Consider the following 106,350-nt stretch of genomic DNA (forward strand, 5'->3'; position numbering starts at 1 on the left):
TCAAAGATAATTAACCTTTTCTATAACACAAAAGACTCTAAACCATTGTTCACAAATGTGTTAAAATCAAACTGAGCAATTAATATTACTATTAATAATCCATCCCACCAACAGGTGTGCCTTAGGCTGGCCACACTCTCAAATGTTCAGTTTTGCTTTATAAAATAAGATGACCTTTATTTGTCCCACAATGGGGAAATTCCACTGTTGCAACACAGATTAGGCACAGAAGTATAATAATAAATAAACAGATAACTTATTTAAAAAAAACTCTTGTAATAAAAACTCTTATTAAAAAGGGTCTGGGGGGGTCAGTATCAGCCGAAATTGCTGGATATTGTCAGAAACTGGAACACGGCGTCGTAAACGTGAATCCAGATCCCAAACATGCTCCGTGGGCGACACGTCCGGTGACGGCCACACACGACCTGGGATGTTTTCAGCTTCAGGAAATGAGTTCAGATCCTTTCCACATGAGGCCGGGCATCATCATGCTGCAACATGAGGTGAGGGTCGTGTCACCGAGCATGTCTGGGCTCCGAGTCGACGTTTACAACAGCGCGTTTCAGTCCCAGATCCTCCAATAAAGCAAAACTGAACATTTCAGAGAGTGCCAGCCTTTTAATCAGAAATATTCTCTATTCTGAAGCCTTTTGTCTGTTACAATGTGCTTAAAAACCTCAGTGAAGGACAGACATACTCTAGTATACCACCAAAATAATCATTAGTTGCAGCTCTACTTCAAACTGCTGAATGTTGTATTATATTATCTATATAAGGCTATAAGGCTGGTGGTTTGTCATGCAGTGGTATTGCACCTGTTCTTCTGAGAAAAGATGAGTGAGAGCTGAGAGTACTCATGACTAGGTTTCAAAAAATCTATTTTTACTACAAACACACAAAGAGAGTCAAATCTCCTGATCATTCCAGTCTGAGCAGACCTCCTGATGGTGACTCACTTCCTGACTGCAAACACAGTCCAACAGAAACTTTCTAACACAAAAAAACACCGGCTTCAGTCCAAAGGTCACAGCAGATGATCAGCGGTGGGTGGTACATTTACTCCACTGAGGACGTTGTACTTTTCTAGCAGCATACTTTTACCCGTATATTTTATTGAAGTAACAACAGTACTCAACTTGAGTAAAGGTTTTGGTCCCTTTTCCCACTGTGAGTGAATCTACATGTGAGAAAACGTTGTGTTGACAATATTAAATCATTTTACATTGTTTTTCTCATTTTTTGGTCCTTTGAAAATACCAGATTTTGAGAATTATTTATTGTTTTTTTCCCTTCAAATTACATTGAAATCCAATTATAAATCAGATGTCATGATGAATATGTTTTACTCTTACTCGAGTCATTTCTAGGACCACTACTTTGTACTTCTACTTGAGTAATGTTATTTGGAAGAAACTAGGGCTGCAACAATTAATGGACTAATCTATAACTATATAATATAAAAGTAGTGATATTTTGACAATTGCAATCGTTACCTGGACTATAGACTCTAAAACACATAAAAAACAATTGTATTTAACAGATGTCGAAAAGAGCAAAACAATTCAGCTTTTCATCAATAATTCAATAACTCATATTTTAATCTTTATTTGATTGATAATGTAAGATATTCCTTTATTGTCCACACATGGGGACATTTCGGTGTTACAACGCAGTAGATACAGAGGGAAGGACAGATAACTTATAGGAAGTTTAAAAATAACACTCTTAATAGAAGAACTCTTATAAACAAAACAAAAAACTTGTGTTAACAAAACTCCTCTCATATCTTAATAGGGAATGGAGGAAAAAGAATAAATAAATCAAAATAAAAAAGATAAAAATAAAATAATAATAAAGTAAATAATAATACAATAAAGTAAAGTAAAAATAGCTAGCATAAGACTAAATAATACTAATACTAATGGTAAGTAAACGCTCTTATTTCCCCATGTGTGGACAATAAAGGATTATCTTATCTTAATGTGATACAAACAATTTACACTTTAGACACACTTTTCTGACGGTTTAAACAATCATTCACTAAAATAACTATTGTCTTATTCATATGGACTTCAGAATCAGTATCAGTTTGGCCCTTGTTTACAGTATGGTTGCCAGGTAACAGCTGTGGAATTACCTCTCCCCATGACATATAATGCTGCTCATGTCCAACCAGGAAGTAACATTATAAACTTTGCAAAAATGGGGACAAATAGGACAAAAAAGGTTGAGTAAAATCTGAGATATGTGTGTTTCACTGTGTTTTAGTGAAACGTGTAGTATGTTAGCTTCATTTAGACTTTAAATACATTTACTCTTCCACCTCTGCATGGGATGAATGAAGGAGCTCGTGGGTCATCGTGACTTCGAATCCTTTGATAACCATAATCAGCTGGACATAACGTCAATCATTAAATATGTTCCAATTAGGCTTTTTTACCCTCTTCCTCTGGAGCGTTTGGGAGCGGAGGAGATGTGAGTCTCTGGCCGGGGATCGTGTCACTGTGGTGGGCGTCATTTCCACGCTGCTCCGCTGAGCTCCGCGTCTCCCCCGTGTTCTCCTCCATGTTCTCCCCCATGTTCTCCTCCATGTTCTCCCCCGTGTTCTCCCCCGTGGATCCCCCTGAAGCCATGATTCAGCTGCTCCGGGACAGCACTGAAGACGACACGCGGGAGGAGAAGTTTCGGTTGAGTGCGGAAGTGCTGCGTGAAAATAACACAAACGCCCCACGACGTAATAAGTCGTACATTTTATATTTGGAAAGTAATGTATAAGTGTCATTTGTGTGTTACACGCTACGCACGTATACCAAAAAAATATGATTTGATATTTAATAAAAAGGCAATATTTTAAAGAATGCAAATGAGGTTCGGACGCTCGTCACGTTGTTCACGTCGGGGTTTGAGCGCAATGGATTGTGGGTGATGTAGTGTTTTGTAGTCGTTCACTAAAAACATTTATTTGAGAACACGTTTGTATTCCTAAACCCGCTTAATGTTGATGGCATAACAACACCATCTCAGGACAATTATAAATTAATTGCAGGTTTTGTTAAAACGACGAGCTTTATTTTGGACAGAGCCACGTGGTTGCGTCATTTTGGCTGAGGCGCGTGACTGTCACGTGACAGATTGTTGCCTCCGAAGTCAGCTGCACACAAACACATGAAGTATGAATTTTACGACCTAAATGTAAGTTTTCAATCGCAGCAATCGATTTTGGACTAAAAATGAATGATTGTGTTTTGGTCGTTCAACATTTGTGATTTGTGTGATGTGCGTTTGATACGTTTACAATCTGATAAATCAGGACAAAGCCTCTGTTATCAGTCAGATAGTTCCTACTTCTTATTTACCATTCCGTAGAAATGGCCGGTATTATTTACACATAGTTTGTTCTTTTGTGGACATCTGAAGTTGATCCAAGGCCAGGCTCACTTGTTCCTCGTCAGATGAATGCTCTGGTGGCTCTGTGTCACTTCTGTGAGCTTCATGGCCCCAGGACGTTGTTCTGCACAGAGGCTCTGCACCCTCCGTCCCCCTCAGCCCCCTCTCAGCTCGGGTTGGCTCTGGGGGACAGTGACCGGGAGGGAGAAGGACTGACCATGAGGGCAAACTGCACTGCCACACAGGGAGGAGAGATGTGCGAGGTCAGTGCAGGACTGGACTGATACTTCAGTCATGTTGTTTAAGAGTGTTACTGCCAATGCTGAATGTGTTCATGTTTGATTCAGGGATGTCGATCTCTTCCTGCATCTCACCCGGGTTTTGTGAGCATCGATGACGAGACTGGAATACGTTTCCTCAGTCATCAGCATCCAAGACAGTCTCAGCTCTTCAGTGTGGTTCGACAGGCCTGTGTCCGCAGCCTCAGCTGTGAGGTGAGGCCTTTACATCATCCTGGCATCTTAGAAACACATGTAGTACATCATTTTATTGTTACACATTTCAGGTGTGCCCGGGCCGAGAAGGGCCCATTTTCTTTGGGGATGAGCAGCACGGGTTTGTGTTCTCACACACATTCTTCATCAAAGACAGTCTGGCCAGAGGCTTTCAGCGCTGGTACAGTATCGTGATGGTGGCTATGGACAGGATCTACCTCATTAACTCCTGGCCCTTTCTGTTACGTCACCTCAAACTCACAATCCAAAGTCTACAAAGCACAGCTCTCAAGGTCAGAATCACCGACGCTCGCACCAGCAGCGTGGTGGTGTTATTAAATGAGGTTAATAGTCCACTCTTTCTGCCCAGGTGTTTGACAGTGAGCAGGGCGTGTGTCCACAGCGCGCAGTGAGAATAAACAGTGTCTTTTCACCCGTGTTTCCACATCAGAGGAGCGGCAACTCAGCCCGCTCCCTCACCTCCCTCACCCAGCACCCAAACCTCTGGGCGAGCCTCCACTCCTCCTTCAGCTGGTCAGTCCTGTTATTACGCTGTTATTACGCTGTTATTACTCTTCTCTCACACTGTGCTGTCCTCAGGCTGCTCAAGGCCTGTGGGAGCCGCCTCACAGAGAAGTTACTGGAGGGAGCCCCCACTGAGGACACACTGGTCCTTATAGAGAGACAGACAGGTGCCGAGACATTTCAAATGAATTAACGCTCCGTAACCATGTAAGCGAGTAAATATCAACGCTTGGTATCCTTTTAATAGAGCAAGAGGAGGAAATGAACTGCAGGGAAGGAGCTGAAGGAGGATCGAACTCACAGCGACACCAGCCCATGACCGTCCCAGATCTTTTTTCCTATGAGACGAAGTTGGAAGAAATACCAAGTCCAAAGTTCAGGTCTCTGAGGCATTTGAGACAGGTGAGTGTTCGTGTCCTCGTGTCATTCGCGTGCGTCTTTATTTCTTATTTAATCTGGTTGCATCGCCAGGTTCTCGGCGCTGCAGAGTTTCGTCATCTTGCGTGGCACGTTCTGATGGGGAATCAAGTCATCTGGAGAAGTGCAGATCCCGGGCTCATTCAGTCGGCCTTCATCGTTCTGAAGGTACTCGAAATGTGTCTCTGCGTAGAAAAGAGCTCCAGACCGGGTCACATTTAGGCCCAGTTAAGTCCTGACGTAGACCCGGTTTTATCCTGGTTCAGTTTCAGGTCAGTCCCAGTCGTAATAATATAAAATCGTGATCATTTTGGCCACAATAAACACACAGAAATTATAATCCTGACGTTTTTAACATGTTTTATTTAATTCAATTCATAGAAAAGAGAAAAAAAGAAAACATTTCTAACTAAATTGGATCTTTTTAGTTCAATTTAAAGACATTTAAACGATTTTAAACTTAAATGTAAAGTGCTTTTTTGTGTGTAAATCTTGCCGTTTATGTCAAATTGATCAATCAGAAAGTTTGAGTCCATAAAGCAGGTCACATATTGAGCTACTGCGTCTGAAAATATCAGATTTGATTGTCTTTTTGATGTTAATTATCGTGAATAAATGCTAAATCGCTACGTTTATTCTCACAATAATCGCACTGAGACTTTCCTTGAGTTCAAAGGTGCTCGTCTCCTGTAGGGATGTCGTTGCTTTTCACCAGAAATGTTCCACAGCATGGCATTAAACGATCCACCATGCATTGATTTAATTACAGGTGTTTTTATTGCTAAACATACCTCGAGAAACATTCATTCTTACTGTAAATTCTAAGCCCAGGAGACCTATTTGTTTACCACATACAGTTACGTTTGTGAGTCGATTTATTCGTTAGTAAAACCAGGAAGTGTCAAACCCGATTTATATTTCTCATCCATTTGTCTGTTTTGCTCGTCCAGTCTTTGCTCCCGGTCGGCTGCGTCCGCTCGATACCGTACAGCGGCCAGTACGAAGAGGCCTACAAATGCAACTTCCTGGGTTTGAATCCGGACGTCGTGATTCCAGCCCACGTGAGCTCGTCAGGTAAAGACCCACGCCGAGATCTGATCCGTTGTCCGATTCCTGGACCGTTTAAGACGATTGAAATGACGCGCGAGCCGCAGAATCTGATGCGAGTGATCCGAGGGGCCGTGACCAGAGGGAGAGCAGAGGTTTTAGCCGTTTGAATATCATTTTAATTATCTTATAACGGCAAAACTGCGATACGCATTGGATTTTGAGCACCGCAAACAGTCACATTTATCACGTTATTTCCAAAGCACTTGTAAACTACTCCTGAAACATGCACAATCCTCCAGCTAATTCTGGCATGAACTTACTGTATAGTCCTGGGTCTAGCTAATGTTTTTTTTATTTGCGTGGACCAATTGAAAATACAGTACAGATTTGCAAAAAATAATAGGAAATAAATGCATATATTCCAATTTTTGAGTTGATAATGGTGGGAAAGAATAATATTTTACCTAGAGCTAGTGGTGGGCGGAATTCACAGAAATAAATACACCTTTATTATATTTTTCTATTATCGAGATGACAATAGTCTGTTGATGACTATGAAATGTGCTAAAAAATGACTGGTAATGTTGTGGTTGAGGTTCAAATGTTGCGTAAAAGTGAATGGATTGTAACATTAACAGCAGAAAGTACAGAAATGTCACTTTATAATCAACTTATTTAAACGGTTCAGCTCTTTTTCCAATTTATTTCGATAAACAATACACTCCATTAACTTCCCAGACTTAAACTGACCGAGCGCAACATTAAATTACGGGAAGAAATGTTACTTTGAATATGTGAGTCACGATGCTAATCTGTTGTTTTTGCGCCACAGAGTTTTCCGTCCTGGTGGATGTCTCGTCCGACCATAACCGCCCGAATTCCGCTGCAAGCGAGGACAACCTCTCCTCTTGGCTCCATTTCAACATCAGCAGCGCAAACTCACAGCAAACGGACAGAGGTAAAAACGCAAACGGAACCGTCATTTCAATTAGCGATGATGCATTAATTGAGCAAATGTAAAAGAATCTGCGTTTTATCACGTTAAACACCTGCCGTTTAGACCTCTACAAACTGAACTGTGTGTCACTCTTGCATTTGATTCTTCATATTTCAATATTCAATCAAATCTTCACGCACCAGGACGTGTTTAAAACGTGCACTGTGAATTGAATCAAAGATATACTGCACATTGCAACTCTAATCACAGTTTAAAAAGCGATTCCATGTTTTATTCAAATCGTTCGGCTAAACTAACGACGCAAAACAAATTGAAAACTAAAATTACGCACATCTGTTTTGTTGTTTTCCCAGGCCCAACTTTGTTAATCAAGTTAGAAGTTGCTTTGTCCAACGAAAACCTTTCCATGGACGTCGTGTCCCACTGTCTTTTGTGTCTGAAGGAGGAGTGGATGAAGTAAGTACTTATTATCTCATTTATTTTATTTATTTGTATCATCCCGATCACGATTTCATGCCATTCTATCACAAAACGATCTTACAAATGTTGCGGTTTAAGTTTGCACAAAGTTGATGGACTGTAATAAACCAGGAAACTGTAGAATTATAACTTTATTTACAATCTGCTGCTCTTTTTTTCTTATAGACAATACCAATATCACCAATAGCTTTAAAATAAGGATTCCTAGTAAACTATTTATATGCATTCAAAAGCACTTGTTATGTATTTATGCATTTAGTTATAAGGTTTTACTAGTATTTGTAGATAGCTTATAATACCTTATAAATGTTACCAGACCATCAACAAAAACATGTGTTATAACCAAGTACTAGCAATAACTTGTGCTTATTAACAGCTTATAAATAGTTTAAGGACTCTTATTTTAAAGCGTTATCCATTACTATTGCAATATTTTAATCTGGCAAATCTCCAAAACAATTGCAATATTATCATTTTTTGAGACATTTCCCACCTTTACTATGAGTATATGACTTTAAATGCAGTGAATATGATGCCATTTCAGATTTTACTAAACTTTTTGCCTATTTGTCCCGAGTTTGACCATTTTTGTCCATGACTCGGCGATAAATATGACCCCATAACACCTTTTATTTTGTCAAATGACGGTTTAAACTTCTGTTCGAGAACTCGGCACAACTTCCTGTAATAAAAACAAATACAAATGTCTTCACAAACTGCAACTTCACGCGTGTAAAACTATGACAAACGTTTACCACAGGTTCTATCACACCAAACTAAGTCATAATTAGTCATAAAACCTGTCATATAGACTTTTAACTCGTCTTTGATTGTTTGCCGGAGCCTTTAACTCACATCTCACCTCCTTTCCCAGTAAAGTGAAAGTGCTGTTCAAGTTCTCCAAAGTGGACGGCCGCGGGAGGGAGGACACGCAGAAGGTCCTGGCCTTGCTCGGTGCCACGGGGCCCGGGGAGGAGGACAACGTCAGGCTGCTGAAGTTCTGGATGACCGGACTCAGCAAAACATACAAGACCCACTTAATGAGCGCGGTCCGAGGAGGAGAGAGGAGCCCCAGCCAGTGACAAAGGCCAGAGAGAGGGCTCTACACGGGCGACAGAAAAGGGAAGGCAGGGGGGCTTTTATACGGGCACAAAAAGGGTCTGAATTCAAACTATTCATCTATTGAACATCTATTGAACTGAAGCGTTTCTATGTAAACGGCTCCATAGAGTTACACTGGCACAGACTTTAACAACGTTTCTACAACATCGATTTTTATGTCAAAGATCATTTTAGATTTTACTTATGGCAAGGTTTGTTTTAATGGTGCACTGGTGTAACTTTTTCTGTTACCGCTTTGGCCGGGAATGTTCTGCAGTGTGGCATTAAACGTCTTAATAGGCGAAGGTTTTGAGACATCCAGGCATACAATTATTTATATTTATTATTTATTTATATTATATTTAAGAAAAATAGAAAAAAACAGCATGTCTTATTTAGTTTTGCTCCCAACCAGGAAGTGTTTTCAGGGCTTTTTTATTGTTTCATTCTGCTATTTTTGTTCAATTCTTTTTAGAAATATTAACATCTATTAACATCTATAGGTGTTTTTATTTTGGCTGCACAATATTGGAAAATACTTCGATGTGGCTGCCACTTACTCTTTTTTACTTACTTTTTTATTGCAATATTTTCATATACTTTTTCAGTTATATTGAAACTGAATATATAAAATGTGCATGCTTTAATTTACTAGTCAGAAATCAGGCTTATTTAAGAATTAGTCAATTAAAGAATATATCAAATCTGCCTTTTTCACACAAGAAACACATTTTTATGAAAAGAAACAGTACATTTCTGTCACATTTAGAACCGTGTTGTAATTGCATTATATCTAGTTGGTTGTGATGTCGATTATTCCAGCAGGTTTGCGATAATTTCCTTTTCATGTCTCTAAAGTCCATTGAAACAACAGCGTGAACTCCTCGTCTCCATGGAGATACATACTTTTAATGCCATACAGTGGAACCTTTCAAGCAAAAGCACACTTGTTTTTCTTCTTGTATTATTTGTACAAGAACCTTTTGTAGGGTGACTTTTCATGCCACGGATACTATTTTAAATGTATTAACTTATTACAGGGTTCGGGTTTTGACTAAATAATAAAAACAACAACATCTTAGCACTTTTGAGATCGTCTTTTATGGCACAGGATATTATTTTTAACTTTTTCGCTTTTTAACACTTCCGCAAACAGCTCCATCTTGTGGCGAGTTGGAGGAAAAGCGGGACTAAAGTGCATTTTTCTGCAGCTTCTTCCCCCTCAATTGTGAGACGTTCCCAAAGGAGTCAAGACAGCTCTCTTAAGTTTTATGGTCTCCGGATGTACACAGAATAGTTGCATGACAGGACCTCCTAAACATCGGTCCATATCAGCACATTTGGGCCCTTGATTAGCTCTAAAACGCACAGCTGTTTCTTCAGAATAGCACAACCGGTGTCTGCTGAAGCTGCAGTCAGTAAAAATCACCAACATGTGCTTTATTTAAACGTACGACCTCTTATGTGGTTTTACCCCACTCGCACCTATCGCAAATTTCTATGTAAAGCAAAAAAATTTAATAAAAAACTGGACAGCCATTTCTGCAGAAGGCATTGCATAACAGTGCGACTTTTTTTGGAAAAGCGCACGCCGTAAATCTACCCAAAATCTGTTTTTCATCACGCATATTTTCCTAATAGCACAAAAAAGGGGGCCGCCACGGACAAATTTAGACCTTTTTATGTGAAAGTTGAATCCGCAAGAGCGTGACTGTGCAATAACTGGACGGACATGAAGTGGGCCGGGGGAGAAGTTCTGGCTGTAACGACACCTTTGGGAAAGTCTGTTCTGTCTTTGTGCTCGCTCCGCCAACGAGAAGACTTTCCTTTTTGAACCCATGTTATATTTGTCAAGGCTTAAATCTCCCACGACGGTGTTCACGCTTTACACCAGGACTAAAGTGTGAACGCCGCCAGGGGAAAAGGCCCGAGTATGTGACACAACTTGACACACCAAGGTTAATTGGGTTCTTTTTAGGAGAGGACGTCCTGTGATTGTGACATGTTGGATTCCGCCTCGGGGGCAAATGATCACAGCTGTGCGCAACATCCAAAACTTGTCAGGGGCCTTTTCGGAACATCTCGTATGCTTAGTTCCCTGCGAAGCCCTGCCGCCCAGAACCAGAGCACAGTTTAGAGCGGGTTTGACTGAGCGAAGAAAGCCCCCATTCAAGTACTGGCTTTCCAAACTCCTGCAGTACAAGGCATTTTTTTGTTGAAAGCCTCTTGTAATGATTAAACTGAGTGATACTGTGCATTGGCTCTTGAGAGACATGGGGATCCAAAGGCGCAGAGGTGTGGGGGGAAGAGAGTCCAAAATGAAAAACATGCGCTCCAACGGCATGAGTAAGCCTCCTCTGTCTGCTCGAAAACGGAGGACAGGGGAGGGTGGGAGCGAGAGGGCGAGAGGGCGGGGGTCAGGGAATGTGGGGAACAGGGGGAGGGGGCCGCCGTCAATGGTGAGGTAAAACGTGTGGCTGTGGGAGGGGCCCCGACTTAAAGGGAGCAGACGAGCGATCGCACACAGCAGCGGCGGCGGCGAGCGCACGGCACTTTCACTTTGAGGGAGCTCTTGAGTGAGTGAGGCTGTGCACAGAGTGGGCAGACCCACCATCTATTAACTCCAGGCAGAGGCGCCGGGACAAATAAGGCCGCTCCGGGAAGATATAGGTCAGCACATAGAAGGAAGGAGGGAAAAAGGAGAAAGGGGCGATAAAGTAACACAAAACAAACAAAAGCCTGTTACGGGGCAAGGCAAGGGCAAAGGCAAGGATCCACTCTGTCCAAGTTGGGAAAATCCAAAGAAGTGGGAGAGGTCGGGATGGCGTGAGGAGTACGTTACCCTGGAGTTTTTTTTGGGAAACTACGAAAAAGGAGCACTGCAGAACTTTTGCCAGAGATGAGAAGGAGATCGAAAATGAAGCTGTGAAGGAGAAGAAAAGAGAGGCACAGCAGCAGCAGCAGCAGCAGCAGCAGCAGCAGCAGCAGCAGCAGCAGCACTAGCACTCTGTGTCAAAGACCCTTTGAGAGCACAGGAGGAAAGTTGCCTTTGACAGCCGTACACAGAACAGCCTGTCTGCAGTGTTTGCTGTCAACCAGAGAAATGGAGAAGCACCCGTTCTCACAAAGATAAAAAGGATGTCACTCGCAGGTGAGCAAAGTGCATGTTTACAAAAGTGAAAGCTGAATATGGCACAGATCGCACGGCCCGTTGCTGAAGGTGAGTCTAGATAGATGAGTCACTGTCACAGGAAACTGTTGAGCTTCCTTTATGGGGTGTGCAATTTAGACACTCTGCAGACCCCACAACCTCCTCATTAATCTGCCTGACTGTCTTCATCCTCATGTCGTACACAGTTTTGCTCTTTCTATCACTCTGGACTGCTCGATGTGGAGGAGGCTGTAACTCTGACCTGGACGGTGTGAGAAACATTAAAACTACTATCGACATGAATGCAAAGGGGTTTGTAAGTCACACTTTTTGTCACTATTCGTTCTGTGTTATTACTTCACTTTAGCTCGTCTGTATATACGGTCAAACTTGAATCTGTGTCTGTAACGCTGTCGCTCTGGACACTTTTCAGACGTAGCGTCATTCAGGCTCAAATGTTGTGCAATTTTTCAACTCTCTTAAACAATTGTGCATTGTTAATGACTAACAGGCTGGTAATAACGTTAACTGGGAAACGAGCATGAGATTTAGTCATCGAAACTATTTTTATGATGTTTTTTTCAGCGATCAGTGTTTCCAAAGGATTACTACGTTGTGCACCGTTACACAAGAAGCATCCTCTGTGACAACGACCCGGTGAGATTACCAGCTCTCTATTTGTTATTTAAGAAAAGATGACAAGAAACCAATCAATACTCAAATTAGCAGAGTTTTAAAAGGTCTTGATCTAAAGCGGTAATAATATATGACCACGCTGCAATACTAAAGCAACTATTGTTCTGTCTTTGTGCATTTACATGGCAAATAAGATAAGATAATCCTTTATTGTCCCACGGGGAAATTCCAAATACTGGTTGTTTTTGTAATGATCTCATCAAATCAAATCAGATCGTGTCAAAAATGATCCCGTATCAGGTATTTTCCTTAGAATTAGACTCAAATTTCAAACTGTAATACGGTGCCAACGCTGTTCTCTCCTGCGTTGTGTTTTCAGTTTCCTTTCATAAGACGGGCCTCGAGTTTCACTGTGTGTAACGAGAACGGTATTGATTGTGTTTCCTGCGGCGGTCGCTCGACACATTAGCCGCGCATCTCAAACGTGTTCTGAGTGTTCGCCTCTCGCCTTTTGCCTCCAGTGCTGCGTGTTCCCGGCCGCCGTCGTCCTCCTGGACTCGTGGCACGCGCTGATCAAGAACCTGTACGACGAACACATCAATCGCTCGTTAATCAGAGATCTCAAACAGACACTGGAAAAGATTATCAAGAGCAACAGGAATACAGAGGTACCTTTTGACCTGTTTTTATGTGTTATTGTTGTTTATTGTCCATATTTTGTACTGCAACTATTGTTATAATACTTTTAATACTGTTCTATTCAAAGTAGAGCTGAGCCTGATGACAAAAAAAGAAGCAAGATTTTTTTATTTGATTTTATCTTATTAAAAACACATAAAAATGACTTAATTTTCTGAACATAAACAAGACAGACTCGACATTAAAATCATTTCTTTCTCCACATCTGAACTTTTACTGACAGAGAATTAACAAGGTGATCCTTGACGACTAGAAATGACTGAATCTCAATAAAAATGTGAATAATTGAATAAAATGGAAAGACTTTTGCAATGGATTTGAAAGTTAAAATGATGTTGGAACAAGTCAAACTGAAACAAAAAGCCACATATGCCAAACAGACTTCTACAGACTCTTTCTTTTGTCATGTTGCTCTCTGCGTCTGGTTTTTGTTTGTTTTTGATTTATTATAATACAATAAAAAGAAAAAACAAAAGCATTAAATGATTGCGCTGTACAAACCTTTCCCCATTGTGGAACCAATAAAGTTATTTCTTATTTTTGGGCAGCTAAAGAAGAGTTCAGATAGAAAAGATGTGTTATAAGCACATTTAATCTTTTCTCATTGCCAGCTTTGCTCTGTTAAATTAAAGAGGTCTGTCAAAGCATGTGGCTTGGAGAGAGGTCAGATTTTGGAGGAAATACATTTTTTTAGGCTTTATTAGACAGAAGCAGCAGCTGTGGTGTGAGAGAGAGAGAGACTAGAGACATTAAAGTAGATTAAAAGTACGTTTATGCTCGCTAAATTAGTGCTGAAAGTTATTATTTGCTCGTTCAATTTGTAATTCCTTGTTTAGCCCAGCCCTTCTTGTTTACGTCCCTCTGCATGTTTGTCTGTCAGAGGTTCCAGGAGGACACGGAGTTGGACCGGCTGCCCGGTCACCGCTCTCGTCCAGAGGAGCTCCTGAATCTCACGTCCGAGCTGTTTTCCCGCTGGATCGAGGTCGGCTGCGACGCCACCGTCGAAACCTGCAGCCCGCCCACTTTCCCGCCCGCCGTGGAGAGGCAGGACTTCGCGCGGTCGAGGGCCAAGCTTCTGACCACTCGCGGCGTGGACGTCTGGGAGGATCTGGAGCAGCAGGACTGGTTGATGGACACGACTCGGGCGCCGTCCAGCAGGGGCGGACCGTCGGCGCCGTACTCGCTGTCCCTCTGCAGCCCTCTGCTCTTCAGGCTCTACTGGTGTCTGCTGGCCTGAGCCGCGCAGAAGGAACATGCACACAAAATGCAAGGAACGCCACTGAAAGACTGTTGAGTGATTGTACGTACGGCGGCGGGCTGACCTGAGGGGGCGGGTGCAGCGCTGTCGCACAATGGGTCGTGTTCGCGCGGCATTCGAGCGCCGTCCGCCCTTCGAGACTGAGCCGGAGGACAGGTTTTCTGTGGTTAAAGCCGCAGATTTTATTGACCTCGTTCGTGGTTAACATCTCCATCCACGTGGAACCAAAACCGGCACAAAGTTCACCGTCTTCTCTGTCATTATGGATAAGCATAAGTGAAATGATTTGTTCACAAAAGCTTCAGCAAACGGTGCGCCACGCGTTCAACCCTCAAAATGGCACGCTTCCGGAGCCAATCGCCCACAAATAATGATAAAAGCTCAACAGAAGTTTGGATATTTCTTCCGAAAACTGCCACTCCGTTCGAAATAAGGACATCTGCCAATTCTAGCATGTGAACGCAACCTATGTCTCACTATTGTTCATAACTGATACCAGATGATAACCTATAGCTCTGTGCACTCTATCTTCAATACAAGCTTTGCTCTTTATGCTAACAGAGATTTAAGTGGAGCGGTGCACACAAGCCATGTCTATTTCTGTTTACAGAGAATATTTTGTATGATGTAAAGTATTATTGTCCTTTATATAAATGATTCTAAATTAAATGATTTTAGATATTAGTCTCGTCTTTGGGGAAAACAACTGCTCATAAACGGTCTTTGAGAGCTCAGACTTGTCCATACATGCGGCGACGCCCACACGCCCGCCACAGTCCTCACACAGCTATCCACGTTTCATAACTCTATTACACAGAAACATCACTTTGCCTCTGAAGTGAATCCAGCTGCGTCCATGACACTGCTTTGCGTGCACGAGCTGAGGAAATGTCAACATATTTCGGGAGTGAGCGAGGCCAAGTTCAAGAAAGGACAACTTTAAAATGATCAATGCCCCCGGCGCCGGTCCCACATACAGTATATGGGCTAAACACCATTAGTCATGTGAAAGTTTCATATTGATTGATTACTTTACAGCCGCGTTGTCTGAGGTTTCATCCACAGCATCAGCCACAGGGCCCTGGCTCTTCGTGGCTCTTCGTGGCTCTTCTGGATTCACTGTTTGGGGAAATACAGGAAACTGCATTAATTGCTTGTTGTGGAAATAAAGGTGATTTGTTTGCATCAGTGGCAGTAACATGAGCCTGCAGAGGTGGAAAGTAACAAAGTACAAGTGTAAAAGTACTGTAGGTCTACTTAAGTGAGACTTTTATTTATCTGAGCAGAGTTTGAACTGGACTGAAATGTATTTGTTGTATGTGGAGACCTGATGAAATGAGTTCAAAAGACTTTGATTCAGCCACCTCTGATTTACTCTAAAAGTACATTTTTAAAGGGATGGCCTATAGTGTTTTATATGTGATGCTTTTACTTGGGTATTTCCCCCTTGCATCTGTACTTTTACTCAAAGGCACAGAAAGTAACTTTCTGGGGGTGGAAAGTCCCCTGCATGAATCCAAGTTAAAAAAAAATACTTTGGTACATTCTTGTGTACACACTGGAATATTACCGGTATATTTAAATGAACATTTCCATGGAAACAAGCTCCTCCAGAACAAATACGAGTCCATTTCGTGTAGATAGAAGCCCGCTCACAGTCAGTTTACACCTTTTTAGTGCTGTAAAAACATAAAGAAACAACATGCTTTTGATTAACTCTGTTCTTTGGCCTAAAAAGTGACGTACTGTGTCTTTAAGTGACCTGCTTCCACCCTGCAGCCCACACACACATGCACTACAAACAATCTTAGTAAAGTGTATTTGAACACTTAAATAATGTCATTAAAGCACACGCCAAAGGGCCCGGCTCTGTCCACAATGGCCGCTGCTGAGTCACTATCGAGCCATTTCAAAACGAGGCTAAAATAACCTCCAAATGTCCTGAAGTTTGGAGACTGGCCGTTCCAGGCGGAACAAGCGCCAAGAGGATCGTTGCACATTTCCCGTAAACGTGGGGGAGAGAAAGGGGGAGTCAGCAGCTGGAGAAGGGGGAGACACACGGGGGGAGACGAGAAGGGCCGCGGGAAGAGCGAGCGGAGCGGCCGCGTGCTCGCACCACGTGGTCCTGGCTCCCGCGCGCTCACCGGAAGAAATCACTCACAACCAAAATGTCTGCCCCCGGAGACGACAACGAGGACCGAGCCGCGGCCGTGGCGGAGATGGAGGACGTGGTCAGCGGCGAGGAGGAGGAGGACGACGACGACGACGATGAAGGGGTCGCGATGGAGGACGGGGACGCGGAGGAGGACGGCGGCGCCGCGGGGAAGCAGGTTTACATGCCCGGGATGGAGCCGCTGGCGCTGGGGCAGGAGCTGGAGATGGACCGCTCCGCGTACCGCATGTACCACGAGTGTCAGACGGGTAAAGTGGGACACGACGAGCGGGCGCGGAGGAGACGCGAAATGCACTGGAATTAAGTTTAAAATGAGTGTAAAGTGCACGTGAAAAGCCTAATATGTCTTATTAACAACGACTGTGTTTACACCGGAACTCTAAACAGCTGTTTAATGGAGTAGTCGGATTACTGGCGTTGCACGTGCAGAAAAAAATAAACTGATATTGACAGTTGAGTTGTTCGACTATATTTTATGAATTGTGTTAGAAATATTCTTCAAAGTGTGTTTTCTTTACTTCTGTTAGTTGCACATTGAGTGGGGGTTCATAGTTAGGATTTGTGTGTAGATCAGAGTTTGGTTTGTTTACATGGACAAGAGAAATCTGATCATCTAAAACCCCTAATTACATGTTTTCGTTATCAGTGGCGTTTTAAGACAAAAAGCAATGAATTTTAGAATTACTCTTTCACTTTTGTCTTTCATTTTTGTCAATGTTTTACCCTTTTTTTTTGCATAGTTTTACTTCTCAAAACCTGGATAAGTGTGAACAGTCGGAAAGAAATCTGATTACTCTCATCAGATGTGACTGTTTTACAACACATTTGTTTTTCTAAAGTCTGATAACTCCAGAAATCCAATTGTATGAACTCCAAAATAATTAGATACAGTTTTTGAACAATATTTCCAACACTGAAATCCAATAAAACTCTTATCTAACTCAAAATTTGTTCCGAATCAACTTTTCAAAAACTGTGACTACGTTTATACACACACCAAAAATAGGACAATTTCTCCACAGTTTACCCTGCTAAATGTAATCGCCTGTAATCCTGCATGTTTCGATCTATTGACATATTATTTTACAGCTGTATTTGTGCGTTTACAGGCGCTCCGTGTCTGAGTTTTGACGTGCTTCGAGATGACGACGGAGACGGGCGAGAGCAGTATCCTCTGTCCATGCTGCTGTGCGCGGGGACACAGGCCGACACCGCCATCGCCAACAGGTCTGCGCCTTCCAGTGTAGAGTCAAAATAACTCCGTCCACTCGTTATATTAGATAAAGATTGTGTTTATTGTGTTGTTACACTACATTTGGCGTGGAAGATGTAGGCGTGTTGTTTTCCTCGATAAGCGGATCGTATTCTTGCAGGACAGAACAGAAATGTGCCTCTAAATGTCTTTATTGAGGTTCAGGTATCGCACGAAAAAAGAATGGACTGTAATATTTAACTTGCAGAAATATCACTTCAACTGCACATTTGAAAGATTACTCTGACAGGGTTTTTGTTGTTGTGTTTTTTTTCATATTATATTTTTATACTTTTTTTTTTTTTTTTTTTTTTTTTCAATTTCTGAAATATACAAAAACATGAACAGAGATGATTATTATTATTATTATTTATTATTATGTATTATTATTTGTAGTAGTATTATTATGTATTAGTAGTAGTAGTATTATTAGTAGTAGGAGTAATTATGTATTAGTATTATTATAAGGGCGCCATATAACAAAACCATTCAAAAAAAAGAGCATGATAAAAAGTTCTTCATTTAAGTCCCATTCATTCATTTTTTAAAGAGTTTTGGAAGTTTTCTGGACATATATCATGTACTCGACTTACAAATTCCTTTTCTAAACCGCGGTTCCAATGGTGCAGACAATAGTGAACGGTGCAGCTCTTCTCCACATGCAGTCATTGTAAAACGACAAACTCTTTTGGTTTCAGATTGCTGGTGATGAGAATGCACAATCTCCACGGCACTGAAAAGGACTCGGGCAAAGAGGAGAGCAGCGACGAGGAGAGCGATGATGAGGACGAGGACGAGCAGAAGAAGCCGCAGATGGAGCTGGCCATGTTGCCTCACTACGGCGGCATCAACAGAGTCCGAGTGAGTGTTTACTTTTCACTGCATAAGGTTTGAAATGTAACGACTATTTAAAAAAAGGCATGATTCTCAACTTTTAGGGCTGCCAACATTGATAATAAATAGTAGACCTTAAACAATAATTCGTTATTTGGACTAACAGACTATAAAACGCATACCTAAAAGAGTAGTAAGTAGTCAAAACAGAACTAACAATTTCGGATTTTCATCAATAATTCGTAAATATTCTCTGTCCGGAATACTTCAGTCGCCTTTAATTCAACCTTTATTTGGTTGATATAAAAAGGAATGTCAAGATTCTGAGGTTAATCAATAATTGTGATTATTCAGGTCACAATATAATATAATGTAAGAAGGTTAAAGGCGTAATGGAGGATTTTTCACCGCGTTGAGAACTCCACTCCAGAATGCCACTCCCCCATGCAGACCTACACAACAGCCTCGCTGCTACACCTGCGGATCGCATCGCATCTTTCGTCTCCGTAGATTTCCGTCTCTTCTGAGTCAGCTCCAACTGTCTTTCTCAGTCTTAATTTTGTCCCGTTCAATGCGCTTAGACATAGGGAAACATGCTGCTCTCATGGGACGAGCCACACGCGGCTGCAGGTGAGCGGTAGGTGCATTTTATGATTGATACGTGGCAGGACTAATCGGCCGTCCACGCCACGAGGAAATGAGACTCAGATTTGGCGCCAAAAAATCGTCCATTCAACCTTTAAATATATAGTCTAAAAAATATACCAAAATTTTAAATAACTTTTTGTCTTTCAGAAAGTTAATTGTTGTAAAGCCGGTCACAAGCTTGAGGAACAGTGACATGTTAGACAACGGGATTGAACGAAAATTAACGATTTCAAAAGTTTCAATAATCGTGAATCATCATTAAATCGTGATGTTTTTCTCAAAATAATAATAACACTAAAATGTGATATTGTGACATCCCTGGAAGGAAGTAAATGTTTTCTAATCTTTGACTGGTTAACTACGAAGATAATCATTAGTTACAGCCTTACTATATATTACACTTTAATAGTAGAAAAAGCTTCAGTTGTAGTCATCTGGACTCAGTTTGAAAAAGGACTGGAAACTCCAAATAGAAGTATATAGGAAACCTACACACACGGACCAGTATCTGCTCTTTGGTTCCAACCACCCACTACAGCACAAGCTGGGGGTGATCAGAACCTTACAACACAGAGCTCAAGGTGTGCCCACCAGCTCAGAGGGCAAGAAGAAAGAGGAAAAACATGTCCGTAATGCCCTCTCAGCCTGTGGTTACCCCGCTTGGGCCCTCAACAGAGTGAAGAGAACCAAGAAGCAGGACAAAAGGGAAACTGAACAGAGAAGGAAGGGTGTTTCTATCCCTTATGTGTCTGGCCTGTCGGAAAAACTGCAGAGAATTTTTAGACAACACGAAGTCCCTGTTTATTTTAAACCAGGAAACACTTTAAGACAAAAACTGGTTCACCCAAAGGACAAGTTGCCGACTCAAAAACAGAGCAATGTAGTTTATTCGATCCAATGCAGTGAAGAAAGCTGTAAAGAATGGTACATAGGTGAGACAAAACAGCCTCTACACAAGAGGCTTTATCACCACAGAAGAAATACAAGTTCAGGACCTCAGAGTGCCGTGCATCTCCATCTTGAAGCCTCTAATCACTCGTTTGAAGACGGTGAGGTGAAGGTTTTAAGCAGGAGAAAAGATGGTTTGAAAGAGGAGTCAAGGAAGCTATTTTTGTTAAAAAAAGAAAGACCTTCTTTAAACAGAAATGTAGGGCTAAGGTTTAATCTTCCTGTTATTTATAATGGGATACTGAACCCCTGGAAAGGTAGAGGACCAGGACCAGGACATTCAGATGCTAATCAGATACTCAGGGTGGTTGAGCCAGGGTCTCACAAAGACAAAGAGGATTCTAATAGCCCATTAAGATTCTGAATAGGCTAGCTCAGTAGATACAAGGGGGGAGTTTCTGTTGAAACAAACAACTCTTTCTACTTCAGGAAGGCTCCTCCCAATGGGCGGGTCTTACCACAGAACAGTATTAATATCGGAGTTCTCGATCTAAATTCTTTTATTGACAATGACTCTTGGATGAGAGTCGAAACGTCTATTTTTTCAAACTGAGTCCAGATGACTACAACTGAAGCTTTTTCTACTATGGAACACGCCTGGACGAATGAGGGATTACACCGACATTACACTTTAATGCTCTGTTATTTGTCTATATGGACCCTCAAAGACAAACAAACCCTTTTAATGTAATTTGTTTTGTTGTTTTAGTATATTAGATGCAAGACAGAGCAACTAAACTCAACTTGGACTCAACCTAGTCACGTTTCACATTGTAATATTCAGGCACTAAACTAAACTAGATTAGATTATATGTATTAGTTGAAGGATGGCATATGTCTGCTAAAATGACTTGAACGTGAAGTGCTTTGCTCATGATTTTCTGCAGGTGACCAGATGTGGAAACGCTTCATTGGCCGCGTGTTGGTCAGAGAAGGGACAGGTGGAAATATTCGACCTCCGAGCTCAACTTGAAGCCGTCCACAGTTCCGCGGCGATGGCGGCGTTTATAAACCAGCAGAAAGAGGCCAAAGCTCTGTATAGTTTCTCTGGACACATGACGGAAGGCTTCGCTGTCGACTGGTCACCGCTTGTGCCTGGTGAGTTTTATCACAATTATCTCCGTTTATCGAGTGTGACGATACTGGGAGCATGACATACGCCCCAAGTCGCTTCTTATTGCTTTTTGGAGGTATTTAAAGGGGGAGTACCTCATATTTGAAGTCTTAATTTGTGAAAACACAGAACTAGTTAATTTTAAACTGGTCAGTGGTCTAAGTCATGGGTGGGCAAACTACACACACACACACACACACTATATATATATATATATATATATATATATATATATATAAATATAAAATGCCCTCAGGCATCTTTCTGCACTTGTATCCTTAATAAATATGAGTGAAATTAATTAAATAATAGATTCAATAGCCTATATTTGACTGAAAAGTGATATTTAATTTGATATTTCATTTTTGGGATTTTTTTTTTTCACACCAATGATCACGGGCCGGCCCTCCAATATTTGCCTGGATTCGAATATGGCCCTCGTAGGAAAATAATTGCCCACCCCTGGTCTAAATGTATTGCTCACTTACATACTGTATTCTGAGCATCTTTATTATTCATCATGATGAGTTAATTAGCGCTTTTCACTACTTTCCCAAAGCAGAGTTTATAGTGTGAAGCTTAAAAACATAGCATACATTGTTGCTCACTTCCTTCTTAGCGGAGAATAAAATGCTCTATAATTAGATGCAGACGGAGCACAGTGGTCTAATTTTCACCCTCAGATCCTTTTACGATCTCTGTACTGGGACAAAACCGATTTTGCTTTATTACATGAAAGGTACTGTCCCTTTAAGGCTGTCTCCATCTTTAGAGAGTCCACGTTTCACTGTGATTGGTTCAACTCGTAAGCAGGTCACTCAGAGCATGATTGAAACTGTATGTTTTAGCATAAAGCTGCATTTAAAACATGGGAGTGTCTGCAGAGCCGCGGCGCGCGGCCGAAACTGTCATGTTATTTTTGTGCCGGCCGCGGCTCCTGAAACTGTGCCGCTATTTGACCGCGTTTTAGCGCCATTTTAGACCGCGCAGGGTTAGGGTTAGGGTGAGCCATGAGGTTATAACGGGCTATAAGGGAAATGCCGCGGTCCCTGAAACTGCGCGGCAATTTGACCGCGCCGCGGCTCTCCAGCCACGGCCTTAAAACATTAAACTCTGAATCACAGTCATTTGCACTGGGGAAGATCAGTTTTCCCACATTCAAAGTCATAAGGAAATCTTGGTCATTTTTTGCAGCTCATATTCAGCACAATTCCCGGCTCTGACAAATGACTTAATGTCCTTATCTGCAGAGTTTACCACCAGCCACTAGAGACCATGTATTTCTTCATTATCCAAACTTATACTTGTCCAATAAAAACCACGAGCAGAAATACACTGCCTGTCCAAAAGAAACAACTAAGCAAACACTTTGTCTCCTCCTGTCGGGTGATTTTATTTCAACACTGTATTTAAACCAAACCAATGCAGTGAGGCGGCTTCTCATTTCTGATACAACCACGTGGAAAGACGAATCCCGTGATCATTTAAAAGATGTCGGTGTGTTTGAGAAGGGTCAAATCATTGGCATCGAGCAGAGAAAACATCTAAGGAACAGCAGAACCTAATCTACAGATCTGAGTCCTAAGACTCAATGAGACGCCATAAGAACGTGAATTGTGACGATCCAGTTCACTCTTTTCGGCCTCATAATGTTGTATTTATTCTATTCTGTATTTTTGCTGTAGCATTGTTTTTAACAACACAACATTTTTCATCCACACCAAATCACACTCATGGAATAAAATCTCACTCCATTTTCCTCGTGTGTGCAAAGTCTTACCGTTGATTTATCGTCTGAAATCTGTCATTTTTTCCTCTTTTTAGGTCGGCTGGTGAGCGGGGATTGCAAAAAGAACATTCACGTCTGGGAGCCACAGGAAGGAGGAGCGTCCTGGAAGATCGACCAGCGTCCGTTCAGCTCCCACAGCAAGTCTGTGGAAGACCTGCAGTGGTCTCCCACGGAAGCCACGGTATGTTCAGCGCATTTAAGTGAGAAACGACTGCACTAACGGACTCTTTCTATTGCACAAATGAACAGCAACACAACAACGCGAGGAAATAAACATGGAGTAAAGCACAATATGTGAACTAGGCAAATACAGTGGCTTTAAAATGTATTTGTAGAGCAACAGGGAAGTAGAGGGAAAATGCTATGTGACATTTTTTATTGAATTGAAAAGTGCAGCGTGCAAAAGTATTCAGGCCTCGGCTTCTCCTGCCGGCAAAGTCGTTTCATCTCGTCTTGTTTCCAGAGAAGTCACAATGTCGCCAAGTAAGAAATCAAATGACCGGACAAGACCAAAATCACTGTCACTGCAAACAGGAACAAAAAGAGAAGGTGTTAGCAGTAGAAATCTGGGGGTAATGGCGGACTCAGACTTGAACTTTAACAGCTACGTCAATAACAATAACATCAGCAGCTTTTTACCATCTAAAAACATTGTCAAAATCAAAAGTATAGTGTCCAAACCATAGTTGGAGAGACTTATCCATGTGTTTGTCTCCAGTAGATTAGACTAGTGTTGTGTGAAGCACTTTGAATTGCCTTGTGTGTGGCTTGTGCTCTACAAATAAACTTGCCTTGCCAGACTTTTAAGCTCCAGAAAAGTCCACAATTCTCTGGAAATCATTGATGTTTCGTAAGGTCTTGGCAGCATCTTGAAAAGCCCGTCATCATTGAGACTGTAGCAAAAACCCAATGGCCGTGTGACAAACGGCACCGGAAATGAGCTTTGCCAGTAGGAGGAGCTGCCGTCGCCTCAAACGTTCTGCCCCGGGTCAAGTACAGCTGTCGGTCTTTTGGGGTTTGTCTTCACCAGCTGTTTGTGTTTGTGAACTGTAGTTTTCAGAGCTTGTGTTGTGGTCTGGACTTCACGTCACATTGTGAGGACACCGTGACCAAACATTCACTCACATTGTGTAATCGATCACAATTCTTCCAATGTGTGTGTGTGTGACCCGCTTTATGGAGCCAAACGAACGAGTTAATGTGACATAAACGACCTGCTTTAACAACAACACTTAACACTTACGTCTTTGGGGTTTAGATCAATCCTCACTGACAATTAGTTTGTCCTGAAAAATCACAATTGACAATCGATTAAGCCAAACATCTCGACCTCCCTGAATGTGCCTCGAGGTGCAGCTGTTAGTTTAATACAGGATCAGTTCGCGCTGGCACATTTATTCACAGAGTTGAGTTTTATTGCACCGGTGCATAGATTAGTATTGGTTGAATTGATGATGACGTACCATATTTTCTGGAGTGTATAAGTCTCGCCGGAGTGTGTAAGTCGCACCAGCCAAAAAATGCATAATAGAGAAGAAAAACATATATAAGTGAAACTGGAGTATGAAATGCGGTTGCAAGTGTGAAAATGACAAATAATATCACATATAAGTCGCTCCGGAGTATAAGTATGTAAGTATAAGTCGCACCCCGGGCAAAACTATGAAAAAAGTGCAATTTATCATCTGGAAAATACGGTAATTCTTTGTCCGTTTCAGGTCTTTGCGTCTTGTTCTGTGGATCAGTCGATCAGAGTCTGGGACATCCGCGCGCCTCCAAACTCGATGCTCGCGGCCACCGGAGCGCACACGTCGGACGTAAACGTGATCAGCTGGAACAGAAGCGAACCCTTCCTGTTGTCCGGAGGCGACGACGGCGTCCTCAAAGTCTGGGACCTGCGACAGTTTAAGGTACGAGCCAGATCACTGGAAACAATGACCAATGTATCGTCCTGTGTAACAAACCGCCGCCCTCTCGAGCATTTATATTGATTTATCTTTTTATTTGATAGGGACAAACGACAAATGTAGATTAACAAAAATACACAATTCAGGCAATTGTGTTTGAATTTCTCAAACCCACACCAAACTGAACCAAACGTATTATTTTTCTTTTCTTTTCAAAGGGAGACGAAGCCGCTCTGTGTTCACTAACTTCAATAACGTGGTTCTTTTCAGCCCAAAAGCACATGTAAAACTTAAACATTCAACAAAATAATACAAATATAAATAATAGAAATAAAATATACATTTGAAATAATAGAAATAAAATTGAAATAATAGAAATAAAATTGAGATAATAGAAATAAAATTGTAATAATAGAAATAAAATATATAATAGAAATAATGTATAATTGATGTTTAGCAGAGTTGTGGAAAGAGTTTAAATTAGTTGTGTATATATATTTAGGATGTTCAGAAGGCATTAAGTAAGTGAGCGATACATGTGGAGCTTTAAAATAAGAGTTTAAAATGAACTTTCACACATTTTCTACAGTAAACATCGGGTAAAGCGCCGTTTTGATATCGAAATCCAGTTCAAACTCGTGTTATCCATTTATAAAACCAGAAACCACCCCTGACCCACGCTTTCTTCCTACAGGCCGGGACCCCTGTGGCCAACTTCAAGCAGCACAGCGCCCCCATCACGTCTGTGGAGTGGAGCCCGGCCGACTCCAGCGTCTTCGCCGCCGGCGGCGCCGACGACGTGGTGAGCCAGTGGGACCTGTCGGTGGAGTCGTGCGACGTGGGCGCGCGAGTGGAGGGGCTGAAGGACCTGCCCCCGCAGCTCCTGTTCCTGCACCAGGGTCAGACCGAGGTCAAGGAAATCCACTGGCACCCGCAGCTGCCGGGCGTGATGGTCTCCACGGCGCTGTCGGGCTTCAACGTGTTCAGGACGATATCGGTGTAGAGTCCAGCGCTCGACGCACAAACACTCGCGAACTGACGAAAACCACAAATGGATCAATACGTTTCAGATTATCCCCTTTGCAGTAAACAATCAGTATTTTCCAATCCATTAAATTATCAGTGCAAATGTTATTTTCAGTTTCTTCTTTCATAAATCAGTCGTTTCACTTGCGGTTCTTTCCCTGCAAATCAGTTATTTATCTTCTACACATCCTGTTTGTTTTTTGTGTGTTTTTCTCCATGGATTTGTTTACAGCCCAAACATCTGGAGAGCTACTGGCCTAAAATGAAATATATACTGTTTTAATAAAGAAGTTGTTGAACAGTAATGATTCTAAAATACTTTACAGAAGCTGCTTTACGCCTCGATAAACTGTGATTCTTGTTTTAGTTTAGAAGCTCATATTTCAGTCTTCCCTCAGATGTTGATGCTTCTTTGTGTTGTCATGGTACTAACGTTCAAAACTGATTTTGATGCCAAGGAAAATACTACATTCTCGATACTTATTTTGATACCGCAATGAGAATGAAACATTTTCTTATTTCAACACACTACTATAATATTTAGTCTTGTAAAGCTCAAGATCATTCTAAAACTTCCAAAAAGGCCAGATTTTGTTCCATTTATATATTGGAATTAGATCTATTTTGACAAAAACAAAATTAAACCTCAACCACCTAAGAAAAAGGTCCGACCCCGGGTCCAGGTCTTTGTAGTAGTAGTATTTCTACTTCACATTATCGTGAGTACACAGTTCCTTCAGTGTACTTCAAGTACATAAATGCCTATGCAATATCTGTCCATAAAATACATTTGTTTTCCTGTAAAGGTTTGTGGAAGGAAAAAACTGCAGAAATGTCCCTTTTATACCAGTTTCATGAGCTGCTTTTGCAAGTTTTTGGCCAAGTCCTGAAAATGTTAACATTTTACTTGATGTTGTAATTTTGCAACACTTGTCAAGCTTCAACATGTTCAAGACCAAATCTGAAGAGTTTTGAGAACACGGCAACAACACTTCACAAAGTGAGGAATATTGACAAAAACAAATGTATATTTGTGGATTATTCCCATAGACAATCGGATGATTCATAATTCAGAGAGAGTAATGTCTTTTTGTTCATGTTTTCTTCTAGTTCTCTTAGAAGTGGACAAAGAGCTCTTTGTTGACTCTTTTTGGTTGCTTTCTGAAGTTGTATAACTGCAGATAACTCTGTGAGCCACTGCAAAGACTAATATTGAGGACAAAACTTCACTATTTTGTTTTTCCGTCTCAGTATTATACTTATGCCCTGTACATAACAATGCATACAATAAATCATACTGACATTTAAAGACATTCTCTTGTTATTTCTATCTTTCAGAGGAAGAACGTGGAAGAAGATTTTACACATATAATAAAGATTTAATTTGTTGAACAGACAAAATGAACAGCATGTCTATATCTACATGTAATGTTATTCATGTAACATTGTGAGATAAACAGATTCAACATCTGTTTGTAAAATATGACACTTTGAGAATTATTTCTGTGTCTTTATCAAAGAGATTGTTTTGTTCTTTCTCTTTTGGTTGAGCTAATAAAGAACTAGATCATTGACACTGTCGTAAAACTTTACTATGTGGTTTAACCAACAAACTTGCATTCACACTGGTCCTGTTCCGGTCCAGGTTTAGTCCTTGAGTAGACTTGATTTGGTCCTGTTCCAGTCCTGGTTTAGTCCTTGGTCCTGTTCCAGTCCAGGTTTAGTCCTGGTTTATTGCTGGTTTATCCCTGGTTTAGTCCTGGTTTATTGCTGGTTTAGTCCTGGTTTATTGCTGGTTTAGTCCTGGTTTAGCCCTGGTTTAGCCCTGGTTTAGTCCTGGTTTATTGCTGGTTTAGTCCTGGTTTAGTCCTGGTTTATTGCTGGTTTAGTCCTGGTTTAGCCCTGGTTTAGCCCTGGTTTAGTCCTGGTTTATTGCTGGTTTAGTCCTGGTTTAGCCCTGGTTTAGTCCTGGTTTATTGCTGGTTTAGTCCTGGTTTATTGCTGGTTTAGTCCTGGTTTAGTCCTGGTTTAGCCCTGGTTTAGTCCTGGTTTAGCCCTGGTTTAGACCTGGTTTAGCCCTGGTTTAGTCCTGGTTTAGTCCTGGATTAGCCCTGGTTTAGTCCTGGTTTAGTCCTGGTTTAGCCCTGGTTTAGTCCTGGTTTAGTCCTGGTTTAGTCCTGGTTTAGCCCTGGTTTAGTCCTGGTTTAGCCCTGGTTTAGTCCTGGTTTAGTCCTGGTTTAGTCCTGGTTTAGCGCTGGTTTAGTCCTGGTTTAGTCCTGGTTTAGTCCTGGTTTAGCCCTGGTTTAGTCCTGGTTTAGCCCTGGTTTAGTCCTGGTTTAGTCCTGGTTTAGTCCTGGTTTAGTCCTGGTTTAGTCCTGGTTTAGTCCTAGTTTGAAAGTGGTATTGTAATTCACAGCCGTTATAATCAACATTGACGTATTTCTTGTTTTTACAGCGGAACAACAAATGACAAACGCGTCATAAAAACAGCACAGAAAAGGAGTAAGACTTGGGTAAAGAACGAGGGCGACAGCTTTGAGCTCTTTTTAAGGCACATAATAAATTCTTTGAGATAGAAAATACATAATTAAAAAAGGAAGGCTTGGGAAGATGTCCACTGAGCGATGTGTCAGGAAATATGACGTGGTTCAAAGTGCTAATCTTTCACTGTGACAATGTAATGGATGTTTTGCGGCTTTGGCAGAAAGACAAATCTTGTTTTTCCAGTTGAGTAACATTGTCTGCAAATTGAATATCTGAAGTGTTTGAGTCAGTCCAGCTTGCATCAATGCTTGTCGTAATAATCCTCCCACTTTAGGAAAGCGGTCCACTGCAAACCTGATACTGTTAGTCTAAAATGGCATGATTTTGTTGTTATTAACGATGTATTGTGTTGTATTTATGCATTTCATGAATCCAATTTGTCTTGTTTCAATGTATTCTTGTTTCAAAGTCTAATTTAAGAACTGCTACTCTGTCTGTGGAGTGAAAAGATTTGCAAATACTACGTGAACTGAATAAATTTGGCTTGAATTAGTAAATCTGTTCTAAAATACATTGAAACCAAACCACAACTGGGCGGCAGTAGCTCAGTGGTAGAGTGCTCGTCTTCTGATCCAAAGGTCGGGCGGTTCGACTCCCCGCGGTCAGATCCACTGGCCCGCAGGTTGGTGGTGCGATTGCAGCTGCCTCATGTGAATACTGCCGTTGTGTCCTTGGGCAAGACACTTAACCCAACTTGCCCCCCAGTGTCTGCGTATATCTGGGGTGTGAATGTGTGTGTGAATGGGTGACTGGTTCCTTGATGTAAAGCGCTTTGAGTACCTTGACGGTAGAAAAGCGCTATATAAATGTGACCATTTACCATTTACAACTTTAGACCTGTTCTGAATCTAATCCGGCCAAAACTTAAAGGTGGAAATGTTATTACTTTGCCTGCAATGTTCCACTGTTTGGTATTAAACTTATCTAACTGCCATTGATTAAATAACAAGTGTTTCTACTGCAAATAAGAACATCAGGCCATAAAGAATATTTGCTATTTTGTGGAACATTTCAGGTTAAACACGCCACCTAAAAACGTACAAAGTGCCAAAGTGATATCTAATTTTGAGCCGGATTTATTAAAGTTTTAAGCAAAAAATAAATAAACACGGCAAAATTTGAAATTTTAGGCAATTTTTCAGTCGGATCTAGTTTACTCAAAAACTAAATAAGATATTCAAAATCCCCTCTGTATATTTTGTTGTATCTAAAATAACAAAATGTCTAACCATGACATTTGAACCTGGCTTTGTCCATTTTTTTACATTTAAATGTCCCAAATAGGGGCTATTATGGCCGTTTTACACATAAAATGCCTTTTCTTTTTTCAAATACCGATATATATTTGAGTGAGTAAACTTTCAAATTTTTTCAAATTGATACGATTTCTCCTATGTCTCCTTAAGTCAAGATAAACAAAATTCAAGCCATTTTAACTAATCTCGTCATATTTACAGTGTCGTGGTCAACAGCAAAACATTGTGAAAACAATCTCCCATCTCCATCTCCTATAGCCCTATTTCATCATCAAACTCATCTTCAAACGTGTAGCCCTTTCCGACCTCCTCGTCCTCCTCGTCCTCCTCCTCTTCCTCTGAGTCAGTTTCTGAGTGGCAAATGTCCACCTTCCTCCTGTCCAGTGCGGTCACGTCCTCGAACTCCGAGCTGTGCGACGAAGCGGGACTCGGGGGCAGTTCTACCTCTGTGGTTTTGGCTCCGGCGTCGACGCCCCGCTCCATCTCGCCGTCCCCCGTCGTGGGGCTGACGCACTCCATCTCGTCTTGAAACTGAAACTCTTGTCCCTCATCCTCTTCGGACGCCTGTCGAATGATCTCCTCGCGTTTGTCGCTGAATCTGACCTTGGGCCGTAACCCCTTTTGCCTGAAGCTATTCCCGTCCGCTATTCTGCCGTCTCCGTCCACCCCGTTCTCCTCCGCCACCGGCGATTTCTTTCCGTTCAGCTCGTGTCTCAAGCCCGCCGACCTCTCCACGCCGCCGTTCGCTGTGTTTATTTCCACCGGCGAGACGCTGCCCGTGGGAGGAAACGCCTCTTCTTCCATTCCTAGACCGTCCATCACCCCTAAGACGTCTCCCAGCATGGACGGGCCCAGATCCAGGTCGAGGTCCAACGTGAACGCAGACAGCGACTCCGAGTGCAGGCCGTCGTCGGTTTCCATGTGGTCGGCTTTCGCCGCGGGTTCGGCCGGCGGTGGGGGCGCGTCGGAGCCCCCCGTCTCGACCGGGCTCGGGCTCGGGCCGACGGTGGACAGGAAAGAGGTGTCGCCGAACGTGTCCCCTCCCCGCCCAATGTGCATGGTGTGGCGAAAGTCCCCGAGAGGGGCCGAGATCATGGTCGGGTCCAGCCGGGGGGCTCGAGTTGACTTGTGAAGTGGCATTGCTGTGTGGGAGAGAGGAAGGAAAGGTTAAAAACTGAGTCCGTCGTGTCAAAAGTGATTCATGTTTGGAACTTTGACTAATTAGGGCTGCGTGGATTCATCACGAATCGAAATCGCAATTTGAATGGGAGCAATTGGAAAATCGCAAAGGCCGCCGTAGTTTCCTCCACAAACAACGAAAATGTCCTGCATAAAAACTGCAAAATACAGTTTAGATTTGTAAAAACCTGCTCTGAAATACATTCAAGTGTTTCAATAGTTTGTCAGTTCATGGTCAGTCAATTTGCGTTTAAATATGAACTTTGAACAGAATCCTATAAAACATAAATCGCAAATCCAATCGCAATTCTTGAATATTTTTCCCAAATCGTGCAGCCCTACTTTTAATGGATTATATTTTTGAAGTAGAAACACGTTTGCATGGTTGCCATAGCAATTAACATTTCAAAATAGAGCTGGGCGATTTGATGTTAAACAGGTTTGAGATTGAGGTTTAGTCATGTCTAATCGTATATTATTATGTCATTATATTATTATATGTTGTTGTTTTTTTAATTAAGTGCGTTTGGACTCTGGAGAAAGAATTGGGCATATTTTTTGTGTAAAATGGCACAAATAAAACGTCTGTATCGTTTATGATCATGAAATCAATACAGAAAACCATTTTCATTTAGTTTTTTGTGAAATTTAACAGAAAATCAAGACCTCTAAACATCTATAAATAAAATGGTGTTGTTTTTTTGCTTTATTGCCCAGCCAAAACAAAATAATCTAATCTTTCAAACGGACAAACGTGCTCAAAATGTCACATGTAAACAGGAAGCTTGTTATTTATTTTATGTCATCTCTTTGAATGGATTTTTATAAAGTAGCATTTCCCTCCACCTGGAATAACTTATAAAAAGTCAAAGCAAACTCAAAGAACTGACTCCACTGGGTCGGTTTGGAAATGAGATTTATCTGTTTTTAAAGAGCAAATTATCTGCGATTATCTAAGTGTTGGTGTTATGACTGATCTGAGCTGTTGTCTTGGCCTGGACTACCTTGAAAAAGAGATTAGTAACGTCAACTTTCCTGCTTAAATAAAGGTTGAAAATGGTCTTATTTCCAAAAATGTCAATGCGTTTAACTTTAAATTGCAATTTTCGCACTACATCTAATCGACTGAGGCTGAATGATGGAAATTGTACTCTTTAAACCACGTCAAACACACAAAAGATTACTCTTAAAGCAAGTTGGGTAACGCGTCTTGACTGAGGACACAAACACATCACTGCTCAGAGCCTTTTCTGCTTGTGACGGTACAAACACAAGCAAAAAAACATGACTTTTCAACTTTAACACACCTCGCCCGGCTTGTTTTCAGACCACGATGGCCCCAAATTTAGACGAAAGCCCACCAAAGTCACCCCGAATCATGGCAAACCTGGTCTACTGGCCCCGGATCTCGACGTTGGGTGTTGAGCAATGAGAATGTGGGAAACCAGTGTGCTGTTTGGCACTGGAGCAGGCTTGGAGGACCGTGCTAGGACTTGCTCATGTAAGAGACTCATGCAACGTTAGCACATACTTTTCTCTGCCCTCTGGGGTGTGGGGGAGACAAAAACACTGCGACTTTCTCTCAGAAATGAAATGAAATCCTCCACACAAACCCTATGGGCAAGAGTTTGGTGGAAAGTGATCTGTGTGAGCCCAATGAGAGGAGAAGATTAAAGCTGTCAGAGTTATAATGGCAAAACGTGTATTGTGAATGAAATGAGGTATCTGTGTGTCTGTTTCCAGTCTGACTTTACACACTTCACCAGAAAAAGGATCATAACAGTTCAACCATATGGCTCACATCTGTTGAGAAGCGCGCATAGAATGTCCCAGAGAGTTAGACATGTTCAAGAAAAGGGGAGTGTTGGCTTTTCACAACTAAAACTGCTTTAAAAATAAAAAAAAGAAAGACACACATATGTTAAAACAGCTCGTAACAAACAAACAGAATAACAGTAACGAAAAAATAATAATAAAACACATTGTAACTAGGCGCGCGCGCGTTCATTTGGAGTTCATAGCGGGCGCGTGAGGAGCGGGCCGTTCACCTGGACCCGCCGCGGACACGTCAAGAACTTACTTCAGAGTTGGTTCCGTGGGTTTTGCTTGGACTCGTTGGACGTATCCGACTTTTTCATCGGACTGTTTTTGGGGTGTTCCCGCTGCCGCTTTCGCCTCGGCTCTTTTCTCGCTGCTGCTCGTGCGGATTTTCTTTTAGCGGTTTTTTTTTTTTTTGTTCTTCTTCTTTCCAAAGGGATGGGCTCGGACTGAGGAAGTGACGCGCACGTATTGGGGAAAGAGTTGTGCGGGATCAAAGTCTGTCATAAAGTGAACTGCATCGGCTCCAACTGTTGGCATGATGAGCGCAATGTTTATTATAGTGGTTTATTATAGTAGAGATTTAAAGTCTATACGACACATTCTCCTGTTGTTGTTTTTTTCTTATTCTTCTGCTTAGTTTGGTGTTATAGAATCTGTGAGGAATATTTATCATAGTTTTACAGTGGCAGTTTGTGAAGACATTTGGAGAAATAAAACAGGAAGTGGTACGTCCTGAGTTCTTTAACTGAATCTCACTGTGATGTCATCAATGTGCGACGTGCCGTTTTAAACACAGACGATTCACACGCAACTGACACAATTTTCTGTTCTATTGCTACGTTCCCAATCTTGGCCAAAAGTAAACTGCATTGGCAACAACTGTCATGCTATTTTTATTTTCTTCAAATGTTGTTAAAGCCAGACGAGTTGTGTTTGATGTCACAGTGAGATTAGTAGTTGTACGTTGTTGTTGTTGTTGTTGTTGTTGTTGTTGTTGTTGTTGTTTTATGGCGGTTGGTATCCAAGTGTTACATTACCGCCAGACTTTATTCCTTAGACTTTATTCCCCCATAATAATCAGATTAGATTCATAATAATCTACTGGCATGATGAGCGCAATGTTTATTATAGTGGGTGAGATTTTAAGTTTATACGACACGTTCTCCTCTTTTTTCTTTTCTCTTCTAATTGTGACTTAGTTTGGTGTTATAGAATCTGTGAGGAATATTTATCATAGTTTTACAGTGGCAGTTTGTGAAGACATTTGGAGATATAAAACAGGAAGTGGTACGTCCTGAGTTCTTTAACTGAATCTCTCTGTGATGTCATCAATGTGCGACGTGCCGTTCAAAACAACGATTTAGGCAAGGCAAGGCAAGTTTATTTGTAGAGCACATTTCATACACAAGGCAATTCAAAGTGCTTCACAGCAGGAAAAATGCATTCAAATCACAAAGAAATTACAGAAACAGAAATACAATAAAATTAACTAAATTAAAAATTATCAATCCAACTGATTGTCTAAACTAATAAAATCACAAACAAAAGAGAAGAGTGCAAAGAAAAAATCCTTTCAGTCATATGCGCAGCTAAACAAAACTGTTTTTAGCTTAGATTTGATTTTAGCTTAGATTTCATTTCTGATTTACACGCAACTGACACAATTTTCTATCTAAACGATCATTCAGCAAAGTAAAGGTGTTGTGTGGTGTTGTTTGTCAAATCATAGCCGTTGTGTAATTTATATGGATTTTGGCTCTTGTTTACAGTACGGTTGCTAACGGTTGTGTAATTACCTCTACCTATGCATCACATCTGCTGCTCGTGTCCAACCAGGAAGTAACATTATAAACTTCACTAACATTGTCAAACTGGGGGCAAATAGGCAAATTGTTTAGTAAAATCTTAAATATAATTACGTTTTAGTGAAATGTGTTAGGTGTGCCGCAAAAAAAAAACTAAAATGAGTTATTCACATAGCCATTCAAAGTAATCATTTGTCATTTTAGTGTGTTACAAGCAAATGTCTGAACCTGAAATGACCCAAAAAGGAGCATTATTACAGAATCCCTAGTGACAGACAGTGACACTAGGCGCACATTATTCATGCTTCTTGGGTGTCATTTGATCATGTTTTAGTGGAGGATGTGCCACAGTAGTTTAGGAACAACAAAAGTGTGCCACAACAACAACAGACAAAAAGGTTTTGTTAGGACAGAGTTAGGATACCAAGAAATAGGCCTACATTTTATAAGTGTTCAGTTTTCCTTTTGGCTATGTTTTGATATAAACATCATGGCCATTGGAATATAGGCTACAAAAATGTATATACAGGTGTACCACGTAGGAATTAAACTGCTTAACACCTTATTTATAAGATATTAACGATGATAGACATGTTATAAGCAAAGTGTGCGCAGCTTTATTTAACTAATCCAGTTAAAACATGTGCAGATTTGTCATGTTCATAGGTCTAAAAGTCAAGCCAGACTTCATTTCTGTAGCACATTTAAAAACAGCCACAGTTAACCAAAGTTATGAACAGTGATTTCATGGTTTCAATAATAACACGTAAGGTTAAACATCTATTAAACAGTGAGCGTTACCCAGAAAAGATGCTTGCTTATAGTTTGTTAGACTCCACAGAATAAAAGAAACGATAATTTTATAGATCTATTTAGTAATTTTTTTTGGGGTGAGATTTCAGTCCAAACACAAGGCTGACTCTGTACTAAACTTCTCACCCTCCTATCCTGTGTTCATCAAGATCTGTGAACCGTAAAACACATATTTGCTTCACAACATGTAATTCCACTGCCCTCAGAACTGCAACACGTCTAATTAGGGCAGTGAATGAATTACTGGGATTCTTGTGTGCGTGTGCAGGCCATTTTAGCCACAAGTCGTGCATGTACAGGGCGTCCGCGATGAGAGATATTTCACAGTGTGTTATTTTCTATCTTTAATTCAAAGTTTGGTCTCGATACGTCCTGCTGAGATTATTTACAGCACGTGTCTTTCCGTTCTCTCGTCAAAGACTTGGGGACTTTACCTGAAGCACTGAAGGTATTATTGGCATGAGCCTAAGTCATTCTTGGTGCGCGCGTGTCACAGAGGCTTGGCATATTTGTGAGATGATGTAACATTGTGAACATACTAAACTTTCAGACAAGCATCTCTGATTACTTTACATTTCTTGATGTAAATTTACATACAAACTGGAAATGCAAAGCTTATGTTTTCCATATCTGTTTGGTTTCATTTCTGTCCAGTGTTTGTTTTTTCCTGCTCATAGGTTGCCTGAACATAAAGAGGCTAGAAAACAAGCTTCAAATAAATATAGGACAGAACAAACAGTTCTGAAGGGCAATAGCAACTTTATACAAATGGCTTTGGTGTCACAGATTGTAAATGTATTTTCCCGGATATCGGAATATTTTATTCTGTCCACTTTCTTCTAAAAGACCACTTGATTAGTCTCTCAAATGCCTCAACTTGTTCACACATGAGTCACGGTGCATATCCTGGACCCCACAAGGACATCCTGCACAGATGGGCCTCCTTCCAAGGATGATGTAAGCCGATGTTTGATGCCTAGAAGAAAATTTCCCCCAGACGGGACACTTTATTCAAAAAAAATGTTACCATAATAAATTTCCATATCTGTCTCTGTCTCACAGATTGTTGGCAATATCTGCTCAATTGTTTGGCAGGCAGTCTTTACTTTTGCCTGTTTTTCAGTACTGAATGCACAATACTTTGATGTGCTTAATACTAACCTGGTTGCCTAACAACAAGACAAGAAAGAGTTCACCAGGAGAATTACCTGTAAAAGTCATTCAATGGGCAAAAGTGGAGCGATTACAAGTTCAAACTTGACAATACCATATCCATTGTCACTGACGATGATGTCACTGACGATGATGTCACTGACGATGATGTCACTGACGATGATGTCACTGGCTCACTGCGTGAATGGCGCTGTCACCAATCATCAACATTCTGCCTCTAAGAGATAGGGAACGTCGCAAATTTGCAGCTCCATTGCACAAAAACCATTAACGTTTCTACCCAAAAATTTGCTAACTTTTGATGCCTTTTTAAATGATTGTCACCAAATGTTAAGTTGGTGTGGCAAACATCCAAGGAGGAGTTTTTAAAAGATTGAAGTGTAAAAATGTTAAAATTTGTGAGATTGTGCGATTTTTCCATTGGGATAACATAGCAGGTTTCTGTCAGTTTCCAGGTTCACTGGGGAAACAGCGGTAACGGGGAATAGTGGCCCCGGGGATCACCGGTACAGGGGAATATAGGGCTGACCCCCCTGGACCACAATGCGTGACGTTTTTAACTTTCAGCTGGAAACAACATTGTCCAATCTGCACCTAAAAATGTTAATTTAATCAACTAGCTTTTAAATGTTGTGTCCAGAATCATGATGTTTATAAACTTCAAAATTCAATTCAACAAATGTGTACCGTTGTCGTAGCAATCCCTAGATCAATTTTGAGAGACATTTTGTATAATAGTGAAACTGGGTTTTAAATTCAATAATAGTGTGTTGCTTTTAATGGCTGTTGGTAGCCAACTGAAAAAGATACATTTGCCGCCTCCAACTGTAGGTGTATGTCTTCAAAGTATGTGTTCCACACTATACCGTATAAAAACAAAACCAACAAAAAAAAAGGAAAGAGAGGGCAAAGAGAGAGAGCGCGAAAGAGAGAGAAAAAGTGTTGTTGTCATAAAGGCTGTAAAAATGTGATATCAGGATTCAGTGTCATAAAGGGCAAGATTCTAGAATATTACATTATAGTCCCCTCTTCTTAGACTGTAGTTGCTTCCCTACGACAAAGTCTGGGGAATAAAGTCTGGCGGTAATGCGACACTCGGCTGTCGACTGCCATAAAACAATAACAACAGCAACAACAGTCTAAGGAATAAAGTCTGGCGGTAATGCAACACTCGGATGCCAACCGCCATAAAACAACAACAACAACAACAACAAGGACTACGAAAAGTCTGAGGAATAAAGTCTGGCGGTAATGCAACAATTGGATGCCAACCGCCATAAAACAACAACGTAAAAAGTCCCTTAGCTCGTCCGAGGGTTCTGGGAATGAGCAGCAGGATGAGGCTGAAGCTATTGATATCCGGAGTGAGAGCAGAGACTGTAAGGTGATCATAAAGCTTGCACAGGATAGTGCATCCTTTAAGGAGTGGAATTCAGTGGCATTGTCAAAGAGCCTAACTGTAGCTGTGGGAGTGATCAAGAGTGCGAGTGTCCTTAGAGATGGCTCGCTGCTGGTCGTGTGCAAGGACGCGGCTCAGCAACGGAAGGCGATTGGAACTAAACGTCTGGGTGGAAAGGACATTCTTGTGTCTGATGCCGATAATGATTAGATTTGAAGGTGGGATCCTGCCTCGTGTGGTGTGCGTTGGGTACATGCGCTATGGCGTACGCCCATATGTTCTGCCGCCCCTGCGTTGCTTCAAGTGCCAGCGCTTTGGGCATATTGCAGCGGTCTGTAGAGGGAAGCAGAAGTGTGGTAAATGTGCAGGAGACCACGAGTATGGGAAGTGTGACGACGGAGCAAAACTCAAGTGCTGTAACTGTGGGGGAGAGCATAGCTCTGCCTACGGGGGATGCGTGTTCAGCAAGAGGGCTGCGGAGGTGCAAAAAGTTAGAGCCTCTCAAGGCATATCCTACGCGGATGCGGTCAAGAAGGTGTCTGGTAGTCAGGTGACGGTGGATGCAGTGGGGGCTGCCAGTGCTGCTGGTGTCCTAGGCGACAGGGGAGGGGGCAGCGTTGCCCGCAGCCAGGGGGAGGTCCCCACTGGGATGCCCGTGAGTGTGGCTTCCACGGGCAGAGGCCCTGTGGGTGCGGAGGATGTACTGGTTGTGAAGAGGAAAGATTTCTTCCTCTTTATAGTGGAAGTGATTAACTGTACTGGGCAAACCAAGAAGAGATCCGAAAAGACTAAGATCATCGCTAAGGCTGCAGGGAAGTACTTTGGAGCTGGGGGCCCCGAGTGGACGGAGATAGAGGATGCGCTGCGGGAGGGCGCCCTGCCCCATTCTGGCAGTGGGAGTGGGGGGGCTCCCGATGCGCCGTCAGGTTCCGGGGGCTCATAATGGCGGTGGTTGTCTTGCAATGGAATGCGCGTAGTCTTCGTGCTAATGGCCAGGAATTTAAGCATTTTGTCTCTACCTTGTTGAACAAGCCTCACGTTATGTGCGTGCAGGAGACTTGGTTACGACCTAGGTGGGGTTTTGGGATACAAGGGTATGTGTGTGTTAGGAATGATAGGGAGCAGGGTAGAGGCGGAGGTGTGGCTGTGTTTGTCCGAGATGACCTAAATTACGTTGTTGTCAGTGTGAGTAAAGCGCCGGAGGCCCTGGCGGTGAGGGTCTGGCTGGGTGGTGAAGCTGTTACTGTGGTTAACCTTTATAATCCGTGTGGTGAGTTAACGCTAGAGTCCTTACATAGTATCGGTAAGGATGTTCGGGGAAAGGCCGTGTGGTGTGGGGATTTTAATGCGCATAGCGCTTTGTGGGGCGGTAGTGGTACCGATAGGTATGGGCAGGTGGTAGAGGGTTTTATCAATCAAAGGGAGTTGGTTTGTCTGAATGATGGGGGTGGGACCCGCTATGATATGGGGACCGGTGCGGAAAGTGCAATAGATCTTACACTTGTGTCCAAGGAGTTAGCTGGTGTTTGTAGTTGGGAGGTTCTTGGTAATCTTTCTTTTGGTAGCGATCACTATCTAGTCCGCACCGTGATTGGCTTTGGGAGCTGTGTGGTCAGGGGGACGAGGATCCAGAGGTGGCAGTTGGCAAGGGCGAACTGGGGGGCTTTCCTGAGGAAAGCTGATGATGGTTCTAGGGTTCTGCAGGAAGGAGGATTGACTCAGGTGGATGATCTCAATAGTGCAATTGTCTCGCTCATCACGCAGTCAGCGGTAGGCACGATTCCTAAGAGTGGTGGTAGTGGACATAGGAAGCGGGTGCCGTGGTGGACTGAAGCATGTGGTCATGCTGTTAGGGCGAGAAATGCGGCGTTTCGCCGGCTAAGGGTTGCCCACACTGAGGGTGCCCTCATTGACTACAAGAGGGCCCGCGCTGTTGTGCGGAAAACTGTGAGAACGGCCAAGAGTGCCTATTGGAGGCGGTATTGTTCCAAAATTGGGAGAGAAACGCGTCTCGGGGATGTTTGGGGGATGATTAAGCGGATGCATGGGGTTGAGCGCCGTCGTGGGACCCCGGTCCTAATACTGAATGGTGTTGAAGCAGTCAGCGACGTTGACAAAGCTGAACTGTTGGCCAGCACCTTTGTGTCGGTGCACAGCTCTGACAATCTCTCACCTGCGGAAAGGCACTACAGGGAGAGTACTTTGGCCCAGAATTCTGAGCTGATTGGGCACCAGCCTTCGACTCAAGATGACCTTGACCTTCCGTTTAGTTTGTTTGAGCTAAGGAGAGCACTTTCTAAGGCGAAACAGACAGCCCCGGGTAAAGATGAGGTGTGCTATGACATGCTCTCTCATTTGACTGATGACACGCTTGGGCTAGTCCTGGGTCTTTTCAACCGTGTTTGGGATTCAGGTTGTGTTCCATCTGCGTGGAAACAGTCTACGGTGGTGCCGGTTCTGAAGCCGGGTAGGCCAGCGTCTGACCCTTCAAGTTATAGGCCGATTGCCTTGACGTCGCAGCTCGGGAAAACGATGGAGCGCATGGTTACCGAGCGGTTGGATTACTTCTTGGAGAGTCAGGGTTTGCTTCCCGCGCACCAGAGTGGTTTCCGTAGGGGCAGGAACACCATGGATTCCGTGTTGTGTTTGGAATCTGATATCCAGCTGGCCAGGGCTCAGAAAGAAAAGGTTATTGCGGTGCTCTTTGATGTGGAGAAGGCGTACGATATGGTTTGGAAGGATGGGCTCCTCATTAAGCTGCGGAAGTGTGGTGTGAAGGGTAAACTGTTTAACTGGGTCCGGAGCTTTCTGTCTGGCCGGCGTATCCAAACCAGAGTGGGCGCTGCTTACTCTGGGGTCTATGGGGTGGAGAATGGGATCCCGCAGGGGAGTGTGTGTAGCCCTATCTTGTTCAATGTTATGATTAAGGACATCTTTGACGACGTGGATGGGTCTGTTGGGAGGAGCCTTTATGCTGACGATGGCGCTCTATGGGTGAGAGGGAGGAATCTCCGGTTTTACGAGGCGAAACTGCAAAGGGCAATACAGCAGGTGGAGCAGTGGACCCTGAAGTGGGGGTTTAAACTGTCCGTACGGAAGTCTCAAGTGATCTGTTTCTTCAATGGACATAGGGACGTCTCCCTTCGACTGCATGGGCAGGTGCTCGAACAGGTCAGGGAGGTGAGGTTCTTGGGGGTCACCTTTGACGAGAGGCTTAGTTGGCGTCGGCACATTGATGAGGTCAGTGGTAAATGCAAAAGGGTGAATAACTTGCTTCGTTGTCTATCCGGCCAGGACTGGGGGGCCAGCAGAAGGTCGCTCCTGGGTATTTATCGGGCCGTCATGAGGGCGGCTATTGATTATGGCTGTATAGCCTACATGTCTGCGGCTGAGACTAACTTAAAGAAGCTTGATGTGGAGCAAGCCCAGGCCTTGCGCATCTGCTGTAGGGCTTTTAGGACCTCCCCTGTCTCGGCGCTGCAGGTTGAGTTGGGGGAATTGCCGTTACGGCTCCGGAGGCTAGAACTTCTGTTGGCTTACTGGGTGAATGTGCAAGGTCATACGAGCTCTCACCCGGTGAGGGACTTTCTCAGGGTTGATGGGGGGCAGAGTGAGGCTGGCGGTATGATTTTCAGCCAGGTAGGAAATGCGAAGACGCGGCTTGCGGGGGTTGGTGATCTGCGTGTGAGCCCGTCGGTGGCTTTGTCTGCTATAGCTCCGTGGAAGTTTGTCCCGGCTCCTGTTGATGTTAGCTTGCATGGCAAGCTTAGAGGAGTCGCTGGGAGGGCACCGCAGTTTGCCGTTCAAGCGCTCATCGATAAGCACTCAGGTGATGTGTTTATTTATACCGACGGGTCTAGGGATCCTGAGAGTGGGCGTACTGGCGCCGCTTATTTTGTGCCTGACCTGGGGCTAGCGGTCAAGAAGAGGTTGACAGATCGCCTTTCTGTTTTCACGTCGGAACTTATAGCGATACGGTTGGCGTTGGAATGGGCGGAATCTGCTTTGCAGTGTTGCGGCATTGTGGTGGCCTCTGACAGCCTTTCTGCATTGCAAAGCATTAAATCTGGGAAATCGGATTGCAGACAGGATGTGTTGAATGGCATCTTCTGTCTGATGCTCTCCCTGTCCAGGAAGGATGTGAGGGTTTCCTTCATTTGGGTCCCTGCGCATGTGGGGGTGGATGGTAACGAAATGGCTGATGCACTGGCTAAACGTTCCCTTCGGCGGCCATCAATTGATGTGGCGGTTGAGTTAAGCAAATCTGAAATCAAGCCTGTTATCAAGAGTCATGTGGTCGGCCTTTGGCAGGAATTTTGGAGCCACTGTGTTACTGGACGGCATCTCTATCACATACAGGGTAGTGCGGGTCCTTGCGGGTCTATGGGCAGGAACGCGTGGGAGGAAAGGGCCTTCGCCCGCATGAGGATTGGCCATACTGGACTCAATTGGTCACTAAGTAGGATAGGCAAACATCCGACCGGTCTGTGTGGTCACTGTCGGGTGCCAGAGACTGTCGAGCATGTGCTGATTTGCTGTGAGGCTTATGATAGGGAAAGGGCCGGGTTGGCCTTGTGGTTTCGGAATAATGGGCGGGAGTTCAATCTGCGGAACGTTCTGGCGATCCAGTCACAGGGTTTGTGTCAGGCTGTGGTTGCTTACTTATGTAGCACAGGGCTGGGTAAACGTTTATAGAGGTGGGGGGTGTTGGAGACTAAGCCGAGGATGAGGAGCAAGAGGATGTTCTAACGCGCTTGGACTTCATGGGCCTAGAAACGCCAAAGTGATGGAAGAAGGACTTCTAAGGGATAAAACGACAAAGACGTCCCATGACCTCATGGGCTTTGTAAAACAACAAAGACGTCCCATGATCTCATGGGCTTTGTGCTTCCGGGGCGCCGAACGTCAAGGAGGGCGAGGAGGGTGGGGAGGAGTCTCCCTGGAGTGGAGCCGAGTTCATTCTTTCCGCTTTGATCCCATGGGCTTTGAAAACAATGACACATAAACACAGTGGTACAAGTATATATGTCATATGAATGGGTTCCAAGTGTGGAGCTCATGGGCTTTGTACTTCCCAAAGCACCGACCGTCAAAGAGGGCGAGGAAGGTGAAGAAGAGTCTCCCTGGAATAAAGCCGGTTGGTCTCTGACACAACAACTATTCTAGTCACAAAAACACATCATGACCTCATGGGCTTTGTAACGCCAAAGCAATGGGAGGAGTACTTTTACGGACTACGACAGAGTCTGAGGACTACGAAACGTCTGAGGAATAAAGTCTGGCGGTAATGCAACACTCGGATGCCAACCGCCATAAAACAACAACAACAACAACAACAACAAACACGGTCAGAGGAGTTATCGTAGGTGTCCCTACAGCAACGTCTGTGGATGAAGTTAAGGAGAATTTGACTGGAGCTACGGTGGTGGACGCTTGAAGGTGACCCGGTCTGGGGTAAGATGTGACAGCTTGTCGGTAATGGTAACACTTGAAGGGAGGTGCCTGCCTAGTAAGGTGTTCATTGGGTTCATGTGCCATGACGTTAGGCCATATGTTCCACCGCCCCTGCGTTGCTTTAAGTGCCAGCGCTTTGGGCATATTGCAGCGGTCTGTAGAGGGAGGCAAAGGTGTGGTAAATGTGCAGGAGATCACGAGTATGGGAGGTGTGACGTGGGAGCAAAACTGAAGTGCTGTAACTGTGGGGAAGAACATAGCTCTGCCTACAGGGGATGCAGGTTTAGCAAAAGAGCTGCTGAGGTGCATAGAATAAAGGTCTCTCAAGGTATATCCTATGCAGATGCAGTCAAGAGTTTCAAGTAACGAGTTTAGAGTAAATACAGAGAGAGGAGCCAGCGCTGCTCCCAGCCAGGGCGAAATGAGAAAGGCCAGCGTGGCTCCCAAGAAGTGTGAAGGTTTCAAGAGTGGAGGTCCCAAGTGTGCAGGTTCCAGAATTAATGAGAATACCCTGGTTGTGGATAGAGAGGATTTTGTACTCTTTATGGTGGATGTTGTAAACTGTGCTGCTCAGGCTCAAAGCAGAACTGAAAGGATCAGGATCATTGCTAAAGCTGCAGGGAGATTCCTTGGAACAAAGGAGCTTGATTGGGCAGATATAGAAAACAGGCTAAAGGCGCTAAATGGGAGTCGGAGTGATGGGGGTCTGCTTTTGGGGAGTCAGAGTGATCAGAGTGACGAGATGGGGGTGGGGGTGGTCTCCTGTCCTCGCCCAGTCTCGTAGACGCACGGCTACCAAGCAGCGACATCAGTGGAAATATTAAAGCCTATAGAATGAAGCCTAAAGAATAAAGCTGTACGTCAAAGAAGGAGAGGAAGATGAAGAAGAGTCTCCCTGGAATAAAGCCGGTCGGTCTCTGAAACAACAACAACTATTCTAGTCACAAAGACATATCATGACCTCATGGGCTTTGTAACACCAAAGCAATGGACTACGGACTACGACAGTTTGAGGACTACGAAAAGTCTGAGGAATAAAGTCTGGCGGTAATGCAACAATTGGATGCCAACCACCATAAAACAACAACAACAACATCAGGGTAAACGTTTATAGAGTTGGGGTGTGTTAGAGACTGAGCCGAGGATGAGGCGCAAGAGGATGTTCTAACGTGCTTTGAACTCATGGGCTTTGAAACACCAAAGTAATGGAAGAAGAACTTCTGAAGGATACGAAAAAGTCTGAGGAATAAAATCTGGCGGTAATGCAACACTTGGATGCCAACAGCCATAAAACAACAACAACAACAACAACAACAACAAGTCCCCTATGTGGATGCCAACTGCCATAAAACAACAACAAGTCCCCTATGTGGATGCCAACCGCCATAAAACAACAACAACAACAACAACAAGTCCTCTACGTGGATGCCAACTGCCATAAAACAACAACAACAAGTCCTCTACTTGGATGCCAACTGCCATAAAACAACAACAACAAGTCCTCTACTTGGATGCCAACTGCCATAAAACAACAACAACAAGTCCTCTACTTGGATGCCAACCGCCAAAAAAAACTCAACAACAACAACAACAACAACAACAACAACAACAACAACAACAACAAGTCCTCTACTTGGATGCCAACCGCCATAAAACAACATCAACAAGTCCTCATTCACACACATCAACAACATTCACGAGTTGACTTCAGTTGATTTGGTTTACTTGTCGTGAAAAGTCTGCTTCAATTGTCTTTTCTGCTTTTGTGTGTAACGGCGTGTGTCTCACAAGGGTCTTCACCGACCAATCAGGGTTGGACACTGACTAGGTTTACTGATCTTTCTGGTCAAATCGTTTTTTAAAAAGTTAGTGTTTTTGGTATAGCTCAGTGAGAGGACATTTGACGAGTAATCTGGATGTGATTTGATTTTTTTTTTAAAGCGTACGTGCGTTCACCATCTCGCCGGGCTTGCCCAATCACTCCCCGTGGCTCTCAAGTACAGCACGCTGCCAGGAGTTTCTGGAGGACATGCGAACTCTTGTCTTGCAGGTATCTTCAGCCAGAGAGTTGCGGCGCAGACGGATGAAGGCTATACGGTTAGTCTGGGGGAGTGGCCACAGTAGTATATTTTTTTGTCCTCACAAGAGGAATGCATGTACCGAATTTCATGTCTCTATGAATCAGAATCAGGAAAGGGTTATTGTCCTTGCTAATGAACAGAATTCACAAACAGGAACTTGCTTTGGTGATACGGTGCAACATAAAACAATGGTAAAACAACCTTAATAAAATCAAAAAGAAACACAATTTAAATCTGCTATAGGATAAAAAATAAAATTAGGCTTACTATGTTATGTAAACAAAATTTACTGTTGCATTTACAGATGTAGTGCAGAGGGTGAACAGTGCAGTGAGTGATTAAATTGTAGTTAAGTGACAAGTGTTTAAGAAGTGTTCATGAGTCCAACAGCAGAGGGAAAAAAAACTGTACTTGTGACAGGAGGTTCTGGCCCGAATGGACCGTAGCTTCCTGCCTGAGGGGAGTGGCCTCCTGCCTGAGGGGAGTGGCCTCCTGCCTGACGGGAGTGGCCTCCTGCCTGAGGGGAGTGGCCTCCTGCCTGACGGGAGTGGCTCATATAGTCCTTGTCCAGGGTGAGAAGGGTCGGCTGTGATCCCACCGGCTCGTCCCAGAGCCCTGGAGTTGTACAGGTCCTGCAGAGATGGAAGTCGATCACTTTCTCAGCAGAGCGCACAATGCGCTGTAGTCTCTGTTTGTCCCTGGCTGTGGCTCCAGCGTACCACACGTGATGGAAGAGGTGAGGATGGGCTCCATGATGGCCGTGTAGAACTGCACCATCATCTCCGCTGACAGCTTGGCTTTCCTCAGCAGAGGAAGTACATCCTTTGCTGGGCCTTCTTGTTGAGGGAGCTGCTTTTAGCCAAGAGAAGGGCTAATTCTGCAGCAGATGCTAAAAAAACTAGACCCAAAGGAGTTGTGGTCCTGATGGATAAGAGCATGCTGACACACAATTTATGAACAAAAACAGACAAAACAGCACGGAAAACTGTGGCAGCCATCAGCGGTGCCATCTTGGAATAGACTGCTTTATTTTGGGATTCCTCCCATAGGTGCATGTATTTTGACTTGTAGGTGGTGGAGTCGCACCATTTTATAACGCACCAAAAATTGGCACATACAATTTTGGGCAATTTTTTTCGAGTTTTTGAGTATGTTAAGGAGGTAAAAGTAGAACTGAAATAGCAGAAGAAAAAAGTGCACTTTTAAAGAAAAAGTGTATTTAAAGCCACCAACGGCCTGCATGGGCCACCGGGCTTCTCCGGTATTGCCATTTAGTTGAGATGGCGAGTCCTTTTCTTATTTGGGCTTGGTGGTGTATTTGAGCTTTGTCACAAAAAACTAAACAGACGAGAGCCATTGGACATGGCCACTACTGTGCATCACCAGCACAATTAAACACAATCAGTCAAATTTGCAGCTGCACCATGCATACGCTGTAAAACGTATCATAACAATTTTGATTTGCCCAAGGAGGAGTTCAGAAAAGTGTGTTGTTTATGTTTCTGTCATCGCTCCGGCTACGCTTTATTTAGGCCCAAGCCTCAGCAGGGCATAGGGCTTGCAACACAGTTGGTCGATGGGGTACCAAACTGTTTGGTACGGGGTGCCAAAAACGTTTGGGGGTACCAAACAGCTATCGGCAGTGTTGCATGATCAATAGGCTGAGGCTCGAGCCTAAATAGCCCACAGTGATTTCCACAGATTTGTACTGTGGCACAAACTATCCATTTTTGGTTTATCATCAAGAAAGCACCAGTTTCTGATTAAATATAGTTACTTATATGTGTTGATGACAACGCTTAAGTATAAAGTATATTTTGTATTTGGACATCGCAGCCTCTTCTATGAATTGGAAACACTGGCCCTTCTGGATTTGTATGGGTATCATAATGATAAGAAATAAAACTTATATAATTTGAAAAAATAAAAAGGGTTAGAGGGTAGAAGTTCTCAAAATTTAACACAGAACCGGAAGTTGAAACCCATGAAAACCAACATTGTTTACATTGTTAGCTGGGTCAATTTTTATAAATTTTCTTGTCTTTCAGGCTCATTGTTTGGTTACCTTTGAAAACCAGTCTTCTTATAAGTACACTAATTATTGTACTAATATTATCTTGTACTCTCTTTTTTTTCCCTTGTATCTTTAAAAAATGCACACAACCAGTGAACACATGTATGACTGGTGTGTGTGCGCCTGGCAGACACTACTCGGAGCAAAAATGTTCGTTGCTCCGTTTGTTGCCTCATCTACCATTTTGTATCTCGCCCAGGTCAGACGAAGAAGCTGACTGTCACCGGACACCTACCGAGAATTACGCCTCTTAAAATGTCTTACTTTTCGTCTGTACCGTAGGAAAATATCATTAGAAACGCGAACTACCGTATACACAGGTCAATATTGTGTATATTTCCGTTAACGCCCATCTTTGTCTTTGAACTTTACTTGTTTACTGTCCGAGGCAGCGTCAGTAGAACGCCGAAGCTAACGTTGCTAGCTAGCACGGAATAGCTTAGCCCGATGCTAAATTGTGTCGAAATGGCGGCCAACACGACACAAACAGCGCCCTCAGCAAACTGGTATGTTTGTTCTCTTATAGAAAAAACAGTATAAAACAGTAGGATCTATGTACATTTTAACAGGTTTTGGTATTTCGGTGTTTACACATGGCTTAAATTAACTTTCTATTTCAGTTAGCTTTATAGGTCACTACCAGCAGAATCCATTTCCTGAAACGTGTTGATTCGTAAAGCCAGTGTTTGATCTTGTGTTGCGGGTTTACTATACATGGGGTTCAACATTAGGACTGGTGCCATAGCGATGGACAATTTAAAACAAAACATGGGGAAAGGACTCCGAATGTTGCGTTACAGGAAGCTGGAACAACAACGTCCACGCGTGACCTGTTCTTATCATCTCAGACTTTGACTTGTGTATGTGCAGGTCATACAGTGGTGCTCCTGAAGGGCAGATCCATGAGAATCCAGAATGGGAGAAAGCAAGACAAGCTTTAGCCTCCATTAACAAAAGTCAGACTGTGACCAAGACCACACAAGCCAACAGGACCACAGAGGTATTAATGCATTTAAATAAAACGTTAGATAAAAATGGCTGTGCATGCAAGAGGTAGAAGTCACTCCTGGAAGTAAACAAGCTACTGAAATCAAAGTGGAGCCTTCAATTCAGATGTTTATTACCAAGTTTAAAATGTATAATTTTAACCATTTCAGGCTGGTCAGTTTCAACCAGGAGCAACGGACCCTCTTCAGCAGCAGCAGCAACAGTACTATCAGTGGTACCAGCAGAATCAGCAGCAGCAGCAGTATCCTGGGTACACGTACCCTTATAATTACTACTACCCTATGGCACCAGTAAGTGTCTCTTCTTTATTCAAATATTAATAAAACAGAGAAAATGAAAAAATAAATAATGTGTTGTTTTTAGTACGGTGGAGCATATCCTCCAAATCAATATAATGTTCCCCAGGGGCATTTCCCAGGATCCCCTGCTACAAATGGACAGGTATTAATTAATGAATTAAATTAATTAAAAATATTTAAAAAAATAAATTTAATGTCTGGTGATTTAAATAATATTTGCATTTGTTTGTTTTAACAGCCTCCTCCAGTTCCTGGAATTGAAGATCAGTCGGCCAGTTTCTCTTCTCAGACCCAGCCTCCTCCCCCCTCAACCCCCCAACCGCCCCAAAGCCCCAGCTCCTCTGAAAAAACCCCTCCTCCCCCTTCCATTCCTCCCTCACCTAACTCCCAGTACCCCCCATCCCCTTCACAGAACGCCTACAATCCACCCAACTCCATGTCATATCAACCTTCAGACTCCAGCCAGATGCAGGGTTACAATCATTCACAGCGACGTCCTGGTTATGGTCAGAGCTTTCAGGCTCAGAACAAGTATCAGGCACCTGGAGCACAGCAGCTGCAGGGCCAGTACGGCCCCGGCGCTGGAAGAGGAGAGTCTAATAAACAAAAGAACCAGAAACAAGGACAGCAACTGTGGCACCGCATGAAACGTAAACAGTTTTCATTATGCTACATTTTTGTGTGTATTATTTCAGCTCAACTATAAAATCATTGTTACAGAAGCCCCAGGGACTGCTGGCCTTAAATTCAATATTTCTAAAAGACCATATCCAGGCAATCAGGGCTTTGGCTCTGGTGATCAGGCTCAAGGAGAAAACCCTTCTTCACCTGCTGCTGCCAGTGCAGCGCCTGGAGCTCCACAGCCTCAGTGAGTCTCCCTCACACAGTCTATGTACAGTCTATGCACAGTCTAGTGAATAATGATTTGAACTTGTTTTTTCTGCAGACCACAGGACTGGCCACAGGCCATGAAGGAGTATGTGCAGCGATGTTTTACTGCCTGTGAGACTGAGGAAGACAAAGATCGAACTGAAAAAGGGTTGAAAGAGATTTTACAGGACCGACTAAAGGATGGTTCTGCATACACTGTAGACTGGACCAGAGAGCCTTTGCCTGAGTAAGTTTAATTCACCTCTATTTGAATCATCTTTTGGTTTGTGCGACTATAGTGTGCACCTTCTTGTATTCTAGTCTCAAAGCTAAATCTCGCTGGGAGGGTCCGAGGAAGCTGGAGAGCTCTGTTGGTCGCGGCGGGAGCACAGGAGCAACCTCCAGAGGAAGAGGACACAGATTGGGAAATTATAGAAATATCTTCACCCAGAGAAGTCCTTCGTCTAGTTCCTCTCATTCCTCCTCCCGCTCACCATCACCCTCTCATGGTCGCCATCGGGATCGCAACAACCAAAGGCACAGGAGAAGGTAATATCTTAAACCTTCATACATGTGTAGATTGTGGCCTTACATTGTCTGTTACATTATTTTACGTTTACAGTGACTCAGGGTCGCAGTCGGACAGTGGCATGTCCAGTGACCTGCGTCCACAGCTGTCAAGGAGAGGCCAGAAAGGACCTCGTGGCCGGGGCAACAACAGAGAACGGGGGCGAGGACGAGGGGGCAAGGCCAACAGGGGCAGAAGGTACCATCTTTAGAGAATTAAAAATACAGATCAGTTTTCAGTAGAATATTAAACAATCATTTACAAATATTTTTACAGAAATATGGAAGATACAAATTCCCCTATTCCTAAGAAAAGGAAAGGAGGCAATGCCGGCCTTGACTTCCATGACCCAAACCGTGAGGCCAAGAAGCAGAGTCGAGCCGCGCGTTTCCACAAGCAGCTCCGCTCTGAACCGCTGGTGCTTTCCATTAACTCTCTGGAACTGCCCGACGGCACACAAGAGAGCCTCAACTGGGAAGACTGCCCCATCGTAGGAACATGCCAGGACCTCACAAAGATCTATTTAAGACTCACGTGTGCCCCTGACCCCTCCACTGTCCGCCCCGTTCAGGTTTGGATCTAAAAGTGTGTCATGTGTTCATTATGAGACTGTTACTTGGGCACTAACCTTCTGTGTAATCCAGGTGCTGAAAAAGTCTCTTGAGATTGTTAAAGCCCATTGGAAAAACAAACACGACTACACGTATGTGTGTGAACAGTTGAAGTCCATTCGACAGGACCTCACCGTGAGTTTGGCCACAGGGTTTTCTCTGAGGAGGTTTTTTTTTTTTTTTATTTTTTTTTTTAACTCAAGTTTACTTAATTTTCTACAGGTGCAAGGAGTTCGTACCGACTTCAGCGTGGAAGTGTACGAGTGTCATGCTCGCATTGCTCTGGAAAAGGTGAGCAATTCTTTTTATTTGACTGACTATATATATATATATATATATATATATATATATATATATATATATATATATATATATATATATATATATATATATATATATATATATATATATATATATATATATATATATATATATATATATATATATATATATATATATATATATATATATATATATAAAAAAATTAATAACATTTTTGTTTTAGGGTGACCATGAAGAGTTCAACCAGTGTCAAACGCAGCTGAAAGCTTTGTATAAGCATAATCCATCTGAAAATGTTGGAGAGTTTACAGCATATAGATTGATATATTATATATTCACCAAAAATTCTGGGGGTAGGTTGACGGAAAACTGCATATGTTTTTTAATGCATCAATAGAATAACTGAGCTCTTGCGTTGTCAGACCTCATCACGGAGCTGGTGTACTTGACTCCGGCGCTCAAGGCCGACGTGTGTGTGGCACATGCTCTGTCCCTCCGCGCCGCCTGGGCCTTGGGCAACTATCATCGATTCTTTAAACTTTATCGTCAAGCGCCTCGCATGGCTTCATACCTAATTGACAAGTTTGTTGAGAGGGAAAGAAAGGTCGCTCTTCAGGCCATGGTCAAAACGTAAGTCGTGTCCTCAAAGGTTCTTAAACACCAGAAGTTTGTCCACTGACCTGTGTTTCCTCTTCTCTTTCAGGTTTAGGCCCGATTTGGCTGTCGAGAATGTTCAGTCCTCTTTAGGCTTTGATTCTTTAGACTCCTGTATGGCGTTCCTTAATGGCCTAGGTGTTGCCCTCACTGCCTATGACCCACAAAAGATAGACTGCAAATCTAGCTCAGCCATTCTGGCTGCCTCATGAGCCAGGTTTAGTTTATGGACTCTTAGTATTAAATGCACTGCACTTCAGATCTGTAGACCAGCTGACACCCGAGCTCGCCCCTGCTCTTGTACATACTGTTCTCACACTAGAACCATCAGGTCCAAGCTGATACAAAGTCTACACATGCACATTCATCATTTAATTTCCCCTCAAACTTCAGTTGACAGTTTAGGTAACCACTCCCCAGTCAGTGTCAGAGAGGCTTGCGTGTCCTGTTCACTTAACCACCAGTAGATGCCAAGCTAACAGTGTTCTGTTATGTTTTTCCTTCCTCAAGTCAACAGCTTCAACACGTGAAGATCCAAGCCTCCTTTAAAGGGAATGCAATCTCAAAATCTGCCATCTTCAAGTTGGTTGATAAAAGACTGTCCGATAATCACTTAATTCAAGCGTCTTTCACCTGATGAAGATCGGTTGGTTTGTATTCATGCTGGTTCCATGTCGTAATTGTTCTACTTCAAACCAGGAGAAGTGAAAGGACTGAGCTTAAAAGAATGGACAAATGGTATAGAAGACGACCTCGTGGTGCAGCTAATGCTCCGCTGAAGCAGAATGCCTTGGATTAACCTCTTCCTCAGGTAGTCTGAATCCAGCACACGTCTTCGAAGCTGATAACCGGCGTGTGAATCCTTCTGCAGCAGAAATGGTCGAATTGTGTCAAGCACTTGGCTAAATGTGACGACACCAGCTCCCAAGAGTTTAGTTCTGAAGATGGGATCCTCATGTGGTTTGTATGCAGCGCCCGGTCAACTCTCTGGTAAGATGAAGCCTCCACTGCACCAGGAGGAACACCGCTGTTTCTCCAACAGCCAAAGGATCATGAATATGGAATTGATTTATTAATTTTACATTCTAGTCACTACTGATCTTTTAATTTCACATTTTGACATATGAAATGGTAGTTTAACATGTACTTTTCCACCGTAAATGAATTGAATGTAGATTCTTGGGACAATTGGGTCACATCTAACCTGCAACGGATACAAAGTATTTAGTGATCTTTATAAAAAAATCTTTTGTAACAGCTTTTGCTCAAAGTATTTAAAGTATTTGTGATAGAGTTGATATTCAGCTTTGTAGAGCAGGTGATTGTTCTGACCTACACCTCCAAAATTATCATTTGTATTTTTAGTTTTTTTTTATTCCTAAATTGACACAAAATGTATTCTTTTTACTAGTAGAGAAGACTGCTAAACTGATACTGTCATAACCTGTTCAATGAGATCCACTGTCAAATCACCATTGTAATTATGTGACACCCGACTGACCCCGTTTTCTCTCCTGTATTCACCCTCTTCCTCTCACCTCCTCCTCCTCCTCACTCTGTCACCAGGGCTCACGCTGCTGCGGCCGTGAAGCCGTGAGCCAGAAAGAGCCAAACGCCGCGGTCCAGACAACGCCGCGGCGAGCCAACTGTGAGCCACTCGTGAGCCACTCCAGTCCAAAGCAACAGAAACAAACACGAGGAAAGCTTTATAATGAATGTTAAATTTACTCTTTAATCATTTCTTGTATGACACAACTTTTAATAGTTCATTTTCTGTTTGTCCTGATGCATTTCCCTTTTGTGTCCCACACTTTTGCTTTCCAACATGTAGAAATGAATTAGAAAATGTAAGATTATCTGTTCTAGTAAAAGTAACGCATCATTTGTTCAAACTAGGCTTAGTCAAAACAAAAGTAGTGGCGGCTAAACATGTATCTGGACAAACAGAAAAGACATGATACAGTTTGACAGTTAAAAGTCTAATACGTGTCCTTCCACAGACCTAATGCTGTCATCATGGTTTTAACAGTTGTTTTGGCTTGTGGCTCTTCACCTTTACAAACGATGTCAAATGGCTCATGTGTCAAAAGTTTACTCCCAGGATTTTCTGTTGTTGTTGTAGTTTGTAAAGTATTTTTCTGAATGCTCAAGTGTTTTTTCAGTATTCTGTGCTTCATCTCTCCTGTAGCTCCATCCTCTGTCCCACCTGACCACTCCCCTCTGGTTCACATTTATGAATATGTTTTCCCTCCTCCTCTCGCTTCCCTCGCATGACCTTTAACCTCTTCTCATCTCATACTCTGTTGCCACGTGCAGCGCGTCACTAGTTTTTTGTATCGTCCGCATTTTGCTTTGGTTTTTGTTGCAGCTCACTAACGGCTCAAGTTTTACCTGCTCTCCCCGTTCATTTTACACGCTTCCACAGAGAAAACTGCCAGCTTGTAAATATGTACATAACAAGACGTTTGAAAATGAATAAAAATGCAATTATATCCAGTGTTGTCTTTATTCAGGACACAGTTATTGTGATGATATAAAGGGTAAATAAATATTGACACCAATGAATTCACGGTTGTTGCCCGAGTATTGTATAAGCCGGGAAAGTGAAATGATGTGTAAAAGATGTAGTAGAAGAGTAAAACTAGCCATGCAAAGCAGTAAGATTATATATGGAAAGTAGAGGAAGCTTAAGACAAATAATGCTAAAAAGATGATTTAAGAGTTTACTAAGATAGATTCAAGAGGAGAGTAAGATAAATATATTGTGGAAAGAAAAATAGGCAATAGAAACTAGCAAGAGATGAACTACAATAGAGTCAAAGGATAAAGACTGAAAGCAAAATGTAAATATCTACATGTTAAAATACTGGAACTAAATGCATTGAGGTGGCCCACTTCACATTAGTTTATTTGACTAATTGCATTTAATTATTTTTTAAGGTTTTTTTTTCTTATATCTTTTCAGTAATTGAAATCAGTCCTTAATACTTTGATATAAGAATAATTGAACACATAAATCTGATATCTGATAATACCTTTATTTTGTTAAATTATCTTTTAAACTGTGTTGTTCATTGATGACAGTGATTTCTCTTTTAGAACTCTACTTCCTGTAAACTTCAACTTTTAGTTTCATTTTGATGGATTTTGCCACTTTCCTAATGTAAAACTATGATAAATATTTACCACTTTTTATCCCAACAAACTATAAGTAATAGAAAAACGTGAGAACCTGTCTCATGTGTTTTAAAACCAGATTTATCTTTTAAGTCATTTTAACTATTCTATCCAAACAATAACATGTTCAATGTTTTGAAGTATCGTTAAATATGTTGGAAATTAAAGTTGTGCATGCAGAAAAGAAATGAGCAAGTAAAGAGACATGCAAAGTCTAGGAATACGAAACACACAAGCGAATATAAATAATATGCATAGATACAAAACGTTAAATGTTACTAAATACAGTTCGAATAGAAAAAACAATCGATAAAAGCCAGAAAAGGAAAAAGGAGAAATTGTTTATTCAAAGGTAAACATCACAGCAGGAAAAGTGCAACAGAAACTAGAAAGAAACTTGGGATTATAAATAAATAGTTTCAACAGAAAGAGAAAAATTACATCCAGAGACATAGAGATCAGAGGTGGGTAAGCTGTGATTCAAGTAAAACTAAAAGGTGCACTGCCGCGTACCTTAGAGGGTACGCCACCTGCTCGTCTCCATGGAGATGGGATTGCTTTGCCTGAAATGCTCCAAAGTGTGGCATTAAAGTTGGTTATTAAAGTGTTTTGCATAAATTAACCATGAACTCGTTGGATTTACGTTTGAGTCCTGAACGTCGTCTGGACAATTGTGTGTGAAATTAAATAAATAAATATAATTGTGTGTGAAACGCAACTTTTAACGTCACACGTATTGTCAACGTAAAGCTTTTTTGTTTACTCTAAATAAAAGAGTAACTCAGCTCTATGAAGTTCTGAGTAAGAGTACAATTACTATAAAACGATATGACTAAACAGCAGTGGCGGGAAGAGTACTGCAAATCAAGTACAAGTACAGTTACATGGATAAAATGAACTCAAATACAAGTACAAGTACTGCTGCCAAAACTGTACTTGAGTAAAAGTAAAACGTACGCATGAAAAATACTTCTCAGAGTACTAGTTACCGGTACTTGTTACTTTTGTGAATGCAATTTTAGCAGCATTTTGGCTCAGTTTAAACAGATTTTTTTGAGTTCTGGTTGATTCCGTGTGGTTTTTAATATTCGCAGACATGTAAAAGAAGAATAAACACGTGACTTGTGCTGTACTCGACACTCACACGATGTTCAAATGTAACTAATTACAATTACACGCCCAAATTTAACACAATCACAACAAGGACATGTTTTAAAATCTACAATTACTCCAAAAATGTACTCAATTACTGTAACACGAGTGTCTGTAACTAGCCACATTCAACCCCTGGTAAATACATAAAAGTGTGCACCGTTAAAAAAGTAGAATTTCTTAAGTAAATGCAACTTATTACCACCCACCTCTGACAAAGACGACAGGAAAGGTTTGCACAAAAGTTCAGAATATGATTTCAGCGGCGAAAGGTGCGACTAGGAAACAAAATGTGGCGTGAATACAAAACTGCGGAGCAACGGCGTCCCCGTGTGAAGGGCTGAACGTTTGAGAGGTAGATTGTACGAAAAGGCAAAAAAGACTGTCCCGGAGTGGATGGAGTGGAAATCTGCACGGCAAAAACATACCATAGTTTAAATACATTGTTTTTGTTAGGTAAAACTTTAGTTTCAGGGACCACACACTGTATTTGACGTAGTAGCGGATATTCAGCTGTTAGTCAGTATTTGTTAAACACTCATTAATGCTTATTATCATAGTAGTGCATGTACAATAGCATCTGTTGCTAATAATGCTAATGAACGCGACTTTAACTGGAGAAAAATAAAAAATAATACTTAAAAAACAGTTACCGTATTTTCTGGACTATAAGTCGCACCTTTTTTCATAGTTTGGGTGCGACTTATACTTATGTTTATACTTATACTTATACTCCGGAGCGACTTATATGTGATATTATTTGTTATTTTCACACTTGCGACCACATTTCATACTCCAGTGCGACTTATATATGTTTTTTTCTTCTCTTTAATGCATTTTTTGGCTGGTGCGACTTATACTCCAGTGCAACTTATAGTCCGGAAAATACGGTAATACTTAATAGAAAATATGGCTTCAGACTAGAATGCAACGACAGTGTTGCACTACCAGAGATATAACAAATTAAACACATATTATGCATTTTACTATTAATGTGTGGTCAATAAACTACTAAAGTGTTACCAGTTTTTAGTTTTTTTTTGTTTTTTAAGTGTGACAAAAAGGCTCACAGTAGTTTTCAAAGGGACGGGCGATGCAACGATATGACAGAATCCATGCTTTTCTTTTTTTCAAATTGGGACCGAACCCGGAGAAGACCAGGACCAAAAAGAAAGACCAAACCCAAGACCAAACCAGGACAAAACCCGGTGAACCCGATATCGTGACCGGGGCGCCGAGAAAACCCCGGTACTGTGGATATTTTCGCCGTTACATCGCCCGCCCGTAATTTGACACATCTACTATTATCAGTTTCCAGAAAAGAAAAAAAAAAAAAAGAAGAAGAAGAAATAACGCGACTTCCAGCGACTATAAATATTTTACAAAAACTTGAAATAATTGTCAGTAGTCGAAAAATGGCTCCAACGTATTATTTACAGTCGGCGTGTCCCGGGGCGCCGAGCACGAGGCGCTCAGTACGGAGTGAAGCGGTTGTAGCCTCCTCGATACAGACTGGCCTGTCCTCGGAAGACAAAAAGAGGGAGAGCGGTGAGCGGGGAGGGCGAATACTGCCGGCGCCATCGGTTCTGACCGCACTCACCATCGTGCCGACTCCGTACGTCGTCGTGGGTCCGACCGAGTGGTGGTAGGCGTCGGCGGCGGTGGCGTAGACGCGGCCGTAGCTGAGAAAAACACAATATTGAGATACTCGTTGTTACACGTTTGCCTTTGTCTTCGCTAATTATTGTTATACATATCATTTTAATTGTGTAGACTTAGACTGGTTCAAAGACGTGACTTAAAGGACACATATTAAGCATTATTTATTAAAGGACAAATATTAAAAGACAAATACTAAGCATTATTTCTGTTGTTATTGGTCTTTAAACTTGCTCTTGAGCACATTTACTTTGGCATCTCGTGTTTTAGAATGTTTAAAATAATGTATGTGCTGAAAACATACATTACTGCGAGGCATTTCCTCAGGATTTGTCTGAGAGCTCCGTCTACTGGCAGCAGAGGGAACTACCAGGGGGAAATGAACAAAAGCTACCCGGCATGCTAAGGTGAGCACACGGTTTTATTGAACGTGGATTGAGGTAGAAATGCTCAGAACAAGATTTATGGACTAAAAAAAGTCAGTTTTGCATAATAAATGACCGTTAAACCTAATAAACTGCATTGATCTCAGACAGTGATTTGCACTAAATGTTGCTTCATGATTTGGTGCATTTTTCAGGAGTTCTTTAATCACACTTGGAATACTTTGGCGTCTCCTGGTCTAACACTTATAGAAAGATGGCGTCTGCACTAACAACAGCCGCTCCACCTTGTACACAGGCAAACTCACATGTTTGCCACAGAATGATCATTTGCAGTAACATTAGCGGTTTGATGGCAGGACTTACCCGTCACTGTAGGTCGCAGCTGCAGTCGCGGACTGGGCCACTCGATAAGCCGCGGCGGGATAACCTCCCTGTGAAATACAGTCTAAATCAACAGACCTGACGATAAAGATGGACCTAAAGTCTGGCACATTCACAGAAAAGTTAAGTTAATATGCACAGTCCCTGAAATGAATAAATAAATAACAAAAATATATGTAAATACCTTTTACTCAAATCATCTTTATTTATTCAACTTTTTGTCATTTCAGAACAAGCTTTGTGAACTTTTTGAACATCATCGATCATGTGACTGTTCAGTGCTCAGTGTTTCTTCTCTTACTAAACAGAATATTTATATATATATATATATATATATATATATATATATATATATATATATATATATTTGGGCACAATTGGGCACTTACATAGACCTCTGCTCCGTACAGTCCGTCCTGATACACCACCCTGCAAAATGATCACGACAGCGTCAAATCCTCATCATAAATAACATAACATGTGCTTGACTTCAGTAGCACACATCCTGATTGGAGTATATTTGTACTGCCTTGCCAATGGAACAAGCAGAAAATGTACTGTTTTACTAAAAAATAAAGAAAAAGACGAGCGTTTTCTCACTTGAAATGAGAAAACGAACGCTCCTGCTCTTGAAATATGACTCAAAATATACTCAAACCTGGATAAATATGACTCAAATCAAGCACGTTTGAATAATGCCAGAGCACAAATCATCTCAAATGTCAAGTGTGGCCCGTGTATTTACATGTGAGGCTGTTCATACCCTGGGTAGCCGGGCAGAGCGGCGGGAGCGGCCGCGGCGGCAGAGCGGATCGTGTTGTAAACGGCTCGACCTCGGCCCCGGAGCGCCGCCGACCCCCGGTAGGCTAATGTGGGCGTGGCCATGGGGTACGGGAAACTGGCAACTGTGGGCGAGAAGCAGGAGCAACGACGTTTGACATTTGATATTAACACAGCAAATTTCATACATCTAACAAGGATTTATTCACTTAAATGTAGACTTATCTTGTTTTGAGACATTCTTACTCAATAGATACGGTTATTAAGCATATTTGACAGCTAATTTAACTAATTTTAAGGACATTTTCCCCTAAAACAAGTGTATTTTCTGGTTTCAGAAAATGTACTTTTGAATTAATTACTCTATTTTTTTTTCACTTTGGATGTTCACAGGTTTTATTTTTGCTTTGCTGTTCTCTCTCTGGTCTTGTTTTGTTTCATTGTGATCTTTTTTTGTATCAAAATAATAATAAGAATAAAGAACTGAAAAAATGATAATAATCAAGACCATTTTAGAAGCGAAAATACGTTAATTTCTCGATTGTATTAAAAACATAATTCTGCGTGTAAAAAAGCTTTCATATCTGTCTTAAGTGTGCTATAAACAATTTTTTTCATTAAAATGGTCACAGACAAGAGGAAATGTGATATATTCCATGATTTGATTGCGAGAACGTTGAGCATTTAACTGTTGTTTTGGTCTTGGCGTCAATAATCATGAATAATCGTTAAATTGTGACATTTATTTTCACAATAATCGTGACAAAAATGACACTTTTAAGCATCAGTTTAATTCAAATTTAATTATGCCAGCGGAATTCAGACTTTTCAAAATGTTTTTATTTACTATTTTTTATTTTATTTAATGGCTACGATTAAAAGTCTCAATAGTGGAATATCACATTTCTTTCGATAAATTTCTATTTCTAAATCTGGCCAAAAATCAGGATCAATCCCTGTGAGGACAGAATATTTGATCATATTTTTGCTCATATCACGCAGACATAACCAAATTCAACACAACTTTACAGCTTAAAGCCAGAAATATGTTTAAATATGAATCATAACGTAACTGTGGCTAGTAAAAACCTAGAGGCCAGGTCCAAAAATCGCACTATTTACTACTATTTTACGTACTATTTTATCACAACTGATGAGAAAAGTGAAACAGCTCACACTAATAATCCTAACAATAAAGATAAATGTCTCTCCCCACTCTTCAGCCCCATTTCAGACCAGAACAATATAGACTACAGGCCAAAACAAACCAAAAACAAAGCAAAACGTGTCAATAGAAGAGTAAAAAGAGGAGGAACATACCGGTGTAGAGTTCAGGCGCGTACATCGCTCCCATCACAGGGTTAATCTTCCAACCTGAAGCTTCAGGAGACAAATGCGTGTTCAGGGGAAAGCGACAGCACAAAGAAACAAAGAAACAAAGACGACAGAACACCAAACTCACTGGACAGTTCCCCGTTCACCAGAGCGGTCTGTGGCTTCTTGGTGACGACTCTCGCTGTTGCATTATTGACCTGACAAAGGACGAAGGGAAGAAAGAACATGAAAACATTTACATGACTTATTCTTAACTACAACTTTTGGACGTTATTTCATTTTTCTGACCTCAATTTTTCTGCCCTCCACGATCGTTCCGTTGAGTTTTTCCCGCGCGTGGTCGGCCTCGGCCGCGCTCTCGAACGTCACAAACCCGAATCCCTGTCGAGACATGAACTCTCTTTGAGTTTTCGTGCTGTAGCCACTTTGACGGCGATGAAGGAGGAACTCACCTTTGAACCTCTCTCGTTGAAGATGATTTCAACATCCAGGATCTTTCCAAATTGCTGAAGGTGGAAAAGACACAATGACTGCACCGCCCAAAACACAAGCGGCCGACAAGAAGCATCTGATGGACCAAAGCTGTCGCTCGAAGCAACATGGACCGGCCCATCGCGGTAAAATGGGTCAGATTGTGTGGTCTAGTCCTGGGTCAGATTGTGTGGTCTAGTCCTGGGTCAGATTGTGTGGTCTAGTCCTGGGTCAGATTCTGTGGTCTAGTCCTGGGTCAGATTCTGTGGTCTAGTCCTGGGTCAGACTCTGTGGTCTAGTCCTGGGTCAGATTCTGTGGTCTAGTCCTGGGTCAGATTCTGTGGTCTAGTCCTGGGTCAGACTCTGTGGTCTAGTCCTGGGTCAGATTGTGTGGTCTAGTCCTGGGTCAGATTCTGTGGTCTAGTCCTGGGTCAGATTGTGTGGTCTAGTCCTGGGTCAGATTCTGTGGTCTAGTCCTGGGTCAGACTCTGTGGTCTAGTCCTGGGTCAGATTCTGTGGTCTAGTCCTGGGTCAGACTCTGTGGTCTAGTCCTGGGTCAGATTCTGTGGTCTAGTCCTGGGTCAGATTCTGTGGTCTAGTCCTGGGTCAGACTCTGTGGTCTAGTCCTGGGTCAGACTCTGTGGTCTATTCCCGGGTCAGACCAGGATCAGACTCTGTGGTCTAGTCCCGGGTCAGACTCTGTGGTCTAGTCCCGGGTCAGACCATGATCAGACTCTGTGGTCTAGTCCCGGGTCAAACGCTGTGGTCTAGTCCCGGGTCAGACTCTGTGGTCTAGTCCCGGGTCAAACGCTGTGGTCTAGTCCCGGGTCAGATTCTGTGGTCTAGTCCTGGGTCAGATTCTGTGGTCTAGTCCCGGGTCAGACTCTGTGGTCTAGTCCCGGGTCAGACCATGATCAGACTCTGTGGTCTAGTCCCGGGTCAAACGCTGTGGTCTAGTCCCGGGTCAGACTCTGTGGTCTAGTCCCGGGTCAAACGCTGTGGTCTAGTCCCGGGTCAGATTCTGTGGTCTAGTCCCGGGTCAGATTCTGTGGTCTAGTCCCGGGTCAGACTCTGTGGTCTAGTCCCGGGTCAGACTCTGTGGTCTAGTCCCGGGTCAGACTCTGTGGTCTAGTCCCGGGTCAGACCAGGGTCAGACTCTGTGGCCTAGTCCCAGGTCAGACTCTGTGGTCTAGTCCCGGGTCAGACTCTGTGGTCTAGTCCCGGGTCAGTCTCTGTGGTCTAGTCCCGGGTCAGACCAGGGTCACACTCTGTGGTCTAGTCCCGGGTCAGACCAGGGTCAGACTCTGTGGCCTAGTCCCAGGTCAGACTCTTTGGTCTAGTCCCAGGTCAGACTCTGTGGTCTAGTCCCGGGTCAGACTCTGTGGTCTAGTCCCGGGTCAGACTCTGTGGTCTAGTCCCGGGTCAGACCAGGGTCACACTCTGTGGTCTAGTCCCCGGTCAGACTCTGTGGTCTAGTCCCGGGTCAGACCAGGGTCAGATTCTGTAGTCTAGTCCCAGGTCAGACTCTGTGGTCTAGTCCCAGGTCAGACTCTGTGGTCTAGTCCCAGGTCAGACTCTGTGGTCTAGTCCCGGGTCAGACTCTGTGGTCTAGTCCTGGGCCAGGGGAGACTTGCCCCAAACATCTGGCGGAGGTCGGGGTCCCTGAAGCGGAAGGGGATGTTGGAGACGTGGAGGCGTTTGGGCTGTGCTTTGCTGGAACCCTCCTCGTCGCTGCCGCTCCCAGCTCCACTGCCGGCCCCCGACACCGGCAGCAACGCGTCCGAGCCCGCCGGGGTCAAACCGTCCTCCTGCTCCCAACGGTCAGAGGAACAGAGCGGAGAGAGGAAGAAGGGAAAAGATGAGAACACAAAACATGGATGAAGCGCTGCAAGAAATGAACGTCCGATGAGATAAAACGACGAGAATTCAGATTATTCATCAGTTTGTCTTGTTTTGAGTCGAGTTTACGGATGGATTTACTCAGAAGTGAAAGTAACTCATTTAAAATACTCACGTTACTGTAATTGAGAAGAGTTTTGGGGGTAATTGTACTTCTGAAGAGTAGATTTTAAAATGTGTGCTTGTAAAACGAGCAGTGTAAAGTAAAAGTACAGACACGTCAGCAAAAGTAAAGAGGTACCCATTTTAAAATGTATAAAAATTTAAGTATTTCACACCGATTTTGGGTCAAATAGTGAATTTAATTAAGGATTGTGCCGATTTTAGGTCAAAAGTAAAAACTGCATCTTATTTATCAAGTCATATTTTATCTATATTTTCATTTGCTCAAAGTTGGGACTTGAACTCAAAACCTTTATTCAGGATGTCACCATGAACCTGCTAAAAAATACACCTCAAACCAAAAAGAAAGTACTTTTTACTATTCAGTCCAGTCCCAAAATGTAGAAGTACAGATATCCAATGTAAAAGTAAAGTACAGATACGTAATAGGAATGACTTAATACATTTACTTTTGTACTTTGATATTTTCATCCACAGTAAATAGTAATTGTGGGTTAAAACAACTTAATTTAGTGTCAAATGAAGCAGGATTTGTACTAAAATCCTAATAAAACTGTTAAAAATCGTAAAAAATAATAATTTGACTCACTGTCCAGTCAAAAGTGAAAATCAGAAAATAGTGAATTTATTAATATGTTTTTTTTGTTTCCCTGCATTTATTTGTTTTAATCTATTTTTATTTTTTTATTTTATTGTTCCGTGGTGTTTCATATTGTGTATAGATGTTTTACTTTATTATTATTATTGAAAAAGCAATAACTTAATGACAGAAAAAAAAATAAAACGGTTTAGTCAGTCTAATTTTGGCCACAGTACTTCTACTTTGAGTAATTTTTTTTGCCGTTTAACTGTACTTTTACTTAATTACACATTTTCTATCCCTGACATCAACACAATGTCTCGATTTTTACCGGAAAATGATATGATATTCGACACTACGGACCGTTAATCGACTCGGACAAGACAAATATCTGACAAATATTCTGAAACCGAGTCATTTTTCACTCATGCCGACGTCATTTGTCGCAGTGCGTGAGAGAAATATGAGTTCAGGAGTAAAATGAATAAATAAAGAATATAAGAGGAGAGGAGAAATATCAAGTCATTTTCTTGTTTTGTTTTGCAGAAGCATCGCATGACATTAAGCAAAAACTGTTTCCGCGGAGGTGTGTGATCCAAACCAAAGAGCATTCAACAATCAGTGGTCCCTCCCAGGCAAACGTGAGGAGGCGCGGCTCCGATTTAGTGAGGCATTTTGAACACATGCCCGATGAGAACACACACATTAAAAAGACTCCTGCAGGATTGTTTACATCAGTGGCACAACCGGTTATAGAAGAGAAAAACAGTTTTACATTTGAAAAGGTGTGGTTGAGTGGCTAAGCTCAGGACCATGACTGTAAAATGTAACCATGCACCCGCTAAGAAGACATTCACTACTCCCACAATGCACCACGATGCTAGGGCTGGACACTAGGGCTGCACGATATGAGAGAACGTGTGTGATATTCAGTCACTGTCCTGGGATAAGAATGGTTTGATATAGAGTTGATGACATTCTTTGGCCTGATTGAGTGGCAGAACTATGGAAACTGATAAAATGTGTTTATTTGCTTTTTTGGGGGCTTTTTTTTGTTCTTTAGTTTTGCTCAAATGAACTGCTCGCTCTCTAATGGCAGTTGGAGATTTAGGACACTTCTGTCAGGTCAGATTTAAACTCGTTTGTTTCTTGTTTGTTCTGTGGCCTCATCTGGCGCTCAGTTTAATTGTAGTTCTATAAATGTTTGACTGTTTCACAGTGTTTAATCTTATAATGTTTTAGCTCGTTATTTTTACATGAGACTTTACTCAGATCTGCTCTGTTTTTTAACGTTCCTCAACAGCTCAAATGTAAAAGTTTTACAGACTTTGAGCCAATCACGTGACTGCTCTGACTAAAGCTAAAGATGTATAAACCTGTGAAGGATTTTGTACTGGATTCTCAGCTGAACACAAACAGTTTGTTTTTACAGAGAAAGATAATAAGTTCAACAAATTGATGATGATCATAAATTCTGGTTTACAAAAAAAAAAAAGAACGGTTTACTTTATTTTATCTATTTATCCATTCATCTATTTATGTATATATTTGTAGATATCAGATAAAAACTGAACAGGTTATTTATTTGTCACTGGACTCTAGCAGCTCTTCTGTGTTTTGCTCTGACAGTAGAAAATGCCTTTACTCACAATTGACTCATTGAAATTCTGAAAGCTGTGATGTCATCATACCATTATAACAGAAAAAAGTTGGATGAAAACAAAACAAAATGTTTCCAAAGGAATAAACAAGACTTTTAAATGAACACATGACATGACTGAACATGACTGAAACTGTGAAGTGTAAATCTCATAATGAAGAACAAAAGCCTAATTTATGAGCAATAATTTAGTTATGAACAACAATACACGGATAATGTACGATATATTGTGCAGCCCTATTTTACGCACTGTCACTGAACAGTTTATGTTACAGGAATGATTAAAGTTTAAGTTTAAGTTAAAGTTGATAAATGAAGTATAAAAACGTTACTTGTGAACAGAATTGAGCTCTGGCAGCAAAAAGAAACAAGCAGGAAAAAAAAGCATGAAAAGAAGGATTTAAAAAAGAGGAATGAGACACAGTGAAGAAAACTACAGTAAAGTGTGCATGAAGCTGGAGGAGGAGCGGAGTCTGGGCCACGGTGCTGCTTTTCTGGCAAAGGTTAAAGGTCAAGTGTCAAGGGGCGCCATTAATAAGTCGGTGATAGAGAGAAAGGGGAAGTGGGGAGAGATGTTCACACAGGGGTGCGTTACAAACATAATGGGACGCAGCCGCTGTATTACACTGCGCTGACGAGCCGCGGCTGGCGACAGCAGCCATCACATCCGTCCACACACAAACAGACAGGCAGAGTGATGGGGCGGGGTCAGGGGGCGAGGGGGGCACGATGCAATACAGTGCTCTGGACCTGTGTGCGACTCTGAGGAGGACGCCGACGTCTCAACTTTTCCAACGAAAATCAGCAGCGACCCAAGTTTGTCAGGGGCTCTAGTGATAAAATATATAAACGGGGCCACAGGTGTGAGAGTGGGAGCAGCAGTGAGGCCGCTGACACTGAAGTCATGATAAAAGCTAGAATCCAATAGTGTCACAGGTTCAAAGGTCGTCAGCCGGATAATGTTTTTAAGGTCAAGACATTTCAACCACATCCACAAGTCAATAAAACATCTTGAGCTTAAAAAACTGTCCTGATGAACCTCTTTGAAACCTCTGATACTATGGACTATGGGATGAACCAGGAAGTACATCAACATCCTTATGATAAAACGGTAAACAGAAAATGCTTGAATGAATGAATGAATCATGCACAATATAACATAAAAACTACATATAAATGGATAACACATATTTGACTTGTTTAATCACGCTGTAGTTTGAAGGACAGACATGAAATGAGACGCTGTGAGAAGTGTCCTCTACGTCTGGGTGTTAAATGTCTCACATTCCCGTACATGGACACCACCAGATGGCTCTAAATATAGAAGAACTCTACCAGGCGTCTCCTCTGATGATCATCATCTACCTGTGGCCCTTCAGGGTGTGTTTGTGGCTCAGTTCCTGTGGAACCAGGTTCTTGTGTCCTTACCGTGTTGGAGGGGCCCAGGCCCTCCACGCCCTCGTGTTGAGGGCCCTGGTACACCCGCAGAGGGCCGTGCTCCGGGTACTCGCCGGTGCTGTGAGGCGAGGTGAAGTCCAGAGCCGGCAGCCTACCCGCCGAGGTCGGAGGGCCCTGCCCCGGAGGAGGGTAAGAGGGGGGCGGGGCATAGACCTGCGGCAGGGTGGGGTCACCGCTGCCGGCCTCCTGAGAGGGGCCACCCTGGAACCAGAGAGAAGAGGTTTGAATCCAAACATGATCTCAGACCACTATCCTGAAAACTCTGCCCACCACGCTCTGTCCGCCGCGCTCTGTCCGCCGCGTTCTGTCCGCCACGCTCTGTCCGCAGCGCTCTGTCCGCCGCGCTCTGTCCGCCGCGCTCTGCCCGCCACACTCTGTCCGCCACGCTCTGCCCGCCACGCTCTGTCCGCCGCGCTCTGCCCGCCACACTCTGTCCGCCGCGCTCTGCCCGCCACACTCTGTCCGCCACGCTCTGCCCGCCATGCTCTGTCCGCCACGCTCTGCCCGCCACGCTCTGTCCGCCACGCTCTGTCCGCCACGCTCTGCCCGCCACGCTCTGTCCGCCACGCTCTGCCCGCCACGCTCTGTCCGCCACGCTCTGCCCGCCACGCTCTGTCCGTCACGCTCTGTCCGCCACGCTCTGCCCGCCACGCTCTGCCCGCCACGCTCTGCCCGCCACACTCTGTCCGCCACGCTCTGCCCGCCACACTCTGTCCGCCACGCTCTGCCCGCCACACTCTGTCCGCCACGCTCTGCCCGCCACGCTCTGCCCGCCACGCTCTGCCCGCCACACTCTGTCCGCCACGCTCTGTCTGCCACGCTCTGTCCACAAAGCTTTACCCACAACGCTCTGCCCGCCACGCTCTGTCCGCCACGCTCTGCCCACAAAGCTTTACCCACAACGCTCTGTCTGCCACGCTTTGCCCGCCACGCTCTGTCCGCCACGCTCTGTCTGCCACGCTCTGCCCGTCACGCTCTGCCCGCCACGATCTACCCGCCACACTCTGCCTGCCAGACTTTGGGATCCACTGCCCTACATGGCTGTAACAGCAGAAACACATAAATACACACATGGAGAGACATAGATAGATTACCACTCATCTCTGTGTGTTCCTTCTGCTCTTTATGCAAGATTAAATGAAGACATAGTTATGATATATGGTCATGGATTACTTCAACCAGACACAAAAAGTCCTGTCAAAAACTATTTGAACACAAACAAGACTAGAAATACTAAATAATTTCTCATAGACAGTAAACTGTGACCCCAAACAGCCTTTTCTCTGTAAACCAAATATTTCCTATAATTTGAGCTTAAATGCATTGTCTTACCCTCAGGGGCTTCTGCAGTGTCTGATGCTTTGTCCCACAGCTGCTGCTTGTATTAATGCCAGCTCCACTACCCGCCCACAGCGGCAAACGTTCTCCTAATCGACCAATCAGAGAGCAGAGCGCCCGAAACCAAAAGGTGCCTGACAGCTGTGGTCATCTGCAGCCGTCAGTCAATCTTTTAACACCAAAGCCTTGTCTCAAACCCCCTCCACTTCCCTCAAACTCCCAGAAAACACTTCAGCAGCAGATAGAGTTTCCAAATATTCAGGGTTTTATTCCTGTTTCAACAACTGCACAGAACAATATCACCTCTGTGTTTATATTTACACTGACGTACAACAAAAGCCAATAGTTATTCCATATGTTTTATTCCTTTACTAAATCTCGTCATCTTCACCGTGATTGTCTTTTCTTTGTGGATTAGTTAAAAGTCTAGTTTAAGAAAAGAAAGCAATCAGAAGAGAGCAATAAATCTTGATGCACACTAAAGTGGAGAAATGTATGATAGAGAGTGAGTGAGAGAGAACTGGACTTTCATCATCTGGGAAAAATATGTTAGAAAATAGTGATTGTTTTAAATCTTTGTGATTAATTGTCTCTTTTAGTAATTTGATATTCTTATCTGTATCATATTGATTGAATTTGAAGTGTAGAATTTAACTCGACAGTTCTAAAAATGCCTCTACAACATGCGAAAATGTAAAATAATGCTCTTGTTCTATGTTCACTTTATTGTCATTTTGCATACCACTTACACAATAAATTCACCATAAAAGTAGTTTGTTACAAGTTACTACAAATAAAGCATGCCAAACGTTTCCTTTTCCCCCCAGAATGCATTTGGCACAGTTCAGTTACAGATAACGCTTACAGTCTGTTTGTCATCACTGTCATTCTCGAGTGTTTACAGACTTTACTGTTGCGCCAGAGTGACATAAACGTAACTAAAAAAGAAGCTAAATCGTGTCATTTTTCATCCCTCCTTTAACCTTTTCTGCTGAGAAACCCGGAGCAGAAAAGTGTCTAAAGACCCATCACCAGAAGAGAAAATAAAGGATCATTTAAGGCTTTTTAGTCAATTAATCTGTCACTAGAGTCTGAGTGTTTTTGATATTTATAGTGCTAATGTTTGTGTGACTGCTTCATCTTTTTACTGATCCTGTGATTTACAGATTTCAATCAATCTTCAATAAATCTAAATATTTGACTGGGATTCGAGAGTGAATTGTGATCATGTGAGTGCAGTTTGTGTCTGATATTTGGTCTGATCGTAGGGATTTCCAGCACGCATTCTCCACAGATCTGACCTGTAACTTGGCCAGGTGTCGCCATCTGTCTCTCGTCACGGCGATAACCGAGTTGAATGACACCGTGGAACATTCTCGGCAATAGCATTTCCAGAGAGACGAGGAGATTTTTGAGATTTTAGCGTGACAAATGTGCAAAAATGTCAGAAATCCAGGCGACGTTGCACTGCACTGTAAATGTGAACATGCATAAGTAGAAATAAAACAAATATATCTTTAATTCTTATTTATTATATCCACAATTGACCAAATAAGTAATTGGAATACACAGTGTTTGTTTTAGCTGCGTCATAAAAGAGCTTTGGCTGGACTAAAGTCTGTATTTCAAAATACTTCCTGTATTTGACTGTTGTTAATGTGGAAAGTAAAAGTACTGTCTTTTTACTTATACTGCACAACATTTCAAAGCAGCTATCTGTACTTTCTACTGCATTATATTTCATTTTTTAACTGCACTTTCTTTATGTTTTAAGCGTGTTTGTGATGTAATTTTCCTTAAAGCTTTTTTGACTTGGGCAAATAAAATATACAAATAAAACCAGGAAATTTAAGTTGTATGGTTCAGTCGCATTTACAGTATTGACTGAAATGCTTTCTACTTGAAATACTTTCTACTTTTTTGTATACTTTATCTTCTTCTGAGTTTAAAAAATACTCCTACAAGTTTAGTCTGGAATATGTGTCCCATCCAGTCCAAAGTCTTTCAAATTTGTCTATTTTCATATTAAGTTTGAATGTAAAAGTACAGTTATTTCAATCCTTTTACTTAAGTACATAGTTTTATCTGATCCTTTTACTTTTAAACAAGTATGTTTTGCTCCTTGGCCTGTTCTTTGACAAACCAAACTGAACCCACTGCACACTGAAAGCCTCTGACAGTTCCACGCTCGCAGACTCAGCCCTTTCCCGACTCCCATTTGCTTCCTGTATTCTTCAGCTGTCACTTTGGAGGTGAGAGGTCAGCGGCGCCGAGCCAGGTGCATGCTGGGACGGCTGCTTCAGGATTTACACTGACTGCAGATGTGGTTCTCAACAGGCCACGAGTGACAGTTGGAGAATAAATAAACTCTCATGGGATTGTGTTTCTCTCACAACAGAACGAAAAAGGACAGTGATCGTACTTAAATCTTGCTCTACTTTATATTTTATTGTGCATACTTTTCATTACAAATCCATCTGGTGTTTTAAAATGGTATGATTGTAAGTAAGTCATTTAACTTCTGGATAAAAGATGATGTGGTTATTTGATAGTCGTGATAATCCAGAACACAATACAATGATAAGAAGTCAAAAATTAGAATTTTAGGAGCAAAACAATCCAAAGTTTCAGTTATTTTCATTTTTATGGCTTTATTTCTGTCACATTAACTTTAGTTTATCGTTCAAAAAGATTGATTTTGTAAAAAAAGCAACATAAAAAGACTGTAAAATAGCAAGAAATTATACTCTATAAAACAGACTGAATCAAAGTGAATTATGGATTTCACTGATGTTTTGTCCTGAAATCAGCTGTGACTCATAATAACAATTACAAGAATACTAGAATTTGATATTTTCACATCCCTATTCAGGAAGAATCAAGTTTTTGTCTAAGTTTAACCTGCTCTGACTGAAATAAGACATAACATAACTCAAAAGCTCCAGTTATTTATTAAATGTGACGTCCTCTACGGAGAAACAAAAGTTCCCATGGGCTCTTATTGTGAATAAAACCTGCTAATCCTGTAAACGCAAGTGCTTATATTATTCCATGCGCTAATTTCCACCTCAAAAACCCCAGATTGGAGCAACAAAATACATAACATTGCTGTTAAACTTCATAGTATCAGCACAGACACAATAAATGAATATATTAAACAGATTTGAACCATTCTGACCATACCATCGGTGTCAAAATGTTCTCTGGTCACTATCTGCTGGAGTGGTTTGCTAAAAATACAGCCCAGAGACAAGGTATAGAGATAGCAGAGAGCCACGGTGACATTACAGGCACGTCAGGGACACTTCGGACTAAAGATAACCCCAAAATGAGTCTCAGTAGATTTGAACTCAGCTTGGGCTCACGCTGAACTGCGGCGACCATCCACTGACATAAACAGTATAGTAACAATGATGAAAGGTTGAATGGGACATATTATGTAACGTTCATGAGCTTCTAGCGGTTTTCGCTCATCATTATCTCACTCAAAGTAGTATTTTCATTGATTCTTCTAAAGATCAGAACTCCAAGTCAAACGTGTAAGTTTCAAATATGTCGTGTGGGCATTTTTCAACAATAAAACCAGATAAATGACAATCTGCTGCTTGTTGCAGTGAAATGTCACTATGAAGAGGAGGAGCTTATCAGTTCTGCAGTTTTGAACAGGAAGTCATTGAACCTGTTTCTACTGTTAAGGCGCTTTAGGTCAATATTGCACTTTACAAAGAACAAAATGACCTCACTATGAGTTTGAGTGATTACAACAACAACTATCAAGTTTCAGCATAAATGAAGGCCGACATATTACGTTTTGGCATTTTTTATTTCCTATATTAATTAATGCAGTCTTGCTGGGTTAAAAGGCAATACTTTCTTGCATCTGCAGTGTTTTCTACTAATAGAGGAGACTATGGCGGCCCCACATAGTCAAAATTTCCCCGCACAATCGAAAGCTGAGCAATACATTTTTATTAAAGAAATTATATTTGATTGATTTATTTTTGCTTGGTGAGTTTTCATAAATAGTAAGTAAATGTAATAATAAGTAACATATTTACTCATATTCAAAATGTTTTCAGCAAAATTATTAAAATAAGGATTTCCCTTTGCCACCATAGTCTGAATATGAACATCAGAGAAACCTGAAATCTGGTTGTTTAGTAAATAAGAAATAGGCCGACACCAGAATCCTGTCACTGACTTCTACTTTGCTGATTTGAAGGACACACACACAAAGGAAGTGAAAACAAACCGAGGAGGCTTACCTGGACTAAGCTGGGGTAACATGTGGTCGTCTGTGGATAGACAGGCAGTCCATACGGCTGGAGGATCACAGTGGGTGAGGAGAGCATAGCCCAAACACCACACAAGGGGAATGGGGGAAAAGAAAGGAGCAAAAAAAAAAACGAAGTTACAATGCAAACTAAGCAATTTTTAAACTTAGATTTAAGAGTCTAACGCGAGATCGTAGACAGTAAAGTCGAAAGCTGGTTCAATCTTGTGGGCCACTCTCTCAGAACGTCATAAAACTCCACAACAAACGTAGTCCTGGCTGGAAAAGACAGGATTTGGCAGAGTGAAGTGGGAAACAGTGGGCTCCCGTGTTTCCACCGGTCTGAGGAGGCCTGACGGACAGAGACACATGCACAGGGTCTCGTTTCAGGGGTGTATTAATAGTCACCCATACACTTCTCCTTCTGCGCTTACCACCTTCACAACATCTCATAAAACAAGATGTCCTTTAAGTTTGTTGCTCCACAGAGATCTTTAAGACCTACATTCAGGTGTCAAAGATTCTACTCGAGTAAGAATTAAGCTACGTCAAAATAAGGAAAAGTAAGTAAAGGCAGATGGAGATGACTCAAATTAGAGTTTTTTAAATTGTTTTAAATGAAACTAATACTCAATGTTCTGGAATAAAACATCTGATTTACAATTTGTAGGACATAATTATGAAATAATGAGCAAAATCTGGTGTTTTCAAAGAATGGACCATAAACATTTCTAAAACTAAATCTGTGGGAGTGGTGCAGGAATCAAACATAATTTTATATTGTCAACGAAAAATGTTATTACTTGCAAACTCACTCACAGTAGGAAGAAATCAACCAAAACTTTTACTCAAGTAAGAGAACTATTTCACTGTCAAATATATTACTCAAATAATAGGAGTAAAAGTCAGCAAATTGCTCAGACAAGTTTCAAAGTAGTTAAAAGTGTACCCACCTCTGCTTGATTATCAAAGCATTCTGTGCAACTGGCCGTAAATAAACCATCAAATCAACAATTAAATTATTTTAGTTTTCCTTTTTTTAATTACCATTGTAATTATAGGTTTAGTAACGTGGTGGTAGCTAGTTTAGCATTTCTCTATGTGACCGACAGTGGGCGTTGATGTAGCCGGTCCCACTTCCGCTCACATGAACAGATGTCTTATGGGTAATGTAGTCCGTCTCAGGCTCTTATATAGAAGCGGTGCCCATTCTACTTCCTCTTTACTGCTTGCGCCTGACTCGACAGGTACGAACCACAGCCGCACTCAAGTACGGGTTAAGGAATGTGTTAATGTAGAGTTTTAATGCCGGTAAACGAAAAAATATGAGTCTTAGTCAGAACAGGAGTCGTTTAAAGTGACATCTTGATGAGTGTTCTCTGCATTACTTTGATTTTATGCACATGCTAACTAGGCTAAGCTAACGCACCGGAAAACGTGGTTCGCTTAAGATATGGCCATGTCTTTTTATGCAGTGCTGGAGAAACTGTCTAGGATATTGTGGCATTAATTTGATGTGTAGTGAACATTTAATTTAGCTCGGTTAATCACTTTTTAGTTGCTTACGTTCAGACACCGCTGTAGCCCTCGTGTATGTCTGCTGCGCATTAGCATCCATAGCAGTGGTTAGCTAACTAATGCTACATAACTAAAACTGATGGGCTGACTAGCTTAACTGTCTACTAGGAGGGATTCAAATTTATCTGCAGTTAACCTTATTGTCTTGCGTCTTCCTACATAATTGAATCCTTTTTCCAGGCACTGTTAAGTCGCCATGCCCGTAGCCAGGAGTTGGGTTTGTCGCAAGACTTATGTCACCCCTCGCCGTCCTTTCGAGAAGTCCCGTCTCGACCAGGAGTTGAAGCTCATTGGTAAATGACTGCATGGCTGAAATACATTTATATTGCTGTGCTGTCATTCAACTCAAACTTGTGTCTGTCCAGGCGAGTATGGTCTGAGGAACAAGCGTGAAGTCTGGAGGGTAAAGTTCACCCTGGCTAAGATCCGTAAGGCTGCCAGAGAGCTGCTCACGCTCGACGAGAAGGACCCCAAACGTCTCTTTGAAGGTAAACTCTCCTCACTGGATATATCAATGCAATGGCCGATGATTAGACAACCTTATCTACCTTCAGATTATACCATGGTGTCACGAATTCCTCGTCAATGAGGCCAAATAAAGAGCATATGTGTGCGCATCAGAGCCTCAACGGTCAATGACCAGACTTTCTCTGTAGGTAATGCATTGCTGAGACGTCTGGTGAGGATCGGAGTGCTTGATGAAGGCAAGATGAAGCTGGATTACATCCTGGGTCTGAAAGTGGAAGATTTTTTGGAGAGGAGGCTGCAGACCCAGGTCTTCAAACTTGGTCTTGCTAAAAGTATCCACCATGCCCGTGTCCTGATTCGGCAAAGGCATATCCGGTAAGATGGGACCAGATGTGCTCAGAGGCCAAAACGTACCGTCTGGACGTTAAATGATACTTCCTCTTTTATCAGAGGATCAACATTTAACACCCCTGATGGGGCCAGTTAAACATTTCCTCAAGGTCACTTCGGTATCAAAGCCGTATACCTTGTTAAAAACATTGCCCAGAGCCAATCTCTCGAGGGCCTGGACTGGCTGCGGTTGAGGTAAGGTTTGGGGATTGTACCTCGGGCAATTCTAGGAATAATGGTCTAGACTGTACACGAGCTGATGATTAAGTTACAAAATGTCAGACTTTCTATGGTGTCAAGAATTCCTCGTCAATGAAGCCTGTAACAGTCTAGATATGAGAATTACTGATCTTACTGACTTGTTCTACTAGAAAGCAAAATTAATATACAAAACTTTATTGTTCCTTCAGTGTTCGCAAACAGGTGGTGAACATTCCCTCCTTCGTGGTCCGCCTGGACAGCCAGAAGCACATCGACTTCTCCCTCAGGTCCCCGTACGGCGGTGGACGTCCAGGACGCGTCAAGAGAAAGAACGCCAAGAAGGGCCAGGGCGGAACTGGAGGAGCTGACGAGGAGGAGGAAGATTAAGAAGGAACTCTTTAATGTAGTGTGTAACGCTGCTCAAAGTTTTCAATAAAATATTAAACTGTCTAAAGTTGTATTTGTGTTTTTAAATCTGGGTTTAGTTGAAAGTTTGACTCTACATAAAGGAATATTATGGGCCTCCTGTAACTAAATTATGAACTCCTTCCATGTGATTGGAATGTATGGAAAGAACCTCAGTGAGAATATAACATGACTTTTAATCTTAAATTCACCCCTTAAATGTTGCAATTTAACACTAAACTGCAGGGATGACACTTCTTGATCCTTACAACATGTTGCTAATGCTGAGATTAATCAAAATACAATGATTTGTACATCTTCAGTGTCAAAGGTCAAATCAAGAGTTCATACTTTAATTGTGTACACCGAGCCAATCACATGTGGAAATGTTAAGTTTGCATATCTTTCTGCTCCGTGTGTTTTACGTGTTAAATACACAATGACTGGCTCGTGTTGTAATGGTACAGTCCAGACATGGTTCCCCCCCCAGACCCACAATAATGGTCCGGCCCAGACTCGTCAGATCCAGAAGTGAACAGAGGCTATGGAATGAATAGTGTGCGGATTGTTCTACATGAGGCGCGTTTCACAAAGTTCCACAAAGCAGCGAAGAGACACCGCTCAATATAAACGGTAGGTTATTCAAATGTGACCGTTCTTGACTCATTTATTCCCTTTTCTTGTCTCGTTGATGCTACAGCGCTGGCCCTCCGCTTCCACCAGACACATCTTGCACACTGATTTCGAGCTCGAGTCTGTTCACATTTTAACATTTAATAAGTCACACATCAGCACTGTGAACGAACTAAGCGATTAAAGGAGGGCTGTTTATGTTTCGAACCCGCACAAGCTGTAAAATAATATAGAAGTTGTGCTACATGTTGCGTGAGAACGTGTTGCGTGTTGCACAAGGTGGAAAAGCGACGCTGCGGAGATGTATCATTTTGAGTCGACCAAATGTGCCTGGCTGCAACGATTAATCGAAGTAATTGTGACTAGTCGACTACTATAAGATAATCGTGGTTGTATTTTGGTCATTGAAATTGTTATCTGAATTTACAAACTAAAAACGTATTACAAGCTATATTTTTTACAAATATGTATCATTCAATATTTATTATAGTATTATTAGATTAAAACGTCAAAGAAAGTATGAATAATTATTGATTTCCCTCAATAATACTCTTAATTCATTAAATATTCTCTAGGCGCCATCAGTCATCAGATTTCAACCTTTTATTTGGTGAAAATGTATGTAAAAAGGTCTTGGTACAATAAAAAGGATCGTTTGAATAGTCTAATCCATAAAATAATTGATGAATAGTCAACTGTTAAAATAATACTTAGTTGCAGCCCTGTGTGTTAATTCAGATTAGTGTTGAAATGCTTTATGTTCCTCTTTTTACAGGAATTAGTTCTGAAATGACCTTCAGACTTCACACAATGTTTTGTGTCTTAACACGTTCCTCATCACTTCACACACAGGAAATATAAACACATCCACTTTCATTTAAATGTGCAAATGTGCATGTCTTTGTAACTGAGCAAACTGTGAATTAAATAGTTTTATCTTTTGTTTTACAGCGGAGAGATGTCGCCAGAGGAGCTGGTTTACTTGGGAGTCCTCGCAGCCTCTATTCCTCTGGGATTTCTATTTCGCTTTCTCAGTGAGGACCAAACTAACGACTAACTGTCTTTATTCATTTCACTTTAGACATGCCATGGTTTTACTAGTAATCTTTGAAAACATTTTCTGTTTTCCACCAAAGTGTATATTGTAAAAGTAGCACTTATAGCAATTAAGCTTTTTTTTAATTGTCAACCCAGAAGTAAGAGCAGAAAGCAGCGCTCTGATTGGCTGTGCTTGGGTGGACCATTTAGCTTTTAAAATCTATGTTTTCTTTGTATCAGGGACCCCAGCTTTAAGTGTTTGTCTAGGGGCAATCAAATACCATTAAATATAAACAGTGCTAATTTAATCTATTCTGTCATAATCAAACAATTTAGGCCTTATCGCTCATGATAATTTGACTGCTTATTCTGTAGCTACATTGGCATAAGTTTTGTAAGACAGACTGTAGTTTTGGAGAGCTCGCCACATCTGCCCCAACGTGTTGTCATGACGCCCATTTGTGAGGATTAGTGATGTTTAATCCTTTGTAAGTCTGGAGCGGTCGCAGATGTCAGTAATGTGCAGTTCTTTTATCAAAGAGGCTCTGCTGAACAACATGTAAATCTAGATATGAATTTATCGTAACTGTTGTGCTCATGCAAATCATCATCTTTATATGTTTGTGAACTGGGCTGCTGCTTGTACACTTACAGTTATATTTATACACAATACAGATGCTTGCTGATACCAAAAGTAAGCTTCTAAAAGGCTGATAAATGTATGTTAAGTTATTGTGGAGTTGAATATTTCACAAACTAAGTACACAAGTAAGAGTAAAGTTACATTTACCAAAGTAAAAGACTGTTGCTTCAATAAAAGTATTACTCAAGTTAGTGTAAAGTATAGTTAGAAAAAGTACAATTCCTTGAAAAACTTACTAAAGTAAATGTAAGTACCCTAGAGTTACAATTATTGCTGTAAAAAACAATACAATTTAATGATTATTCACGATTACTGAGATCAAGACCAAACAATCTTTCATTTTCTTTCATTTCCATTGGCTGACACGTTACTCTCCCTCAAGTTCCAGACTCCAGCGGCCTTTAGAATTACATAGTATTTGCCTCGTGTTCATTGAGCCTCCGTCCCCTCATGATTGACTACTCATGAACCTTTTATTGATTATTTGCCGGATTATTTCATGACATAAACATCTGTCTCTTCCTCCTCTGTAGGTCCTCCGGTGAAGCAGGGGGCAGCACTTCTCCTGGGCCTCTCCATCACGATTGCGACCTGTCACGTCCACACGCTCCACTCTCTGGTGACGGTGATTGGAACATGGATCATCCTGAGGAGCAGTTGGAGGTAAGAAAAAAACAGACACAACTCACCGACCAGGAGTTTAGTTACAGAATACTGAATACCTGAATACTTTTACAGGTTCTATTATACTTTAGTGCAACAACAACACCACATAGATGAAAAATAGACTGTTGTTTGTTGCGACGTGTGTTATGCATTTATTAATCACTGTTTAGAAAAGGAAAAAAACGCACATGCAGAAACCGACACAAACTGTATTTCTTTTCTTTTCTCACTAATATGGCGACTTATTGATGGAGCTGGGCAATATTTAAATATCGAGTATATCGTTTGTAGTGAAAAATGCTACCAAAAGAGCAGTTTAAAAAGAAAAGGTGAATAAAATATGTTGTAAGCACTCAAATAAGTGTATAAGGTGATATTTTGGCACTTTCATAATTCATTTGTGTCATTTCTTTTGGATATCGTTATCTGATACTCAAAAACGTTTGCTTGCTTCAGTTGTGAAGTGTAAGAACTCGTTGTTTTCCCAGACTTGCCCCGGCGCTGTGTTTGGCCTGGACCTTCCTCTACCTGCTGTTCTTTCGGCTGGTCACATGGTTCGGCCTTCCTCCGCCAACGCCGTACGCCAACGCTGTGCAGCTGCTCCTCACCCTCAAGGTTCTGGAAATATTGACCCTTTTTTGGCATAGTCTATATTTTCACTATTCTATTTCTTCTTATTTCATCTTCTTCTTCTTTCTTTCTCTTATTATTATTATTATTATTATTATTATTATTTCTTCTTCTTCCTCTCCTTCTTTTTCATCTTCTTCTTCTTCCTCTTCTTCCTCTTCGTCTTCTTCTTCTTCTTCTTCATCTTCCTCTTTTTCTTCTTCATCTTCTTCTTCTTCCTCTTCTTCTCTTCTGCTTCCTCTTCTTCTTCCTCTTCTTCCTCTTCCTCTTCCTCTTCTTCCTCCACATTAACATTCAGAATGAGCAGCAAAATTGTTGTTTCACGGCGCTTTTGTCTACTTTTGTTCAACGTTTTGTCAAATGTATCACCAACAGGAAACACGGCGGGTTTCCACGGTGACAGATGGTGTTTGACGTTCCATCGCGGCAACTGATAAAACGTGTCTTTGTCTGTTTTTAGCTTTATTTTTGTCCGTGGAGCTATTGTTTTGCTCAAACTTGGTTATCTGTGGCAAAATGTAGAGTGAAAGTCGTATCTCTGTCGTCGTTTAGCCTGTGCAGAGCTGAGCTAGCTTGTCCGCTAATGGCAGTTGGAGATAAAGGACACTTCAGCTGCCGCATAACAATTCATTTCTTCCTATTTAAGGAGAGAAAGACCTGCATAAAGTCTATTGTGAAACACCTATTAGAAATTTCCCCCACGGCTGAAGGACTTTGGAAGGCTGTTTTTGATACTTGTGGTGATTTGAGATAGATTTGTGTGTTCTTAAAATCTAGATTCAGTTCACAAAGCACGTTTTGAACATCGTTTCGGACCATTAACAATTGAGAAAAGACTGAAATATGAATTCAAGAGTCACAGAGCAGGTCTGACTGATCATGACTAGTCGACTATGAAAAATAATCATATTCTGATCATCGTAATCATTATCTGGACTGTACAAACTGTCGCTGACTGTCGCCGGCCAGTCTAAACTACAGTGCTTGCAGGTTTTATACATATGAAGACTCTATATTACCTAAATATTTGGTAGTTGCTATTTATGATATTCAAATTGCAAGTCCATTAGCTTGCGATGAACCCTGTGGTGCAGCTTTAACCCCCATAAACTATGATTATTGTTACTGTTTGATTATATGTAATTTCACACATGTTGTTTTTAGATGGTGAGTCTTGCCAATGAAGTCAACAGTTTCCACATCGAGAAGAAAAAGGACGTGAGCTCCTTCTCCAAGTCCGTGGTGGGAGGCTTGTCGCAGGAACCTTCCCTCTACGATATTCTGTCCTACAGCTACTGTTACGTGGGTGTGATGACCGGTGAGCACCACGTTCATTTACGTATTTAGCGACCATTGCTTGTGTCTCTGTGTGCGTCACGCCTTCTATCTCGTGATCGGTGCGTGATCCTTTTGTCCCCCGATGGCTCCGCAGGGCCCTTCTATCGGTTCCAGACGTACGCGGACTGGTTGAGGCAGCCGGACCCTCGGACTCTGCCCGGGTCGGCGCCGTGTCTGCAGCGGCTGAAGCTCGTGCCCGTCTTTGGGGCTCTGTTTGTGGCCGTAAACTCTGTGTTTCCTCTGGCGTACGTTCGCACGGAGGAGTTTCTCCAGCAACACTTTTTCTTCAGGTAATAATGAAGGAGAACTTTGCACATCGATGAATATGGAATTGTGAAGTTTTTCCATTTTGGCTTGGATATTATTGACGACCTGTTTCTGCGCCGCTGTGTACTTTATCACTTTCAATGATACTGTTTGCAATAAAACGTTTTGTCTTCATGTTTTTAGGTTTTTCTACATGATTACGATCTTCTTTGTGTTCCGAATGCGCTTCTACGCGGCGTGGTGCGGGGCCGAGGCGAGCTGCATCAGCGCCGGCCTCGGCTGTTATCCAGAAAAGGCTCTGTCCAAACCTGGAGGAGGCCCCACTGTCCACTACAGGTCAGAGGAAACAGAGCGAATGAACGATTGTTAGTGATGGAATTAGAATCACCATTTTGATGATTGTAAAAGCTGCGATGCATGTTTTTCTGTTTTTTATCATCGTAATAATAAACAAAATACGCCGTCTCTATGGATCTTGTACAAAACCTTCTCACCTTGTAGTTTGCAGTACTTCTACAAAGATGTGTGAGTGAATTCTTTTTTAGGTTTTCAAAAGGGCTAATTAGTACGACGGAGTATAATGACCAACCAAAAAATAAAAAATGTGCTGCACTACGAGAATAATGTAATTAATTAATGAGAAAAAAGACGTTAATTGATGAGAAAAAAGTCGAAGTCAGAAAAAAGTTGTAAATTAACGACAATAAACTCAGAGGCGACTGTTGTTGTGATTTTGGGCCTTACAAAAATAAATTAATTTTGATTTGATTTGATTTGAAACTCATTAAATAACAAGAAAAAGTAATTAAATAATGAGAAAAAAGTCATTAATTAATGAGAAAAAAACTCTTTAATTAACGAGAAAAAAGTCGTAGTTTAGGGGCCGATTCAAAGTGACGTGATCAGTTCACTTTCAGCCCCACGGTCAGGACGCACAAGAACGGGCTTGGATGAGTTGACAGTTTAGAACTACATAAAGCCTGAAACAGATGTTAAAGTGTTTCCTGGCCTTTAAAACAAGGTCTTGCGCGTGTTTATTACAAGACAAGACCAGGTCCAGCAGCACCTTTCCTGTTACGCATCGTTCACAGACTGTTGGATAAACGCTTTACTTTCTCAATGATGCAGCCGTAGTGCATCATGGGCTCAAACAGCAGCCGTGCTCCGTGCCACAGCCGCCCTCAGACAGGAGGAGCAGCCTCGCTGTTATAGTCACACGTTCTCTGCTCCTCTGAGTTGTTTCTCTACGTGGACACTTTGCGTCACTATTCTCACGAGCTCATTGTGTGCACTTAAGTTTTATGTACAGATTCTAACCTTTTGTCATCCCTTGGACAAACTCAGTAAAACACACAGAACACAAAACATCCGTCTGCGCTTCCACTCAGCTCCTGACGCCCAGATCGTGTTTGGCACAGCCTAAAAGCGATAAGTTTTACGCACATACATCATCCATACATCATCCATACATCATCCATACATCATCCATACATCATCCATACATCATTCATACATAATCCATACATCATCCAGATGCATCATCCATACATCATGGCATGAGCTCCAACACACGCGAGCACCAACACCGGAGTACATAATTTTACAGGTCCAGGACCTGACATGGGGGCACTGCACCGGGGAAATGATTGTTTGTGATGTCTAAAAGACCCGCATCATAAAGATCGACATCTATTGGGGGTAATAATGGACTCAGACTTGAACTTTAATAGCCACGTCAAATCAATAACATCAGCAGCTTTTTACCATCTAAAAAACATTGCCAAAATCAAAAATATAGTGTCAAAACCAGATTTAAAGAGACTTATCCATGCGTTTGTCTCCAGTAGATTAGACTACTGTAACGGCCTGCTCACTGGTCTCTCCAAACGAGCTGTAAAACAGCTGCAGTACATCCAGAACGCTGCTGCTTGGGTCCTGACTAGAACCAGGAAGTATGATCACATTAGTCCTGTTCTCAGGTCTCTGCACTGGCTCCCTGTGGCTCAGAGAATAGACTTTAAAGCAGCTCTGCTTGTGTACAAGTCTCTCCATGGCCTAGCACCAAAGTACATCTTGGATATGTTAGTGCCATATGAACCATCTCGGACTCTGAGGACCTCAGGGACCGGCCTCTTGCTGGTGCCCAGAGTCAGGACAAAACATGGGGAATCTGCGTTTCAGTTTTATGCAGCTAAAATCTGGAGCAGTCTTCCTGAAGATGTGAGACAGGCTTCTACTCTGACAATGTTCAAATCTAAGCTAAAAACAGTTTTGTTTAGCTGCGCATATGACTGAAAGGATTTTTTCTTTGCACTATTCTCTTTTGTTTGTGATTTTATTAGTTTAGAAAATCAGTTGGATTGATAATTTTTAATTTAGTTAATTTTATTGTATTTCTGTTTCTGTAATTTCTTTGTGATTTGAATGCATTTTTCCTGCTGTGAAGCACTTTGAATTGCCTTGTGTATGAAATGTGCTCTACAAATAAACTTGCCTTGCCTTGCCTTGCCTATTGTGGGCTTTTGTATTCACTTTTAACCAAGCGCCATTTGCGTCCTGGTGGTGGTGTGTTTGTGTAATGAAGACTCCACAGATACATCTGACTCAGAGCAGATCAGCTTCATAGCTTTATACACAGTTCATACAAAACAGAGCTGTTACTGGACTGTACCATGATGCAACACTGGGGGGGGCCCGTAACATGGGGCTGAGAGTGAACCGCGTATCTGCCTTTATTCTCTTTAAATTATGAGATTTTTCTCGTTAATTAACGAGAAAAAAGTAATTAATTAATGACTTTATTCTCGTAGTGCCCCGCATTTTTTTTTTTTTTTGGGTTGGCCCTTATACTCGCGAAATACTTATACTTAGCGTATCGGAGCAGAATCAGAAAATCCATCCAATCCATTTCCTTTGTGTTCTTTTGGGTATGTTTGCTATTTATTGATGTATTTTTATGTATTCCTTCATGACTAAACAAAGCATATTCTAATCCCGTCATACACTGTAAACACTGTGCTTTGTGGCCTGTTTGTGTTCCTCAGCCCCGATCCCAGCGCTGATGAAAAGTACGACTTCAAAACCGTGCAGAACATCGACTGCTACAACACGGACTTCTGCGTCAAAGTGCGACACGGGATGCGATACTGGAACATGACGGTGCAGTGGTGGCTGCATCACTACATCTACCCCAACGCCCCCTTCAGGTCCTACACGCTCAGGTACCACTCGTGCTCTGTGGAGGAGGACGTTACAGGGTGTGAATATTATGACATGAAACACAAAGGTTTTATCCTTATTTACCCCATGAACAACAAGTTAAATTCTACTTTTATTATTTAACACTACCCTCATTAAGTACATTGTAAAAACGCATCACCGTCTGTGTAAATGTTCTTATTTTGTACCGTATTTTCAGGAGTATATGTTGCACCAGCCAAAAAATGCATAATAGAGAAGAAAAAAACATATAGAAGTCGCACTGGAGTATAAGTCACATTTTTGGGGGAAATTTATTTGATCAAATCCAAGACCAAGAACAGACATTTAATATTGAAATGCAGTTTAAAATAATAACAGATGAGAGAACATGGTGAATAGGTGTACGTATGCTAACGCTAACACCTTCAGCTACATGACGTATGCTAACGCTAACACCTTCAGCTACATGACGTATGCTAACGCTAACACCTTCAGCTACATGACGTATGCTAACGCTAACACCTTCAGCTACATGACGTATGCTAACGCTAACACCTTCAGCTACATGACGTATGCTAACGCTAACACCTTCAGCTACATGAGGCACAGACAGAACTGTGGTAAGTGTCTGGTATGTTAACGTAACATATGAACAATTATTTAGATAACTATAGCATAAAGAACATGCTAACAAGTTTACCAAAGCATCAGTTTTACCCCAAATCACTAAATCCATTGAATTCTTCTTCCTCTGTGTCACTTCTAAACAACTACGCAACCTCGGGACGTAGAGGAAGTGCTGATACTTCTTCTGTGTCACTTAGAGCCTGGAGCGCCCTCTTGTGGCAGTCAGTGCGAAAATAATGAATGATATCACTTATAAATCGCTCCCGAGTATAAGTCGCACCCTGGCCAAAACGATAAAAAAGGTGCTTATTGTCCGGAAAATACGGTAATTGTGCTTCCAATACGGACTGGTTCATTTCTTTTATAGACCTGGTTTAAGTACTGGTGTTTCTCAGAAGGTTGAAAGTTTTCTTTAGTGGTACTTTGTGTGAAAAGTTGGATATACACCTCTTCGCCCTCTAATCACGTTTCTAAAAGTGTCATGAAATCAATTATCCATGACTTTTAATCTCCTATCTAAACTCCTTCTAATCAGAAATACGAATTACACAATACAGGACTCCTTTAATTGTGTTGAACCTCATTTCCCCTTCCTCCCCTCGCTTCCAGGGCCGGCTGGACCATGTTCATCAGCGCGTACTGGCACGGGCTCCACGCGGGCTACTACCTCTCGTTCCTCACTATCCCCCTGTGCATCGCGGCCGAGTCGGCCATGGAGGCGTCCGTGAGGGCCCGACTCGGCCCGCGGGGCCAGAGCGCCTTCGACTGGATCCACTGGTTCTTGAAAATGAGGGCCTACGACTACATGTGCATGGGCTTTGTTCTGCTCAAGGCCGAGGACACCGTCAACTACTGGACGTCCACCTACTTCAGCATGCACGTCGTCGCCGTCTCGTGCATCGCGCTGGGACGGATCCTGAAAAGCGGGAAAAAGGAACAGAAAGGACACGGAGAGGTGAAGGGAGATCCTGTCACTGTCGCCGATCCCAGGGAGAAAAAGGACTGAACGAATGTAAATGTGTTTATTTTGAATGTTAAGAGTGTAGATACGGAATCACACTTTGGGATTATCATTTCTGTTGGTGTTGACGGACATTTCACAAACGCTTGCGTCCTGAGCGCAGACGATGCCATTTTCAACTGTCAGTCCCTAAAAAGCTGTGCGCAACAATCAAGTTAATCAACGTTAAACGACTTTAGAGGGGTTTGCATTATGTAACTTTTCTGTTGGGAGGCTTGCTACTTGTCGCCATGGAGATCTTGTTGCTATAGAAACGTCACCGTTAGGGGATGGTCTGATATGAACGGATACCGATGTCCAGTATATTTTTGTTACTGTTGTGACCCGATACCGATAATGAGACTACGCATTTATTAAGCTTTATAATGCACATTTTTCACTTTTGTAAATATGAAAAAAGAAAGTGTGTTTATCTGGGATTCAAAACTATTTCTGGCACGATTGTGTAAACATATAACCATATTTTTTTTGCTCAATTGCCCTCCTATGTGCTGTTCTTCTGTCCGGCAGTGCATTAGCGCCAAATATCGTCTAACTTTTCAACATCAGAGCGATATCGATATCCGCGGAAACCCACTGATATCTGATCATCGCTATACCGTCCCCAGTCATAGTAGGGGGGGCGTGGCCTGGCGTGTGTTTTAAGACGTTTCCCGGTGGATTGTGTGTATTTCTCTTTTTTTTGTCTTTTCGAGGGTTTTCTCACTCACTCCCTCTGACTGTATCTAAGCTTAGAATGTTCCACTGTAAGGCATTATCTTGAGCTCTGTAGTCAAAGTGCACCTCTGCTTTCTGCTTTGTCTTTAGCCCAATTTGAACTGCTTGGTCATCTTACATAGAGTTTGCTTGCTACTATGGTGTCGGGAGTGATCTTCCCATGTATATTTATTATATATTTCAGTCGTTTTAAAAGGTAAAACTACAGGAATGTGTCGTCACAGACTTGCCTGGATGGTTTTCTCCTGCCCGCACAGGAAACATGCACAAACACGTTCCATACGGACTGCACCCGCCTCCCGAGTCGTGTAACTGTGAGCTATAATGCGACTTTTACTGTGGTTTACCCGCAACTGTGTGCCATTTTCAATCCTTCATTCACTGCCAGAACGTTCCAACTGCCGCCACAGACCGATCAGGGTCAGGACCAAACACTGGAAATATATATATGTGTCCACAACGGCACGGACGGGGGGGAAAGAGCAGCTCAAACGTGTGATAAATGCACATTACACCACATTGTGAGCCTCAGAAAGTTGTATCGACTGTATCATTCCAGTTTTGTCACTGACCGCATCTGTTTCAAATGTTGTAAATGAGACGTTCACTGTGTTACGTGTTGCATTAACGGTGTGTGTGTATGAACTGTACATTTAAAATACTCCTTTTTCATGTCTGTACACCGCTTTAAATTAAACATGTTTACATATTTCTCGTTTTGTTTTAATATCGACAGCTGGACAAACGATGTCGCTGGGTTTCACGTTACATCGTCTTTTCAAGAGCTTATGGCCAGGGAAATTAATCATATTCCATTGTTTGCTTAATGTCGGTGTATAATGATATCATAGATCCAGTCACTCATCGCAATGATCAATAATTGTGGATTTTTTATTTTAAATGGGCTGTTACTCACCAAATTTGAATGTATGATGAATGTAAAATAACTTAAAATTACCAATATTTGTCATGACATTTAAAAAAAATTACTTCCAAGCCTTTTTTTTATGTGTAAAATAGTTTGATATTTGAAGGTAGTGCAGTAGTTTAGTCCTGTTCTAGACCTGGGTCAGTCTTGGCCTTGTCCCTAAAGTGAGAAGATGCACGGCTTAATTCATTGGATACCGTCGCCTTGGAGACAATGGGTTAAAGCACACAAGGAAGTAGTTTTCTGCGCTGTTACAAAAGGGAGTAAAGTCCATGAGATGTGAAAACACAACAGCGTTTCCTGGATGGGACAGTTTCCTTGTGACACACTTTGGGATCTGACGTCGGGATTGACTTGAATTTAAATCTGAAATAGTTTTAAAAGAGTTGGGATTCACAGATGCAAGACTCAATCTCCAATCACAGCCAGGGTATGCACTTTTATTTTTTAATTTGTACTAATTAGTCCATAGTTTGTGGTAAATATGGTATGAATGCACAGGAGGTAGTCATGAAGTTAACTAAATTAACTGTTTAAATCATTTTCCTTGAGTTGTAATGTTTTCGAAGTCGTTTAATTACACTTTGCACTCTGAATAGTTCTCATTTTGCTTCTCTTCACTCTTACAATGTCAAAAGCTTTGTAATATTTAATGCAAAAGTTGTTTTTACTGTATAATTTAAGATGTTAACTCCTTTCGATTTGTATTGTTTGTATTTAGAAACGCTAGAAATGCCACATAAAGCCATTCGATGTGTTTTAAAGCATAAATCAGAGGAGTCATTTACACTGTTGTGAGAAACCAAACCAAGACTAAACCAGGACTAAACCAGGACTAAACCAGGACTGAACCAGGACTAGATCAGGACTAAACCAGGACTAAACCAGGACTGAACCAGGACTAGATCAGGACTAAACCAGGACTATAACAGGACTAAACCAGGACTAGATCAGGACTAAACCAGGACTAGAACAGGACTAAACCAGGACTAGATCAGGACTAAACCAGGACTAGCACAGGACTAAACCAGGACTAGATCAGGACTAAACCAGGACTAGAACAGGACTAAACCAGGACTAGCACAGGACTAAACCAGGACTAGATCAGGACTAAACCAGGACTAGAACAGGACTAAACCAGGACTAGAACAGGACTAAACCAGGACTAGATCCGGACTAAACCAGGACTAGAACAGGACTAAACCAGGACTAGATCAGGACTAAACCAGGACTAGATCAGGACTAAACCAGGACTAGAACAGGACAAAACCAGGACTAGATCAGGACTAAACCAGGACTAGAACTGGTCTAAACCAGGACTAGAACAGGACAAAACCAGGACTAAACCAGGACTAGAACAGGTCTGAACCAGGACTAGAACAGGACTAAACCGGGACTAGACCAGGACTAAATCGGGACTAGAACAGGACTAAACCGGGACTAGATCAGGGCTAAACCAGGACTAGAACAGGTCTAAACCAGGACTAGAACAGGACAAAACCAGGACTAAACCAGGACTAGAACAGGTCTGAACCAGGACTAGAACAGGACTAAACCGGGACTAGACCAGGACTAAATCGGGACTAGAACAGGACTAAGCCGGGACTAGAACAGGACTAAACCGGGACTAGATCAGGGCTAAACCAGGACTAGAATAGGACTAAACCAGGACTAGAATAGGACTAAACCAGGACTAGAGCAGGACTAAACCAGGACTAGATCAGGATTAAACCAGGACTTGACCAGGACTAAACCAGGACTAAACCAGGACTAAACAGGGACTAGAACCGGACTTAACCAGGACTAGAACAGGATTTGGTTTTGGTTTTGTACTGTCACTTTCTGGTTCAGATCAGGTTTATTTCTCAGATTTAGAGCCTCTTTTTCACCAAATACCAAGAATCTCTCATTTCCTCCTGTGTTCTTCTACCTGAATAGTAATATTTTGAAGTAACATTGAACCCTCCCGTATCCACGCTGCCCTCACTTTGTTCCTCCACACCAGGCCGTGGCCCCCGCAGTGGCCCTCAGTCCTTGAGGCTCCGCCAGGCGCCATCTCGATCGTCCAGTCGAAACTACCCTCACCTCGACCGCAGCTCCGACGTTGACGAGGAGAACCAGGACGATCCCGTCGCCCGAGACCTGCGGACAATCCCTCTGCCGATGGCCCTCAAGAGAGCCGTGCGGTAAGGGCCACAACTCTGCTAAATATTCAGTGTGTATCTGACATTTAAAAGAAGAAAATCAGGTAAACATAGGTAGAAATGACCCAGATAAACAACAGGAATACTGCACTCACATGTATCACGCAGAGTTGAACCTTTCTCTCCTTCAAGTTCAGTAAAACGCAGTGAACACGATTATATTTACGATTTTACTGAACCTTTTGCCTATTTGTCCCCAGTTTGACCACTTTTGTCAAGTTTATAATGTTACTTCCTGGTTGGACACGACCAGCAAATGTGACATAGGTAGAGCTAATTCCACAACCGTTTCCTAGCGACCATACTGCAAACAAGAGCCAAAATCCATACAAATGACACAACAGTTATGATGTGACGAACGATAATGAAATATAACGCCTTTAGTTTGTTGAATGAAAGATGTGTCAGACGAGCGTGAATTGCCTCTGTTATTTACGATGACATCACAGAGGGATGATTTAGAGCTCAGCACCAACTTCACCGATGTAAAACTATGATAAATATCAAACAAACATAGAAGCAAAACATTTCTAATGCGTTCCCACGAACTTCGGTTCTTTTTAAGGACACTACTTCAGCAGCTGTAGAAGCTAGGGTTAAAGGTCAAAGGCTCAAAGGTAGAGCAGTCACCCACCAACCAGAAGATCGGTGGTTCGAACCTTGATTGAGGTTGATACAAAACCTATAGTTTAAAATAATGGTTCTGGACATAATGGGTTTACACTGCTCGATTAAAAGTATTTTTTTATGTTTTTGTTCTTTTTTAGCAGCAGATTTGTATTTTATAACATGTGTTTTGGGGGAAATAATCAAAATTGGTCCAATGTGTCGCTAGAACCTATTGGACATCGACTGCTTTGGATCCTAAATACTTGACACAGGCGTCGGTCATAGAAAAACACAATCTCTAATCATTACCATATTAATCTCACGTCTTAAAGTCCTTTCAACTGACAACAATCACATCCTCGTTTTTTAATAGAAGTCAAACTTTGTGCCGGTTTTTGTTTCATGTGGACAGTAATTACAGAATTATTAACCGTAAACCAGATTAACACATGTGATACGATAATTCCACCCTGCGTTCTGACCCCAGCTCTTCTCTTCCAGTCAGGCGCAGCAAATGCAAACCCCTGTTGCCCCCGGCGACGAGTCCTGGAAGAAAAAGAAGAATAAATCTTGGTTGAAAGTCAAAAGTGTGGCCACAGAAATCCTACACTTTTTCACCCTGTGGAGAAAATCGATACAGAACATCGGAGGTAGAGTCGAGTCGTCGCGTTCATACGTCAGTGACTTTACTTTGCTCTAAAAACTATTCATATTCAAGGTAATTTTGGAGGCGGAGTCCAGTCCTACTTCCTGTTCCTGCGATTCCTGGTGATACTCAACTTCTTTTCCTTCTTACTGATCGGTGGGTTTGTCATCATCCCGAGTATCATCTTCAGAGCTGTGGAGGGCAGTTCTACTGACAGCACAGGTAACTTCATCATGAACAACAAGCATTATTTTACAGAGAATGTTTTGTAGAAATGCCACAAAACATAAAAGTGCTAAAAGTGGTTTCTTCTGATGGTTCTGATCCTTTTAACAGTTGCACTCATTCATGTCTCTCATAGTGAAGCACACGGCTCTTTCTTATGAGTTTGAATAGATTAAACATTTTACCATTAGATACAGAGAGTGTGCAGTGGTCTGACAACATTTTTACAATACACTTTATTTGGTCCTGTTTAATTTATAGGTTGTTTTTTTTTTTGTTTGGTGGGAGAAAATCAATGACAGTAATTTACAAACAGGAAGTAATTTAATAATAATTTAAAAAATGGGAAACATAGGCAGGGATGAAATATGTAAAATTTTTTGATCTGTCGAAGGCACTTTGAAAAAGGTTTTATAGGGAATATCCTGTTCGTTTCAACCGTTACCTAGCAACAGATCAGTCTTAGAAATACACTTGGGAGTTCAAAAATAGAGACAGAGCTGTTCTTATAAATGGCAACAAAAAAGAAATCAAAATATTGTAAATTTCATGTAATAAATCAGTTCTTAAATGTATAATATTTAAAGTTGAAATTAGAATGCTAATGAGCTTAGGCAAATTTCACTAAATTGTAATGTCGTGCACAAAAAATACGTGTTTTTGTCAATATGATGTGAAATCGGAATTAAAAAAATCTGTTTATATATATTTTAGGATGTTTTCTATTTAATAAAAGTAAATAGAGGTAAATTGAAACGCCAGATCAAAGCCTGACTTTTGGACCAAAATTGATAAAAAAAAACCTTTTAAACTGTCCAGTAAGAGACTGAGAAATGAAATATAATAAAGAAGTGTAATATTATTATGTTACTCATCTGGTTCAACTTACCCCAAAGTGGATTTTTTGGATAAATCTTGTGTAATACATTTACACAAACCGTTAATATATGTTTAAAATGTATATAGAAAATAGCTCTAAATAAAATACCTTTTTGCAATGCTTGTTTTTGTGAATGAAAATAATGATAAATATAGCCGCAAGCGGCAATGATCGGCCCTTGCCACGCCGCCGCCACACCGCCGCCACGCCACAAGAGGAGGGGGCGCTAACGCGCCCCAATTGTCCTTTTATTACATCTACTGCTGAATCTGTGACGCTGTCACATCTTCTCCCCTTTGTTTTACCATCAAAAAGCAATTTTATTTTGAATTCTTGGCATAATGTGCGGCTTTGGCGTACACACACCGTGACTCTTTGAATAAAAATGTGAAACACTTTTGATGGTCCACCCCTGAAGATGAGTCTCACCAAATTTTAGGTTAATAGGGCTAACGCCCTGGGAGGAGTTTGTGAAAGTCTAAAGTGTAAACATGTTCTGGCGATTTCCCCATTGGAATAACATGGGAGGTTTCGGTCATCGTTACGGCAACGCCATAACAATTATGACATGGGTCTTATTGACTTTTTTGATGGGGATTCTAAAATTGAGTTGTGTGTCAAATTTCATATAATTTCGCAAAACTAAACATTTAACCTCCATATAAAATCTGTAGGGGGCGCTGTGGCGCCAAATTAATTAATTTCACTTCAAGTATGTTAAGCGCAAAGAGTTTAACAACTGATTCTAATTTGACGCAATTCGGACTTTATCTGCGCAAACGGCAGAAATGTTAAATTTGGGAGATTTCTGAAATTCTAGCTAAAGTTTGCGGCTTCGCCGCACAGAGACCGTGACAGGGATCGATGTAATTTGAATAACTTTTGATGTCCCACTCCTCAGTAGCATTTTCACCAAATTTCAGCTTTTTAGAGCCAACGCCCTGGGAGGAGTTCGTAAAAGTACGACGTTTGGAAAAACTCCCGAGTCCTGCTTAGCCATTTTTGAACCAATAAGGCCGACATTTGGTTGGGTGGACGGCGTTGCCGTAATAATATTTTTTACTTCTCTTGTCACCATCTACCTCTGCGCCAAATTTCATGATTCTACGATCAGATTTTTTTTGGGTCATTTCCTCTCTCAATGCATTTTTGGTACATTTGGGGGCGCTGACGCGCCAATTTTTTTATTTTAGAAAAGGGAAATAGCCAGAATGTAGAGAGGCACGATTTTTAGAGGTGTGCAAATTTTTGTGACTTTTCGTCAATGTTCACTGGGTGAAAAATAGGAGGGTTGGTCCCGAGAAGAAAGAAAGAAAGAAGAATATTCCGATGCGAAAACAATGTTTCCCATTTTCCAAATATCATAAACTATACATTTTCGGAAAGCGCTCGCGCTTTCCTACCTCATGGTGTGGGTCCCTGGTCACTGACGGGTACTTTCGTTAATTTTGAGTGGGCTCCGCCCACTTTGTGTTTTTGGCCCTCTATACAGTAATAATGTTCAATTTTTGCATTACATGCTTATATGCACGGAACATGCAAGAGATGGGGAACGTATTCGTGAGCTACTTAGGGCAAATGAGTGCTTTATATGCTCGTTTAGTGCGCACTTTTGCACAGGCTTCGCCCGTTTACAACGGTAATGTTCCATTTTCCTACAACTAATTAGTATGCACGGGGCGTGCATGAGTGGAGGAGTGCGTTAGTGAGTGTTTGGAAGTGGGCGAGCGCTTCGCGCTCGATTTCGTGCGCACTACGTGCGCACTTTCGCAGCCGTGCTTCGCACGGCCTTACGAGATTAATAGGCCTCTCGCCAGCTTGTGGCGCTCGGGCCTAATAAGATTGTTTAGCTTTTGTTTTAGTGTAAAAGTCAAATAAACATAGACCGATGTGTATAATTGTCTATCTGTGGTACAAGCTGCGATGTTCCAAATGTTGGTCTGTTTCAGGTCCAGAGGAATGCATGACCTATGACCCTAATCCTCAAGGCTTGGTGGTTTTCTACACATTCTTCCTGAATTTTCTCTCTGGAACGGTACGGTGAAAACGTGTGTCCAGATCAGTCCAAACCGGCTTCTGCTGTGCTCCATGTAGCGGTGCGGTGGCAGAGTGGTTAGCGCTCTCACTTCACAACATCAAGGTCAAGACACAATAAAAACACAGTACAAATCATCCAAATAAACATACGAAAAAGAGTGATTGTTGCCGCTCTAACAGTGGACAAATTGACCCACAGAATCAACAAATCTTACCTTGACAGAAGCAGTGGTAAATGGAAAACACAGAGGCAATAAAATGGACAAAAATCTCAATATTGCCATGTAAATACTGTAATGTAATTAGTATTTTGTCTGTTAAGGGTTTTATTGAATACACGTACCTGTTCTACGGCTACTACAACAACACGCTGGTCGAGAACATGACCTTTTCCTACAACATCCCCCTGGCGTATCTGTCCACGGCGGCTTTCTACCTGCTCTTCTGTCTTTTCTGCATCATCGCGCGGTGAGTTCAACGACAACCAATCTTACACATAGAATCAGTCGTGAACCAGGTCATAAAGTAATGTCCGCTATAAATAATATGACTCAAACACAGAATATTCTCTTTCTTGTGTAGTTTTAACTCGATTTATTGATACCTCTAAGCCTTAATTAGCCTTACTACAGCACAAGCAAAAAATTAATTCATTATGAGCAAAGAGTAGAATGATTCAGACTTAGTAACTTAATTAATACTTAATTAAGGGTGATTCAGACTCTTAATCAGTCGTAATAATGGCATACATTTGAGAGTGCAACAAAAACACACAATTACCAAATATCAGCCACACACAAGTTAAAATAATACATGAATCTCCTGCATAAACATCATAAAATAATAAAATGAACAGTAGAACAAACCTTAGAAAGTAGAACAATCAAAACTTGTCAAAACTACTCAAAACAAGTCAAATTATCACTGCAAAAACATTAAAAAAGTGAACCAACGTCTGTGCAGGATGGGCACCACAGCTCGCGTTGCCGTGGCGACGGGAGGCAGCTCCGAGGGCAGCTACAGCGTGCTCGTGTTCACCGGGTGGGACTACGGCTCCAGTGGACAGCAGGCCACCAAACTCAAGCAGCAGAACGTCTACTTCAGACTTCAGGTGTTGTTTCTGAGCATTGTCGGCCCCACAAATGTGTCATCAGGCTCTGTTTTTTTTTATTGAAAGAAAAGGAAAGACATCCTCCAGGAAGAAAAGGCCCCTCACAAAAAAACGGAAGACACAACAGAACATACCGATGATCAATGACTGGACTGACATTACACTGGACAAAATTACATTCAGACTTAATTTTAAAATGGACAAATTTGACAGACTTGGGACGAAATGGGACGTTTTCTTTGAGTTTCATGCGCCTTGATTTTCTCTTTTTTAATATTTTTTTTTTCTTTATTATTTGCTGGATGTCTACTGTTTTTTTTAGTTCTTTCTTTTTTAGTATTTTATTTTTCATTAGAACATAGAACAACAAAAACTAAACAACAACAGAAGAGGGAATAAAATAGAAACAAAAGCAAAACACAGAGCTCAACTGTTTTTTATTCTATGTTGTTTCTCTCATCTGGTCTTGTTTTAACATCTGATGTTAAATCACAAAAATACATAAAAATGATTTTAAAAAGATACATAAAAATAATTTTAAAAATGTTAAAATTAAATAAATAAAAAATAGAGAGGAAAGAAAAGAAAGAATATAATAAACTACAGCTCAACATTGATATGTGTCCTGTTTTTCCTACACTCTCATCTGGTCTTGTCTTCTTTTTTATTGTTTTCTTTTTTGTGTTTGTTTATATGTTGTTAAATCCCAAAAATATATAAAAATGATAAACTAATAAATAACAATTAAATAAATAAAACAAATGAAGAATAGGAAAGAAAGAAATAGAATAAACTACAGTTACAAACATAGTTATCTGTCGTACAGTCTCATCCCAGTGTTTTGTTCCTCACAGGTGGATCTTGAAGAGGAGCTCATAAAGAAGAAGAGCGCTTCTCTCACTCAGTGTCAGAAAGTCTGCCTTTACTCCACTCGCATCGTCCTCTTCATTTTGGCTTTAGGTTTCATCGGCGCCGCTATAACGGGAATCTTTTTTGCCACCAACTTCAGTCAGGTAAAGTTTGGCTTGATCATATTCTCACACACACGTAGGAATATTGCTTAAATCTCACTGTTTCCTCCGTCCACAGCAAAATTCGGACCAGGCTGGGATCCTGGGACTGTTCTACGAGTACTTACCGTCCATCGTGATCACCGTGGCCAACTTTGTGGTTCCAACGCTGAACGATCAGATCGCTCCGTTTGAACGATACTCTCCCAGCGTCACGGTCGTCCTGGCGTTAGTCAGGTAGAGACGGGTTTACTAAAAACACATCGCAAAAGGGCGTATTTCACATGCGTTTAAATTACTTGAATTCAGGTGATTCATTTTGACCGTTTTGACAAGGTTTGGGGACATTTAAACTTATTATTTACGACATTTATTTTTTCTTTTTTTAATGTATATATATGTTTTTATTTTGAGTTTTTAAATAGACGAACACAAATCAATGAACACAAGCAGAGAGCAAAATTAGAACAAACAGCACTAATAGCAATAAACAATAACAAGGGCACAATATGAGCCAAAAGTGAACTAAACTACGGCTAAAAAAGTGCTACATTTAAGTCACATTTAGTCAAAAGTTTATCAAATATGTCCATTTTCAAATTAAGACTTAATCTAATTTATTTCTGGCGTTTCATGATGTTTAAATTGGAATAAACAAGTAAATCTGCCAATGGGATGAGTGCATAAACTGTCAAATAGTCAAATAATATATGTCTATCGCATTAAAACACCAGAACAGCTCAAACAACTAAAAGATCCTGAACTCGAGTCGCTTCATTACATCGAGATATCTGTTTCCTGCAGTGTATTATAATGAATTCACTCTCTTTTTGACCTGCACATTGACGTTTCCCTCTTGTCTTGTCTCTCCAGGGCAGTGCTCTTGCGGCTGGTCAGTTTGGTCATTCTTCTCTTCACGTTGTGGCGTCAGATCACGTGTGAGCAAGACAAAGCAGACTGTGAGCTCTGCCATTACAACGTCAAGGCTTACCAGGTGCTCTCGCAGTCACAGCAAAACACATCCAGAGTTCTAATCAGTGGAATTCTAAATATGAATCTTAATTTGAGCAATTTTGACACGGTTTGATTTAACTGCTCATTTTACCTGTTGAATATTGAACTTGTTTTGTGACATTTCTGACCGAGCTGATTTAGCCTGAAATAAGACAATGACAACGAGGAAAGGGCAAATCTAGTCAGAAATCAAGGTCAATTTTTGTATTTGTAGATTTTATGGAGCTCAACAGTGACCGCCCATCACTTAATTTCTATAGACTTTACAAAACTACACATAAAAAGTTCGAGAGAAGCACTAATTGTTGGAGAAACTGTGGCTGTTTTGTGGCCCATCACTACCACGTGTTGCCCTGTTGTTCATAAAGACATCGGCTGAGGCTTCAACACCAACGTTTGACTTTAACACGGTGTATCTCGGATGTAAAACTCCAACAATGGAATCGACAGATGGATACAAAGAGGTTTATGGTGGAGACAGACCTGACTCTAGGACTGCCACTCTTTCTGTCTTTTCTCTGTGTTTTCATTTGCATTTTTATAAAACAATAATAAAAAAGAAGAGAGCTTTCACGGTGCAAGTGGCTGCAAGACCCATCATTTTATTTCAAATCTGTTTCTGAAACCGTTAAGTTATTAAAACATGATGGACATTCGTTACTGCAAAGCTCGTTAGCCTCTGTCATGCTTTTAAACTCTCATATATACATTATCCTGAAAAGTCCAAGAGCAGAACTAATGGGAGTGTTCAGAACTAGTCAAAGTAAAAATAGTATTCACTTAATTTATCTTCCTTTGAGCGGTTTGAATAACACTGTGGTTTAGTATGTTAAGACGCTAATGGTTGATCTGTTTCTCTCTTCTCAGTGCTGGGAAACCCGTGTGGGACAGGAGATGTACAAGCTGACCCTCTTCGATCTGATCATTAATTTAGCCGTTCTCATTCTAGTGGAGTTTCCACGCAGGTATGTATTATATCAGCTCTATATTCTGTATTCTTATTCCTCTAGTCTTCAGTCTGTATTTATTCTCCTTGTAATTACCGAGCCTGGGCACATTGAACAAAAACTAACACAAAGTCGAGACGAGGTTTTAACAAAATGTTCATAACTGGTCATATGTATGCAATAGACAGTTATAATAGACGGATAGTCCTAAATAAATAGTTTGTGGCAACTGACAAAATGTTTTAATTGATCATTTAGTAGTTTTATTTTGAAACATTGCTCGGTGAACTTAACATGACTTCTGCATAAAAAAGAACATTACAGACTAAAAAAGGAACTAAAATGCCAAATATAAATAAAATAAATAAAATAAATAAAATAAATAAAATAAATAAAATAAATAAAATAAATAAAATAAATAAAATAAATAAAATAAATAAAATAAATAAAATAAATAAAATAAAATAAATAAAATAAATAAAATAAATAAATAAAATAAATAAATATAATTAAATCAATTAAATCAATTTAAATTATTATTATTATTAATAATAATAATAATAATAATAATAATAATAATAATAATAGCACATTGTATAGGTTTTGGGGCCGAGTGCCAGAGATACACATTATCCTTAAACCAGGTCGACATCTGAAATGACACTTATGACATATACCTTGCGAATACCTGTCCTCCATCTCTGTTTTAAAGCAGCTTGTGCATCTTCCCTGTGTATTTCCCTCCGCTCCAGGATTTTTGTGGATAACTGGCCCAACAAACTGACTCGCTGGGTGGGACGGCAGGAGTTTGTGGTCCCCTACAACGTGCTGGGCCTCGTCTACGGCCAGACCGTCGTGTGGACGGGGGCGTTCTTCTGCCCTCTGTTGCCGCTGATCAACACCCTCAAGTTCATCGTCCTCTTTTACACGAAGAAGGCACGTGCGTCGGCGGTCTCAAGTGCGGCATCTTACTGCTTCTTCTGAACGCCGTTGTTCCTTTGTTTTTTCCAGATCACGCTGTTCCAAAACTGTCGCCCAGCGCTCAAGACGTTCCGCTCGACCACCTCCAGCTTCTTCTTCTCCGGGATCCTCCTGCTCGGCCTGGGCCTGGCGTCGCTCGTTATGATTTACAGCGCTGCCGTGTGAGTGGCCATTCTTTTGTCTGTTGTGGCGTGATTGGGACAAATATCTAAAGCTGAACCGTCGTCCTGAGGTACAGTTTGATTGAAGACCCCCCAACTAGGGATGTGTCGAGATTATTAGGTTAATCCATGATCGTACCAAAAAAATAATAATAATGACCATTTAAGCAGCCAAATTAAGTATTTTAAGTTATGGTCCTATTCTATATTCTCTGTTGTCCAAACGATAGACTTGGATTTAAATAACTGTTGATGTAAATAACTGTTGTCTGGCTGTTTTTGTCACATTTAACTTGACTTTGTCCGTCAGAAAGTTCAAGTTTGTAAAGCCGGTCACAAACTTGAGGGACAGTAACATGTCAGACAACGAGAATGAAAGAAAATTTGAGATTTCACTGTCGTTTAGTCACTTTTAGTCGTCGTAAATAATCGTTAAATGTGTGTGATGTTTTTCCTTGCAATAATCGTGACACCAAAATGCGATATGGATACGCCCGGCGACGCTGAAATCCGTTCATGGACGAGCTGGGTGAAGTGTCTTGCCCAAGGACAGAACTGCTGGTCCTTTGCTTCATGTGCGAATGCTTTTTAGCACCATTAAGAGCACGGTTAAGCGCTCACATCCACACCAAAAATCTGATTGTTGATTTCCTTGAGTTGTCAGATTATTGAAATGTCTGATAGCATGAGTGTGCAGGTTTTGACAAGGAAAAATAACAATAAAGTGGAAATGTAATAGATTGAAAGTGTTATTTTAAAAGTCGTCTCAAATATAACAATTACTCAAAAAATCCACAAATTAGCTGTGTTTTTGTTTATCGGATTTCTTGTGCTCAATGTAAAGACGCACCAAAAATCAAATGTCATTATTGGATTATCTGATTATTCTACGTTTTTACTGGCCACGTAACTGTACCCAGTGTAATCTCACAGTATTATTTGTTATTCAAACTTTTAGATATGTCGTATGCAAAATATGACCTGAACGTCAACGGCGCGTGATCCCTGCACAATGCCGTTGTTTACTGTTGGAATGTTCCTGAGCATCATATTTTGTCGTGCAGGATTCATCCCTCTATGGCGTGTGGGCCTTTCCGATTGCTCACAAACATGTGGGGCGTGGTTCCGGCCTCCATCAGCAAACTCTCCCAAACAACTCGAGAGTTCCTCTTTTTCGTCGGCTCCCAGTCTTTCTCCATTCCCCTGTTCGCTTTGTCCTGGTAAGTGATGGAGAAGGACGTCGACACCATTCTTAACTTCCATGTTGTTGTTAGCTGTCAATGTAGGATACTCTAATTATGATAATATTTGACATATTTGAATGCAGTTATTATGATTATGTGTAACTTTGTATTATTTCATTACAGTTTGGTGCTGTGTTATATCGTAGCCTTGGCCACTGTCTACAAGAAAAGCGTTACTTTGTTAAGAACCCAACTTAAACTGGTACATCTATTTCTATGCTGTATAAAACAGTTGTTAAAGGTGCAATAATGAATGCTGTTTTGTGTGTTTTTTTTACAGGAAAGCCAGGATAAACAATTCTTGGTCAAACAAATCGGGAGGCTGAGCAGGATCTAATTTTAAGGATTTTTTCTTGTGCTCCCGACTTCAGAATAAAACCATAAAACCATGTCATATTACACATTACTGGAACATAGACATCAATATTATGCCTTCATGAGTTAAAATTGCTTTCGCTGTTTCAGACATTGAACCGTTAAGTTATAGGCCAATTTTCGTACTCTCTAACAATTTTCTTTCAACATTCAAATTTCAATATATGTTAGTTATTTATATAATTGCAATATTGCTTGAAATAGCAAAAGGTTGAATTCTGGTCAACTTAGCAAGTGTTTTGTTTTTTTTAATTATTATTTACAGTGAACAGTTTTGTTTTGCTCCTGTTTCTTCTCTGCCCCTGAGTAACCTTTTACACAAACTTTCACTTCTTTGAGTAATTTTCAGACACCATGCTTTTACTCCTTCTGGTGTAATATATTGTACTTGCGTACAATATTTGGTCACTCATCCCACTGTGAGTATGTATCTGAACAGTTGTGTTTCTATAATAATGTCGGATTTAGGTTATTATTTAATGCTTTGTCCTTAAAATTACAATAATTTAAATAAATAAATAAGAATAAATCAGATTCGTGTTCTAATCCTTGTAATCAGTACAGACAGTTACTCTCACTTCCCTAATTACGTATTACTTTTACTTGAGTAATGCACCAGAAATCAAGAAAAAAAAAGTCGAATTGTCTTCTTTTCTGAACAACATTTGTATTGCCCTATCTAGTGTCAGAACAGCGGTACTGTGTTCAACTCTGTGTTTGTGTTCTTTTGTTTACTTCCGGCATGCCTGCTCCATTTCCGGTTTGCTTGGATTACGGACAGTCGGTAGTCCGAAAAAGGCTACTATTATAGCAGCCTTTTTTTTCTACAAGGCTGTGATAGTGGCATAGAATGCCACAAAGGGAACAAACATTGTTATTTTATTTTCAATGCAAGTGCAATTTGAAAATAATATTTGTTATTGTATATTTTTAAAAGCCATAAAACTGTGGAATGGCCACAACTTGAGCCAAAAAACCTGTCTCTTTTCAAGCACATAAAATACTCTTGGAGGAGAATGAGGCGACAGAGGCTAGAAATTCGTTTACCCTCTTCAGCTAAAGTGGACTAGAATTTGGCAACAAAAGAACACGAGGTGTTGGAGCCCTTCAAATATTTTTTCTTTGTGTGGAAGACGTGTGAACATTTTGTGAAGAAGTGGTGGATGAAGGAAGGTTCTATGGTTTTCTGTGGATGTTGTGCAGATGAACCGTGTAAGAATGTTATCATTTCATCTTTCTGTCAAGTTTTTCAATTTATTGTTTTTTCTATTCTAATTATGTAAAGCCAAAACAAATAAAGTGATAGCTGAGCATTCGTGGATCAGATTTTTGTGGATCAGAAGTTATTAAATATCCGTGGTAAATGCACCTTTTCATTTGGTTTCCAACCGCCATTAAAAGTAACAATAGCAAAAACCACAACAACAACAACAACAAAAAAGACCATGACTCTAATCCATATGAAATAATAACGTCAAAGCAACCTGTATATTAATCAAGCATTTATTCAAGACAATTTTCACCATATAGTATATTTCTATAAGATGCCAGTCTTTTATTCAGTTTAATGTTTTCTGATTGTGTTTAAAAACATTTATTTTTTCCTAGCCTCTTACGCGAATTTTTCTCATAACGAAAACATAATTTATTAAAAACAGTGATAATAAATAAATAATTGCGTAATGATTTTATTTATTTACATATTTGCTTTGAAGTGTGTTTATTTTGAAGTGCTTCCGTGTGATCCATGTGTACTTCCGGACCTGTCCGTGAAGCTTCCTCCAGAGTGAATAAGACTCTGGATTAGGGTCTGCACCCAGACTCTCTTGTAGTATTTTGGATTTTTTCATTTAAGAAGTAAGATTATTGCAATTTCCAACAATGTGTCTTTGTTCTATACGTGTTCTGTCATGAATTAACGTGAAACATGCAAAAATTAACCCATGCTAACCGAAGCTAGGTTAGCTCTAGCCATTTCATCTCGATTTGATAAGAAATCCCGTGCTACAGTCTTATACCAGGTTTAGGCATGTTTGGTTTATGATACTGTCTGACATAAGGCAGTTAAAGCTTTGGATGTTTATGTAAATATTAGGGCTGCACAATATTGAATCAGAATCAGAAAAGGTTTGTTGACATTGATTGCGAGATGCTATATGTCTGTTAACTTGCCTTTAAGTCTTTAAGTAAGTTACTACAAGCCTTTTTATACTTAAAACTAAGTTTTAAAACTATAATCATGCATTATTTTATAGTCAAACTTTGGCAAAATAAAAACTTAGACTATACTAAAATCTGCTTCTTTCAACGTTTCATTTAAAACTGTTCTGTTAGATTAATGTTATTGTGTTATTGTCCTGATATCACTAATTGAAGGGCACTTTTATTTGCTATAAATAAACAAAGTAAAATAAACTGAAACACATGTTTTTGCCTTATCAGGGACCATGAACATCCTCCCCAAAAAGAGCTGGCATGTCCGCAACAAGGACAACGTGGCCCGGGTCCGGAGGGACGAGGCCCAGGCGGCCGAAGAGGAGCGAGAGGCCAAGCGCAGGGTGGACCGAGCAGAACAAGAGGTGAAATAATAATGGACAATACAGAAGAAGACGATTTCAAAACACAAGACTTGACCGAACATCATTTTCTTTAATTACAGGCTCGTACAGAGTTCATGAGGAGGAAAGCTCGGAGTTCACTTGAGGCCGCAGGAGTCAGCAGCAAGCTTGAAGAACCAGAGGAAAGTCTAGGGAGCGGAGTCTCTGAACATCTGAATCTGTTTCCTCTGGAGGAGTCGTCGGAAAAGAAGGGTAACGAGGAGTACCTCAAAGAGAAGAAAGAGGAGACGGTAACTACTGTTTGACTGACACGGCGTCATTGTGTCCGAGGCCAAGACACTCCATCCACGGCATGTTTTTTGTGTTTTTAGGAAAAGCAGGAGCGTGCCATTGGCTTACTGGTGTCTTTGGGGCCTCAGCCTGGAGAGGAGATAACACCGTGGTACATGAAAACTGGCTCAGAAAATACAGAGAGTAAAGAGAGTAAAGAAAGTGATAAGAAGAAACCACTCTCAGAGGAGGAGAAGGAGAAGAGGCAGCGCCGCCTGAAGAATAGTTTAGATCCGCTAAACGACATGAGGAAAGGCCTGGGGATAAAAGACAGAAAAGAACACAAGAGCAAGAAGAAGGACAAACGTGACCGTGGGGAGAAGAGTCATGGAGAGAGGTAACTAACTACTATTATAGGAAGGAGGTATATTGGAGGTGAAATTCAGCCATTTTGAAATAATTACCACTGTACAAAATATGAGGGACTTGTTAATAAAGCTATATGCCAGCTACACAGAGCAAAATAACATTGACTGTGTTGTTTGAATAAAGCTGGTCACTGGTTAAAACATAAGGTTTTAAAAATAAGTTTTATAATCCACTTTTACAATAATTTTCATATTCATCATAACTGCTTACGGACTCGTCTGATAATTTAGGTTTTTAAAACAATATTTTGCATACTGTAAGCTTGAATTTATATTTGTATTTGATCATACCAAACATTTTGAATTAGGTTTATAGTTTATTTAGGCTTCTCTTACAAATTCAAATGTTTTTTCCGAATTAGAACGCTGTCATTTGTTCCAACTTCAATCAAACTGCTCAGCTCCAATAGCAGCGACGCTCTCGCAGCACACGCACTTTTTCTATTCTATTCAAATCCCAATGCAAGCAAATACAAATACAAGATTGGTCTTTATCATTACGTTTTAGTAACACTGGCCTCTGTCGACAGCTCCATTCAGCGATTGCGAGCAGAGCGTCTCCTGAGGGAAGCTGAGGAGCGGAGGAGAGCTCAGGCGCTGATCGACCAGAAGAACGGAAAAGGAAAGGACAACAACGCTGCGAAGAAGTTAAACGACAGAGAACGACCGTACAACAGCGCGTACTTCCCCGAACTCGCCCGGAAACGACAGCGGAGGGACAGAGACAGCTGGAGGGATGAAATATTAAAATCTTGATCTGTAATTGTGTTATTGTAAGTGTCCAAATTAGTTTCTACTGGCTTTAGGGCTTCATGTAATAACATTAACCCTGGGCCCTGTGTTTGTGGTCGATACAAAAAACTGTATGACATGAATATTCCATACAACGTGATTGTCTTGATCTCTGAAAACGTCGGCATCCAATTTAGGCATCAGGTTCAGGTGACTTCTTTAGACCTGTAGATTTGTTTTGCAGCATTAATATTTGTCTTGCTTCGTGGTGAATCACTGACATTTGACAATATATCATCCATCCATCCATCCATCTTCTTCGGCTTATCCGGGCCAGGTCGTGGGGGCAGCAGTCTAAGCAGAGACCCCCAGACTTCCCACTCCCCAGACACTTCTTCCAACTCCTCCTCGTGCAGATTTGACAATATCAATATTTTAAAATCTAGGGGAATACTCATAAATGGTAGTCAAGTTGTAGTAATGTCCCTCTTTTGTTGTATTGTACTTTTTATTGAACATGTTTGAACGCTCTTGCACTTTACCTTGTGAGCCAGTAAAAGTGATGGTTTTTGACCTAGTGCAGAGCAGGAAGTAGAATGTGGTGCACAGACTCAGGATGGTTTATTTTTGTACCTGTGCTCCACGGAGAGGTCAGAGTTCAGAGTCAGCCATTTGAACGCTTCAGTGAGCAGGTATTTCACTCCACTCAGACGCCATCATTCACATGTTTGTAAAATGTACTTTTAAGGGCAAATAAATGACTTCCTGCTCTATTCTGTTCTTATTACGTTATCCCATTAAAAAGCTTAACAATATCCATCCATCCATTTTCTACCGCTTGTTCCCTTTCGGGGTCGCGGGTGACTGAAGCCTATCCCAGTGACTTCGGGCCTTAGGCGAGCTTAACAATATATTAAATAAAATAGTCTGCATTTGCGCCATCAATAGAACCTTCAAAGGTTGGTGGTTCAATACCAGCTTTGACCAGTACATACTGCTTTTATACTTTTGGGCAATACACTTCTGTGTGAAAAGGGAGTGAACAATTCATGAAATTATAGACTTGTGACTTTATACAAGACTAATGAAAATATTATTTTAATACGTAAATTAAATATATATATATATATATATATATATCTTGGAAAAAGGATGTGACGGAGGATGAGAATGGAATTTTTAACGTTATATATTTTATATATATATTATTATTATTTTTACCAGGCAAAACATTAAGAACAAATTCTTATTTATAATGTTCGTCATCCCAGCGCTGCTCAGGCCTTCTATACATACTTTATTCATGCTTTTTTTTCACTTTTTGCTACTATATTTTTTGTTATTGATTGATAACGTGCCACAACAATTTAGAGACGTCATTTTTTATCGTAAAATCCTATAGTATGATAACAATGAATAAAAAACAGTCCTATATACAAGATCAATATAATCCCACCTCATTGACACTATAAAGCCCCAGTGGGAATATCATCCAGGACCAGGAGCCCGTTCTGACCATAAGGACCAGGAGCCCGTTCTGACCATAAGGACCAGGAGCCCGTTCTGACCATAAGGACGACCAGGAGCCCGTTCTGATCATAATGACCAGGAGCCCGTTCTGATCATAATGACCAGGAGCCCGTTCTGACCATAATGACCAGGAGCCCGTTCTGACCATAATGACCAGGAGCCCGTTCTGATCATAATGACCAGGAGCCCGTTCTGATCATAATGACCAGGAGCCCGTTCTGACC

At 41.6% G+C, this 106,350-nt stretch overlaps 11 protein-coding genes across 19 annotated transcripts in view; 8 read left to right on the forward strand and 3 right to left on the reverse strand.

The window, feature by feature from the left end:
• leng9 (leukocyte receptor cluster (LRC) member 9) overlaps nucleotides 1–2,661 on the reverse strand; it is a 12,640-nt gene extending 9,979 nt beyond the window's left edge. For both annotated transcript variants that reach the window (XM_072461140.1, XM_072461139.1), the window contains exon 1: nucleotides 2,444–2,661. In XM_072461140.1, the coding sequence (XP_072317241.1) occupies nucleotides 2,444–2,636 (193 nt within the window). In that variant the 5' untranslated portion in view covers nucleotides 2,637–2,661. The remainder of the gene's footprint in view (nucleotides 1–2,443) is intronic.
• Nucleotides 2,662–3,149: 488 nt separating this feature from the next.
• flcn (folliculin) lies at nucleotides 3,150–8,426 on the forward strand. Its single transcript, XM_072460703.1, has 13 exons — nucleotides 3,150–3,195; nucleotides 3,301–3,340; nucleotides 3,421–3,653; nucleotides 3,738–3,884; nucleotides 3,956–4,177; nucleotides 4,255–4,418; nucleotides 4,485–4,576; nucleotides 4,657–4,811; nucleotides 4,881–4,994; nucleotides 5,777–5,900; nucleotides 6,709–6,834; nucleotides 7,188–7,290; nucleotides 8,189–8,426. The coding sequence occupies exons 1-13, from the start codon at nucleotides 3,169–3,171 to the stop codon at nucleotides 8,394–8,396; spliced, it is 1,755 nt and encodes a 584-aa protein (XP_072316804.1). The 5' UTR covers nucleotides 3,150–3,168; the 3' UTR covers nucleotides 8,397–8,426.
• Nucleotides 8,427–10,955: 2,529 nt separating this feature from the next.
• LOC140374412 (uncharacterized) lies at nucleotides 10,956–14,828 on the forward strand. The gene is made up of 6 exons (XM_072461299.1): nucleotides 10,956–11,340; nucleotides 11,395–11,566; nucleotides 11,773–11,882; nucleotides 12,152–12,223; nucleotides 12,724–12,870; nucleotides 13,782–14,828. The coding sequence occupies exons 2-6, from the start codon at nucleotides 11,554–11,556 to the stop codon at nucleotides 14,136–14,138; spliced, it is 699 nt and encodes a 232-aa protein (XP_072317400.1). The 5' UTR covers nucleotides 10,956–11,340; nucleotides 11,395–11,553; the 3' UTR covers nucleotides 14,139–14,828.
• A 1,454-nt stretch (nucleotides 14,829–16,282) lies between these two features.
• grwd1 (glutamate-rich WD repeat containing 1) lies at nucleotides 16,283–27,150 on the forward strand. Its single transcript, XM_072460369.1, has 7 exons — nucleotides 16,283–16,580; nucleotides 17,442–17,559; nucleotides 18,283–18,445; nucleotides 20,902–21,112; nucleotides 22,953–23,098; nucleotides 24,636–24,827; nucleotides 25,519–27,150. Exons 1-7 carry the CDS (start codon nucleotides 16,328–16,330, stop codon nucleotides 25,825–25,827), a joined length of 1,392 nt encoding a protein of 463 aa, XP_072316470.1. The 5' UTR covers nucleotides 16,283–16,327; the 3' UTR covers nucleotides 25,828–27,150.
• A 58-nt stretch (nucleotides 27,151–27,208) lies between these two features.
• cdc42ep5 (CDC42 effector protein (Rho GTPase binding) 5) lies at nucleotides 27,209–33,028 on the reverse strand. 2 transcript variants are annotated; one of them, XM_072460370.1, is made up of 2 exons: nucleotides 32,910–33,028; nucleotides 27,209–30,792 (listed from the first exon to the last, which is right to left on the reverse strand). In XM_072460370.1, exon 2 carries the CDS (start codon nucleotides 30,788–30,790, stop codon nucleotides 29,903–29,905), a length of 888 nt encoding a protein of 295 aa, XP_072316471.1. In that variant the 5' UTR covers nucleotides 30,791–30,792; nucleotides 32,910–33,028; the 3' UTR covers nucleotides 27,209–29,902. The 2 variants fall into 2 exon arrangements, with proteins under 2 accessions (XP_072316471.1, XP_072316472.1); XM_072460371.1 differs by lacking the exon at nucleotides 32,910–33,028 and adding an exon at nucleotides 32,137–32,231.
• A 14,599-nt stretch (nucleotides 33,029–47,627) lies between these two features.
• Nucleotides 47,628–54,233, forward strand: leng8 (leukocyte receptor cluster (LRC) member 8). The gene is made up of 15 exons (XM_072461446.1): nucleotides 47,628–47,955; nucleotides 48,320–48,449; nucleotides 48,607–48,747; nucleotides 48,821–48,898; nucleotides 48,995–49,406; nucleotides 49,477–49,624; nucleotides 49,703–49,873; nucleotides 49,948–50,175; nucleotides 50,249–50,392; nucleotides 50,471–50,765; nucleotides 50,839–50,940; nucleotides 51,028–51,096; nucleotides 51,311–51,440; nucleotides 51,510–51,717; nucleotides 51,791–54,233. The coding sequence occupies exons 1-15, from the start codon at nucleotides 47,897–47,899 to the stop codon at nucleotides 51,951–51,953; spliced, it is 2,478 nt and encodes an 825-aa protein (XP_072317547.1). The 5' UTR covers nucleotides 47,628–47,896; the 3' UTR covers nucleotides 51,954–54,233.
• Nucleotides 54,234–55,239: 1,006 nt separating this feature from the next.
• Nucleotides 55,240–72,808, reverse strand: rbfox1l (RNA binding fox-1 homolog 1, like). 4 transcript variants are annotated; one of them, XM_072460860.1, is made up of 12 exons: nucleotides 72,406–72,808; nucleotides 66,773–67,003; nucleotides 62,717–62,893; nucleotides 61,064–61,117; nucleotides 60,900–60,992; nucleotides 60,739–60,808; nucleotides 60,597–60,656; nucleotides 59,242–59,401; nucleotides 58,886–58,925; nucleotides 58,479–58,546; nucleotides 57,671–57,752; nucleotides 55,240–57,587 (listed from the first exon to the last, which is right to left on the reverse strand). In XM_072460860.1, the coding sequence occupies exons 1-12, from the start codon at nucleotides 72,490–72,492 to the stop codon at nucleotides 57,543–57,545; spliced, it is 1,167 nt and encodes a 388-aa protein (XP_072316961.1). In that variant the 5' UTR covers nucleotides 72,493–72,808; the 3' UTR covers nucleotides 55,240–57,542. The 4 variants fall into 4 exon arrangements, with proteins under 4 accessions (XP_072316961.1, XP_072316962.1, XP_072316963.1 ...); XM_072460861.1 differs by having other exon boundaries at nucleotides 62,717–62,890; nucleotides 72,406–72,806; XM_072460862.1 differs by having other exon boundaries at nucleotides 59,260–59,401; nucleotides 72,406–72,806.
• Nucleotides 72,809–74,141: 1,333 nt separating this feature from the next.
• rps9 (ribosomal protein S9) lies at nucleotides 74,142–75,498 on the forward strand. 3 transcript variants are annotated; one of them, XM_072460429.1, is made up of 4 exons: nucleotides 74,142–74,284; nucleotides 74,357–74,479; nucleotides 74,648–74,834; nucleotides 75,260–75,498. In XM_072460429.1, exons 1-4 carry the CDS (start codon nucleotides 74,188–74,190, stop codon nucleotides 75,435–75,437), a joined length of 585 nt encoding a protein of 194 aa, XP_072316530.1. In that variant the 5' UTR covers nucleotides 74,142–74,187; the 3' UTR covers nucleotides 75,438–75,498. The 3 variants fall into 3 exon arrangements, with proteins under 3 accessions (XP_072316530.1, XP_072316532.1, XP_072316531.1); XM_072460431.1 differs by having other exon boundaries at nucleotides 74,648–74,854; nucleotides 74,919–75,311; XM_072460430.1 differs by having other exon boundaries at nucleotides 74,910–75,311.
• Nucleotides 75,499–77,012: 1,514 nt separating this feature from the next.
• On the forward strand, nucleotides 77,013–85,519 carry mboat7 (membrane bound O-acyltransferase domain containing 7). Its single transcript, XM_072461151.1, has 8 exons — nucleotides 77,013–77,122; nucleotides 78,303–78,432; nucleotides 78,924–79,050; nucleotides 80,230–80,383; nucleotides 80,498–80,693; nucleotides 80,854–81,006; nucleotides 83,715–83,891; nucleotides 85,108–85,519. Exons 1-8 carry the CDS (start codon nucleotides 77,047–77,049, stop codon nucleotides 85,502–85,504), a joined length of 1,410 nt encoding a protein of 469 aa, XP_072317252.1. The 5' UTR covers nucleotides 77,013–77,046; the 3' UTR covers nucleotides 85,505–85,519.
• A 1,985-nt stretch (nucleotides 85,520–87,504) lies between these two features.
• Nucleotides 87,505–100,653, forward strand: tmc4 (transmembrane channel-like 4). Its single transcript, XM_072461351.1, has 16 exons — nucleotides 87,505–87,594; nucleotides 89,170–89,350; nucleotides 90,479–90,627; nucleotides 90,696–90,845; nucleotides 93,678–93,763; nucleotides 94,088–94,233; nucleotides 94,729–94,876; nucleotides 95,731–95,889; nucleotides 95,966–96,123; nucleotides 96,760–96,880; nucleotides 97,768–97,865; nucleotides 98,600–98,783; nucleotides 98,859–98,989; nucleotides 100,054–100,209; nucleotides 100,357–100,435; nucleotides 100,514–100,653. The coding sequence occupies exons 1-16, from the start codon at nucleotides 87,564–87,566 to the stop codon at nucleotides 100,568–100,570; spliced, it is 2,034 nt and encodes a 677-aa protein (XP_072317452.1). The 5' UTR covers nucleotides 87,505–87,563; the 3' UTR covers nucleotides 100,571–100,653.
• A 1,763-nt stretch (nucleotides 100,654–102,416) lies between these two features.
• On the forward strand, nucleotides 102,417–104,635 carry leng1 (leukocyte receptor cluster (LRC) member 1). Of its 2 annotated transcripts, none has more exons than XM_072461047.1 (5): nucleotides 102,417–102,491; nucleotides 103,051–103,187; nucleotides 103,268–103,456; nucleotides 103,538–103,833; nucleotides 104,395–104,635. In XM_072461047.1, the coding sequence occupies exons 2-5, from the start codon at nucleotides 103,056–103,058 to the stop codon at nucleotides 104,618–104,620; spliced, it is 843 nt and encodes a 280-aa protein (XP_072317148.1). In that variant the 5' UTR covers nucleotides 102,417–102,491; nucleotides 103,051–103,055; the 3' UTR covers nucleotides 104,621–104,635. The 2 variants fall into 2 exon arrangements, with proteins under 2 accessions (XP_072317148.1, XP_072317149.1); XM_072461048.1 differs by having other exon boundaries at nucleotides 102,441–102,465.
• The last annotated feature ends 1,715 nt before the right edge of the window (nucleotides 104,636–106,350 follow it).

The sequence above is a fragment of the Eucyclogobius newberryi genome, unplaced genomic scaffold, assembly GCF_026437365.1.
Source record: "Eucyclogobius newberryi isolate DKJ021-1_F unplaced genomic scaffold, fEucNew1.0.hap1 SCAF_3, whole genome shotgun sequence".
Taxonomy (NCBI): Eukaryota; Metazoa; Chordata; class Actinopteri; order Gobiiformes; family Gobiidae; genus Eucyclogobius; species Eucyclogobius newberryi.

Excerpts from the sequence above, each read along its gene's own strand:
- leng1 (XM_072461047.1), top strand. The coding sequence starts at position 103,056 with ATGAACATCCTCCCCAAAAAGAGCTGGCATGTCCGCAACAAGGACAAC. Across the intron at positions 103,188-103,267 it reads TGGACCGAGCAGAACAAGAG|GCTCGTACAGAGTTCATGAG; the intron begins GTGAAATAATAA and ends CTTTAATTACAG. Across the intron at positions 103,834-104,394 it reads GAGAAGAGTCATGGAGAGAG|CTCCATTCAGCGATTGCGAG; the intron begins GTAACTAACTAC and ends CTCTGTCGACAG.
- rbfox1l (XM_072460860.1), bottom strand. The coding sequence starts at position 72,492 with ATGCTCTCCTCACCCACTGTGATCCTCCAGCCGTATGGACTGCCTGTC. Across the intron at positions 60,993-61,063 it reads TCAACGAGAGAGGTTCAAAG|GGATTCGGGTTTGTGACGTT; the intron begins GTGAGTTCCTCC and ends ATGTCTCGACAG. Across the intron at positions 57,753-58,478 it reads GCTGCGACCTACAGTGACGG|CTACGGCCGCGTCTACGCCA; the intron begins GTAAGTCCTGCC and ends TGTTTTTCTCAG.
- cdc42ep5 (XM_072460370.1), bottom strand. The coding sequence starts at position 30,790 with ATGCCACTTCACAAGTCAACTCGAGCCCCCCGGCTGGACCCGACCATG.
- rps9 (XM_072460429.1), top strand. The coding sequence starts at position 74,188 with ATGCCCGTAGCCAGGAGTTGGGTTTGTCGCAAGACTTATGTCACCCCT. Across the intron at positions 74,480-74,647 it reads CCCCAAACGTCTCTTTGAAG|GTAATGCATTGCTGAGACGT; the intron begins GTAAACTCTCCT and ends CTTTCTCTGTAG. Across the intron at positions 74,835-75,259 it reads ATTCGGCAAAGGCATATCCG|TGTTCGCAAACAGGTGGTGA; the intron begins GTAAGATGGGAC and ends TTGTTCCTTCAG.
- leng8 (XM_072461446.1), top strand. The coding sequence starts at position 47,897 with ATGCTAAATTGTGTCGAAATGGCGGCCAACACGACACAAACAGCGCCC. Across the intron at positions 47,956-48,319 it reads ACAGCGCCCTCAGCAAACTG|GTCATACAGTGGTGCTCCTG; the intron begins GTATGTTTGTTC and ends GTGTATGTGCAG. Across the intron at positions 50,941-51,027 it reads CCATTCGACAGGACCTCACC|GTGCAAGGAGTTCGTACCGA; the intron begins GTGAGTTTGGCC and ends AATTTTCTACAG.
- LOC140374412 (XM_072461299.1), top strand. Across the intron at positions 11,883-12,151 it reads ACATGAATGCAAAGGGGTTT|CGATCAGTGTTTCCAAAGGA; the intron begins GTAAGTCACACT and ends TGTTTTTTTCAG. Across the intron at positions 12,224-12,723 it reads TCCTCTGTGACAACGACCCG|TGCTGCGTGTTCCCGGCCGC; the intron begins GTGAGATTACCA and ends TTTTGCCTCCAG.
- tmc4 (XM_072461351.1), top strand. The coding sequence starts at position 87,564 with ATGCAAGACTCAATCTCCAATCACAGCCAGG. Across the intron at positions 87,595-89,169 it reads AATCTCCAATCACAGCCAGG|GCCGTGGCCCCCGCAGTGGC; the intron begins GTATGCACTTTT and ends CCTCCACACCAG. Across the intron at positions 97,866-98,599 it reads CTAGTGGAGTTTCCACGCAG|GATTTTTGTGGATAACTGGC; the intron begins GTATGTATTATA and ends CCTCCGCTCCAG.
- flcn (XM_072460703.1), top strand. The coding sequence starts at position 3,169 with ATGAAGTATGAATTTTACGACCTAAAT. Across the intron at positions 4,995-5,776 it reads CGGCCTTCATCGTTCTGAAG|TCTTTGCTCCCGGTCGGCTG; the intron begins GTACTCGAAATG and ends TTGCTCGTCCAG. Across the intron at positions 5,901-6,708 it reads AGCCCACGTGAGCTCGTCAG|AGTTTTCCGTCCTGGTGGAT; the intron begins GTAAAGACCCAC and ends TTTGCGCCACAG.
- mboat7 (XM_072461151.1), top strand. The coding sequence starts at position 77,047 with ATGTCGCCAGAGGAGCTGGTTTACTTGGGAGTCCTCGCAGCCTCTATT. Across the intron at positions 79,051-80,229 it reads AGCTGCTCCTCACCCTCAAG|ATGGTGAGTCTTGCCAATGA; the intron begins GTTCTGGAAATA and ends TGTTGTTTTTAG. Across the intron at positions 80,694-80,853 it reads CAGCAACACTTTTTCTTCAG|GTTTTTCTACATGATTACGA; the intron begins GTAATAATGAAG and ends TCATGTTTTTAG.
- grwd1 (XM_072460369.1), top strand. The coding sequence starts at position 16,328 with ATGTCTGCCCCCGGAGACGACAACGAGGACCGAGCCGCGGCCGTGGCG. Across the intron at positions 17,560-18,282 it reads GACACCGCCATCGCCAACAG|ATTGCTGGTGATGAGAATGC; the intron begins GTCTGCGCCTTC and ends TTTTGGTTTCAG. Across the intron at positions 21,113-22,952 it reads CTGGTCACCGCTTGTGCCTG|GTCGGCTGGTGAGCGGGGAT; the intron begins GTGAGTTTTATC and ends TCCTCTTTTTAG.